The sequence below is a fragment of the Eleginops maclovinus genome, chromosome 17 (genome assembly GCF_036324505.1).
Source record: "Eleginops maclovinus isolate JMC-PN-2008 ecotype Puerto Natales chromosome 17, JC_Emac_rtc_rv5, whole genome shotgun sequence".
NCBI lineage: Eukaryota > Metazoa > Chordata > Actinopteri > Perciformes > Eleginopidae > Eleginops > Eleginops maclovinus.
In genome coordinates this window covers 288359-404782 of record NC_086365.1, presented here as the reverse complement: position 1 = coordinate 404782, position 116424 = coordinate 288359, and the positions used below count along the sequence as shown (strand labels likewise).

At 43.7% G+C, this 116424-nt stretch overlaps 5 protein-coding genes across 9 annotated transcripts; 3 read left to right on the top strand and 2 right to left on the bottom strand.

Moving 5' to 3' along the window:
- The first annotated feature begins 843 nt into the window (after positions 1-843).
- On the top strand, positions 844-9142 carry aebp2 (AE binding protein 2). Its single transcript, XM_063905945.1, has 8 exons — positions 844-1509; positions 5783-6011; positions 6315-6422; positions 6514-6700; positions 6781-6905; positions 6983-7050; positions 8130-8243; positions 8687-9142. The coding sequence occupies exons 1-8, from the start codon at positions 971-973 to the stop codon at positions 8697-8699; spliced, it is 1383 nt and encodes a 460-aa protein (XP_063762015.1). The 5' UTR covers positions 844-970; the 3' UTR covers positions 8700-9142.
- A 3687-nt stretch (positions 9143-12829) lies between these two features.
- On the top strand, positions 12830-14944 carry ndufa5 (NADH:ubiquinone oxidoreductase subunit A5). Its single transcript, XM_063905497.1, has 5 exons — positions 12830-12939; positions 13941-13985; positions 14102-14218; positions 14435-14500; positions 14738-14944. The coding sequence occupies exons 1-5, from the start codon at positions 12919-12921 to the stop codon at positions 14837-14839; spliced, it is 351 nt and encodes a 116-aa protein (XP_063761567.1). The 5' UTR covers positions 12830-12918; the 3' UTR covers positions 14840-14944.
- cog5 (component of oligomeric golgi complex 5) lies at positions 14930-86273 on the bottom strand. Its single transcript, XM_063905496.1, has 22 exons — positions 86197-86273; positions 85019-85158; positions 82592-82649; positions 78422-78476; positions 77471-77540; positions 73582-73702; positions 51900-52030; positions 45245-45404; positions 43453-43565; positions 43283-43360; positions 41335-41416; positions 38928-39132; positions 22306-22467; positions 20756-20855; positions 20474-20584; positions 18860-18922; positions 18264-18367; positions 16714-16951; positions 16530-16606; positions 15996-16122; positions 15743-15822; positions 14930-15269 (listed from the first exon to the last, which is right to left on the bottom strand). Exons 1-22 carry the CDS (start codon positions 86240-86242, stop codon positions 15161-15163), a joined length of 2430 nt encoding a protein of 809 aa, XP_063761566.1. The 5' UTR covers positions 86243-86273; the 3' UTR covers positions 14930-15160.
- Positions 54371-57063, bottom strand: LOC134878940 (uncharacterized). Of its 2 annotated transcripts, none has more exons than XR_010167751.1 (2): positions 54729-57063; positions 54371-54488 (listed from the first exon to the last, which is right to left on the bottom strand). XR_010167751.1 is itself a non-coding variant. In XM_063905128.1 (2 exons), the coding sequence occupies exons 1-2, from the start codon at positions 57033-57035 to the stop codon at positions 55038-55040; spliced, it is 1929 nt and encodes a 642-aa protein (XP_063761198.1). In that variant the 5' UTR covers positions 57036-57063; the 3' UTR covers positions 54382-55037. The 2 variants fall into 2 exon arrangements, 1 of the variants encoding a protein (XP_063761198.1); XM_063905128.1 differs by having other exon boundaries at positions 54382-56156; positions 56226-57063.
- Positions 63552-70597, top strand: LOC134878966 (G-protein coupled receptor 22-like). 4 transcript variants are annotated; one of them, XM_063905159.1, is made up of 5 exons: positions 63552-63974; positions 65090-65704; positions 66927-67071; positions 67290-67436; positions 69080-70597. In XM_063905159.1, exons 3-5 carry the CDS (start codon positions 66949-66951, stop codon positions 70130-70132), a joined length of 1323 nt encoding a protein of 440 aa, XP_063761229.1. In that variant the 5' UTR covers positions 63552-63974; positions 65090-65704; positions 66927-66948; the 3' UTR covers positions 70133-70597. The 4 variants fall into 4 exon arrangements, with proteins under 4 accessions (XP_063761229.1, XP_063761226.1, XP_063761228.1 ...); XM_063905156.1 differs by having other exon boundaries at positions 65090-65875; XM_063905158.1 differs by having other exon boundaries at positions 65090-65927.
- Positions 86274-116424: the final 30151 nt, after the last annotated feature.

Below are 116424 nucleotides of genomic sequence, written 5' to 3'. Positions count from 1 at the left end.
GTCTAAAAAAAATTATAAATACATTTGACTGCAGCCATGACTCAATCAATATCCAGGATAACCATATGTAGACTAAAATGTAGCCTTATATCCCTGAAAGTTGATATTTTAAGTGAGCACTTTTCTCCATTTTGCACAGGCAGTACAGAAGCAGGCCTCAATTTCAATGCAACAAGTTGGCCACTAAGATCAGCATGGTTCAGAGTAAGCAGAGATTGAGTAGAATGAGCTGTAGTTTAAGACAAGAACGGCTGTGGCAAAGTCAACAAAGCTCAAACAGGCTAAGGAGAGTGGTGGTGCCTGCAGGATTATGCACCTTGCTGAGATAAGAACGTGCCTTTTCAGCACTTTTTGAGTTGGGTCATTTTTCTGTTTGTCGGAACACGTGGAGCTGAGAGGCCACAATGCCGAAGATCGTCTATTAATACGAAATGATACACATCGAGTGTACGAACCCGTTTTCCCCTTTCAAATAAATAGTTGTATCCTACATTTTACTGATCAGATTATACATTCCCCTAACCTTGATACTTATTACAAAAGGAAAATAATTAGTTTCAGATTAGTTACTTTAGTCAATAGTAATCAATACCTACTCATGCCTGGCAAAAAACATTTTTGTGCATAACTTGTATCACAATGTGTATTTTGATAACACATTTGAGAATGTGAATTACACTGAAACGATAGAGTTCAAGATTCAGACTATTTGCAAAAGGTAGAATAATGTTGTGGGCACTGCCGTTTAGAGATGCACTCTATGCAGGGAACTTAACAAAGTTATTGCCGTACGCATGTTTAAGTATTGAGTGAGAGATCTTCCTAAATAGACAAGCTTTGACCATGCGACGTCATCAAACCCCCTGCTGTGTTACGCTTGAAGCGGAGAGTGTGAGTGGAGGAAGAAGGGCAGCCTGAGGGCAACTTTTCCACTGGAACATCACAATAATAGCTTTGGTGCTCTTCGAAAATGGCTCAAATAACGAGCGAGGGCGCCGAACAAGATTCTCAGCAAACGTCGAACCAAAACGGAACCGGGGAAACAGCAGAAACCGGCAATGAGGGACAGGCCGTGCCGGACCCCAAACAGGAACCGGGCGACAACAACGAGAACAGAGCAGGAATGGACGCGAGCAGTGGTCGCAGTGTGGCGCCGGAGGACGGGGACAGCCTGTCTTCTGTGTCCGACGCTGACAAAGAAACAGCGCTACTGACCAAAAACCCCAACAACGACGGAGGGGAACACGACATTAGGGAACCCGACGGTAAACTCTCTGAACCGGGGAAAAGTCCCGCACAGGGGAGTTTGGCGAGTAGCACTGATTCTGCACAAGAGGGCTCCCGGGTGCTGAAACAAGAACAAAGAGAGGGGGAGAGCGTGTCCTCCTCCCCGCCGGCCCACCGCACAAAGACCACGGAGAAAGCCGAGCAAGGCACCAAGAGAGCGGCCAGCGTGGAGGGGACCTCGTCGATCGGAGAGCCTCTCAGCCGGATGGATTCAGAGGACAGGTCTGTGGAGAAGTGTGCTTTATGAAGGCCTTACTGTCGTTTCAGAACAGCATGGGTGGTGTGGGATCACAACACGATGCTGAGTCCACTGATAGCTAACGGAACATTAGTGCCGTTGTAAAGTGTTCCTGCTCCGGCCTCTCGGTCCAGGACACCCGTGACCCTTAGAGGAAGGGTTCTTTGGGAAAGTATAACTTTTATTTATTTATATATTTATATATATATATATATATATATATATATATATATATATATATATATATATATATATATATAAACACACACACACTTTTTTTTTTTTAAATAGGCAATGAGCCTCGAGTCTGTAGGTGGGGGAAAGTTCTCAGAGGGTTTCGGTGTGATTCTTATCAACGGGAATGATACTGTTTGAAAGGCACATCTCGCACAGCATGTGGCAGCTTGTGCTCTGTCCATCAGCTCAGTTATCCCAGTCACCTGCTTTGTACTGCAGCACTAACAGCCGTCTGACACATACCCCCCCCACACACACACACACACACACACACACACACACACACACACACACACACACACACACACACACAGTAAAACATGCACGTCATCAAATTGCTGGACTTAATTACCGCTGCTCACATAAAAAATTGTGACGTCATTTTTTATATTTAGCTATCAAAAGCAGTTCTTCAGTTTATTAATCAAATGGAGATATTCCCACACATGAAGTCTGTGTTCCTCCAATGATACAACTATGGTGAGTGCATTGTTTATGTTGGTTCATAAACATTAAAAAGGATGTAATAGACACTGGAGTTCAGGGGTAGCACTCATGGCAGAGCCCTTCAGCCTCATGGTCACAGTGAATTTGGCCGAGCAAAACCTATGGAGAAGCTGTCAGTCTCTGAAAGAGCTGCAGAACAAAAGAGGGTACTTCACAGCCAGTCGGCATCACAGGATCCAACCTGGGGAACTCACAGAAACTCAGAATGAGAGCTGTGTGTGTGGGGGTGGGGTGGAGGTGTCTGCACCATTAATGAACGTTTGGTCAAACTCGCAAAATGGACTCTACCGGTGCAATATCCAACCTGCAGTAAGCCACGATTAGTACAGGCAAAATATCTTAAAATGTCTGACTGAGATATTGTGGAGCTGCAGGAAAGTCTACTATAAAAACCCCTGTCCTGTACAGATCCACTAATATCCAAATTCATAATCCATTTTCACTGATAACGTTCAAAAATGATTATTCCCTGTAACATCAATATGATCAAAATAATCAGTAGTTTTGTCCCACAGCCTGCAGAGCAGCAGACTTTAGGGAGGACCAGTACTGTTAAAAAAAAAAGAGTAAGTAGCGATGCAGAGACATGCGGTCTGTCCCCAGAACATAGGTCAGGTCTTGGACATCAGCTCAAACTGTATGTTTTAAATCTTTTACACATGATGATTTGTCCTAAATTATAAGGTCGTAACAAGGCATCTTCAGACCATCTTTAACAACAAAACAATTCCAGTTTGCCCCAGACTTCAAAGTTGGTGTAAGAACAGTGACCAGATCCCGGTCAGGCAGACGTAGTGAGGGTAAATTAAACATTGATTTTACGAGTACTTGATGATCTGTACTCTATATCATAGGACTTGGCTCTGACCCCCCATTAGTGGAACCGTTTATCATGCAGGAGTATTTTGGTGTATTCAGATCTGAGCTGCTGCGAACAGCTGTGTGTCCATAGGTCAGCTGAAAGAGGAGGGGTGTTGTCTTTAATCTTTTTTTGTTCATGGGTTTAAAAACGTTCTTCATTTCCTTAGGAAGTATTCCAGACTCTTTAAAAAGACAGGTTTTCTGTTGCCAGCTGCTTCAGTGTGTGATATCTTTTGGTACACATGCTGTGTGTATATCAGCTGCAGAGAGAGACACAACTGACTTCATCTGAGTGAAAGCAGTGTTTCTCTAGCTCAGGGGTGTCAAATTCAATTTCATCGCGGGCCACATTAACATTATGGTTGCACTCAAAGGGCAATAACCGTAATGCAATTTAAAAAAAAAAACATAAATCCATGTGTGTCTCTGAAAGAGCTGTAGCGACACCGGACTGACTCTAACAGGGCAACACAATCTGTGAGGAAGCAGCCGTCTGTTGGTTCTGGTTCCGCTGTTTTTTGTCTCGGTTGCTGAAGTAGATTTTGCTCCGTGTTTGGTGTCGCTTTGCCGCTATAGCTAAGCTCGGTCACCCACTGCCTCACTAGACAGTGACTGAAGTCGCTTCAGTGCGCATGTCACAAAACGAGATGAAGTGTAGGACATGTAGTTTATGGGCAACGAGCGTCTGTAAAGCGGTGTGTAGCTGTATAATAAAGGTATTATATTCTTTGAAAACTCTCCACATAAAATAAGTTTGCGGGCCAGACTTGGCCCGCGGGCCTTGAGTTTGACATGGATGCTCTAGCTGCTGCTCTAGTCCCATTCTCACTTTAACAACAGGAAATGTAATGTTCTAGTGTACATAATGTATGCTCCATCTCCGTGTTGCTCGAATATTTAGCAACCGCCCTCAATTTGTCTTTCAGCATCAGTGACAAATATTTGTCTGCATTATTTCATGAGCACAAGTGCTAAGTTCCAGACATTACCAAATGCTAAATGTCTGGAGAGAAATGTCCCTGTCATGTTTGTCCCTTCCAGCTTTAGTTGATCTATTACAGGAGAGGAGGATCATCATTTCTGACAGGTTAGACATCAGCTGTTGAGTCTGTGTGCCTGAAGAATACGCTCCATTAGAAGTGAGAAATCCAGAAAGGCAGTTTGCCCTGCAACCAAGAACATCACCCAGAAACACACACTCTACTGTGATATATTTGACTGGTTCCTCCGACACAGGGCAGTGAGTATTAGGCATTCACTTTTAGTGACGTCTGTGGGGACTGCCGTCAGTTCATGAGTCCTGAGTCCATTGTACAGACCCAGGGGTCTGTAACATGTAATGACTTAGTCTTAAGTTGTATACCATTTATTATTTGAATTATCCAGTAACCGGCTGATTATGTTCTCAACTCTATGGTCTGTATATTGACAAGCAAAGTATGAAATGCTGAAGAATTCAGAGCTGAAGGTCACTGCTAAAGGAAAGACCCCGAATGAATTTATGAACCTAAACTCGGACAATTGAATTTTTGCTCTGTAGAAGATATCCTGGCAGGAAAGTGATGGAAGATGTCCGTCAGACACAGCAACACATTAAAAGGGCTCACTGAGGTTCCATTCCACATTGACTGGCGTACGGGTCCAGACTCCAATCTGCAGGGCGGGTTCATCCAGTTCATCTTCCCCCTCAGCGTCACAGAATATCTCACCCCTTTAAATCATTCCACTGAGTAGGAAGAGAGTCCTTCTCGTCAGCTGCATGAATGTTAACATCCAGGATAACCCTGCACTGTTCCTAACACACACCCAGAGGGGGTGCTCTGAGGATTGATCAGCAGCTTTACCAGTGTTCAGTGTGTGGCACTATGCCAGCTGTGTCAGTGCCGGCTGTCTGCACATCTCAGCCACAATGGACTTTTAGAGGATGTGTATTTTATTTATTATTGTCAACAAGTTTCAGCTTAAAGTGGTTTTTAGACTTGCCCCTCCAGCAGCCAGAGGGTTCACTTCCCTCAGAGAAGCAGCTGGAACAGAGGAGCTGAGTCATGCAGAGCCCTGTGATGCACACTGAACCCTGGAGAGGAGATGTGGAACAGATGGACTTCTGCTGGTTCTGGGTGCAGTGTGAGCTGGATCTTCCAGAGCAGTCCCTGTGTGTCCGGTTATCAGCGTGCCTGTGTTTACGCTCTTCTGTTGTCGTTGTGTCGTACTGAACAGACGGAGCTGTTGAGCAGCAGCTCTGCTCAGTAATCGAGTGTGTTTATTGGCTTCATTCCCTCTGCACCTGGGAAAGACATTAGACACTTTACACACAAGCAGTCCATGGTTATTTTTTTTATACATCAGTCCCATTGTCTTTTTTTTTTTTTTTGGAGCAGGAGCACATCAGCAGCAAAGCTCTGGAACATTGGGTGCTCCTATCCTCTCAATCCTAACATTAAACACAGCTTGACAAATGTATCCACAAGCGGGGGGGGGGTGTTGTTGGGTCTCTTTAAATGAAAGTGTTTAGTCTCAAACTGTTATGAATGTGTAATGATGAGCCTCAACTAACAGACCCTTCTGTTCCAGCTGTGACTCTGCCGTGTATATCTGAGCAGACTGACTGTTCCGGACCCCCTGTCCTCCTAACCTCCCCTCTCTGTCGTCCAGTATAAGCAGCACCCTGATGGACATGGACAGCACTGCGTCCAGCGGGCGCTCAACCCCCGCCACGCTCAACGGTCACTGTGCTGGGACGGGGAGCGGATCCACAGCAGTCGGGGGGGGCAAGTCTCTGAGCTACACCTGCTGCTGGGACCACTGCCAGCTGCTGTTCCCCAGCAGCCCCGACCTGGCCGAACACATCAGGGCCACACACGTGGACGGACAGAGAGGAGGGGTCAGTGTCTTTCTGTTGCTAGACCGTGCTTATTAAGGCAGGTCAAAAATAAAGCAGTTATTTCTGAAACTGTCAGGAGTCCAGGGGCTTATCTCCTTCCATACTCCACCCCTCCTCTTTAACTCTGATTGACTCCAGAATGTATATTCTTTAACCCCCGCTGTGACTCGCTGTCAGAGCCTTAGACCCTTCCTTCAGGTGAACACAGTCAGTGTGTGTTGGACTGGTTATCAGTGTGTTCTTTGTGTGTGTGTGTGTGTGTGTGTGTGTGTGTGTGTGTGTGTGTGTGTGTGTGTGCCACAGGTATTTGTGTGTCTGTGGAAGGGCTGCAAGGTGTACAACACACCCTCCACCAGTCAGAGCTGGCTGCAGAGACACATGTTGACCCACAGCGGAGACAAGCCATTCAAGGTGAACACACACACACACACACACACACACACTCTCCATCCCCAGCAGATGGACCACAGCAGGTCACTGACTCTTTAATGTGTTCCTGCAGTGTGTTGTGGGGGGCTGCAATGCCACATTTGCCTCTCAGGGGGGGCTGGCCCGTCACGTCCCCACTCACTTCAGCTCCCAGAGTTCATCCAAAGTGTCCAACCAGGGCAGACTGAAGGAGGAGTCTCCATCCAAGGCCGGCCTCAACAAGAGGAGGAAACTGAAGAACAAACACAAGCGCTCCCTGCGTATGTACACACACACACACACACACCTTCAAATACAAAGTGGTTATCAGAGTACTGTTTGAAACATGTTCTCCTTTCAGCCAGACCTCATGACTTCTTTGACGCTCAGACCATGGACGCCATCCGCCATCGAGCCATCTGCCTCAACCTGGCTACACACATCGAGAGCCTGGGCAACGGACACAGTGTGGTCTTCCACAGCACGGTGGGCACACACACACTCACACTCACTGCAGGAACTCATGTTTAGCTCTGGTTCTCATGCCTGTTATGTGTGTTTAGGTAATAGCCAGGAGGAAAGAGGACTCTGGGAAAGTGAAGGTCTTGTTGCACTGGACACCTGAAGACATGTGAGTCCTGCTCTTCTCCCCCTCCTCCTTGACTTTCTCCTCCGCTCTGTTCCCCTCACCCTCTTTTGGCTGAAGAAATCTCATTGGATACAAATGGAAAATGAAAATACAACTTTTAGTGAGAGTCGATTTAAAATAAGATGTACCTTTATTAATCCCCATTGGGAAATTTGATAGTTTAAGCAGCAACAGAGAAGAGGAAAAACAGCACAGGGATATGAAACACTCATTAAAAATTCTAAAAACTAAAAAATGATATATACAGATAAGTAACTAGAGTATTGTTAAACATATACATGTATGTGTGCAGAAAGAGAGTGCAGGTCAAAGTTATTGTGCTAAAGTGCAGGCTTGATGTGCAGTCCGGGTTATTGTCAGTGAGTCTCATGGTTAACCCCTGGTTGTGCAGCCTGATGGCTACAGGCACAAAGGAGTTTCCCAGGCGCTTAGTGCTGTGCCGAGGTGGGATGAGTCTGTGGCTGAACATACTCCTCATCTTCACTAGCTCTGCATGGAGGGGGTGGGAGGGGTTAACCAGGATACTGTCCAGTGTCCTCCTCATCCTCCCCTCAGCCACCTCCTCCAGATTGTCCAGTTTAATTCCAACTACAGAGCTAGCCTTCCTCACGAGCTTGTTCAGCCTGTCAGCATCCCTTTTGTTGGTGTTTCCCCCCCCCTGCACACCACGGCAAAGAAGAGCACACTGGCCACCACAGACTGGTAGAACGTCTGCAGCAGCCTCGTGCACACGTTGAAGGACCTGAGTCTCCTCAGGAAGAACAGCTTGCTCTACCACCAGCTCCTTAGTCTTGCTGATGTTGAGCTGGAGGTGGTTGTTGTCACACCAGCCTACAAAGTTCTCCACCAGGGCCCTGTACTCCTCGTTGTCATCTGTGATGCAGCTGACGATGGAGGAGTAATCGGAGAACTTCTGTAGGTGGCATGAACCGGAGTTGAAGCGGAAGTCAGAGGTGTAGAGGGTGAACAGGAATGGTGGCAGCACAGTTCTAAAAAGAAAATCTAAAAAGCTGTGTGGCAAACACACGTTTATGACACAATGTCCCCCCTCCCCGCTGCAGGCTGCCAGATGTGTGGGTGAACGAGACCGACAGACTGCAGCAGAAGACCAAGGTGGTCCACTTGTCCAAGCTGCCCACAGACACCGCCGTGCTGCTTGACCCCAACATCTACAGGTGTGTGTGTGTGTGTGTGTGTGTGTGTGTGTGTGTGTGTGTGTGTGTGTGTGTGTGTGTGTGTGTGTGTGTGTGTGTGTGTGTGTGTGTGTGTGTGTGTGTGTGTGTGTGTGTGTGTGTGTGTGTGTGTGTGTGTGTGTGTGTGTGTGTGTGTGTGTGTGTGTGTGTGTGTGTGTGTGTGTGTGTGTGTGTGTGTGTGTGTGTGTGTGTGTGTGTGTGTGTGTGTGTGTGTGTGTGTGTGTGTGTGTGTGTGTGTGTGTGTGTGTGTGTGTGTGTGTGTGTGTGTGTGTGTGTGTGTGTGTGTGTGTGTGTGTGTGTGTGTGTGTGTGTGTGTGTGTGTGTGTGTGTGTGTGTGTGTGTGTGTGTGTGTGTGTGTGTGTGTGTGTGTGGCTAGAAACACCAGAAACTAATATTTGACTCTGTTGTTTTTGTTCCTCCTCCAGGATGTTCTTCTAACCCTTCCAGATGAACTCCACTGTCAATTCCTGCTTGTCCCACCTCGAGGAAGAGGAGATGTTTCCTTTCCTCTTCGTCTGCATCTCCATGTTCCTCTCCTCCCTCTCCCAGAAGATGCTGGGAATTTAGTGACTTATTTGCCATGGCTGTCAGGGGCCAGCAGTGTTCTGCCTTAGAGCTGAGTTTACAGAGGCGTGTACAGGAGTGTTTAGGTAACACGACTAGACTGAAACTAACTGTAGACTCGCGTGTAGAGAAGCTGTCTTTGTAAATACTTGAGATTTGTAATATATTTTTATACTTTCAATTTTTTACTGTACTGTAGATAGAAGTTGTTTTTTCTGCTGAACATTTTTAAATAGATGTTTAAAACTGATGATATTGGTCATGTGCATATAGTTGGCATTGCTCTGGTTTGATGTCATTAAACTTTTTACAACATGCGTCTGAAGTCTTTACTGCTCATCACCACGGCAAAAATCTGCATTTTTCTGTTTACACCATCATCAATACAGAGTAACAACCCTAGTTCTTCCAACAGTAATACACTGTGGTCAGAAAACAATTTAATTTGCAAAACCTTCTGCCGAAATATTAGAAATCATCCCCTGTACTAAAAAAAAATGGTGTCATCTGCGAACATGTCACAATTACCCAAATAAAGACTTTTGGCTCTAAAACCGGACTTTGTGGGACTCCACATTTAATCTGCATGTATTTTGACGTATGAACAGCAGTTGTACATACTGTTTGCTAGTGTTCAAATAACTTCCTCTCCAGTTTTGTGCTATTCCTCTTATTCCATGAGTGTGCAATCTACAGTGGGGCAAAAAAGTATTTAGTCAGCCACCAATTGTGCAAGTTCTCCCATTTAAAAAGATGAGAGAGGCCTGTAATTTTTATCATAGGTATACCTCAACTATGAGAGACAGAATGAGAAAAAAAAATCCAGGAAATCACATGGTAGGATTTTTAATGAATTAATTGGTAAATTCCTCGGTAAAATAAGTATTTGGTCACCTACAAACAAGCAAGATTTCTGGCTCTCACAGACCTGTAACTTCTTCTTTAAGAGGCTCCTCTGTCCTCCACTCGTTACCTGTATTAATGGCACCTTTTTGAACTCGTTATCAGTATAAAAGACACCTGTCCACAACCTCAAACAGTCATACTCCAAACTCCACTATGGCCAAGACCAAAGAGCTGTCAAAGGAGACCAGAGACAAAATTGTAGACCTGCACCAGGCTGGGAAAACTGAATCTGCAATAGGTAAGCAGCTTGGTGTGAAGAAATCAACTGTGGGAGCAATTATTAGAAAATGGAAGACATACAAGACCACTGCTAATCTCCCTCGATCTGGGGCTCCACGCAAGATCTCACCCCGTGGGGTCAAAATGATCACAAGAACGGTGAGCAAAAATCCCAGAACCACACGGGGGGACCTAGTGAATGACCTGCAGAGAGCTGGGAACAAAGTAACAGAGGCTACCATCAGTAACACACTACGCCGCCAGGGACTTAAATCCTGCAGTTCCAGACGTGTCCCCCTGCTTAAGCCAGTACATGTCCAGGCCCGTCTGAAGTTTGCTAGAGGGCATTTGGATGATCCAGAAGAGGATTGGGAGAATGTCATATGGTCAGATGAAACCAAAATAGAACTTTTTGGTAAAAACTCAACTCGTCGTGTTTGGAGGAGAAAGAATGCAGAGTTGCATCCAAAGAACACCATACCTACTGTGAAGCATGGGGGTGGAAACATCATGTTTTGGGGCTGTTTTTCTGCAAAGGGACCAGGATGACTGATCCGTGTAAAGGAAAGAATGAATGGGGCCATGTATCGTGAGATTTTGAGTGAAAACCTCCTTCCATCAGCAAGGGCACTGAAGATGAAGCGTGGCTGGGTCTTTCAGCATGACAATGATCCCAAACACACCGCCAGGGCAACGAAGGAGTGGCTTCGTAAGAAGCATTTCAAGGTCCTGGAGTGGCCTAGCCAGTCTCCAGATCTCAACCCCATAGAAAATCTTTGGAGGGAGTTGAAAGTCCGTGTTGCCCAGCGACAGCCCCAAAACATCACTGCTTTAGAGGAGATCTGCATGGAGGAATGGGCCAAAATACCAGCAACAGTGTGTGAAAACCTTGTGAAGACTTACAGAAAACGTTTGACCTCTGTCATTGCCAACAAAGGGTAAATAACAAAGTATTGAGATGAACTTTTGTTATTGACCAAATACTTATTTTTCACAATAATTTGAAATAAATTCTTTAAAAATCCTACAATGTGATTTTCTGGATTTTTTTTTCTCATTCTGTCTCTCATAGTTGAGGTATACCTATGATAAAAATTACAGGCCTCTCTCATCTTTTTAAATGGGAGAACTTGCACAATTGGTGGCTGACTAAATACTTTTTTGCCCCACTGTATATATGAGGATGTTATTACTCATGCCATCAAAGGCTTTTTTTTTTAGATCAATAGTATATTTCTTACTTTCTATTGCTGATATCATTTCTTCCATTATTTCCATGAATGCTAAAGATGTAGATCGGTTGGTCCTAAAGCCATACTGACTCTCATTCAGTCATTTATTCTTATCAATAAAAGACATTTTTGGAAGAACAATAATTCAATAATATTAAGAATTGTACAAGCAAGGATAATTATTAAAGCTATGTTTATCTCCTGTACGAAGAGAAAGATTGAGGATATAACATAAAGGTTTGATGTCAGTCGATCGTTCTCTTTTACAATAATCATGTCCATCAAATCACTGTCATTCCATGTCTTCTTTTTAGATTTGACTACAATGGGTTTCATTTCACTCACTTCTCCAAGGGAAAAGGAGTTCAAAACATTGCTTTCTTCATACCAGTCAGCCTGTTTTCATACAAATAAGCCATATTAGCTCTAACATTTAGAAAAAAAGCATTAAACTGATCTACCACCTCATGACCATGACTTGATTATACCATTAATAAAATGACTTGGTAGGCCTATTGACATTGGTTTGTTAAGAGTATAGTATCTTTAAGGATTTTCCAAGTGGGCCTAATATTATCTCTATTATCAATTAACATGTTGTTATAATGAGATGATTATATTATTTTATTATTGACTTGTATTTCCTTTCAGCAGTATTTGTCCTAAATGTTATGAAAACTCTATAAATCTTGTTTTTCTTTTTCCAAGAACTTTGTAAACCCTTTGTTATACAGGGATCCTCTATCAAAATGATGTCCATGATTAGAACATTAGGTTGGACAGTGCATTTAACTCTCCAACATAAACCCCTCACTCTGCTTAGGAGGTCATTCCGAAACTGGTCTAGTGCTTCATTAATTGTTTTAAATGTGTTTCCTTTATCTTGCATAAACAGGTAAATATAATCAACCCACTTTTAACTCTTGAAAAAAAAAAGATATTGTTAATTAATGATGAGCAGTTAGAAGTAATTCTGCTTGGTTTAGTGATCAATGAAGCACTCTATAATGCATCTAGAACATCTGATGTTTTATGTTTAAAAACCTTTAGGAGGTAGATATGGAAATCTCCAGATATAATAAGTGTTTTATTTTCTTTAAGCCTGCTAAATCATTCTTATAAATGATCTTTAAATACTTCTAGACTTGAGCCTGGAGTTCTGTATACATACGACACAAAAATATTCTAAATGTTTTCCATTTGAGTTTCTACAGTTATACATTCCCTAAAATCTTCAACTACTGTTGTCTACAGTCAACTAGTTCACATTTCAGGTCACTGTCTACATTTAACCACGCCGCTCTCCCTCCCCAACGCTTCAGCGGACAGGCAGCAGGGGGCTCCACGCGCTCGGCAGAGACGCTGTTCAATTTAAAGAGAAAAAACAAGTAGTTCCACCTGAGGCAAATAAATGCTGTGCCAAATTAATGTAATTCTGCATCAAATGATTAACCGTCGACATCCTACTGTCGATTGCAATACAAATCTTGCCCCCTTTTATTTAATCTCTCTAGTTGCAATTGTATTCTGTAACTATAACATTATTTGTATACCCCTTTTAACCATCTAAAAGCTGCGTTTGTATAGAAATTATATAATATTTTTTATAATACAAAGGTGCGAGCTTGGGTGTCTTGAAAGGCGTCTCAAAATAAAATGTATTATTATTAAATGCTATTGCAAACATCTCTGACGTCATATTTAGTAGCCGGAAGTAGTTGTGTCAGCAGAGGAGAATGGCTGGGCTGCTGAAAAAGGTACGACTAGAGGTCATGTTTTGTTTAAAGTGATGGCAAAAAGAATGCAGTTTGAACAGAGTTCATATTTGTTCAGAGCAGATTGTTAGGGTGTACTTGACTTTACGGTTTACTGACATCGGCACATAGTGCAGCTAAAACCAGAGGCTGCGGAGTGATGCTAGCTAAGTTAGCATTGTGTTGGCAGTTAGCCGCCTGATGAGAAAACTCAGGGTTAAACACAGGATAATATTACACAAACACGATTTAATATGACATAAACACGGTTTAATATTACACTAACATGTTTAATATTACACTAACACGGTTTAATACTACACTCACAGAGGGTTCAGAATGACAGCACTTACAGAGACGCTGATGGGGAAAGCAATACTGAGGTAGCTACAGAGCCACTTCTGTTATTCCACTCCCACATGCACTAGCCTAGCTAAAGCATTACAAATATTATAAATGAACAGTCAATTTCAATGGTTTATTTAAGTTTTATTGGAGCATTTATTTTAAGGAGTAGCCTCACAGCTACCTGTGATCTCAACATAATTCTATGAACTTGCATTGTAGTTCGTAAATATCCTTGTTATAGTTTGTATTTCTGATGAGGTCCTGCTGGTTCCTCTGAGCAGAGCATGTCCTCACAGCAGTGAATGGCAACATTATTCACGTTTTTAAAATATATTCAAATGAGGATCTGTACCAAACAGGTTTTTTTAAAGGTCAGAGGGAAACGGTTTGTTCTGACTTCTCTGCAGCACCACCTTAATAATTCTGATATTTAAAATGTTTCACAAATACCGAATTTGAGTATTGCACTAGTCTAAATTTAGATTTGAATGAATTGTGCTGCTAGTGTGTATTTACAGCAGAGAATGTTTAATGTGGTGCTTAAAAAAGAATGGCTTTATTTTTCTTAGAATAAGGTTTACTGTGCACTGGTTCAAAATGAAGTTTAAAGTTGGAGTAACTCGGACATTACCCGTTGATCTCCTCCTCTCTTCCAGACCACCGGCCTGGTGGGCCTTGCTGTGTCCCACAATCCTCATGAGGTGAGCACAGTGTCCTCACATCTATCTGACCATCTGTGATCACATGACGTTCTGCAGCCATCACTGAGTCACTGTTTATTACTTCCACTGACACCCCCGCTCTGTTCCTCTCTCAGCGTCTGAGGAATCTCTACTCCAAGATCCTGGCGTCCCTGCAGACCATGCCGCAGGACGCCGCCTACAGGAAGTACACGGAGCAGCTGGTGGGCGAGAGGTTTAATCACGTCCAAACAGTGAGTGAGGACATCCTTGGGGGGAAGGGGGGGTTCAGTTTGGTGAGCTGAAAGGAGGCACCATTGAAAATGTCTCAATCGGCATGGAGAATAATAATTTGGCTGGAGTATTTTTTTTTTTTAACTGTCTGTTAGACTGTAATGTCAGTAGTGTGTGGTGTGTTTTTAAATCACGTGTTCAAATGACAAAACTAAAATGTGTGTCTCTGTTCTCAGGAGCCTGATGTTGATAAGCTGGAGAATAAGATAAACTGCGGGCAGATTGAAGAGGTTATTTTCCAGGTAGGTGTTTGCCACTAATACAATCTGCAGGACCACATCCTGCCATTTCCACTGATCCCATGGGATGAAACATATTTTTGTTGCCTGATGGGTTCTATGGTGATTGGATACTAAGGTATCCTCTTGCCTGCTAAGATAAAACCTTCCAGTCTTTCCATTTCCCTAAACAAATAAATGTGTGTTTATGTATATCCTGAAATGGAAAGCTTTATATCTGGCTGTGCGTCCTGTGTGCAGGCCGAGTGTGAGCTATCTCTGGCCAGGAAGATGTCTGAGTGGAAACCCTGGGAGCCGCTGATAGAGGAGCCCCCCAACAACCAGTGGAAGTGGCCCGTCTGAGCCCCCTGTGTGTGCTGTCATACTGTGTGTGTGTGTGTGTGTGTGTGTGTGAGATCTTCCCTGCTTCTAATGAAGTACTGTACAAATAAAAACCCTTCAAACATCTCCCCATTTATTCTCAAGTCATTCATGAACGGTACATACACCTTCACACATACCGCTGAGAGCCTCTATATTAAAGATTCTTCTACATTCTTCATGTCTGTAGAAAACTGAGGATCAAATGACTACGCTTTCCAGTTAAAAAGAACAAATGAAGCATTATGTACAGCGCTAAACCTGATCATCAAACATGCTGAGCTATAAGACGAGCTCAGGAACTCAGACACTGCTGCCTCTCTGGAGCAGCTGGAGCATGATGGGATAGATGGGAGCAAACTCCTTCCCCTGCCGGGCCCTCACCGCCTGCACGTAGGCCTCCAGAGCGCCCCTGCAGGAGAAGAGGACAGTTACCCCCGGAGATTAATAACAGTGTAATATCCAGTTATGTCCAGTGTTGGGCAAGTTACTTCCCAAATTTAATACAGTACTGATTACTGTCTTTTTAAAGTAATAAGTTACATTACATTATTACTGTCTGTACAGTTGTAATGAGTTACTTTCACCAAAATAACCGCATAAGTATAGCTTTAAATGCTAAAATGTAGTTTATTGCAGCTCATTAACTAAAGCTATCTATCTGGCAGTATGCTACATGCTGAACATTAGGGAAAGAGCTAGATATTAAACGTATGCTCCGATTCAGTGGGCTGAATAATATGTGATACCGGTAACATTACATCTCTGTGTGTTATTAATAACATGTTAGTGGAGCCTCTGCACGGCCTCTGCATGGGTGTTATTCTGGGATTGTAATGTTTTATAGGGCGATGATTCTTAAAGGATCAGAGAGTGAGAACAGACCTGATGAGTGACAGCCGGTCCCGCTCAGAGGGGTGATCATCCAGCCACTGGGAGTACCGCGCCACAGACCACTCGGCTCTCTGTTGAGGGAGACACTGCTTTAAGTATAGATTCATACTCAAAGCATCGTGAGGTCAGATATTGGTTGGAGGATCAGGGCCCGGTTTAAGGTTCGGGTTAGCTTCACTGTAGGGTCATAGTCTGTAAGGAATAACAGTTATCACATTAAAAAAAAGTGTGTGTGTGTGTAGACCTGGTGAGGGGACTTGAGCTCGGGGGGGGCTCTGGTGAAGAAAAAATGCAGAAGGGTGCTGCAGGGGAACAGCTCCCCCACAGCTGGGCTGCTGGAGATCAGCTCGCTGCTCTGGAACAGCAGCGGCCTGCAACACACACATTCACACACACAGTCAGTATCAGGCACACAAACTGGGTTTATTCAGATTATTCAGTTTTAGTGCCTTTTGTTTCGCTTTTGTTGTTGTTTACATTGCTAAAGAAAAAACAAACATGCAGCCTTTGATTGGTTTCTATCCTTCCGTACAGCTCTATTTTATTCAGTTTGAGATTATTACAAATCAACTTCACTAAGAGAGCTGCCTGAGGCAGTTATCTTTATTGCCTCAATACTTTTGATAAAAATTCATTTAGTTATATTGAGTTGTAGTCACGGATCCTTTTGAAACCTCCATATTGGCACTGAGCAATCATCTGCAAAGGAAATTTTAGAGCACTTCACACACAAAACATATACTGTACTAGACAGGAGCGTATAAAGGAGCACACGCACCTGAAGGAGCGCAGCATCCGGTAAGGTTTCCCTAAATCAGACACCCTCCGGCACAGAGGAGCCACCGCCAGCTCCATCTGACACACACAGGGATCATGAGACACACACAGGGATCATTGGACACACACTGACAGCCTGCTGAAGGACAAGGGGAGGAGACTGAAAGCAGGAAGATGTCCCTCACCTGAGCGCAGTCCGCAGCCAGCCTCATCTTGCCCCCCTCCCCCAGGGGCCGTAGCAGGCTGCTGTGACGAATGAACAGCTCGATGGCCCTCTGAGCGATGGACTCGGTGCTCTCGTAGATGAAATCCACACACTGGAAGTGTCTGAAGTAGTCGGCCATGACTCTGGAGATGAAACCCTGCAGCTCCTTCATGTAGAGGGAGCACGGGACATCAGGCTTATCAGGGCTGCTCAGAGGCCTGCACACACACGTTACACTCCGTTAGGGCTCCAATCAGGACACACACATTAGAGGTGCCACACCTAGACTAACAAGGTCATGGACCTGTGATAGAGGTCTTCACAGGGAAATAAGTAGGATTAGTGAGCCCTCTAACAACCATCCTTTAAAGAGTCGTCTGATGTTCAGGTGTATATCAGTACGTAGCGTCTCTACTTTAAAGAGTCCTCTCCTGCTGATGTTCAGGTGTATATCAGTACGTAGCGTCTCTACTTTAAAGAGTCCTCTCCTGCTGATGTTCAGGTGTATGTCAGTATGTAGTGTCTCTACTTTAAAGAGTCCTCTCCTGCTGATGTTCAGGTGTATATCAGTATGTAGTGTCTCTACTTTAAAGAGTCCTCTCCTGCTGATGTTCAGGTGTATATCAGTATGTAGTGTCTCTACTTTAAAGAGTCCTCTCCTGCTGATGTTCAGGTGTATATCAGTATGTAGTGTCTCTACTTTAAAGAGTCCTCTCCTGCTGATGTTCAGGTGTATATCAGTATGTAGTGTCTCTACTTTAAAGAGTCCTCTCCTGATGATGTTCAGGTGTATATCAGTATGTAGTGTCTCTACTTTAAAGAGTACTCTCCTGCTGATGTTCAGGTGTATATCAGTATGTAGTGTCTCTACTTTAAAGAGTCCTCTCCTGCTGATGTTCAGGTGTATATCCGTATGTAGTGTCTCTACTTTAAAGAGTCCTCTCCTGCTGATGTTCAGGTGTATATCAGTATGTAGTGTCTCTACTTTAAAGAGTCCTCTCCTGCTGATGTTCAGGTGTATATCAGTATGTAGCGTCTCTACTTTAAAGAGTCCTCTCCCGCTGATGTTCAGGTGTATATCAGTATGTAGTGTCTCTACTTTAAAGAGTCCTCTCCTGCTGATGTTAAGGTGAACAGTGAGAGACAGAATATCAAACGGAAATCGAAAAGAAATATCCAGAAATATAGATTTAAAAAAATTATAAATTGATTTGCGTTTAATTGGGGGAAATAAGTATTTGATCCCCTTGCAACCAACAAGAATTCTGGCTCCCACAGACCGGTTAAATACATCCTTTAAAATTATAGACTGTTCAGTTCTTTATAAGTGGGCAAACTAACAAAATCTGCAGGGGATCAATTACTTATTTCCCTCACTGTAAATCTAATTTGAGTGATTTATGGATACACATCCTGAGGTCAGCAGAAGTACACAGAGTGACTGCCCAAGGAACGTTATTCAGACTGGTGTCGGTGGGTTTCAGGGAGTTATTCAGGGGTCCCCGCAGAGGTTCCTTCAGTGGAACTCACCCTGAGAAGTCTTCTTGGTGCAGCGTGATGATGATGGCCTCTATGGAGTCGCTGACTGACTGCAGCAGAGGCTGCACAGCACTGCTCATCAGGACCTGCACTGCCTGAACCCACAGAGACAAACAGGTAGTGAGAAGGAGCAAGGGCAACTAACTCTGAATCAAGACCTGTAGCAGGTACTAAACATCCACACATCTTTTAATAATCATGAGAGCATCTGCTGGGCTGGGTAGAGAATGATGCAGAACAGTTATGTGTGCTGGGTTATGCAGAACAGATTTCTTCGAAATGAACACACATTTTCACAAAAAGACTAAGGCCATATCAAACATCATTCGTATAAAAAGTAGGTCTGGCTCCAATGAGAATGAATCAACTATGCAGGTTCTAGTTCTCTAACGCACCGTTATGACAAAAGGATGTGAGCTGCAGGCCTTTTATAATGGCACAAAGACCCAGGAGTAGTATACTCCAGCAGACTGTGTGACGATGTTAGCGCACAGGCAGGAGTGATGAATACAAGACCAACTCAACTCATTTAACTCGACTGCTCACTGGAAAAAGTTAATATTGAAATAGGCTGTTTTCAGTGATACCTCCAAACAAGAAGAGAAGGCCTCTGCAGCGGGGCACACACACGCACCAAATCCTGATACAATCTGCAAAAACACAATACAGGGAGTCAAATACAACACTGGAGCATCATCAGCTGACTGTAAAGACTTCTGATGAAAAGACACGTGAGCAAGCGCCTGCTCTCATATTACTGCCCTAACACAAACCTTGCTCTATCAGTTTGAGGAGCTTTGCAGACGTGCAGACATGTTCCACAAAGGGAAGGAACTAAGGAAGCTCTTTAGTGAATCAGTGAGAGGGGAAGATTTGAAAGGCTCATGGATAAATATTGAATGCTGGAGTGATCTGTTGTGTTAATCCGGTGGGCTGCTGTGCCTGGACCCCATACATGTTTAATGATGGAGGCTGAAAGCACACACTGCTCCTGTGATCCCACTGTAGCGTCCTTTGCCCTATGTGTGTGTGTTTCTGTGGTTATGCAATATCTCTTTACATGAGAAATATATCCCAAATAGTTATATATATATATATATATTTGTACATTTATGTGCTTTACTCATTTAGTCAAAACATTTTTATTTATTTGTATTGTTTTTATTTTTTGGGGCTTTTTGCCTTTAATCGGATAGGAGAGTGACAGGAAAGTGGGAGAGAGAGTCGGGGTGGGATTTGAACCCGGGTAGCCGGTGTACGGTGCAGGTGCCCCAGCCAGTTGCGCCACGGCCGGGGCCATTTATTTGTATTCTGACCTGAAGAGAATGAGGTTATGTGTTTGTTAGTATTGTGTTGTGTGACCATGCCGACTGTTTGTCTTGTTGTTGTAATGTATCATGTATTATATGATCTGCACAACTGTAATGTGACACTGTCAATCACAACCGCTCTGTCATCCCTGTTCATTTGTGTACGCAAATCAATAAACCAAGTTTATTAAAAAAAAAACAAGTCTATGAGAAAATGATCTTACTTTTCACCTGATTTCTTAACTCAGTAAACATTTTCCTGACAATTATGGTCTCATTCGCAAGGGTTAAGTCTTCCTCAATAAAGCATGATATTTAATACGTATATTAAGGTAACATTTAAAGTGATGACACTTTTTAGGTGTAATTAATAAAGGTTGCTAACACAAAAAAAAAGAAACATTAGAAAGATATGAATCATCACATGCAGTCAGAGAGCAGTGTGTGGAGACGGCACCTTACACCTGTAGACCATCTTAAAGATGCAAACATCGACCAATTAGGATCCAGGTCAGATGAGCAACCCACATCGATGTCTTCTAAATAACAGTTAAGTACTTTTCCTTTATGTGATACAGACCCTGTGCAGTGAAGCTACATGCAAGTGCAGTGGCTTGCATGGGATTACAAATCATTGAGATTTGGTTCTGTTTAATCTTTTATTTCCAGAGACTGACCGTCTACATTTTTATTTTAAATTGACATAAATATTATGTTAGAAACATTTTGTAAGAAAAGTAAATCACTGAAGTATGCTGTTTGCAGATATATTCACGCTGTGCGTTTGAAGCTGTGTGAGCCCAACACCTGACCCAATCGTTTGCTATTCACACACATCTGACACGTGTCGGGGGGGTGTGATACTGGTGAGTAGACGGGCAGGACTCTGACCTTGCTGACAGCCTGCTGCAGACGGTACAGGGAGTTGACCACAGCCACATTCCTCCTCTGGCCCTCCGTTAATGGACCAATCACCTGGCTGCATTCCCCCTGAGTGCACAGCTGCAGAGAGACACACAGGGAGCAGTGCATTGTGGGCAGACGGGACACAATATAAAACCAATTGCAATAAATCACACACTTGCGTATTTCTCTATCAATTAAAACACATTTGATGGTGTCATGGACTCATGAAGACACAGAGACGGAGTGTGAGACGCAGACTGTCCTCACCAGCTGCTCACTCTTCACACAGAACAGTTGCACTGTCTTGGCAGCGTTCCTGGACACAGCCAGAGTCAGGATTGGATCTACTGATGCTACATTCAGCTCACTGCAAACACAGAAATAAATACACAGAAATTAAAACAGAAATAAGACACATTTGCAAAACATTCAAATAATGTAACCACATATTACCACACTGATGACGTATTTCTGGTCAGACATTGAAACCTTACATTACTGCTATCAATACAGAGATTCATATTTTATTTGATTGGTGATTTATAATTGGTGAACAAAAAATATTTTTCACTGTGTCCTCATCTGGGCTTCACATGTGCTGCAGTGTCAAGAAGCGCTTCAAAAACAAATCTAAGATCAGATTTATTAACAAACTCAACCACAGCAGACAGGGCTGAGAACATGACACTGCAGCAGTAACTGAGAGGCTCACACTGCATCTAAACAAGTTTTTAGTTTTTATTTGGTCCTAAACCAGCAAAACCATTTACAATCATACACCTGACTGCTTAAGACAGTAGAATAGCTAGACATTATTGTCCTTCAGTTCTATGATCTTGCAAATGTAATGATTTATTTTTGGCCACTAGGGGGCAGTGGAAAGACATGTTTTAGTAGATTTGGGAAATTTGATATCAAATAGTTGCTTATTTAAACATTCAGGATTTACGGAGAATAAATGATAATGGTTATATATATATATAACCATTATCATTTATTCTCTCTCTCTCTCTCTCTCTCTCTCTCTCTATATATATATATAAATAATGTACACTAAATAATCTGGCACCTCTTAAATCAGAAAAAGTGCACAATAAAATCAGTTCAAGCTTAATTTGACTATTTTCTTTTCGTCATAATATTATTTTTTAAATAAATGTTTTGTTATGATACTTGTGTGGTGAAATGTGATATGTTGACAGCTGTAGTTGCAGGAATCATATGACTATATATATACCAGACTGTGCTGCAGCAGTGTGTCTTGACACACGGATGGTTCAGGCTCCAGCTTCTTTATACGGCTTACATTTGAATTTTCGTTCAAGTTCCTCTTTTATAGTTTTATATTGATTATGTATTTTATTCATTAATCATTTTTTATGAATAAATATGTATGTGTATTATTGTGTGTGTACAGTCACTGCTTCCTGCTGTCCTGGTTGTGCAGGATGACTCCTCTTATGGAGGTGTTATGGCACTGTCCAGCAGTGGCTCAGTCAGTAGGGGCTTGGACTGGGAATCGTATGGTTGCCGGTTCAAGTCCCCGAGCAGACTTGAAATATGGAAAGTGGAATGCTACTTGGAGAGGTCCCAGTTCACCTCCTAGGCCCTGCTGGGGTGCCCTTGAGCACGGCACCGGACACCTCCAATCCCCCCTCCCCATTGCTCCTAGTACTAGGATGGGTTAAACGCAGAGGACCAATTTCACTGTGTGTGCTCTGCTGTGTGCATGTATGTGACAATAAAGAGGGTTTCATCCTCCAATTCTATCTAATACCAGTCTGTAAGGCAGACAATCTTTTATATATGGTGCTTGCCTGCTGATGGTCTTGATGATGCTGTCCAGCTCGTCGTTGGAGGGGGGGTTTCGGCCCCCCATGGGGAATACAAGGTTGATGGGATCAAACAGGCGAGAGAGGGACTTGGAGAGGTAGGCAGCCTCGTATGGCTGCAGAGAGTCCTTCAGAGTCTTCTCTGGGCTGCACACGCACACGCACACGCACACACACAGTTTATCTACTGTTGACATATAATATCCTCTAAAGGGCCCTAAAAACCTGTGCTGACAATAATTAATAGAGCATTTACAGTGTGTGTGTGTGTAAGTGTGTGTGTGTGAGAAAATACAGCGGCAAGCTTTGGAACAAACTCCCCTCTCCAACAGAAACAGGAAATCAACGGTCTCAAATCAGCATCTCTTATATAAAAAATAATAACCCAAATAAAACTCCGAAAGTCTTTACTGGCGTTTCTTTGTTGCAAACGTCTTTTTTAAATTTTTTTATCAACTTTCTTTATTGGAAGCAATTAGACAAACAAAACAACAGAGCAGTGTCACAGAGGACTTCCATTCTTTCATTTTCCCCGTCTTTTTATCCCTCCCACAATACCACACCACCCAAAGGAGAACGCTTCTCAGTACACAAAATGTAAACAGTACAAAATAAATACAACAAATAGAAATAGAAAATAGTAAATGAAATTAAAATAACAATTAAAAATCAAATAAATAAAAATAAAAAGGGGGGGCGCTCAGTCGTCACAGTCAGGCAGGGATGTCAGAGATTCAATATGATTTAAGCAAGGTCTCCACGTTTTTTCAAAAGAGCTTAAGGAGCAGTTGAGGGAAAACCTAAGGTTTTCGAGTCTAATGGACAGTAACATTTCTTTCACCCACCTACTATGAGACGGAGGCTGAGAGTGTTTCCAATTGAGGAGTATAAGTCGCCTGGCTAACAGGGTGGCAAAGGCTAGAACAGTCTGTATAACTTTAGAGGCGACAGGCTGCAGGGGGGCACCAAACAAGACCAAGAGAGGATCTGAAAGGATAGTAGTATTATATGCTGTACTAAGAGTTTTGAAGACTTCGGACCAGAATGTGGCGAACGTAGGGCAGAGACAGCACATATGGGAATGGTTGGCTGGGGATTGTTTGCACCTATTACAAGAGTCAGTTACATTGGGGTCGATCCGAGATAGCCTCAAGTTAGTGTAGTGAACTTTGTGCACAACTTTACACTGTAGGAGGCCGTGCCTTGCACAGATTGAAGAGGAGTGAACCAACCGTAAAACTTGTTGCCAATAATCATCGGGCAATGTGATTCCAAGCTCCTGCTCCCGAGAATCCTTGGGGCCGGACGCTGGGCTGTCAATAGCAGAACTGATAAGGCTGTATATGCTAGAAATTAGCCACTTTTGTTCGGGATCAAGAGCCAATAACAAGTCAACCAGGGTTTCTGGGGGACGACTCTGGAATTTGGGGTTCTGATTCTGGAAAAAATGCTTTGTCTGAAAAAAACGAAATAGGTGGGTTCTAGGCAGGTCGAATTTCTTTGAGAGCTCAGGGAAGGACACAAAAGTCCCTTGGTTAAAGAGGTCCCTAAATTTAGTTAACCCTTTGTAAAACCAAGTCCGAAAGGCCATATCGGTGCAAGAGGGCAAGAATAGGTGATTATTTACAATGGGGGAGAGTTCTGAGGCCCTATGGAGGCCTAGGCTGTTCCTAACTTGAATCCAAATTCTAATGGTGTAAGTTACCACTGGGTTTGAGGTGAAAATGCAAATTCCATATCCACCCACGCATTGTTAAACCAGTATAAAAGTTTATGAATATTACAGGACTAGTAGTAGTGTAGGAAATTGGGCATTGTCAAGCCACCAAGAGCCCTTGGGAGCTGTAACACTGATCTGATGCTTGGATTTTTATTGCCCCAGAGGAAAGAGCTTATTAGTTGATCGAGCAATCTAAAAAAATACTTGTTAAGAAGGATGGGAAAAGATAAATAGAAACTTGGGTAAAACAACCATTTTAACCAAATTAACACAACCCACTAGGGATAATGGGAGTCCACACCATCTGACAAAGTCCAGTTTACCTCTCAAGGAAAAGGCGATCAATTGCGTCAGTAATATGCACCCCCAAATATTTAAACCCGTCTGTAGCATATTTGAAAGGGAGAAAAGCTGAGGGTTTACTTTTAGCTGCAGAATTGATGGGAAAAACTTCACTCTTGTGGAGTTTAAGTTTATAGACTGAATAGGACCCAAATTTGTCGAGGATATCTAGAACCACGGGAAGAGAGGCAGCTGGATTAGACATGTATAAAAGGAGGTCGTTGGCATATAACGATAATTTATTAACTTTCCCAGCTCTGGTGATGCACTCAAACCCACCTGGTGCTCCTTTTTTATGTGTAGGGACCCTAGTCATGCCACTGCAGATATTTGGTGCTATTTCGAGCAATGTTAGCAGTTAAAAAATGCCGTTTTGGAAGCGTTCTGCGCACTGCCTCGATCGAATGCACTGTAAGCCATTTTGGCTATTAGCGTAGCTCCCGGTTTTTCGGGCAAGCTCAATACTGGTTGATGAATGAAAAAAACAATCTGGAGGGCTTACTTGATCAGTTTTCATGCAAACAAAAGACACTGGGGTCAATTTTCGCCGGACTATCCCTTTAAGAAACTCTACTGCAGGATAGCACAGAGATAAAAGCAAACAAAAAGAGGTAATAATAGCTGTGATGTTCTGATGTTTATCTGGGGAAAGGGAGACCTCTAGTGGTGACTACTAACATAATGTTTATCTTATACTATCAGTCTTGCCGTAGTTTGATGATGCATGGTGAAGCAAATGGTCACATATGTTTCTCTTTTGACTTTGGTTGGCCAGAAAACACGTTTGCCTGTAAGTACGGACTCATACAGTTATCTTGACATTGAGTATAAAGATTATCAGTAATGAATAAAACCTTTGTTAATCAAAGTTCGTTCGAAATGTGTATATTGATCGTATATGCTAACCGCTAGCATCGTAATGGAATTTCCCATATAACCTAACGCATTTGTTGCTTTACGTTTTAAACAGTCCATGCAACAATATTGTTCTTGAACAACGTCTGTAACCGAATGCAATACTGAGAGATATATTATTTTATCTGTCTAGTTTTACTGTAAAACTAGACAGATAAAATAATAAATTAAAGTGCTTCCTGATTAAATTTGGAAAGGATACAAGCTGTTTCAATCTTTATTTGACTTGGGGAAACTGTTAGCGATCTGCCGAGCTGATGTAGCAGGCCAGACCGCGCCACGCACACACTGACGCGGGGGCAGAACAATAGCAATAATTGAATAAAGTGCCTAGCGAGGCAGCGCCTGATATAGGATAGGTGAGCAGTGCTTAATTTGTCAATCATAAGGTGCCGGAACGCAAAGTACATGACAGCTCAGGGATGACGAGACGCGTACAGGTCCCGGAACGTATACATAAAAGGTGCTGAAAACAACATGAAAATGTCCACTTGCAACGCTGTGGGACATACAAGCCTCGATTTCAAATAGTATCCATGGTATAAATGTTATGACGATAATTTACAATTATTTTAGGAAAGTACGCACAACGCACAACAACAACACATCACCACAGGTGGGACTTCAGTATACAGCCAGCAATCAATTTCTCAACAGGTTTAACGTGTAAAAAAAATATTTATTATTCAAAGATTGGCACGGCGGCCTATTAATAGACAGTATGTTTGCTCACCATATTTAGTTGTTTAAAACACCCCACATCACGAGCATGTCCGGATTGTCCTCCATCTCTTTTTTTCTACTTTTACTGCGTGTGTCTGTGGCAGTTCTGTGTCCTTTGGCCACCCAGGACCTCACGTACGGGACTGGATTGAATTTAGCCAGGGGGGGTCCAACAAGATTTAGGAAGAGTAAAGATGACATGGTGGATGTGAGCAAAGAGCTACGGTTGGGAGTGCAAATCAAGTTCATTTGTGAAAATCCGCGCTCACATTCAGCACTTGCAATTGGAATGCTGTTGACAGCAACAAGTAACTCCATCAGCTCATCGGGGGGGTCTTTGCCATCTGAGTCTCTGTACCTTCTGTAGGCCCGTATGACTGCGCGCGGGTTGGCAATGTTGAAGCGCTGACACAGTGACTCGACCTCAGTCTCTCCATACAGCGCACCTGCGTCCTCGGGCCAGTATTGTGCGTAAAGCACCTTCAACTCCTCAATGAACTTGTTATATCCAGTTTTATCTGGCATCCGGCCTCCTTGAGATAACATACGGTCCTCCAAGTTCTTGGCCACAGTTAGAAAAAACCATAGACTGTATATATTGATGGACAGAGGTTCGTCCGTTAAGTGAAGCAAGCGCTAGTCCAGAGCCCCCTGGTGGCTGGCTGCAGTACAATGCGTAGCTCCGCCCATTCCCATGTATTTTCAATGGGCAAGTAACCAACTTTCTATGTCACTTTTCTCACCTAAAACAAATTTTGCATCCACAACTTTTTATTCGAAAAAATAGCTTTCAAGGTGCTTCACATCACACCATTTTTCTTTTTCCCGAGAAATTATTTTCTTTAATGTTATTTTAATAAATATAAAAGGGGCGTGGTTACACTTTGATTGACAGTGCAGCCGCTTGCAACCTCCTTCAACATTTCATTTCATTCAAAGTAGCTGTAGGCTCGGCTGTAGTGGTGTTCTTTTGTCAGGCAACTCATATTTGTTTTATTTGCTGTTATTACTTTACATTTATATATTGACAGTCATGTCGTGTTGTGCTGTTGATTGTACTAACAGGCCATCTCAGGGGAGCTCTGTGCAGTTTTTTCGGTAAGTGAATATTAACTTAATATTAGCTAGCGAACTCATTAAAATGACGGTAGCGATAGCTTAGCCGCTAACGTTAGAAAGTTAACTTAATTTGACAGTAATCTATAGATTTTCGGACATCCTTGAAAGGATTATGGTCATATACCAACGAAAAACAGATAGATTTGTATGTTGAAGACGATGTTGTATAGTTTCAGCCAGTTTAGCCCCAGAGAGTCGGACTCGGCCTGTGTGTGTGGTGGGGAACGGACGGAGAAGGGGGCGTGTTTCACTCGATAAGGGGCGTGTTTCACTCGATGAGTGGGCGGGTCTGATCGCGACCTCCTCTTCACTGCGCATGCTTCAGATTCTACTGCGCAAGCGTACTTCGAACTGGCTCCAAATTTTCAAAGATGGCGTCGCCTCGGTTGCTTCAATTCTATAGAACACAGCTGAATGGAGCCACTCTGTCCATCTATATATACAGTCTATGGAAAAAACTGCTTGGGGTCGAGTGATCTGTCGCTTGATGTTCCTCCATTCAGCGTGATGCCATGGAAAGAGTTTTCCTCAATTCCCCTTTGGCTCAGTTCAGTGTAGCGACCTGGCCGATCCGACATGGCCTCAAGTACCCTGATTTCCCGACAAATTGACTTGTGTGCTGAAATGATGGTAATGTCTCGTTTTTGAAGCTCGACTGAGAGCTCAGATAATTCTTGCAATGCATCGCACATTATGCCTAAATTGTTCACAAACGCATGCGAAGATAAGCGCATAGCAAGCCCACTGTATGTTTGCTTTGTGACACTGTTACGGGAGGGATCTTCTGATGCAGTTTTGAAATGCTTGTAAAGTGCTGGGTAGTTCTTCCACACTGCTTCAACGGTTCTAAAACTTGATGCCACCCATCTAGTGTCTAAAATACGACCTATTTTGCATAGCTGAACATCCAAGCTCTCAGCTGACTCTCTCAGCTCCATTCGATTTTTGTTAGATGTGCTATACAGTGCATATATCTTGTCCATCAATATTTTAAAGTGATTTATAGCACCCATCTCTTTCACTACGTCTGCGACTGCAAGCTCAAGCCTGTGGGCTGAGCAGTGCCACACAGTAATGTTGGGAAACATGGCCTGGAGCCGACTCCCCACTCCGCTTTTACGCCCTAACATAACCGAAGCACCATCACAAGTTACTCCAATGAGGGTCTTAGAGAGAAAATCCTGTGTCAAATGCAGGCGCTCCAGAGCAGACAACAGTTTGTGGACAATACCTTGAGCAGTTAGATCATCTAGCTCTACGAGTTCAGTAAAAATGTTTGTAGGCTTGTCCATATCGGGCAACTGAGCCCTAATGTATATTATCAAGCAGCTCTTTTTGCTTAAACTGGTTGACTCATCCAGTATTACACTGATTTTGGGAGTGCACTGTACTATTTTTTCAAACAGTTTTCTTTTCATTTCTTCAGAAATATGTTTCTGTATGTTTCCACATGCAACATTGGAATGTAAAATTCTCCCCATATCGAGTCCATTTAATTCTTGGCAATCAATCTCCTGTTCGAAGCCATATGCGGGACGGTGGCGTTTAGCCTCCTTGTACGCCGTGCGAAATACGCGAGCTGTAGTGGCCATCTGTTCAGACTGACTATTAATTATAGATTGTCCTAAAGTGTCCACTTTTGCCTTTTCGAGAATGTTTGCTGCTGCTAGGTGAGCCTTGGTACGGGCATGTTCAAATACCTTTTTTCTAAGTGCGCGTTGCTGTTTTATAATATCTGAAGCAGATGAGGTTACTGTGCATAAAACCCACTCTTTTGCCAGTTTCATCCCCGACGTCTTCTCTGCCCCCAAAGTCCCCACCGCCTTACACGTTGTGCAACCCAAACCTGATTTTCCCCTAAAAAGCCAGGGATAGTAAGTCTGCTTCACTTTTAGCTGAGCTTCTGTCCAAGCAGTTGTGCATCCCATCCCTGACCTGTCGCTGGACGTCCCACACTCCTCTACACTCTCCTCTCCTACTGACTCTTCCTGCTGTAAGCCTGATGTCGCGGTTCCACTTGCCTGCTCCAGCTGTTGTACCGGGCTAGTTGATGCCAGGGTACCCACCGGTTGCTGTTGGTGGTCCACCTGGCCGACGGTAGCTGGCTCCTGCTCCGGCTGGCGGTGAACCTGACCCGCTGCTGACACGGTGCCAGCCTCCTGCCCGGGCTTGGCTAGCTGTCGGTTAGCTAGCTGGCTAGCTGTTGCGGCGCTAACCTCCTCCTGGTTTTGACCATCAACATGACCGCTGCAGCTGCCCTCGTCGCTGCTTGTGGAGGCTTTTCTGACTCGTTTTGAAGTGTCTATTACCTCTTCCTTCTTTTTGAAGAAAGACAGTAAATTTAACTGTCTTTTGGACATGCTTGCATTTAATTAGTTTCTTCCTCTCTGCGAAGTGCTCCTCATGTGGCGAATTTCAAAAGTGAACGCAAAAGTTTGTCCGTTGGTCCAGCTTTTCAGTGCGTCAACACAGATCTCCGACTCTTTCAAATCTTAATCTTAATAAACGACATGAAATTCTTGGGATTTTTTTCTGTAAATTAATATCTGTATATTTTATTTCATTTTAACCATTTTTTTATTTTTATTTTTTGTGAGAGGTACCGGATCTGCCCAAATAGGTGCCGGAACACAGGGTGGCCAAAATGAAGAGGTGCCGGATCCTGTTCCGGCAGGATCCGGCTCAAATTAACCACTGGGTATGAGGTATGCACATCAGCCAAACCGTCTCATTGAAACAAACATAACATGTTTACCATCTTAATCGGAACAGAAAAAATGTTTATAACATCACATGCAGCGACCACACTGTGCAATTGGAAGTAAACAAAGTCCCCAACGTAACAAAGAAAAATACATGGAGTCTCTATGCACGTCGCTCCCGGAGCATACTGAGAGTAAGCACAACTCACGCGCCGACCCGTTTCCATGTTTACGACGACGCTCGTTCAAGGTGTCCGCGTAGCAGTGAGTCCACGGGGCTGCATACAGTGGCAGGAGCAGACGGCTTCCTCCAAACAGACGGAGGAATACAGTCTTTTGGAGAAACCCTCAGTAGTGTGTGGCTGCTGGTGTTCCAGTTTAACTGGTGGCGTTTGTTTACCTTTTCCGCCAGATGTTGTGGTTGCCAAGTTCGTCATTTTCACGTAACTTGTGTGTCTGAAGTGTGACCAGGCAACGTAGAAAACCTCGGCGAAAATACGTTAACTTCACCAGTTCATGTAAAATGCGCATGTCGAACTGAGCTACCGACAACAACACAAAATATGCTGGCCAAAAAATAAAAATGAAAATAAACAATATTCATAATCCAGCAACAGGATTCGAACCCGTGCATTTGGGTAATATATGTCAACCATGAATGTTACTCACTACGCGACCGGCTCAAACAACGCCCTGGTTGAACCATATAAGTCTTGTCAGCTTTTGTCAGCTGTTTACAAATCACAGTTTAACATGGATGAAATAAGCCCAGTTTCCTAACTATAAATTTAAATTTAAATATTGTTGTACGTAAACTTTTTTCGTGATATTCACAATTTAACACAGGTAGACGCTGCAAGCCTCAAAAACAAATGCAAAAGCCAACGGTTACAGACAAAACATAAGCATGGCCACCTCAAAGTATATTGGTTTGTTTTTTTGCCTAAAATGTGCATATAGTGACCATTACAAAGCACATATCAAACGCTATGAAAATAGCCGCTCTGAGATACGAACCCAGTCATGCTTTTAAAAGGTATTAATCCACTGCCTTACCGCTAATGGCCAGAGCTATCGTTCAGACGATGAAAAAGCAAGTTGAATATTTCATGTTGACACAAATTGCTTGTAGCTGTTCCCAACAATTGGGAAAACAGTAACAATGACATTGAAATTGATAACTGGATGAAGTCAATTAGCAAATTAGGTGGCAAAGGATATATATAGCTGTTTAGACACTTTTGACTTGTAGCGAGTTTGGTGATTCAGAGAGAGAGAGAGATAAAGATAGAGAGAGAGAGTGAGAGTGTGTTGTGTGCTGTGAGAAAGGTTTTTGAAATGGACCCACGATTGGTGAGGGAGGTAGAAGTCTTCCTGAGGCATAATGCCTATTCTGTGGGCTCCACGTCCAAGGAGTGCTTTGTAATAAAGAGAAGATGCGAGAATTACCGCATTAAGGGTAAGTGATAGGGCTTGTCATTTCAAACTATACTTCACTCATTTAGATTTACTAATACGAAGGGCCCATCAGATGGGCTGCTTCACCACATATACCATTGAAGGAAACAGGGTGACCCTCTCACCAAAGTAGTCACCTCGCCAGAGGAGGCAAACCAGGTGTTTGTGGGTTTCCATGCTAGCGAGCATGGAGGCCATTGTGGCATGGAAAAAACGGTTGATGCCATTGCCTCATGGTACTACTGGCCTGGGATGGAGAAGGACATAAGAAAATGGGTGAGCTTTATCTGAATTTGTAAGGGATCTCTGTGCATGATTTACTTTCACAACAATTATATGCATTTCCATATTCACTGTTGACTCCTCTGTTTAGATATCTGAGTGTCCCGAATGCCAGGCCAGAAGGAATGTCTTGAAAATTAAGAAGGCCTACATCCCAATTGAGGTGACTGAATAAAAATATTATTTTTTTCGCCCAAGAGTGAGGGCATATTTCCATATAACGTGCCCTCTTTCCTTAGATAAATGAGCCACTAGAGCTTAAGGGGATGGATTTGGTGGGCAAACTGACCCCAACAGCAAAGGGCCACCAGTACATCTGCGTGATGATAGATTATTTTACGAAGTGGACAGAGGCTTATCCACTGCAGAGTATAAATGCCAATGAGGTCACTGAATGTATTCTAGACTTTTTTTTACAAATTCGGTGCGCCCAAAAGGATTTTGACCGACAATGGATGTGAGTTTTTCAAATCGGGAAAGCACACCTTTTCATGCCATCTGTGTCTTCATTCTCATGGGGTCTATATTCACGTTTCAACCTTTTCTGTCAGATCAACTATCAAATATGTGACAAACTGGGGATCAAAAGGAGTTTGTGCTCGCCCTACCATCCCCAGACAAATGGTTTGGTCGAGAAGATGAATGGGACTATTCAAAGGTATTGTAAATTCATATGGTTTGTTTTTTTTATACACTTTCCAATCCTATAAGTGACTTTGTTGTGTATGTATGACCTTGCAGGACCTTGACAAAGTTGGTGGCGGAGAAACCTAATAGTAGGGACAGCCACCTCCCGGCCACACTCTTTGCACTCAGAACCAAAAAGCAGCTGACAACAAGGTTCTCACCTTACTTTCTGATGTTTGGTCGGGAGGCCAGGTATCCCACTGAAGTTCCCGAAGCATACAAGGTGTGTAGTAAAGTGCTCCATGTATGTGTTGTGTGTATGAGATTATGAAGTTTGACTGCATGGATGCCCATCTGATGTGCTGAAATTGTGCCATGTGTATTCATTGTTGCCACAGATAACATTTGGAGCATTTGGAAGACCTTGCTGGTCAGGAATCCCCTGTCACCAGGTGTTCAAAACCTACCTGGGCACTACACTACTGCCCAGGAGAACACAGAAAAGGTAAGGGCGAAAATGAAGTGGAAGAGGGAGGAGCAGGGCCATGATGACTACTTCAAAGTTGGCGATAAAGTGTTGCGGCAAAATATAAGGCAGGAACAACGAAAGGGCGGGAAGATGGAGTCGTCAATGCTCGGGCCATTTATAATCGTCAGCATGGATGGAGAAAGTGCTGACATAATGTCAAAGAAGGGCAATAAAGTAAATATAGACCAACTCGGCCGATACATAGAGCCAACACCACGTGTGCCGCATAAATGGCAAACTGGTTCCCCATCCACAATTACTGACCCATCCCCACCTCAGTCCCCATCCCCACCTCAGTCCAGCCCTACATTTCCACAAGTACAAGAAATACAATCACTCTGACACTCTGGAAACTGGTAATGATGGACTTATTTTGTCGATTGTTTATGTTGTCTATTACTGCAAGTCATTTGCCAACATTTCTCACCACTGTGGTTCATACAATTTGTGGAGCAAGATAGGCCTATATAAATTGTTCTCCCGAAACCTGTGGGAGCACCTTGGTCCTGGGACCCTTGTGGAAAGTGAGGTGAGCAAAAGTTTGGTGTTTGGGAATTGGCATTTCCCATAACATTTAACATTCAATTTCATTACAGATCATAAATGTGTACCTCACCACAACGGTGAGGGATTTGAACAGATCAGGCAAACGGGCATATTTAGACTCATTCCAAATGAGTGCCATTTGGCAAAGAAAATACAAAGGCCAGAGGAGGGTAAGTGATAATAAATGTAAGGAGTTAGTCAGTGTCATTGCACTATATTGCATAATTGCAGGTGGACCCCATGGATTATGATGTCATGGTGGGAGCGGTTTGTGGTGAGAACCACTGGACACTCACAGTAAGGGGCCTTGGCTATATTTAGATTAGATTACACATAACTCATGTTGATGTAATTGTTCCTTATATATCTGGTGCTATTGTCTAGGCCAGGGGTGCCCAACCAGTCGATCGCGGTCTACCAGTCGATGGCGGGCTGAGTTCCAGTCAATCGCGAGAAAATGTTGTGTGTAGGCTATCCTCCTACTGTTGTGTAAAATAGGCCTACATTAAAACTTCCAACTTAAAACATTTTAAATAGGCACAATGAACTGCTGATCGCGTGAAGCAGTGTGTAGATTTGTACAGCTATAGTAAGGTAGATCAGGCATAACCAAAGAAAAAATCTCACATGCTTCTTTCTATCCGCGCGCGCAGGGTATGGTTGCTAGGTTCTAACTAAGGACTCGGAAGGAAGCGAGTAGCTTGACTAGAGCGAGTGGATACTACCATGGCGGCAGAATGGCTAAAAAATCTAAAACTTATCATTTTCATTCAGAGTGGGAGGAGGATTATTTTTTCGTGTATTCGAATGCCAAGTCCATCTGTCTTATCTGCAATGCAAATGTGACTTTACCAAAGAAAGGGAATTTGGAGCGGCATTTCAAGACGGTCCACAAGAGCTACGATACAAACTTCCCAGCTAACACTGCGCGCCCGAAAAGTCAAGGACTTGAAAAGTCAGCTAGCAGCACAACAGTCCATTTTTACCAGGCCCAATACCACGAGTAAGGCTGCAACCATAGCTTCTTATCGTGTCTGTCGTGTTCTTGCAACAGGAAAGAAATCTTTCAAGGATGGTGAGATTGTGAAAGAAGCGTTCATGGAAGCCACAGATGCGCTTTTTGCCGATTTTAAAAATGGAAAGGAGATTGTGTCTGCTATTCAGGATGTGCAGCTATCAACAAATTCTGTTACACGGCGATGCGAGGGAATGGCGGAGGATGTTGAACAGCAATTGAGGAATGATATTGACACATTTCGATGAATCCACTGATGCTGTGGATGTGGCTCAGCTATGTGTGTTCATTAGAATGGTTTTCGACAATATGAGTGTAAAAGAAGAGCTGCTGACCATTTTGCCTTTGAAAGGGCACACAAGAGGCACAGATATTTTTCAGGTTTTTATGGAATTCGTTAGTAAGAGCAAGTTGCCCCTCTTCAAACTCATCTCCATTACAACCGATGGGGCTCCAGCAATGATTGGACATACTGCTGGGTTCATTGGATTGTGCAAACAGTCTGAATCTTTCCCGGATTTCCTGAATTACCATTGTATAATTCACCAGCAAGGGTTGTGCGGGAAGATTTTAAATATGAAAGACGTGATGGATGTGGCTAACAAGATTGCCTGTTCTGTTCGGGCCAGGAGTCTGCAGAGGCGATTATTCCATGCGCAACTGGAGGAGACCGGTGCAGAACACACAGATCTGCTGCTGCACACAGACGTAAGGTGGCTCAGCAGAGGTACATTTCTGGAACGGTTTTCTGAATTTTTTCAAACCATGCTGAATATGCACAGCTAGAAGACAGTCAGTGGCTCTTGGATTTAGCCTTTCTTACTGATCTGACTGACAAGCTCAATAACTTGAATCTAGAGCTGCAGGGTAAGAACAAATACATCATCAACATGATCAGCTCCGTGAACACCTTTAAAAGCAAGTTACAGCTGCTATCAAGCAGGTTGCAACAGTGTGATCTGCGGAACTTTCCACACATGGACACAGAACTTAAGCGTCAGGGCAAAGACTGTGCGGAGCTTGAGAGTGCACGTTATGATGATCAAGTGCAAAGCATCTTGTCAGAATTTGAGAGGCGCTTTACTGACTTTGCATCCATTGAGCCTGTTGTCAGTTTTCTCAGTTTTCCATTTTGGGAAAATATAGATGTGGATTGTATAACGTCAAAAGTGGCATCACTCTTCAACCTGGATAGCGGTGCTATTGAGAATGAGATCCTCACACTAAATAATGACATTGAGCTCAAATCAAGAGACCTGACACAAATGTCCAATTCTGGAATCTAATGCAGAAAGAGAAGTACCCCAACCTCAGACAAACTGCAAACAATTTGACTGCACTTTTTGGATCAACATATTTGTGTGAGTCTGCCTTTTCACATATGAAAATCATTAAGTCAAAATACAGATCCACCATGACTGATGACCACCTTGTGGCCTGCTTACGGTTAGCACTCAGCTCTTACTGTCCGGACTATGAGAGACTAGCTTCCTCCTCTCAGTGCCAGAAGTCCCACTAAGGTAGAGAACCACTTTTCCAACTTGAATTAGGCATTGTATTAAATGGGTTGTATGTTGTTGTGTTGTTACGGGCCAGTCCTAGGCCTACTTGTGCTTATTCTTTGCACAACCTACATTTACTTCAATAAATGTATTATTATTGTTCAAACTTGATCTTTGTGTCAGAAAATTGTGTTATTATATAGGTGCACAATTAATTGTGCCTACGCTATGGCTTTTGATATGGCTTGGTAGATCTCGACACACTATCAACTTTAAAAGTAGATGCAAAAGAGGTTCAAAAAAGGTTGGGCACCCCTGGTGTAGGCCATCTATCCGCAAGAGAAACACTCCCTCTATGTTGATCTATTTGGGGCTCAGTCTCAAGCACTGAAGAGATGCACAGAAGTCAGCAGGTACGTGAGGGACATGGTGTGGGGAGGGTCCATTTATTTTGGGTGAGGGGTTAGTCACTTTTGGTGTTTAGTCATTCATGAGCCCTCTACTAAACAGGGTTTTCATGAGGCAGCGTGGCCTTAACGTCTCCCACTGGTCATGTGAAAGCATCAAGCACCCACTCCAGCAAGATGCTACAGCATGTGGCGTTATTGCGTGTAAAGTAAGCGAATGTGCCTTTCATCTTCCATCAATTCAGAGAAACACATCACTGGATTTGTTAAGCTTCCATGTATCCTCAACTTATTTCTTGTTAAAGTTGGCAGACATGATTTTAAAACAGAAACTGGTGGCTGGTCCCTTTGATTAGCAGGGGATCAGCCATCTGCGAATGGACATAGCCCAACAGCTCATCACGGAAACGGGTTGGTTTCTAATTTGTTTTCAGTTGTTATTGTCATGCAAGTGCTATTTATTTCATCCAATAACATGGCTATCTGTAATCAGCAGATGATTTGTCTGAGCTATGTCGGGTGTGTGGCGAACATGACACCCATGAGGAATGGGTAAGGCAAGTTTGGAGCACTTGAAGTTGATTACTGTAATGTTTTTATTATACAACTGTCCTAAAGCATATCTTTTTTTTGTGCACGCTTTTTAAAAGCTGGTATCACAGCCTTTGTGTGGGGGAACCACCTGTGGACAAAGATTATTACTGTCCTGCATGTATTTGACGGCCACAAAATAAATAAAGTCCCTTGCCAAACCATGCCTCTATTTGAATGTAGCCAGTGATGAATTTGTAGCCAATTATGACAGTTTTTCTCAATTGGGAACAGCTACAAGCAAATAGTCAATAATAAATATTCACCTGTTGCTTCAACGTCTGGACGGTATGCTATAAACGGTAGAGCAGTGGAATAATACCTTTTGCATGACTGGGTTCGTATCTCACAGCAGCTATTTTCGTAGCGTTTGATATGTGCTTTGTAATGGTCACTATATGCATTTTTAAAGCTAAAAAACAAAGCAATATCCTTTGAGGTGGCCATGCTTGTCTATTGACCGTAACACATGGCTTTTGCATTTGTTTTTGAGGCTTGCGTTGGCAGCGTCTGCCTGTGTCATATTATGAATATCACCAGAGGTGATTTGTAAACAGCTGACAAGAGCTGACAAGATCTCTATGGCTCAAGCACGGCATTGTTTGAGCCGGTCGGTGGCGTAATGAGTAACGATCATGGCTGAGATTTATATTTTCAGTTTTACGGGTTCGAATCCCGTCGGTGGAGTTGGAATATTGTATATATATTTTCTATTTCTTGGCCAGGATATTTTGTGTTGTTTCTGTAGGAGATCTCCACATGCACATTTACATGAACTGGTGATGCTTACATTTTTTCACCGAGGTTTTTTCAATATTGTATGGTCACACTTCAGACACACAAGTAAGGTCAAAATGACGAACCTGGCAACCACATATGATTCGGCTCGTACAGCGTCATATGACGCTCAAGGAGTGGAAAACGCCACCAGTTAAACTGGAACACCGGGAACATCATACTGCGCCCTACTCTTTGCTCGTTATAGAATGCGTGTGCATCCTCCGGAGTCTCAAAAGTGAACGTTCCATCCTCATACGAGACTTGCAGGCAAGCAGGGAAGAGAAGCCTGAATATCACTCCTTTCTGGTAGAGGCCTTGCTTGATTTTGTTGAGCTCACTTTAGATTTATTCATGACTGAATTGAAGTTATAACTGTAATCCGTCACTTTCCTGAATGAATTGTGGTGTTTAAAGGGATATATTAAAAGTTCAACCCGGAGACCTCTTCCATGCGACTTTCTCCCACATCGTCACTACCGGAAGCCGTAAACGTCTTTCTGAAATTAAAATATGATGTTCATAAGCTGCTTAGCTTTTGCAATATTCCCTGTAAATATACAAAAGTTTATAATCAAATGCACAGTTTTACCGTTTCTGGACTAAAACGGGTATATGATCCTAAGTTAAAAACAATACGAGGTAACATGAACATCTGTATGTGGATATTAAATGTGTCTCTTGTTGGGGAGTTTATCATTAAATGTTTGCAGGAACTCCTGGTAAAACGTGTGGTTCATGACGGACCAGTAGCGGTTTTGGGCATTGACGAAGCGGGCAGCCGCCCGGGGCGGCATTTCGTGGGGGGCGGCACGAGCGAGCACTTAAAAAGAAAAATCTGGGCCACAAAGCGGTTTTCAATATATCATATCACTGTGTGGGGAATTCGCCCGGGGTGTAATTGCATGTAGAACCGCCAATCGCCCTTCGCACGAACACGCAAATGGAGGGGTAGTATGTAGGGGGTGGTTTGGCATTGGGCCTGAGCTGTTTTAATGGCTGCCGGCAGCAGCTGATTGCTGGGTGTGCACAGAACACACGCTCCGCTCATTAGTGCTCCCACAGAGACAGTTCCTGTCATCGCTCTCGATACACCTGTTACATCAGCCCCCTCCCCATCTGTGCTACTGATTCCTTTCACATTTGTCCCTTCACCTTCTCACAAGTGGTCTCGACCAACCCCCCCCCCAATGTTAGTATTTTTTGATTGTGATAAAATTATCATTAGTCTTGGATTATTATTATTATTATGATTAACTCGATTAAACTTTAAAAAGATTGACATCACTGATTATATCTAAAGTGTGGTTTACAGTGGATCACTGGTTGTGTTACTTTGTGTGTGCGCTCACTTGTAGTCCTGTTTTCCATGTGTGAAGAGGTCCTGGTTGTCTGACTCTGTGGCGCTTATGTCCAAAGAAGCGTCCATTCCCGCGCCGCTCGTCAGCGCACCCTGCAGGCTGGCGCTGTACTGCTGCAGGCGCCGCCACAGCTCGTTGAACAATCGCAGCAGCTTCGGATACTCTCCTTCAAACGCCTGCTTCAGGAAGGACGAGGCTGGAGAAAAGAGAAAAAGACATACACAGACACTCAGGAAGCTGCTTCTCACATATAATCTTTCTGAGGAAAGGAAAGCGTGAGCAAAGTCATAAAGAAAAATCTGTAAAGCTGTACCAGAACATTTACATCTCTGAGAGCTGAGATACATCCTGTCAACGTCATTCCATTAAAACAAACATAGGTCAAATACATGAATATGCTAAATCAAAACATTAACATTTCATTCAAAAGGTTATTACTTGATACAAATACGTGAGTCAATACATGGTTAGCCTAGCTTAGCTTAAAGGGTAAAGCAGTCAGATAGCTAGGCTGAGAACATACCTTCCCCTAAACCTTAAAAGCTAAAGCCAGGCCTCTTCTGTTTGTTATATACACAGAAACAAAGTAAGATTACAGTGTGTGCTTTTCGAAGGATGTAGGAAGGACGGCAATCAGTCATCATGCTACTCTATTAACAAGCATGTTCTTTCTTATTCATCTTTGTTCCAGAATATCTCACATATTTATATAAACCACACACACACAGTCCACTGAAACACCTTCTTATGAGAAAAGAAAGTGTGTGTGTGGTAGAGAGACAAAAGAAATGTCCAACAACAAAATCAGAAAATATCTCAATCTCATCCTAGTCTGTGTTCCCTTTAAGATAACATATACTTTATTGAGCCATAATTGGGAAAACATTTTCGCTGCAGCAGCATGTAAAACAAATATTGCAAATAATTAGAAATAAAAAAGAGTGGAGAATAAACAATTATACAATATAAACATCTCAGAATAGAAGATAATGGGTTGTCCCCAGAAAGAGAGAAATTGGAACTTAAAAACACATTTCCACCTTCTTTAACAAAGAAACTATTGGATGAGTCAAGAAACAGCAACAACAACGTCCTCAAGAAACTATTGGATGAGTCAAGAAACAGCAACAACAACGTCCTCAATATCACATGCAGGTTTCATTTTGGGGAATCTCCCCCTAAATAAAAACAATCACCAATCAGATATTCTGTGATAAGTTGATGAAGGTAAAGTTAAAGTCAGGAATCAGATTTGTTTATTAGTCCCACAGCCGGGACATTTACATTGTTACAGACAAAGAGGCATCGCAGGAAGACACAGGGAGGAAGGTGCTGGGTTGTGTAAAAGTGGTATTAGTCAAATAAAAGTAAGTCTGGTCAGACTGCTTTACATTCTGTTCATTCCATATTAATACGACAGCACAGTGACAGTGAGGGGAGTGGGGAATACCTGGATGGAATAAATATATACTAACACATACTCATTGGAGCTTTCTGTGTTTGTTGAGTAACAGAATATGCTTGGGAGAATCTGTCCAAGCATATGGTAAATCTATTTGCATCCTCATCAGGACTAAGGCAGAGATCGAAGTCACTCAGTCCAATGGTGGGTGAGAAAATCAATACACAGTCACACACACACACACACACACACACACACACACACACACACACACGCATGGAGATGCATTCACACACCGATTGAAGTGATACATTTAGCAGTGTGTGTTATAATGACTGTGTGAGGTGTGTTTGCATTCATTCGTGACATTGACGTGACGGAGGCAAGGATGGATTACTGCATGGGCCTACAGGGCCCAGGCCCAGGGGCCTTTTCTCGTCGTCACAGGCCCAGGGGCCCAATGACTCTTAATCCGTCCCTGGACGGAGGTGGAAACTTTAAGATCCATTCCAGCTTGGATTTCTAGTGTATGAATCTGGGTAGATACAAGAACTAAAAGAACGTCCTAAACCTCAGAGTTCCATTGTGTTTGTAAAGCCGATAAAACTAAAACATTTCCTCTCTTGTTCTGAAAAGGAGTCAGTACTGCCTGCAGGAATGCAAACATTTATGATCGAGACTGGATTCACATCCAAATAAAGATGGTGTTTTTCCCTCTGACACAATAAGGTGGAACAACAGGCCGCGACTGGTTCAATGAGACGGCTGTGTGCTGATAGCTTCATGAACAACAGGCCTTTCATTACCCCCCCCACCCCATTGATTTCTCTGCTGTCAGCTGAGCTCCTGCTTCAGCCTGATGGTTACTGCTGTCTAAATGAGACCTCCCAGTGGCTGTTTGTTTGGAGCTGCTACCTACCATCTGTTGGAGAGACACGTTCAACATTTAAACTGTTAGGTTAATTAATCTTTCCTCTGAAGGGAGAAGGAGCCTACCTTCAGTCGCTCTGTGGAACTCCTCACTGAGGGTGCTGGTGACATCAATCCAGAAGTTGTACAGGATATCAGGCTGTCCATCCTGTCATCCGGCACACAGAAGAGAGACACGCTGTCACCACAGGTCCTAGCCTTTGTAGGGGACATGAGTTGGCGTTTGATGGGAAACACGTTCAGACTCCGGTTTGTCTGATTCATATTGAAAAGTCTGATGGTCAAGTATCATAGTTATTCTGGAAAGGTAATGAATGGATCCTTTTGTACAGGGTGAGCCTCTGAAAAGAGACTGCCTGAAGACTCAAAACAACATCCGAGTGCATAAATAAATTAGTAAAGAAACCTGGCAAGCGTTAATGTCTCTAAACAGCTAATAAACAGCTCTGTTATGTACTGAGTAAAATGTGTGTTGATGTGCATACATGTAACAAATAATGAGTAAAATCAAGAGTCCTGGAAAATAATAGCATTCACAATATTTAGCAAAATTAATCCTGTGATGATCATGGAAACTGCCATCACTGAGGAATTCACTGCAGACCTTCTTCATCATCATGCACCTTCTGCATGAGTATAACACAGAGCAGACTCAAGGCCTGTGGTCTGTGTAACCATTAAGGCCCACTAGCTCCACTCAGGGTAACCTATAATGCTCCATGATGTTTCACAGCATGCTAACTGGAGATTTGTTTCTGATATTTTTCTGTGGCCCTCTGGTTGATGGCAGTGAAGGGAGATAGTGAAGCTGCACAGCTGAGGAGTTTTGCATTTAGACATGTCATTAGGTCTCCATCTCACACCTCTATCTCTGCAGAGAGCTATGTTTCCATAGCAACAGTCTGCTGCACTGATTTGTATTTCTAGGCTTTGAGGAGTGGGACTGATGAAAGTCATGATGATATGTTAATGACTTCCATCATAACGACCAATCGAACTGAATGTCCAGGAGTTCTGGAGGCTCACTTTCTAACTCCCCTCAACGATTTCTGATTACAAACAACCACTTGTATCAAAGTGCAGCTCCCTCTGGAGACAAGGAAGGCTTCATATTTTCACTGGAATCTCAGAATACCTGGAAAGATAATACAAATGTGTAAAATAGTTCCTCTTTAAGGAGACTAAAGATAAAAGACACAGTTTGCTGCCTGAGACAGCTGTGGTGCAGCAGTGCCAGTATTTACACTAAATGTTCTTCCAGTTCTGTATTAACTTTCATTCATGTGTGAAGACTGATTCCTCATTTGATTCTGCATTCTGCAAATCTCCAGAGCTATCACTGGCCGGGCATGTCTTTCTTTCCCTTTATATTCATCCTTTTAATAACACCACTGTAGGTCATATCTGATATATTTCTCAACTCAGATCTGTACTCATCCATTATTGACACATAACAGAGACAGCAGAGGTTAGGAGATTGGATCTGTATCAGGAGGGAAGCTGCTGGAGTGTGTTATATAGTGCAGTGTGTGATTGCTGATTTTTAGACTAACACAGGATAGTCCCTGTCCTTTTTCAACTGTGAGGTCAGGTTTCATGATGTCAATTTATGTAATGAGAGAAGGAATTAACTGAGGTTTTCTCAGCTGCCCGTGGTCTGAGGGGGACGTGCTGATATAATGGATCAGTAAACCATAGGAACATATCCTCCATTTGCAACATTTTTCAGTTTTGAGAAAATCAGTTGATACTGAAAGCTTTGTCTTGTTTACATAACAACCTTTTCCACAGATGTAATAATAATTATATCATCATTGTCATCATTAAGTTAGCTGGGTCATGTGTACATGGTGGGGTCCTAGAGGTGAGGTGTGTGGATAATGTATTTTGAGTTTGAGAAACATAAACATTTATTAATACCTTGGTGAGCAGACTGGAACCCTGTGCCTGCTCTCTTATTTCCAGCTGTAATTATTACTATTATACCAAGGGCAAAGCAGTGGGGCCCACCCACCTTGATGATCTCATCGATGAAGCACACATGAGTCACAGGGTCTCTCTTCTTCAGCAGGACCTTCTGCAGATGTTGCACCTGGAAAATATGCAGAACATTGCTATGACTTCTGCCCACTTTAACGTGCTGTTCAATCCCTGTGTGTGCAGAGAGCGCCTCAGAGGCTGCACCTGTCTGCAGGCAGCACAGATCTGGTCCATCAGTTTCTCAAGGTTAGTCCACAGAGCGGCACGGAAAGCTGCCGTGTTACCTGGTGTGGGCAGTACTGCTCGGCCCGGGGCCCCTGGGGGACAGAGGGGACACAGAGAAGCATTTAGGATTCTTGGGACAAAGGCCAACGAAAATATATTTTCTGTTGGCCAGCTTAATATTGGTTTTTATTCTGACTCTAGTCTATAGTCATATTTTGTTTAAAGGTCCCCTATTATGCAAAATGCACTTTTTAATGTATTTTATACATAAATGTGACATATTTGAGTGTAAGGAAAAAAGTGTCAGAAAATACAAACCCTCTCTTTTCCTCCTGAGCTGATCCAGATTTGCTATTCTTATTCTTGACCTAATAAGGAAAATGTGGGCTGGCTTTACACTGAACTCCTGGCAACGTCCCGCCCATATGACACCTCCCAACCCATCGTCCCCCATATACAGTCGGCGAGCTGAATCCCCTCTCATAGCTGTTTTGGAAGTAATATGGTCTGTGTTTACATTAGCAAACATCGCTAACACTCAGAGCTAACGCTGTTCTGGAGAGACTATGTGTAATATAAAGATCCTCTCCTTGTGGTAAACCGAGAGAGAGAAACGTTTGAGCTCCATACTGTATCAGAGATAATGCTGGATGTGGTTTGGAACATAATATAGCGTTTAATCACGGCAGCGTTTAGCTGAGTTTCTCCCGGTAGAAAACTCTCTTCAAAGAGATCATGACGCTCCAAAGGGGCGTGGCCAGCAGCAGCTACTTCATTTAAAGCTACAGTCACAGAATCAGCACTTCAGGAACAGGGCTGAAATAGAGGGGGATGAGGCATGCTACAATGGGGGATCTGTTTGGTATTTTGAGCAAAAACACTTCACAGACATGATTTGAAGATAGTAGATATGGCCATACAATATATTGTTCAAATATAGCATAATAGGAGACCTTTTAGTAAAGTCTTACTTGTCTTATTCACTTCAAAAACTATGGAAATACCAAAATCAACATCTTTTTAATCCATTTTTAAACTCCTGCTGATCCTAACCCTAATCCATCAGTGGTTCTAAGCACTCATCACATTGGTCTCAACTCAAGACGTACATATTTAGATTCACCACACACATATCTAGTTTGAACTTGTAAAACCTCAGCCATTTCTTTTACTAGGCCATTAGTTTTGTTCAAAGGTTCCACCAACAGGAAGAGACAGTGCATATGTTTTGAACTATTCAGGGATAGATAATCTGGATGTGTTGCTCTAGTGAGTATTTGGGGCAGAAGGACAGCATGTGTGGTATCGAGTTAAAATTAACTACAGTGTGTGTGTTAATGGTTATGAAGCAACAGAGTGTTTCATGTGTGGCTTTGCTCTATTGGACACAAAACGTTTTAGAAGATACATTCATTGTTGGGTTCGGACTTTTAGTGATTTGATGAGAAAACAAGAACATTGAATATCAAAAAAGTACCATGACAAATTTATCCTTCTGCTATTTCACATTTCATTTAGAGACATAATGCCAGGGGAATGGTCCTGGGCCCACTCGCGTTATCTGGAAGCGTTATGCACATTAATTAGAACAATGATTTGGCCACTTCATCAGAGCCTTGAAAATAACACTCAGCCTCCAGTCAGGATTGACTTTTCTCTGGGGCCATGTGAATCTATTCTGGATAGAGCCTAATCAGAAACTGGGCCACCCTTTGTCCTCTTTTAGAAATAAGGACAAAGTACCCAGAGCCACATCCTGCTTAGGTCTCACCTCTGGGGTTGGTGGGCTGAGTCAGACCCTTGATGTCTAGAGCACTGGTGATGTTGTCCTTTATGGTTGTCCTGTAACCCCCCACCACAGAGCTGATGGTCTCCCTCAGACTACCCAGGTTATAGAAGACCTGGAGTGCTGTGCCGACCTGGGTGGGATTCTGACAGGTGGAAGGAAAGAGGAAGAAAGAAGTGAAGGTGACTGTGGTTCTGTTTTTAACTTGATTAAATCAACACACACACACACACACACACACACACACACACACACACACACACACACACACACACACACACACACACACACACACACACACACACACACACACACACACACACACACACACACACACACACACACACACACACACACACACACACACACACACACACACACACACACACACACACACACACATTCTCACCATGGACCAACTTGTACTTGTATAAAATAGCTTTTCTGTTAAGCTAAATATGGTTCAACTAGTTGTTGAAAGACCCATGCCTAAGCTTTCAGCCATGTTATTGAGCGGCGTTTTTCTTCACAGCTCACTGGAACAGATGCAGACAGGAGGGGGCGCTCTAGCACCTGACTGACATTTATCATCTTTTATACATTCTCTCTAAAAACAAGTAGACGCCGCGTGTTAATCAATGAGTTTTAAGCGAGGATAGCTTTGTTTTGAAACTGAGTCAAGCTAGCTGTTCTCATCCCTTTTCAGTCTTCCTGGTGTGCTAGGCTAACCACTTTTTGAATACAGTTCAGTACATGATGTAGAGACACAGGAATGATTTTCATTTTTCTTATCTCACTTTAGGCAATGGAGTAATTCAGCTTGTTTCCAAAATATCCTCACATCCCCATTACTGCAAAATTAATTTGTTTCTTTCCCTGGTAGGAGCTAGCCTCGGTACGATTCAAGTCAGCTGTACTGTCTGAAGTTACCTTTTCCCCTACCTGCCTGCGGTGGAACGTATTTTAATTTATCTGACACTTTTGAAATCTGTAAAGGAACGGATAAAGTTCAGGTCATTTAGATTTCATTAAATGAACAAAATATTGTTATTTTGTGCTGGATAACATCTACACACCAAACATTATACTTGCATTATAAATTCACAGATTTGAATTACAATCTCAAAGAGAGCCCCTGTGAGGTGGGTTAGAGGGTCCTGTACACATGCATGCATGTGCATACTTGAATGCCCCTGCTTCCACTCAAAAATATATTATCAACAACTTTAACAGAGCTTTTTAGGCCATGGACAACAAGAAAGGGCAGCTGCAAGATGTTACTGTAAATGTGTAAAAAAAACACCTGGTGGTGAAACGCTGAACTCATTCCTTGTTTTACAGACTCATTCCTGCACCACTCTATGGCACTGATTTATGGGCACTATGGGAAATCGGCTGTTACAACAAACCTTTTCTTTTTAAATAGATCGGAAGCTAAGGAAGATCCAAATCAAGCTTCAATTTAGGTTTGCAATGGCAACTTCATATAGTTTATATAGCTTCTGTTGAAAGTTTTGAATGTAATTGTGTTCAGTTATTTTGATATTTCAGACAAATAACGTTAGAGGAGAGGAGGAGTTTTTCTACGTGGGTCAGAGGAGCTCCCACTCAACAGATGGAGTCCGGGGTCTCGGCTGGCACAATCAGAGCACTGATGTGAAACACGCTCCCACACAGCCCGGCCAGCATGGCCAACAGCTAACCAAGTAAAAAACACACAATCATCAAATCCCTGGGCTGGTGTGTGTGTGTGTGTGTGTGTGTGTGTGTGTGTGTGTGTGTGTGTACAAAACAGATCCCCATATGGTCACACACAATGCAGGGACAGAAGTTGTTAACAAGGCTCCTTGAGCAGGATACAGTCTAAAAATACTCTCTGAGGGTGGATAACACAGGGGAGAGGAGTGTGCGTTTGTGTGTGTTACTGTTTAAAAGACAAAGAACAAGCTACGTGAACGTGTCTAATTTAGAAAAGACAGCCTAATGTCTAGGCGTGGGAGTAAAAACAAGAAGACTTTGGAGAGGACTGTGGAGTCCCAGTATCCTGCACTGTAGCACCATCTTCATACAGACCAGTGGCCTGTACTATGAAGCCAGTCCAACAGACCCTGGATCTGTTTGAGTTGTCTGGCTTAACTAACCCTAACTGACACGCTGACATCTCGCTAAGCAGTCCTACGACGCCGGTTATCAACTCGGTAAGTCAACCACTTATTTCTCTGTCCGGATGACAGTGCGTTCACATGAAAGGGGAGGGGTTAGCAACATTTGACCAATCACAAACCCAAAGAAGCGTATTGACACGGAGCGTCATAATTCATGAATCAAGAGTAAACTATCACGCCCCTTCTCATTTCGCCGTTGTCCGTTAACCCTCTGAGGCCTGAGCCCTTTATTCATATGCTTGGCTCGCCTAGGTTTTTTTTTCTAAAAATGTTATTCAAACATATGTCCTGCATAATCAAGTAATATACATGTTCTTTTTCATAACAAGCTAAGCGATCTGCTAATGATGGGCATTCTGGCTCTTTTCAGAGATTCGGCTATTACGGCTCCCAAACGGCTCTCTTTATTTAGAATCCACCGGAGCATTCTTTTTAGCCTGATTCAGGAAATTACATATGGTGTGTGTGTGTGTTGGTAAGCAAGTTTTCATTCAGTCTTTTCAGAAAAGCCTTATTTTAAGGCATTTATGTTGTCCAAAAAAGCATACACATTTACTATTATTTAACATTAAAATCAAACATTTAAATGAACAACTCAACACAGAACCACAGCAAATAAATAAATAAAGGCCTTAAGATAAAAGTCTTTAGTGCTGGTTCAGGAATACTAGATGCCTCAGTTGGACCCTGATGCGATTTCTGAACTTTTTCTTGAGGGGTCCCGCCCCTGTCTGGCCTGCATGGATTCTCAGCAAAGCTAAGCAAGAGTAGCTGAAGAGTCTGCTCTCCCCGATGGGAGTCGGCTCTTCTCGTTCGCTACAAAGCATTGGCTCTTAGGGCCGTCTCGTTCGCTGGCGGCTATCTATCCAGCAGATGGATAGTCTAAAGGCTAAATACAGACAATCAACATAAACTATACTTTCGCTCACCAAAGCTCCAGTAGATGGTCGACTCCTTTCATTTTCTGTTTGTATTATTTACCGCTGGTGATGTAGTCTAAGCTCTCTCGTCTCCTCTTCATAACTACACATTTCACTACACACACACACACTTCCAACCAATCAGTTCTGACTTATGAGATGATGTTTAAAATATATATCATAAAAATATATTTAAACATATTTGGGGAATTATTATTTTAATTCATTTCTGCTGATCGTCACTGTGTTATAATATGTAACACTGTGACTAATATGAAGAAGTTAAACTTTAAACATCCATGACTTAATCTAGGATTAAAGCCACATAGGTGCAGCTGCAAGGTGCAGGAAGAATAGCTGGTAAAAAAAAAACTACCGACTGTTTGAAAGCGTAAACGAACAGGTTTATTTACATTTTTTTTCGAATTAGTTTTTTTTGTTTTGTTTTTTGTTTTTATTTCAGTTTCATTATACAGACACCACAGTTTTTTCACTTTTCATTTAACTGTATCTACACAGCCAACATAAAAGAAAATAGTACAAAACGAGATCAATAAATACAAAAATTATAATGATAAATATCCCAAAAATGGAATTTACATCTCCAAATGTCTGCTAGGCCTGACTGGGCCAGTTGATAGATGTTTAAGCATTTCACTGAATCTGGACAATTGAGCTATGGAGGCTGGTTTCCTATCCATAAGTGTTGAAATAAAAAGAAAAACATAAAAATAAAACTCATGAGCAATTACATGTTTGGCTCATATCATATTTAGGTTTTGTAGGTACAGCAGCATATATATGAAGAGATGACTGAACAATAGTCAGTAAAAAAAATGCTCAGTTTCCTGTAACTCTTATTCTTGCTATAGGATCCCTGGGGAACAGTGACATCCGAACAAGCACTGAACACAAGATTACAAAAACTAATTACTTTCCATCATTAGTGTAAGATGAGTCCTTCGGGACAAGGTCCCTGGCTGCAGGTCAGAACAGGCAGCTGTGCGAACACCGAGGAGGTGTTGGGCCTTTTTTTGTGAGTTGTCGCACTTGTATTTTCGTACACCAGCCGAAGTTCTCTCTTTTTGACAGTGCTTCTGTTAGTGAGTGACATGCAGTGAGCTTGTAAAGCCCAGTTTAGAATGTTAGTGTCGTTTCAATGTGGATTCTGAAGGAGCCCCCAGAAATACGTCATACTCCTGTATCGCTCAACAGCGCCCCCACAATGTGTTGTTTTAAATAACACTTCTGCATAAAGTATGCAACAATTTAGGTGTTGAGATACGGCTCGAGAAGCTGACACAGATAAGGGAATATATATATTAGGATGTGATATGATGGTCTGCACTCACAGTGTCGCCGATGGTACACAGTGCTCTGAGTTACTTTGCTCTTGTTGCTTATGTAAAAGATGTAAAAAGCTTATTAAAGTAAGCTTGCTTGCCGCAAATGTAATAATAGTGACATTGCTATGAAGATGAACAATTTTCATGTTCACACAGTTCGATTTTTGCCAGCTGGCCTTCCTGCATATGGCAGTTTAAAATGTATTTCCTTTTTCCTGTAAGAGCTCTGATTGGTCATCAGGTAGTGCTTTCGGTTGATCTATATTCTATATCTATATATATATGATTTCAGTTGATTGATATATATATCAATCAACTGAATTGTAATATATATATATATATATATATATATATTCCCTTATTCCCCCTTTATGTTCTAGGCCCTTATCTCGTCTTTTTATGTTATATGTTCATGTTTATATTCGCATTGTGCAATTTTCTGTATGTATAACACATGTGGACATTTTGACAATAAAGTGGACTTTGAGTTTGATCTCTTTTCTGGAACCTAGCAGCAGCTGGTACTTGTTCAATGTTAAGCTACTATGAATAAAGTCAACACTTCTTGCACATATGATCTTTATTAAAGGACCCTAGGCAGCAAAAAAGGCATAATCACTCCTTTCCAGGAAGGCTTTTATTTTTACAGTTTGAGGATAAGTGTTTGAGGGCCTGAACAACCGCAGGTACAGAACAAGAATACAGCCTTATTACATGAAAACTGTCCATGATCCAAGAGTTGGTACAGCTATGTGTATTTACCTGAATGTCACTATTATAATAAATAGGAAAATACTAAGGAATCAAATCAGAAACAGCAAATATCTAAACATCCAAAAGAACACGAAAAATCTCAAGAGCTAAATGTCTTTCAGGATCGTCCACAGTCTTACAAAGAAAGAAAATAACTGACTCCTGTTGTTGTATGGTTTCTTTTCTTATCCACTGTAAAGGACCCCAAACAATATGGTTCATGTATTTGTTAAATTGCTTTTGTTTGCTTTTGTTTTTGTTTGTTTTGAACAAGGATGTGCTTTTATTTTGAAGAGACAATAGGCGCACATGTAATGGAAGTTGGCAGAAACACGTTAACAGAAAAGTACGCTAACACAGAGATAAAAGGTGCAGTAACATGGTATACAAATAATCATTAAGGACGGAACGGGAGAGTATAATGGAGTTTAGCTCCAGTCGAAAGGGTACAAGGTAAATGCATTTGTGTGTGTCTAATTGTCAAATAGTTTGGAGTTTATTTGTGTATTTGTTAACTTTTCAGTGCTAACAGAGTTTAGTTTAATCTGTGTCTAATGTATTATTTTGTCTTTGTTTAATTTCTACCTAGCTCTTACGTTGGTCAATGAAGTTGTATTGGAAAACGGAATAAACTACATTAACCCATCAGTCCAGGCTTGTATTAATTCGACTTGGATGCTACATCCACCTTATGATTGTTGGTATTCATCAGTACTAGTATCGAGGGTATTTAGGAGGGTGTCTTTTGAAGTCATTACTTTGATACGGGACATAACAGAATTATGACTTTGCATGGCATTAAGATAAATTCCTTTTAAAACATTAAGTGTAAGTTTAAGAAGGCAGTGACCCTGATCATAGAGAGACATGCCGGATGAACTGAGCAAAGCAGGGCTGCAGCATCGGTGCACACTTTTCTCCACACTGGCAATATGTCATCGTGGACACTAAGCAGACACACACGGAAACACACCATCTTTAATGGGACACTGGCCCCCAGAGAACAAGGCTTTCAGGGCCAGATGAAGGTTAGCAGAGCGACACATGCTCTCTCTAACATGCACTTCACAGGACAACACACACAGAGTGCTCTTCCACCTTTGTGTCTCTTCTCATCACTTCCAGCAGCTCAACACAAACATTGAATCAAATTTCTCTAAAAAAAAAAATGAATTAAAAATATTGGAAGAACTAGGAGGAAATCTAAAAAAACAAAGGGCATCTGTGATGAAATAAGACATTCACCAGTCTGTGAATAAACATCACAACAGCAAATAATAACAATAATAACAATACCTAAATGCTGAACTATATAAACCCATATCTTGAAAAATGATTTCCACTTATTTACTCAATATGATATTTTAATGACATATGATATTGATCCCTTCTCAACACAGGGGTCACAGTTCTAGCTGCATGATAAAAAGTAGGGTTGTGAGAGTTGTGTTTGTACCTGGATCTCCATGCCTTGCTCCAGCAGCCTCTTGGCCTGATTCTCCACCTCCAGCCTGGCTCTGCTGATCAGCAGCAAGTCATTCTCAATCACTTCGATCCCGCTCAAATCCACACCCTGCGACAGGTAGTCTGGAGCACATGCAAAGAAAAACAAACATAAAAACACAAATCTCAACGTATTATGTATTCCATTTTCCAGTAAATTTGAAATGTTCCGGTCTGTGATGGTATTTGAAGGCCTAAAGGGTGATCTCTTTTAATAAAGCAACCAGTGTGAGTCTTAACCAATGGAACTAAGAGTAAAACCAATATCTCATATGGTTTGTTCCTTTTCTGAAATCAGACGACTTTATTCAGTTCTTTATACACGTGTATTTATACACAAATTATAATATTTCTGTTATTTAGTTGGCACCCTGTTCACAGAGATCTCGACAGTGAGGCTAGTCAGCTTGACAGATTTGTCAGCAACACTTAGCACATAGCACTTCTGACGCTGTGTTAAACATTTTGCATTCTGCTTTCCCCCTGTATTAGTTTGTCCACCCACCGCTTTGGAAAGCCTGATTGTGCGTTAGAGGAAGAAATATTGACTTGCTTTGCAAGTGAATCCTGTTTTGGCCTGATATGAAATTAAAATTGTTGTAACCCTGTCAATTGTGTGATTTTTTTTGTAGGACAAAAATTGTGAGCATCTTGAACAAAACTGTACCCTGGTGATTCTAGCAGCAGTGATATTTAAACAACGATTTCCACCCTGTACTTCCTCTAAACCTTTGGTTAGTTCAGTTATTCACCGTAGTTTAGTTGCTAAAAAGCTACAGCTAAAGGCGGCTAATGATCGATATGGCGTTTAGTATTGTCCTTTAGTCACTTATTAGCAGATGCTATAACACGGATAGAAGCTTCAACTTTCACCAGCGGGGTATTTACTGATGACTTTAACTCAGAACTAATAGTTGAGATCTGTGCAGCTTGTGTTAACCACAGACCTTATTTCAGGAATGTAACCACCAACACATTCAAAAAAACGTTGACTTTGAGATGAGGGAAGCGCAAGTGGTAAAATAATAACTAATTTCAGGGTTTGGCAGACAACAGAATGGTGTGTGCTGTTACAACCTCCTTTTGGCCACACTGTACCCAGAAGCTACCCAAGCACACAGGAGACCTGCTGATGATCAGCAACGGTGTACAGCAGTCATATAGCAAATGGGCGTGTGTGTGTGTGTGACTATTATGTGGTCATTTCAAAAAGCCATCGTAGTTCTTTTCTTCCCGCATGTTGGGACGAATGCAGGAAATGTGGTAATCCTTAATGTATTTAATTATCTATGTGCACATGACACTAAACATGTATTACATGTACTCCAATTTAGTTTTTATAACCTGTAGCCTGATTAACTATTTATTTGGTTTGTAACATCAAAATGATCATCTCCCAAAAAACAATTGTAGGCATGTCAGGACCCTACTCCTATACTTGATTTGAACAGCAGGGTACACACTCAGCTGCTCCTTATGTGATAAAACACGTAGCCTACAACGCCTAAAATAGACTGACATCATCCAAACACTCTTCATAAATGACAACAAAATGTAATGAGGGGAGTGATCTTTAATCATTGGTCAGCCAGAAAGTCAGTTTATTTATTATATACCAATTTGAGTTGTGGTGTTGTGTGTTAAATGTTATTGGAGGGCGGTGCTTTTGTCTTGGTTTTCTGTGTGCTTCACCTGGCTGGCTGTTTGGACACTGACGATGCACCTGAAGTTCATCGCGTAATTAGGACCAATCAAATACAGTACTCCTGGCGAAGGGGGGTGGGGTGGGGGGGGGGGGGGGGGGGGGGGGCGAGATGAGAGGGCAGGGGGAACAAGACGAGACATGGACCTGAAGTGGTGCGGGTGTGCAGGACATCGGAGAACGGAAATAGGAAAAGCAGAGAGACGTGGGCATTTAAGACGGCACGAACGCTTGGAAACGGAACGATGGGACTGTCGGGAGTACGAGCTGTTGGATCTAACGCTCGCAACGACAGGCACGCGCATCGTCATCCGAGCACTGCCTTCTCGACCAGGAACAGCGTGCAGAACTTTTATTCTGCATTGTAACTTGTATAAATGTATATTATACCTCTTGTGTTTATTTCTCTCTCTCATCCCGTTTTACATGTTTCAATCTTTGGACTTTTTTATTGTGATCATATTTGAATATACAATAGGAAGCAATTAAATGTGTGTTTTTGCTACTGCATGATTTTAAAACTTATAAAATAAATTTTAATAAACCAAAGAACTTGTCTCCGTGTGATTCAAAACTGGGGTATTTAAATGAGCTGTGAAGTGTCTACTTTGTGACAGAAACATGGACAGCAAACCAAAAGTCATCCATATCCGGCTCTCCTCAAATCCGTGGGGACAGGATTTGTTTCCGTAAACTGTGTTGTGAATTCTTGTGAACACTGACTGTTCTGCCCTCACTAAAGAGTTCCCCTTCTTCAATTAGACAGACAGATGACTCCCATCACACACCGGTCAGATTTGGTAGATTTATTCAAACTGACAGCATGTAAAAGGTGTAAAACTAAAATGAAGAAAGAAAGAAAATACACAATCAGCATAAAATATGTAATAACTAAGATATCAGATACACATCCCCAAAGATAAGGCCTACAACAAGCCTAGAAAGTTACTACAGTGACTAGCTGGATATATGAAATCGCATGTCAAACATTAATTGCTCTTACTTCGCTGAAATTACAAAAATATGCAGAAATAAACACATCAAGTAATTACACTAACAATATCCTGCAAAGATACTCACAGACGATGCTCCTATAAAGTGAATTCAAAAGAGGATGGAATAAGATGTAGCTGCTGCTCACACTACCATGCCAAAACTGGTCTGATAAACAAAGCATTCCAGGTGACTTCCTGTAAGTGTCACATGACTATCATGAATTTCAATATGACTGCCCAAATGTTAAACCCAACCCCAAAGCAAAGACACCACCTAGTGGCAGGAGTAGGAAATGCACATTAATTACTTGTAAAATAAACCCAGTCCAGCACACTCCCCGCCTGGTATCTAAAAAGATGCCACCTTTAACAAGGGGAGCTAAGAACGGTAACTCTAATCAGTCTCTGGGGAGAGGAGTAGGACGACCTCTGAGACAGGTCGCAGAAAGGTCTTGCTTGACCCATCCCTCGCAGTCTTGATCTCCACCTTTCTTACCCTCCCGTCGGTGCCGGGGAAGGTCTTGACGATGACGCCCATGGGCCAGTCGTTTCTCTGCAACTGGTCGTTTTTCAGGAGGATGACGTCACCTTCTTTCAGATTGCGTTTCTCTTTTTCCCACTTCCTGCGTTTCTGCAGGGTGGGGAGGTACTCTGTCCTCCATCGATGCCAAAAGGTGTTGGCGAGGCTTTGGACCTGCCTCCACTGCTTGCCGTAGAGGTCCTTCTCGTCAAACTCACCCTTGGGAGGAGGAAGGGCACTGACCTTCTGTGTGAGAAGTGTCGCTGGTGTCAGGATGAATGGGGAGTCAGGGTCTGTGGACACAGGAACCAGTGGACGGGCGTTCAGGATCGCTGAGACCTCTGCCATGAATGTTGTCAGGACCTCATGCGTGAGCTTTGCTGGGCCGGCCTTCAACAGCATCGAGTCCAGGATACGCCTTGCCAGTCCAATTAGCCGCTCCCAACTGCCCCCCATGTGGGAAGAGTGTGGTGGGTTGAAGATCCACTTACACCCATTGTCACTGAGATATCCTTGCACCTCCTTGTCACTAGTCACAGAGTCCATCTGCAACTCCTTACAGGCCCCAACGAAGTTGGTGCCACAATCGCTTCTGATCTGTTTCGCTGGCCCCCTGACTGAGAAGAACCGCCGTAGAGCGTTGATGAAGCTTGAAGAGTCCATTGACTCCAGTACTTCTATATGTATGGCCCTGGTGCTCATACATGTAAAAAGCACAGCCCATCTTTTGCTGCTAGCAAGTCCTCCTCTGGTCCGCCGTGCCGTGACCATCCATGGTCCGAAGACGTCCACACCCACGAATGAGAAGGGAGGATCTGCGCTGAGGCGGTCCGCAGGTAAGTCAGCCATCTTTTGAGTCTCCATCTTCCTGCGTAGTCTTCTGCATGTGACGCAGTGATGAAGGATGCTGCTGATACGCCGTTTCCCACTGATAATCCACAGGCCTGCCGCTCTCACAGCACCCTCGGTGAGGTGCCGCCCTTGGTGCTGGACCTGCTCATGATAATGTCGGATGAGCAAGGTTGTGACGTGGCTCTGCCCAGGTAAGATTACAGGACTAACCTCTTTTCCATCCAGGTTTGCCTTGGACAGGCGTCCTCCAATCCTGAGAATGCCAGCACTGTCAAGGTAAGGACACAGGCTGAGGAGTGGGCTTTGCTTAGGAATGGCTATTCCTCCCCGGATGCAATCCAAAGTCTCCGCGAAGGCATCTTGTTGGACGGCCCGTATTATGATGTTTCTTGCTTCCTCCAAGTCTTCTGTGGGACAGAGCTCTTCATGGATGTGCCAACCCTTGCATCTGCTCCCCTGGTTGAAGGAGTGGGCAACATGCACAAGCCTAGCAACTGCTCGATTGAGTGACCGCCATCTGGAGAACCTCTCAAAACGCATAGGGTCAAGTTTGCCACTGGTAACCCTGTTGAGATGACAAGTGATCTGTGGGCGGACATCAGAGTCAGAGCTGGGGTCAACCAAGTTGAAGGAATTAGGTGCAGGTTCAGCTTCAGCTGATGTCAACAGGAATGGTGGTCCGCACAGCCATGAGGTGTGAGTTAGGCTGCCTGCTGGGACTGATCGTGAGCCGTGGTCTGCAGGGTTTTGGCTGGAGGGCACGTGCTTCCATTGTTTAGGGCTTGTTGACCTCCTGATGCGCTGCACCCTGTTGCTCACGTAGACGTAGAATCGTCTTGACTCATTGTGAATGTAGCCTAGGACCACCTTGCTGTCTGAGTAGAAGGTCACAGCGTCAAAGATGGTGTCCATCTCATCCACAATCACGTCTGCAATCTCTACAGCCAGGACCGCAGCGCACAGCTCGAGCCTTGGAATTGTCGTTTCTGGACGTGGAGCAAGCTTTGCCTTGCCAAACATGAAGCCAACCTCAACATTACTGCTTGCATCGGTTGTTCTCACGTAGGCGACAGCAGCTATAGCAATGGTGGAAGTGTCACAGAATACACACAGCTCCTTACTGCATGCTTGACGGAGAGAGATGGAGGTGTATTGGCGCGGAATCTTGAGCTGTTCAAGCTCCTTCAGAGAGTCCCTCCACAGCTTCCATTCTCTGTACTTTTCCTCAGGGAGAGGGGCGTCCCAGTCGCATGACTCTGTGGTGAGCTCCCTCAGTATGGACCTTCCTTGAACGCTTACAGGGGCAGCGAAACCTAGTGGGTCGAACAGACTGTTAACAGTTGACAGGACCCCACGTCTTGTGTAAGGCTTCTCTGCATCAGCAACTTGGAAGGTGAATACGTCTTCCGAAACATCCCAGCTCACCCCTAAACTTCTCTGCATGGGAATGGGGTCTGTGCTGAGATCCAGATCTTTCATCCCCTTAGCCAGATCTTCAGGAGGGAAGGCTCTCATCACAGCCACCCTGTTCGACAAGATCTTGTGAAGCCGGAGGTTGGAGAGGGCCAGCATACCTTGAGTGTTGTGAAGAAGAGTGATGGCTTCCTGTTCTGAAGGGACAGACAGAAGGCCATCGTCAACATAGAAGTTTCTCTCAACGAACAGCCTCGCCTCTACGCCGTACTCCCTCTCTCCCTCTGCAGCAGCTCTTCGGAGCCCGTATGTGGCTACGGACGGTGACGGGCTATTTCCGAAGACATGTACGCACATCCTGTACTCAATGACGTCGTCATCCAGGTCATTATTGCGATGCCAGAGGAAGCGCAGAAAGTTCCGATGGTCCTCACGTACGACAAAGCAATGGAACATCTGCTGGATGTCAGTCGTCACGGCCACTGGCTCCCTTCTGAAGCGCAGCAGTACCCCGAGCAAACTGTTGTTCATGTTTGGGCCTGTGAGGAGGACATCATTGAGGGACACCCCTTGGTGTTGTGCACTGGAGTCGAATACCACCCTCACCTGTCCAGGCTTCTGAGGGTGGTATACCCCAAAGAACGGTAGATACCAGCTCTCCTCATCTGGTGGTAAGGGTGGTGCCACTTCAGCATGTCCATTCTCGAAGAGCTTGCTCATGAACTCAGTGAAATGCTCTCTCCTCTCAGGGTGTTTCCTGAGTGTCTTGGTGACCATAGCGAGACGGGTCCTAGCCTGCTCACGGTTGTTTGGCAGACGCTGGCGTGGGCTTCGGAAGGGGAGTGGAGCCTGCCAGCTGTTGTCTTCACCCTGTTTCAGTTCCTTGTCCATAATCCTCAGGAAGGCAAGATCCTCCATAGAAGGTGCTGTCTTGTCGTCGTCCTTTGTGTGGCAGAAGATGGACTCCCCCATGAGTCGCGTTTTGTCACTTGGTAAGGACTGCCGCTCTGAGGCTGAAGGACTTTGGAACTGACAAGTGTGGTTGAGCTTTTCTTTGATTTCAATTTTGTTGAGGCAGGGACACAGAACGCTGGGACGCCCATTCTCATGAATGTAGGTTCTGTATGTGTTCACAGGTGAGGGTACGTGTGCACCGTTAATACACACATCCCCTACGATCACCCAGCCGAGGGCTAGCCGCTGGGCGAAAGGAGCGTGTGGGGGGCCATTGCGCTGTTCAAGGACCTTGTGGACCTGAATAATGTCTCTCCCTAAAAGAAGTAAGATCTCGGCCCTCGGGTCAAGGGGAGGTATCTTGGAGGTTAGGGATTTCAGGTGTGGATGGTACTTCACAGCAGCTGGCGTAGGAATCTCTGCCCTGTTATCAGGCAGTTGATCACACTCGATGAGTGTAGGCAGAGCTAGACTGGTCTTTTCATCAGCTGACTCCACTATGAACCCCCTTGCCCTGCGGCCTGCAGCCTCTGACACACCCGCACAGGTTTTGAGTGTGTAGGGAGAAGTGTTGTCAGCTATGCTGAACAGCTCAAAGAATGATGACCTGGCTAGTGACCTATTGCTCTGGTCATCTAGGATGGCGTATGCTCTTGTCTTCCTCTCGGGTTGGTTTTTAGGATACACATAGACGAGACAGATTTTGGCACAGGATTTGGTTGCCGCGCTGTCGCCACAGACCTCAGTGCAGATTGAGGTAGTGACTGAAGCCGGAGTAGATTCCTCTCCCTCCCCGCCATGCTCTTCAGAGGGGCCGCTAGCTGGCTTTGTTGTCCATGGTGCAGGGCCGGCATGAAGGGCTGCAATGTGCCTATCGCTGTTGCACTCAGAGCACTGGATGATAGCCTTGCAGTCCTTAGCTTGGTGGGAGGTTGAGGAACAACAACGGAAGCATATGCCATTCTCCTTAAGCAAGGCCTTACGTTCGTCCAGCAGTTTGGCTCGAAAGGCTCTACACTTAGGTAGGGGGTGGGGCTTTTTGTGTATGGGACACTCTTTCTTCGGGTTGTCTGAACCCTTGGTCTCATCACCCTTGGCAGGATTGTCAACCTCTGTTTTATGCACAGCTATAGGGGTTTTAGCTGATTTTGTTGGGAATTTCTCCCACTTAGGTGGCGTGTTGCTGGGCGTGTTGCTGGGCGCTGCAGCAGCGAAGCTTGGATCATTTCTCATCTTTGCTTCTGCACGAATGAAGTCGGCGAACACTGAGAAGGGTGGGAAGATGGTGTGGTGTCTTTCTTTATACCTTGTACCTTGCACCATCCACTTCTCCTGCAGGTTGAATGGCAATTTCTCCAGGATCGGATGAATGCCTCGCGCCGTGTCCAGATAAGCCAAACCAGGCAGGAACCCATCCTCCTTGCCTGCCTGTATCTCCAGGAGAAGATCACCTAGTTCACATAGCCGCTTGGGTTCTTTATTGGAGAACTTGGGGAACCGTTCGAGCTTGTTAAAGAGTGCTGTCTCCATGGCCTCTGGCGATCCATAAACCTCCTCTAGTCTTCTCCAGACCATGCTGAGGGCCTCACCAGGGTAGTTGATTCGAACCGACCTCACTCTCCTTGCATGCTCTGCAGATTCCGGTCCAAGCCACTTAATCAGCAGGTCAAGTTCCTCACTAGGCTTCAGACCCAGATCTTCAGTAGCGTTAGAGAAGGCGGACCTCCAGGCCCAGTAGTTTTCGGGTTTGTCATTGAACTTCGTGAGTCCAGCTGTGAGTAGCTCACGGCGAGCTAAGAACCTTGCTAGCACTGATACATTAGAAGTGGATTCTCCTCCCCGTGGATAGCTGTAATCTGCTGTATCGTGTCTGGGTGTCCATTGGTTCCTTGGTTCAGATGCTGGTTGTGGTGCAATAAATTCACTTTCTGTTTTTGGTGTGAATTGCACTGGCGGCCGTTTTGAATGAGCAGCTGTTGCAGTTGGCATTGTGGCTGTCACAGATAAACGTTGCCTCTCACTTTGCCTAGGTAGCTCATGATGTCTCTGAGAATCATCATTAGAGTTGAGGTTAACAGCTGCTGAGGGAGTAAAATCAACCTTTTTATCCTGCTCTGGATCGTCTGTGCGCTCATTAGATTTCACATAGGCATACTGTTCTTGAACATATTTCTCTGTTCTCTCAACTGAATGATAGGATGAGCCTTGGTATTCATCATGAACAGTGAGCTCCCCTAAAGCTGCCAGATCCACTGCCGATTCCAATACATTAGCTTCAGCAAAAGCGGCGTCGGCATCCTTCTCTTGCTGTATGGCTTCCAATGTGGCATCAAGACGTGCCTCCTCCACTTTCAACTGAGCCTTTTTTACTTTAACATCAATCTCCCTTTGTGCATGTAACGTTCTCGCCCGTGCACCTTCTGCCTTTGCGCGTGCTTCCAATGCAGCCTGCAAGCTAGCTGAAGATCTCACAGAGCGCTTTGATAATTTTGATGTGCGTGAGCACTCTGACCTTGTTTCATAGTTCTTTTCTTCTCTTAATGACATCTTGATACTGGTAGATGCAGAACAGGCTGGATATCTTACTCACTGCGGTAGAAATCACTGTTGAGTCCGTCTTTTTACTGTTCTGCCCTCACTAAAGAGTTCCCCTTCTTCAATTAGACAGACAGATGACTCCCATCACACACCGGTCAGATTTGGTAGATTTATTCAAACTGACAGCATGTAAAAGGTGAAACTAAAATGAAGAAAGAAAGAAAATACACAATCAGCATAAAATATGTAATAACTAAGATATCAGATACACATCCCCAAAGATAAGGCCTACAACAAGCCTAGAAAGTTACTACAGTGACTAGCTGGATATATGAAATCGCATGTCAAACATTAATTGCTCTTACTTCGCTGAAATTACAAAAATATGCAGAAATAAACACATCAAGTAATTACACTAACAATATCCTGCAAAGATACTCACAGACGATGCTCCTATAAAGTGAATTCAAAAGAGGATGGAATAAGATGTAGCTGCTGCTCACACTACCATGCCAAAACTGGTCTGATAAACAAAGCATTCCAGGTGACTTCCTGTAAGTGTCACATGACTATCATGAATTTCAATATGACTGCCCAAATGTTAAACCCAACCCCAAAGCAAAGACACCACCTAGTGGCAGGAGTAGGAAATGCACATTAATTACTTGTAAAATAAACCCAGTCCAGCACACTGACGTTAGATAATATGTTCGCTCCCACAAACAGATAGCAGAGGAACGCACCAACGTGAAACTGCTGACGGCTGGAAATAGCAGTTTGAAATGTTCACCTACTATATACTTTCAGTTGGAATCTCACATTCTCCATGAGCACAACAGATAGAGGTGATGCTGAGGCTGTAAGGAAAGCTATAAAGCTCTGGGAAAGAGGACCCTGAGTGACTTCTGATGTGCTAGTGTGTTCAGAAACATGTTTATCACTATCGATCACAGCCTCATAACATTTTGATTCACATTTGAAGGAAAGCTCTTTAGCTACGTCCGGTGTGAGAGTTCCATGAGTTAAAGCGAATTTAGCCACAGACAACAAAACTGTTCACTCTTACTATTGCACAGTAAATAAATGATGCACATTCTACATTTAGCTTTAGCATATTCTCACTGTCAAAGAGGAAGTAACATCAGAATGATAAGAGAAGTCTAAACAATATAGAGTTGACATGAAGCAACACAGTGCTGATGGCTCGGTCAGAACCAAAGATTATATACAGGAAGAAAATATGTTTGGTGACTGATAAAACTTAAATATACAGTGTTCCTGTGACTCTGCTGCTTTACTACCAAGACAGTAAGCAGCCTATGCAGAAATGAAAAAAATAAAATACAATATTTCCAATCCAATGTGGTTTTATTGCCTTTTGTATACACCGATCAGCCACCACATTAGGACCAGCTGCCTATTATTGTGTAGGTCCCCCTTTTGCCAGCAGACGTTTGTTTATAATTATTGATTTATTCCTTTTAACATCATCATTTAGGTTGCACATGTGGCAGAGGATCCATGCGTAGTGGTGCCGCAGCATAACCACACTCTGGACTTTCTTTCTGGGGAAAGATATTGTTTGTCGTTCACAGGGGCCGTACACATGTTTCTTCTAAGTGTTGTAGTCCACTGTTGTTTATGCTCAGGCGCCTGTTGTTCAGAACCAAGGCACTACAGTACAGCTGAGTACAAAGTAAAAAGTAGTTCAACTTTTTCAACACAGAAGAGAGTTTGATGCGCCCTGGTAACAGGACGTCTCCCTCATCAAAAGGCAGAATATGGAGTAATAAAGTACTATCAGAGCCTCTGATGTGTGCAGACTTTGGTAGGGTTACTGGAAATAAAATAACAGCAAATGTGTTGTTTCCCTCTGCATAATCCTGCTGTCTGCCGTGTATCTTTCTCTCACTAAAGACTGGTGTCTGGGGTGGAAATGCCTCCTGATGTGTAAGATCAACAAACACTGCCTGCTGACCTTACAGTAATAAAATAAGACTGGACACCACCATCTCTGCTTAAACTCTCTGAACAAACACAGAGAGAGAGAAGCATGAGATACAACCTCGGTTGTTCTTGTGTCATTGGACAGGTGTATCCCAGAATACAGGAGACAGCCATGATTTGCATTTGATCCATCAGGGTGCACTCACATGGCTGTTGCCATGCCAACGCCTAGTAGCCTTAGCCTACTCACTAGCTACCTTCCGGATATACTCGCCAGGCAATAAAGGCAACACTTCCACTGCATTAATGGTAGCCAGATTGGGCCTATTAGGTAGGTACCATCCAGCAGCAGCTATGCAAACACAGACAGCGGAGGAGTGGCCAAAGTCCTGACAGGAAGGATGCTGCCATTAGTATTGTCATGGCCACAGTTTCCTACCTGGGCTCCTGAGGGAAAACAAACATGAGAGTAAAATGAGAAAAAAACAAGACTAGAAAGCAGAGGTTTCCTGCTTACTACAGGTAGCACAGAGCTCAAGAAAGATAATACAGGAACAACATCAAGCAAATATGACAAGAGTGTTTCACTAGCTTTGTGAGTACAATTAGTCAGGCATAGAGGTGTGAAGGGGGGGGAGGAGAAGAGAGTTTCAGAGAGGGAGTAAGGGGGGTGGAGTAGGAAGGGCTACTGGAGGCAGAACAGAGAGGCAGGAAGATGCACAGAGACAAACAGAGAGACAGAGACAGACAGAGAGAGAGAGGCGCACAGACAGAAAGACGCACACAGACAGAGAGACAGAGAGAGAGGCGCACACAGAGACAGAGAGAGAGAGAGAGGCGCACAGAGAGAGAGAGAGAAGCAGAGTGAGCGAGGCGGAGGCAGTATCTGATCTCCAGGCTCTGTGGATGCTTTTTTACTGTCCCGTTCCATCCTGAAGGGAGTCACTAAAGAGCATCCTTGAATGATGCTCTATATTACAGCTCAGCCTTTCAGGGTGATCACCTGTGGGCTCTATGCAACCTTTGAGGATTGAGATTACAAAGCATTGAATGCAGGCATGGAACCAATGGACCCTACGATCACTGAGGAAGGGTCTCTCTCTAAAGGTAAGAGAACACAAGGCACCATGAGGCACTTCTGGGTTTTCTGATTGCAAGGCAATGTGTTGCATAAAGGCTCTGTAAGATCAACAAACACTGCCTGCAGACATATTTTTCAAGAAGTGACTATTTTCAGTGGAGAATAATTAGACAAAATAAGTCGCCGTCGAACAGCATGAAGATTAGCCAAGCTCACTGCCTTCCACAGAGAGCAGTTATCCTGTTGTAGAAAAGCTCACAACACAACACTAATCAGAATGTTTGATGCCCCCACCTGTCTGATTCTTGTTGTGGAACATACAGCTAAAAGAAAAGATGAGCCAAAGCTACTTCGCACACTGTGTGCATTTAAAAAGACTGAAGGCTTAGAGCCAATGGAAGGCTGCAGTTGGAGATCATTTTATTGTAGTTTATTATTTGATGAATTCTATAAAATGTCAGAAAACATTGGAAAAAACCCATTATACGTTTTTTCATTTTAAAATGTGTCGAAAACCAACAGATATTTGAATCTATAGCGTAAAAGCGGAAAAATAAATATCAAACCTTGCTTAAAACTTTGCTCCGAGTAGGGCCTCTCTCTACAGACATGCATAATGTAAATGCAGCCTGGGGGGGTTCTGGGACCTTTGGTACGTATGTTGATAGTAATACAGTAGGTGATTGGCTGGCTGGGAACGGTATAAGTTTTGCAGAGTAAAGAATACATCTTTCAACAGGTCACCTTAATCTGCAGCTGTCTCATCTTCCTGTAGCCAGTTGTTGATTCGATTCAACCACTGGAGAATGTGTTGCTTTTATTACATTTATTACAATATGTACCCAATAGAAAGTGACTCTACTAAGACAGCCGGCAGGAAACCATTTTACATTTTTCAGTGCTCATTTATTGACCGGCACATGACAAGAACCATCAAAGATAAAAGGCAAGGAAAGAACTGATAAAACACACAAACACAACGACAGGCATCCAATTAGCACAGAAAGAGTACGTCAGGGGGTGATTCAAGAATTAAAATAACGTGGGAGACATGATGCAATATATATCCCGGGGGGGCTCTGATTTTGACGTACTACTTTGATATTATTTAACTGAAATATTCCCTGTTTTTCCTTTGCAGGATCAGAGGTGGAATGCGACTGAAGGAAAGGAGATCAGGAAAATAAGTCAAGACATGATTCAGTATTCCTCTTGTGCAGTTTATGAAATATAAAAGTGGTAATGAAGGCTGTGAATGTTCAAGAATCAAAGAATCAATCTTTCTGGTTGTTCTCCAAGGATATGACCGACACACTGCTCTCTGATCTTTATTGAAACCGCCTCCCTTGAATCCCAGGGATGTGAAGGGTTTAACTGGTTCAAGTCCAGAGGCGCAACTTGGAATTTTCTACCTGTATCTGGACTATACAACCGCGATGAAATAAAGTGCGGTGGAGCACATCAGGATGTGTGAGAAACGTAAATACCTGAGAAGTGGAGACAGTGGGGTTGACACTGGCATCATTTTCAAGTGGGATGAGATTGAAGGCAACAGTCCAAGCACCGGACAATGATAAGACAGAGCCATGGCTGAAAGGAAGCATTGATGAGAGGGCACCACACTGATGTTGCCAGCCACATGTCCCCCAACAAGGGCCTGGTGTACATAGTACTCTGTGTTTCACAAACAGACTGTTCTCTTTGCCCGAGTGGAGTCACTATCCCCAAAGCAAAAGCTCACGGAAGATTTTTCATTGTCAGTCAAATCAAAATATTTTTTAAAAGAGATTGTTGTTAATCAATTGGATCAAGTGAAGAGCATCTGCTCACGTCAGACTATGGTGGGATGGTTGGACATGCCCTACAAAGTTCGTTCTGGTCGCTTCGATCGCTGCTAAACTGTAGAGGGCCCTGTTGGGAGGCAGTGGTGAGTTTCAGCCCAGTATCACCCCTGCCCTCAGTTCAGTCCAAACCTTAGGGTAACCATTGTTCATGAACAAATGATATAGTGTTCCTGCATTTGGTTTGAGCATGCAATAACTCTCAAATGGCTTCTTTTCTGGACAGATTATTATTCTTTGTCATCCTGAGAGGGTTAGAGACCGTAACAAAAATATCTTTGTTATATGGCTACGGGTCTCAGGAGGATTAGATTCACCATGTTTGTGCAATGTGTTGTCCAACCACATCTGACGGGAACTTTCAGCCATTGAGAAGGACCAACAAAAATCTTTCTGCAAAGTAATTCTTATTGTTTCATTTTAGGGAGAGAAGGTCAAATCCTGCAAATGTGCTGATATCTGTACACTGGTCCATACCTGTGTGAAGGGGCTGGACTTTCACATTTTGTTTGACGCAGACCCCAGTGCCAATGAAGGGTGGCAGAATTTTTGCCTTAACTTACCTTCTCTAGTGTAAAAAACAAAATATACCAACCAAATATAGAGAGGGTATCTGTTTTTGTTTTTACACTCAATTACAATGAGTAAAACATTTTGAAATCTTCTTTAATGTTTGTGATAATGGGGTCGTCACAGAAAACATTTCCCCTCCAAATTGTATCTAAGCATTCTGAATAAGTCACCAATCACCTTGAATCCGAATGACATGATGATTAGCTATATGCTAAGCACCATAACGTTATTTAATGATACACGTCTTGTGACTTCATGAATTATATTACCAAGAATAGATTTCTTTTTAAACATATAATTATTGTTAAAACATTTCATTTAGCTGTCATCTTTATCCAAAACGACTTACGATAAATGCATAAACCATTCAGATTCAACAAGAAAAATGCAGATATATTTATTTTTTTAGGGTGTGAAGTGAATATTATCAGAAGCTATGCCAAGTCAGCACCAGCTTTAAGTTCCCTGGTCCTGTGACAGTTTACCAAATCTGTTTACAAAATAGAATGCCACATTTTTGGAGTATTTGTTAAATACACCTTTTGTCTGCCATCTGCTCTCCAGATATCTTCCTACCATCAGGATAATGCACACATCCCCAGTGTGGTTCTCTGCAGACACTATGAGCAACATGACTGTGCTTGACAGTGCTGACCCCTATGACCTTGACATGACCTCAGACAAGGCCATTTACCCCCTCAGCTTCCAGGTAATGCCTCACATCTCATATCTTCAGAAAACTGGTTAAAGTTCCAGGTCATTATAGGGTTGTGAACATGGATTGACTATATTCTAACAAACCATAGAAAAGGTTTCCTGGTAATAAAGTATGAATTACATTTTCCACATTACAAAAAACATGCATTATTCTGACAAAAAAAACATTGAATGTCACACTTAACGCCACCATGCTCTTTCTGTTGGCAGGTGTCTCTGACAGGCTTCCTAGTTTTGGAGATAGTTATGGGCTTGAGCTCCAACCTGACAGTGCTTGTCCTCTACTGTATGAAACAGAACCTGATCAGCTCCGTCTCCAACATCATCACCATGAACCTACATGTGGTGGATGTGCTGGTGAGTCCTGACCTCTATTTACATTTATGTGATTGCCAAGAGGGATTTAACATCAAGTGGTTGGTCTATTAAGACTTCTGGAGCTACATCATTCAGCTGCCACTAGTTTACTGCTGAGGGCACTGTCTGAGAGAACAATGCCTTCAGCAGTAAACTAGTGGCAGCAGAATGCTACCAGAGAGAGGATCGATTGATCAAAAATACTTATTCATTTGTCGAGGAAATGTTATTGTCAGATATATCTTGCTACAGGTCAGACCGACAGACCATAAGGTGCAGCCATGTTTACATTAAGGACATTTAATTACATTACAGATATAACATTTGACTCCTAAAGAAGAAGAAGAAGAAGAAAAGGAGATATACTTTATTAATCCCTTACAGGGACATTTCTTTCCTAGCTAACACTGCTAGCTCCTCCGTCTGAATCCTAGCTAATGCTGTTAGCTCGTCCATTCTGTTAGCCAGTGATCCTGCGTTACCCATGTTCAGAGGGCCAAGACTTAGCTCATATCCTTTTCTCCATTAATCTGCTCCCAATTCTCCTTTTCTTCTCCTTCATTTACCCCTGCATCCTCTCTGTAAACAAGGCAGCCATGGGGTTTCTGCACAACAGCAGAAAATCAAGATTGAAGAAAACAAACAAATCTTTCTCTACAATACATTTTAGAGATGGTTAAGCGTAATTAGTTACTTATAGATGTTACTAATAGAAACATAACAAGTACAATCACATAAAAAGGCTACAAGTTGAAAACAGTACAAATCTGTCCGGAGCATCTGCAACAGGAAACAATATAATAATCCCACATTACAAAAACACACATGGGCTTGTTTCTCCCCCGTTTGTTTTTTTTCTGGATAAAAGCCCCCAAAACACACACACACACAAACAAACTATTACTTCTATGACTGTTACTGCTCATATAACAAGTACTACTATTACTAATAATAATAATAATACAACTACAACTACTTATTTACTACTACTACTACTACTACTACTACAACAGCTACTACTTGTACTTACAGCATACTACTACGTACATTTGAGTCATTCATACATTTTTAAACATTTCTTTTAAATATTAGGTGTCATTACTATTTTTCCTACTCTCACAGTTTTACAATTCACTTTCAAGATTCCAACAGTCAGTGCTGTTTGAGCTTTAACTATTTTAATTACATTACATGTCACTTGTTGTACACTTTTATCCAAAGTGACTTACTCAATACTGTGGGCAACTCCCACAGGAGCAGTTTGGGGTGAAGGGTCTTGCCCAGGGACTCAGACATGCTGACTGCCGTGGGGATGGAACCTGCGTCCCCTGATCCAAAGATCAGCGCATTATCCCACTGCGCCACAGCCTCCCAAATCATTTCTTTTCTGCATCTTTTCGCTTAAGTTCAGCAACACCCTTTCTAGGTTTCTGTAGCTAAAAGCAGCTACAGTCACCATTCAGCTACTCAAATATTCAACTTTTTCTACACTTTCAGCAAAGTTCAGCAACAGATTTGCACAGCTGACAACATTCAGGTGCATTTTCCGCAGGAAATGCATTGTGTAGTTTTAAGTGGTGCTAAACCAAAAATCTCAAAACCACTTAATGTGGGATATAACGTTGCTTCCCGTCTTGTTTCAGGTGTGTATATGCTGCATCCCGCTGACAGCCGTGGTGGTGTTACTTCCTTTGGAAGCAGACACAGCACTGATCTGCTGTTTCCATGAGGCCTGCATCTCCTTTGCAAGTGTAGCAACTGCTTCAACCATCCTGGCCATCACTCTAGACCGCTACGACATTTCAGTGCGGCCGGCAAACCGTGTGCTTACAACGGGCCGAGCTGTGGCTCTACTGGGATCCATCTGGGCTCTCTCCTTTTTCAGTTTCCTGGTTCCATTTATGGAAGTGGGATTCTTCATCAAGTCTGATTCAGACTTTTTGAACCAGACTGCAGTTGTCACAGTGTCTCATACTAATGAGTATTACACAGAGCTTGGTTTGTACTATCACCTGCTAGCACAGATCCCTATATTCTTTTTTACAGCTGTAGTAATGCTAGTGACTTACTACAAGATCCTTCAGGCACTTAATATCCGCATTGGAACACGCTTTCAGCACAACCTTCCTAAAAAGAAGCAAAAGAGTAAAAACACCATCTCTTTGAGCACTGCGACTCAAGCCGAGTCCACAGACGCTTCACAGAGCAGCACAGGGGTCCGGTCAGGTGGGACTGCACCTTTGGGCATGCGAGCATCAGTGTCCGTCATCATTGCACTAAGACGAGCAGTCAAGCGGCATCGAGAGAGGCGGGAGAGGCAGAGACGGGTCTTCAAGATGTCTCTTCTCATCATCTCCACATTCTTACTTTGCTGGACTCCAATAACTGTGCTCAACACCATCATCCTCAGCACTGGGCCCAGTGATTTATCTGTTCGCCTCCGCTTAGGCTTCCTGGTGATGGCCTATGGAACCACCATCTTTCACCCGCTCCTCTATGCCTTCACACGGCAGAAATTCCAAAAAGTTTTGAAAAGCAAAATGAAGAAGAGGGTGGTGTCTGTGGTAGAAGCTGACCCTACACCCAACAATGTAGTCATCCATAACTCATGGATTGACCCAAGGAGAAACAAGAAGGTTACCTTTGAGGACACGGAAGCCAGACAAAAGTGTCTATGTTTTCAGGAGGCCCAGTAATGTGATTTATATTTCTGAATTGATTGATCGATTTCTTCAATTCTGTAAACTCATTGGGAATATACAGTCTGTTCATTAAAGGAACTTAAAAGACCTTAGCACAAGCGACTGGTGTTTCAGATGGAGATGATGAGTATTGTTGATGCAAAGGGGAGATGGATATATATTTTTAATACAATGATGGAAAACATTGTATTCCACATGTCTAACCAGCTAAATACACATCTGCTCAATAACAATGGGCTCTGGGCAGTTTACTTAATGAATAATAAAATTCTGAAAAGATGTGTTCGTTGAGATCTGAATAGGTGTCAAAGGGTACAGTATTTGATGCTATACATTATAGAATTACGTGATATCAAGGGAAATTCAGTCATACCTTGGTATCGCTGCGGCAGTGCGTAATGTTTTGTGGTTAGTGCATTAGAGACACATTTTGATGTACAGTCATAGAACTCCTTGATATTGTCTGTCACCTCTTTGAATAAAAAATTAAGAATCCATATCCCTCTGCTCTATGCCTCTCAACGAAGAATTAGATCCAGGGAGAAATGGAGCCAGCCAGGGGGGGGGTGACAGGTAAAATGTTGATTCTTCCTAACTTTCCACAGAGGCCACCTGTATTTTCTCCTGTAGTGATTTTTATAATGTATTCTTTGTTTGGAAACAATTGAACATTTTCCTCAGTTTCAAAATATGTTGCCACAAGCCTTCCTTTAAAGGTGCCGTAGAATGGAAAACTGTATTGACCTTGGCATAGATGAATATGGACAGTTTCGGTATATTGAACTGACATACCGTGAACCTCAAACACCATTGTTTCCTCCTTCACGTGCAAATCATGAATATGCATATCACAGCGGTAAAACGGGCGAATTACAGCAATCCCTGTGTGTTGCATAACATACGTTAGTCCAGCCCCAACATTTGCATACACCAGCTGCTGGAAACACTAACGCTAACACTTACCACGTCGTAACGTTGCTCTCCAATCTCCGACCAACTGGCTGTTCTTCAAATTCATCGGTTTCCTCCTCCGATAAAGGCTCAGACATGGAACATTGGATGCCAATAGCCTCCATGGTTCATCCCTCACAGTTCCGCAAACTTCACTTACTTCTGTGGGCTCTGAGACAGCCATGGATTGCTTCTTGTAAACCAGCGAATCAGAGCAGAGCTTGTCATAACTATTTAAATGAGTCCCCAAATAAGGCAATTCAGCTTGTTTCATTCTAGGACCAAATCATAGGGTTATAAATGGGCCTATAAAACTGCATCTGGACATTTTTTGGATCAACCAAAGTTATATACCTTCTTTGTAGACATCAGAGAACAATTTAAAATACCACATAGATGCATTCTATGGCACCTTTAAAAAAATATCTCCGTCCTCCTGACAACTAGGTGGCGATAAAGGTTATCAAGTAACCACAGTTTAGGAAAATCCACACCTTTGAAGGAGTTTTACAAATCTCCAGTATAAGGAATCTAAAATGTGTCACAACAGGTATAAACATCGAGAAAGATCCATCTGCACGGGTCTGTTCTGATGTGGACAATAGATGAATGTGTTTGCCAAACTGTAATGCAAACTATCCAATACCTATTTAGACGTTTCACTTCAAACCACGTGTTAACCTCACAGTGGTGTTGGAGAAAACGTCAGGCAATCAGGATTAATCCTCTGAGGAGCAAAAATGTGTTCATTTTCATGACAAACTATTCAATGATTGAGACATTTCAGTGTGGACCAAAGAGGTTTCATCAACATTGCCATCCACCATGCCAGCAGCATAACTAAAAACAGCCTCAGATCAGAAGGATGTTGACGGTATTTTGTGACTGTTGTAGGTTTTTCAATTGCGTTAACCAACTATTCTGTAGGTGACCCTCTTTAAACCCCACTGAGGGCGTTCCACAGTGTGAAGCATAACACACCACAGAGCAGCAGTGCCCTCTTGAGAAATTGTTGGAATTGTTGAACAACAAGTGGCAACCTGGCAGCAGAGACCAGCAGCCGACACTGCACACCCTCAAGAGGTCCGGAACACTCAGCACCCTGACCCCATTCAAAAGGTCTTTGCAGTCAATGGAATATCACCCCTGTGTGTGTGTGTGTGTGTGTGTGTGTGTGTGTGTGTGTGTGTGTGTGTGTGTGTGTGTGTGTGTGTGTGTGTGTGTGCAGCTGAAAGCACTTGCCCTTCTGATCTACCTCTGTCACACTCGATGCCTGTGATAACTAAGGGGAGCACAGCACAGATAGCCGTGGCATTCAGTGCTATAATATCACTTCTCGTCTGCTGACAACAGAAGGTCATACAGTCTTCTGAACCTAGCCAGCAATTGGTTTACAAAACAAACTTATCATACACCTCCTGAGACTGGCATCATTACAGCCTTAAATGTACCAGGAAATGGTCTAATCATGAATAACTGTGAAAGTGTGGTTGGGCAAATATTGTAGTAGTAGTAGTCAAGGATTAAGGATTAACAAAAAAGATGCACATTCTTTTCAGGAACTAGCCAGTTTAATGCTCCTTTCATTAAATATTTACCAGGCATCCAAGAATCTGAATAAAAAATACCTAAATAGGGGGCACAAACTCTTCCCCCCCCGACGCGTCCCTATGGCACTGGGATGAGTTGAATGCAGACTCTGAAGGTCACAGCTGAAGGGGTGCTAAGATCATGTGTGATGATTCAAAGATGATTTGTTTTGCATCCACTCATCAATCTAGATTTAATCACCTGGATTCTTGCAAGCACATTTTGAGCACATGTTTTTGATCTGTGAGTTCACCTTATCATGAAACATCCACCAGACCACCTCACCCATGGGGTTTCATGCTGGGATGGCTGCCAGCCAATAGAAGCAAATGATTGGCCAGTGAACAGACTGGAATACCAAAGACTCCAATAACACCGACTGTACGGGAGATATGTTGAGAAACTGAGAACACAAAGCCTAAACACCAAGGAATAGGTGCAACAAAGATGATCCTGACAATGTCTGCAGTTGATGTGATCAATTCCAAACTAAGCTGTTTAGTTGAGTTGGAGTATTTTAAGATTCAGTGCTTAGAAATGTATTTTGAGCTGCATGAACAAGATTGCACAAGTTAGTCATAAAATGTAATCTGATCTTCATCAAGTTCATCAAGCATAGACAAATGCTTAGTGCTTAAGCTAAGTGAACCATTGAATTTAATACCCAGTTGAACGTGGTGTGAAAGGCTCTCTTGAGAGTGATCATCTCTCTGGGGCTAATGTCTGAGCTCTGGACACTCCTAAAGGAATACATTCTGTAGTAGATTTGTAGAGTTTCCTGTATGAATCTGCTCTGGGGAAGGCACACACCTGCTGCATGTACTGCTTGCTGGTACACTGCAGCAACAGTTGTAGCTGTGTAGGAAGAGAATTGCACCATAGATAAAGATGCCTGTCCTTACCTAGTTCGTTGAGGCTCTGTGCAGCCTTGGTGATCTCCCTGCTGCCCCCCTGCAGCTGGCCCTGCAGCCTCTTGCTGAGGTACAGGATCCGAATGATCCTCCGCAGCAGGTCACAGGCCACCTGGAGCAGGAAGAGAGGGGCGAGGAAACATGGTGAGATACGGGACTCAAAATTCAACCTAATATCCAAGGAGTAAGCAGTGAGAGTGTGATGCACTGATGGCTGCTGCAGCCGGGTCAATGCTGCTGTGTGTGGCAATGCCTTTCTGGCGTGTTTAAAGCATCAAGCATGTGAAAATATAGCTCATAAAGTGAAATCAGCATTATAAAATGAGCTTTGTTTGATCTGGGAGCAGCACTTTGGTCAAATGGTTCTCTCCTTTCCTTAAAAACATTTAAGAAAGCACGTTCCACTGAGCGATCTGGTCTGTCAATAAAGCCAGGCAGAGCAACAAATACTACACTTTATGGTTGCTATGCCAATGCATGGTAACGGTAACCATGGAGATATTCCTGCTTTTAGCTACACCATGTTCACATATGTACAGTATTTGAAGGGAATACTGTACTCATTAATTTTTGGTAGACCAAGTTCCACAAAGACTGGAAGCAAGAAAAGGTTTATAGAGAAGTACAACTGAGAGAAGGAGCGCACATTTAAAAAAACTGACAGCAAGAAGGAGGCCAGTTTAATTATAGGTGCTTGGGGGGGGGGGGAGCATAATAAACATGGCGTAAAGTGGGGTCAAACCTGATAATGTGAATTATTTGCATTCATTTTGAATTAACTCTGACCATTTTCACGCATACTGCTATTTACCAATTAAACCAATGGCTTGACTCCCAATATTGATTTAAAGATGCTTTTATTGATTTAAAAATCATTTAATTGCTTCCTCTTTTCAACCCCTCTCTATTTTCATCTCAATACTTTGTTATATACCCTTTGTTGGCAATGACAGAGGTCAAATGTTTTCTGTAAGTCTTCACAAGGTTTTCACACACTGTTGCTGGTATTTTGGCCCATTCCTCCATGCAGATCTCCTCTAAAGCAGTGATGTTTTGGGGCTGTCGCTGGGCAACACAGACTTTCAACTCCCTCCAAAGATTTTCTATGGGGTTGAGATCTGGAGACTGGCTAGGCCACTCCAGGACCTTGAAATGCTTCTTATGGAGCCACTCCTTCGTTGCCCTGGCGGTGTGTTTGGGATCATTGTCATGCTGAAAGACCCAGCCACGCTTCATCTTCAGTGCCCTTGCTGATGGAAGGAGGTTTTCATTCAAAATCTCACGATACATGGCCCCATTCATTCTTTCCTTTACACGGATCAGTCGTCCTGGTCCCTTTGCAGAAAAACAGCCCCAAAGCATGATGTTTCCACCCCCATGCTTCACAGTAGGTATGGTGTTCTTTGGATGCAACTCTGCATTCTTTCTCCTCCAAACACGACGAGTTGAGTTTTTACCAAAAAGTTCTATTTTGGTTTCATCTGACCATATGACATTCTCCCAATCCTCTTCTGGATCATCCAAATGCCCTCTAGCAAACTTCAGACAGGCCTGGACATGTACTGGCTTAAGCAGGGGGACACGTCTGGAACTGCAGGATTTAAGTCCCTGGCGGCGTAGTGTGTTTCTGATGGTAGCCTCTGTTACTTTGGTCCCAGCTCTCTGCAGGTCATTCACTAGGTCCCCCCGTGTGGTTCTGGGATTTTTGCTCACCGTTTTTGCTCATCATTTTGACCCCACGGGGTGAGATCTTGCGTGGAGCCCCAGATCGTGGGAGATTAGCAGTGGTCTTGTATGTCTTCCATTTTCTAATAATTGCTCCCCCAGTTGATTTCTTCACACCAAGCTGCTTACCTATTGCAGATTCAGTTTTCCCAGCCTGGTGCAGGTCTACAATTTTGTCTCTGGTCTCCTTTGACAGCTCTTTGGTCTTGGCCATAGTGGAGTTTGGAGTATGACTGTTTGAGGTTGTGGACAGGTGTCTTTTATACTGATGACGAGTTCAAAAGGTGCCATTAATACAGGTAACAAGTGGAGGACAGAGGAGCCTCTTAAAGAAGAAGTTACAGGTCTGAGAGAGCCAGAAATCTTGCTTGTTTGTAGGTGACCAAATACTTATTTTACAGAGGAATTTACCAATTAATTCATTAAAAATCCTACAATGTGATTTCCTGGATTTCTTTTTCTCATTTTGTCTCTCATAGTTGAGGTATACCTATGATAAAAATTACAGGCCTCTCTCATCTTTTTAAATGGGAGAACTTGACAATTGGTGGCTGACTAAATACTTTTTTGCCCCACTGTATATGCATCTGTCCATACCTCCTCATTCAACAGTGTAATGTATTTAAATACTTTCAATGTATTCCACATATGTATATATTTCACATCCTTAAATCTTTATTGTTGTTATTATAAATATTCTTCTCTCTTTTTGCACTATTTTATTTATCTTATTCGCACCATGTATGTTGAGTTGTTGGAGGAGCATGGGATATAAGATTTTCATTGCCAACATATACGTTGTATATGCTGTGCATATGACCAATAAAACCTTGAAACCTTGAAAAAAAAAAGAAATAATGCTGGATGTGGTTTGGAACATAATATAGCGTTTAATCACGGCAGCGTTTAGGTGAGTTTCTCCCAGTAGAAAACTCTCTTCAGAGAGATCATGAGGCTCCAAAGGGGCGTGGCCAGCTGCAGCTCCAAAGGGGCATGGCTAGCAGCAGCTAGTTCATTTAAAGCTACAGTAACAGAATCAGCACTTCAGGAACAGGGCTGAAATAGAGGGGGATGAGGCATGCTACAATGGGGGATCTGTTTGGTATTTTGAGCAACACACTTCACAGACATTTTTGTATATATATATGGCCCTACAACATAATGTTCAAATATAGCATAATAGGAGACCTTTAACTTACACAAAACTGAAAAGTCACACTTAGGATTCAACAGTGTGGTAGTTCCAACATGCCATGCCCTTACAATTAAAAAATGACCTTAACAAACCTAAAGTCACCAGTTAGGCATAATCGTCAAAATCTATCAGAAGGAACATTTTGGGGGCATTTCACTGCGTGTGTCGCTAATTATTTCAGCTGAGACGCTTCACAATCCTGCTGACCTTTTCACAGCTGCTGTTGGATCAGTCATGATTTCCCTTAGCGGCACCAACAGGAGAGATGCCGTGCCGAGCAGCAAGGAGCTGTGCACACAACAAATCTCTTGCCTACGTAAACAAAGATGCTGAACCACTCTCCTACACAGTCCATCACTCTGTGGGTTTTGGAAAGCTTGCTTCTTTGGTAATACTGGCACATACTTTCTTGTGCCAGCTCAACAGAGAAGCTGACTGGGGGGCCTGTGTTCACATAACACCTCATTCTGAGCCCCAGCTGCTCTGAACACTTGAAGCTGACAATATTTCAACTTTTCATAAAAGCACTGGTGACTGGTAATGTCACTGTACAAATGGGAGGGGAGGCTCATTATTGGCAATGTCTTTCAATCTGAGACTATCATACCACAGAGAGAAATGCTCATCTGTTCGAGCAGATCAGCCGGCAGACCCTGGATGTTGCTGCCGGTGAGTGTTATACTTCTGTTAACGAGCAGGGAAGCTCACTCATAGAAAGTGTGAGGGTGAGAATCCTCTGTTTGATGCTCATAATGAAAAAACAAATACAAAGGGTAGAGTACAGGGCAACACACAGTCAGGACGTTGTTGACTTTGAAACAGTGAAAAAGCACTGGTAGCGTTTTTTGAAGAAAGGATGAGAGGAGGGGGCTCTTTCTGCCAGGAGAAGGGGCTATGTGGATTCACACACAGCCAGTGAACAGCAGATAACAGTGTCACCATGCAGTGTGTGGGATTTACCTGCAACCGGGCCAGCTGGGTGATCCTGGCCACAATCTTGTTGTACGGGTCAACGATCTTCGTCCTTATCCTGAAGAGATGAGCAACGTTTCATTAGGAAGCAGAGAGTTGCTCATAAAGCATCACCGCACAAATGGATGAAGTGTCTCTGTGCATCTTGAAAAGCGGTATGTACTGTAAATGAAATGTATTATAAATGATGAACCTGTCCTCTGAGGTCTGTAATCAGCTGAACTTTAAAGAACTATACCAGTAAGATTTGTGTGCCTCTCCTTTGTGTTACCACTATTTTACCAACCAAAATGGATTCAGATACCATCAAAAAACGTTTTTTGGCTGTTTGTAGGAGAGTAAAAATGAATAATTATTAATGAGACACCTTAGTTTCTTCAGAGGATTTATTTACGCCAAGAGATCATGGAGAAAGCATTTGTTAAATACTGCTGAGAAGTCAACACAAATCTTCAAAACAGGGTTTTCCTAGAAATGTTAGGATGGTTGTAGAAAGAATGTGAGGCGCATTAGGCAGAGAGCTCACAGTAAGCTGCAGCGGAATATTCTGTACTTTAAAAGGCCCTGATTTTCTCAATCAGCCTCTGGTCAAGGCTAAGTCAGAAAGAGCTCTTGTCATGCACCTTAAGCTTGATCAAATCAAAATGACAACATCTGCAAACGGCAGAAATCTGAAACCATACCCCCCCAAAAATGATGAAGAGGATTAGCTGAGGGTCATTTTACAGAGTTTAGTTTGGTATAGTCATAAGGATTTGATGATTCCGAGATTGACTCTTTAAGAGTACATTTTCAGGGGCTCAAATGGAATGAACAACGATATCATTTTCATGCCCAACTAAGAGGACCAGTACAGAATGGAGAGCTGTAAGTAACGTGAGCACATAAGGCAGCCGACAGTGATTCCAATCATTCTCAGAGCCACAGGAAACACTTTACCTGTCCACAGCTGCCTGCAGAGCACTGATCCTGGTCTGCATCATCTGAAGGACGCCTGAAAACAAGATTTTACTGTCAGTACAATTACACACTTATTTTAAGAGTGTCCGTCTTGGCAGACTAAGAATCTTAACGCCCTGGTACCCTCTGGTGGCAAAACGCAATAACTGCAATAAATGAAAAGGCAGAGTTTATTACAGTGCTCTGCTACAGCAGGTGTCTTATGATGCTCTAGTTGGAACCTGGAGGTTGGCTGATGGGGTTTATACGGCTTTATGACTGTCTATAATCACCTTAGCAATAAGCAGTAGTAAGGATTCTTAATATGCAGTTTGCCTACAGAGCAAACAGGTCCACGGATGATGCCATCTCCCTCACCCTCCACACTGCCCTCTCCCACCTGGACCAGAGGAACACTTATGTGAGAATGCTGTTCATTGACTACAGTTCAGCATTCAACACCATTGTGCCCTCCAAGCTCATCATTAAGCTCAGGGACCTTGGGCTCAACAGCGCCCTCTGTGACTGGATCATGAGCTTCCTGACGGGCAGATCCCAGGCAGTGCGGATGGGGAACATCACATCCTCCACCTTGACCCTCAACACCGGAGCCCCTCAGGGTTGTGTGCTCAGCCCTCTCCTCTACTCCCTGTTCACGCACGACTGCGTGGCCACACACAGCTCCAACACCATCATCAAGTTTGCTGACGACACGACCGTCATCGGCCTGATCACAGACGGCGACGAGACGGCGTACAGAGAGGAGGTCAGAGCCCTGACATCTTGGTGCCAGGACAACAACCTCCATCTCAACGTCAGCAAAACAAAGGAGCTGATTGTGGACTACAGGAAGAGGCAGAGAGAGGCACACACACCCATCACCATCGACGGGACTCCTGTGGAGAGAGTCAGCAGCTTCAGGTTTCTCGGGGTAAACATCAGTGAGGACCTGACATGGACACATCATACCAGGGTCATATCCAAGACGGCTCGACAGCGGCTCTTCTTCCTCCGCAGGCTGCGGAAGTTCAACATGGACTCCAGGATACTCTGCAACTTCTACAGGTGCACCATCGAGAGTATCCTGACTGGCTGCATCACCGCCTGGTATGGCAGTTGCACCGCCCTCAACCGTAAGACTCTACAGAGGGTGGTGAAAACTGCTCAGCACATCACCAGGACGGAGCTGCCATCCATGGAGGACCTCTACACCCAGCGGTGTAGGAAGAAGGCCGGTAGGATATTAAAGGACCCCCATCACCCCAGCAACAATCTGTTCTGTCTGCTGCCGTCTGGCAGACGGTACCGCAGCATCCGGACCAAGACCACCAGACTCAGAGACAGTTTTATACCACAGGCTATAAGACTACTGAACTCCTGAGCTGTGTGAATGTCTACTCACATCTGTTTATAGTACACACATACATATATATATATATATATTATACACATCTGCCATACATATCTGTTTATAGTACACATATCTATATATTATACATATCTGCCATATACATCTGTTTATACGTAATATATGCATCTGCCCATACCTCCTCATTCAACAGTGTAAAGTGTTTAAATACTTTCAATGTATTCCACATATGTATATATTTCACATCCTCAAATCTTTATTGTTGATATTGTAAATATTCTTCTCTCTTTTTGCACTATTTTATTTATCTTATTTGCACCATGTATGTTGAGTTGTTGGAGGAGCACGCGACATAAGATTTTCATTGCCAACATATACGCTGTATCTGCTGTGCATATGACAAATAAAACCTTGAAACCTATGCAATAAAAGGTCCATGCAGTAATATAAATGATTGTAGGTAAAGTAAAGGGAAAACAAATATTGATGCAGCTGTAATTTTAAAAGCCTGCTTTATCATTTCATTGTTGGTGCTAAATAAGTGTTCATGCAAAATGCATTGCTCTTTATTTACCACCAACACTATATGTTGATAAGGTCTTATTAAATGTGTTAAAACTTCCTGTAAACAAGCTATCAGTTATATAATGTGAGATACTGGCAGACAGTTCAACTCCCTCTGTGTTTTCATCACCACAAACCTTGGAAAGACCTCAGGCTATATCTGGACCTGCACTGATTAAAGTGACATCTTGTTTTATTAAAGGTATATTTAATCTCCCAAAATCTAAATGTATACCAGTTGCTCACTCCGAGGTGCCTTTCTTGACGAGAAACTTCCTGCGTGCCTCCACAGTGAACGAACATTTAAAAAACTGTGAAAAAACGAAATAAATACAAGTAAATGTGTTTTTAAAAAATGCATCGCTGTAGGGGAAACATTTTCTTGTTCCCATACTGTTGACCGAGTTTCTCTGTTTATCCTGCCCTCCCTGAGCTCAGGCCTGAGACCTTGGGCTGCTCTGTGTTTGTTTCCTTCCTCCTGCCTGTCGGCGTCAGCTGATAGAGGTTATATTGCTCTGCCTGTTTTTCTTGTTTTGCAGAATGTAGATTACGCTCTCAGAACCAACTAAACACATACCATCCCCATAAGTGATGAAAGTGTCTCTGGCATTAGACAGGTGATGTTAGCATAGCAAGCGAGGCTACTCTGACACTCTTTACTACTCTGCTATCCTATTGTGGCATAAGCTGTTTTCTACAGGCATATTTTATCAGCGTAGTTTTCGTTATGATTTTACTTCAAATGGCAATCTGTGTAGCCCATATATTGATTCCATCTGATAGCGGCAATAATACAAAACAACAGGAGAACGTCTGCCTGCCCCTCCCAATGATCAATAATACCGTCGGACGTAAGCATTACGTATTGGTTCGTATTCTTTGGTCTTGCCGGGCAGCGGAGTCGGGCTAGAAAGATCCGGGTTTTCGGCGCTTAAATGCCGGCGCAGCTGCGGTGGAAACACGAAAACCGGAGCAGCACAGCTGCACGTGCTCTTTGAGTGTGGTGAGGACGGAGGCATTTTGCTGACCCGTGCTCCATGAAGTTGTTAAGAGGACAGGGTCCCCACTGCAGGTAGAGCTCGCAGTATGAACACTACCATGTGCCCCATGTAGCACACATTATACAGAGGGGGATCACAGCCCAGTTTGGCATGCATTTCCTTTAACAACACCACACATGTATTTTTTTTACTCCACCACGATATATAATACATACTAGTAATTCAAAATGATGATAAATCATGATTAATCACAGATTATTATTGCGATTACATGTTTTAAGTTATGGACAGCACAACTGATAATGACAGTGTTTCCCACACATAGACTTTACTTGGGCGGGCCGCCCAGGTATATTAACGGCCGCCAAAGTACTTTAATCGATTAACTAGTGGACAATGATCCCTCGCTCTACATCTCCTGTACCTGTTCGCTCTGCTATCGCCTGAAGGGTCTGCTAACAAGCGACCAACAGAAAGGGAGACCTTACGAGAAACAGAAAAGACAATGTTGGAATTAAGTAAGAAGACGCGGACATGTTGTTGTCCTCTCCTGTCAGACTGCGAGGCTCCGATAGCCTCAGCTAAGTGAGGTAAAGGTCTCTCTGAGTGTTTGGATAGTTCACTTTAGTCTAAGTTATCTGAGTGGCTCTCTAACGGTTTGGTCATCATTTATGTAAACAAGTATTTCCAATGCACACCTTTATATGATCATTATAGTCAGAGAATAAATGAAAAACAGGTATGAAATACTCCAAATTCATAATATAGGACAGTAAAACAAAAATACAGTTTAAAAGGAGAGTGTCTGGTCCCATTACTGGAGTTTATTTTGCCCTCAAAGTGCACCAGATTGATACATTTAACTTCAACATCTTTTTTTAAAAAATTGTCCGGGGAGGCAAGCCCCGCACCCCCCTAGAGGATGTTAGGTCCATCCCCACTTAAAACATGTTGATATGGAAAGGATACCGAACTTTTGCACATTTTTTATATAGTAACCTAAGTACATGCATCCGTTTGGGTGGTCATGCTAAAATTGTGCGTGTGCATGCATACGCTAGTCATAGGTGCGCTCCGGTACTTGTAAAAATAGTACTACACCCCTGGTTGAACGTCACAAAGCCCCCCCCCACCTCGTGCCCGGCTACCACCACAAGTATATTTCAGATCTGTAGGAAACACTGTAATGCTATTATAAAATAACTTTAATAAAAGGAAACAATGGTAATTCTTTACCTTCAAGGGACTCTATCCCAGTGGCCTGAGACAGCAAGTCTTCATGTCTGGCCACTACCTGGACGGAAGCAGTATAAACATAAATGAATTATTGTATGTGGTTTAAACAAGTTTATGCTTTATTTTCACTATTATTAGCTAAACCACACTGGGATTAAAGGGCACAGAGTAAGTCTTAAACAGAGTAAGTCTTAAACAAATGACACACTTAAAGAAATAGCCATAAGTATTTCAAATCATTTGCATTTATTGAGATAAGACATGATCCGCATCACTAGGTGAGGGCTGTGAGACATTGGTGATGTCATAAGAAAGGTTTACTGTAACAAACCTGGACTCAAGCAACTTCACTATCTCTTGGTCTGTCTAAGTATAGTTCAGTCATTCCTATCACGTTTGATATTGATGCTTATTTTTATTATCACATTTTGGTGAGAAGTGTAAGTGTATTTGTGTCGTTGGGAAAATGTTACACTGGACGCGCAACTGAAGCGCAGCTCATGTTGAGCACACGTTCTGCGAAATGTATCATTTTACTGGCTACACTGGCAGCGCTCATACAGCGCACGTACGGCGCAAGGTACAGGCAAAACAAGACTTTCGTTGTCTTCAGTTTCTGGATCCAGCACGACAACAGTGAAACTGCAACACCGAGTTTGTGTTTCATCCATGGATCGTCTGTCGTTATCTTATCTGTAGGCTGAATAATTTGGCTAATGAATTTTGATAACAGATATCTCCATGGCAACTTGTCTATCAGAGTCTCTGGTGAAAGGAAATATTTATTCATTTCCTGTATACCGGTGGTTGAATTAAAAAAAACATACAGACATATGTTATGACCCATTTCTCTGTAAAAGGGTCACACACACCCCGCGCAAAAAAAAAATTAAAATAGAAGACTGGTCTATTTTAGCAAATCTGCGCGGTGCTTGCGGAGTACTTGCGCGCTGTTCTCACATCTGGTGTAGCCACTTTCATTGATTACAATAGAATCTATTGTTGCAACGTGCGCTCAACGTGCGCTGTGCTTTAGTTGCGCGTCCAGTGTAGCCACGGCGTTAGGGTCTGAAGAGCCTAGGTACCAAAAAGAAGTGCTGAACAAGATGTCAAACTTATTGAGTTAAAGTTAAATAAGTCTCAAATGATTTCCAAAGATGAGTGCGTGCTGCAAATATGGGTAGGTATTTTAATATTTATTTCAATATATCATTCATTGGGTTTTATTTTTGATTCTACTATAATAACATTATTTTATCCTTTTTCTCAAATGTTGTATTGAATTTAGCATTCCATCCCAGTAAATTCTGTATATTCTCATGTAATGTAAATCAAGAGAAGTGCTATACTAATAAAGTTAGAACACATATAAGATTTTTGTAATATATTTTCTATTTTTGGGATGAGCCGAATTTCAGATCTCACTGTATCACACACACAGAAGACTGAAAATAAAGTTGACTTTTATTATTATGAATACACATATAATGTTAGGATTTTCTCATCAGTTCAACAATTTGTAAAAGGAAACTTCTAAAATCAACAAACAATTGTCAAAATAATTGCAGATACATTTTTTGTCAATTATGCCCCTTTTCCACCAAACCGGATCCGGTTCAAGATCCGATCTCTTGCTTTTCTGGCGCTTTTCTGGTTCTAGCCTGTAGCACCCCTTGTGTTTCCACCGCTTAGAGGCCAAGTGGAGCTGCGTCATTGTTTGCATCATGACATAACCATTTACGTTCTTATGACTGATTCATATTCACTGTCTGACAAGACATAAGCTGATGCTGGTCACACAAGCAGCTGATGCATACCCCCTAGTGTTGCCTGACTTTATAAAGTGTGTTTTTTGTAATTGTGTGGTCGCGTTGTAGTCACTTTGCTCAGCGCTACTGCTCGTTACAACCTGTCCTCTCTGTACTCCCCATGAACTGTTATTGCTCAGGTTAATCTCTCCCCTCCGAAGTTAGCATGACGTATTGGTTCGTATTGGATCTTGCCACTCTAGCCGAGTGGGGCAAGAAAGATGTGGTTTTTCGGCGCTTAAAGCTGGCGCCGCTGTGGTGGAAACACGAAAAACCAGATCTTTATCGGCTCCAGCTCCGGCTCCAGCTCGGTTGGTGGAAAAGTGGCATTAAAAAAAGTATTAAACGTCTAATCATTGCAGCACTTTTCCCAACACTCATATCGACAATATTGTCAGAATGTAACTATTATTGTCAATTTTGAATATCTTCTGAAAAAGACCGCCGTCACACACCCCGCTCAGATTGAGATGATCGCATATCATCCTCAGACAAAGAGCTCTGGAACTGTTTAAAGAACCATTCCTAGCGTGTGGCTATATGCAGCACACTGGTCCACCAGTAGATGGTGATCTGATTGAGCAGTGTCAGTCTGAACCAGGTGTTTGGTGAACTGTACCTGGCTGTGCAGCTCCTTGTCCAGCTGACTGATGCCCTGAGCCAGCTGGCCCAGCTGCTCTGCGATGACCGCATGCTGGATGGCCTGGGCCGTGTATGTCTTCACATCAAAGTCCTCTGCCAGGAAGTCAGCGTAGCAGCCTGGAACACAGAAGAAGAAGAAGAAGAAGAAGAAGAAGAAGAAGAAGAAGAAGACATACTTTTATTAATCCCTTACAGGGAAATTGCTTTCTCTACTCTGTTGACACACATTAAACACACAGAGGATATACATGCACAAACAGAGGAAATACATGCACACACAACCACATGCAGAGGAGAGGTGGCAGAGCAGAGAGGCAGCCAGGTACCCAGCGCCAAGGGAGCAGATAGAGGTTAGGTGCCTTGCAGTGGCCTAGGAGGAGAACTGGCACCTCTCCAGCTACCAGCTCACTCTCATATTTTTTTTGGTCCGATCGGGATCGGGACGTGAACCGGCGACCCTTTGGTCCCAAGACCAAGTCCCTACTGACTGAGCCACTGCCGCCCCTGCAACATTTCTCAGAACACATTGAACATTTCAAACCTCAGCCTGTGCTGAAACAGTCTCTTCTCAATGAACCATGCAGCTGCTCATTCGTTTCTTCAGCAGGAAAGCATCTCATCTCATCTCTCCTTTGTCTGTCTGTCTGTCTGTTGTCTCACTGGTGTCTCACTGGTGTCTCACTGGTGTCTCTGTCTGGTCCCTCCCTGCATTGTCTCTCTGTTCTCTCTGTCTGTCTGTCTGTCTGTCTGTCTGATGTCTCTCTGGGCTGTTGTCTCGCTGTCTGTTGTCCCTCTGTCTGTCGTCGCTCTGGTCTCTCTGTCTGTCTGATGTCTCTCTGGGCTGTTGTCTCTCTGTCTGTTGTCTCTCTGTCTGTCTGTCGTCGCTCTGGTCTCTCTGTCTGCTCACTACAGGTATGTACTGGTAAAAAAAAAGAGTGCAGCAGCAGAATGTTTGCAGTGCCTGAACCTGTGCTCAGCCCTGGATGTATGGTAGGCCTACGGATAACACGTCACTGAAGAGCCACGGTTAGGCTCGGAAAGTGTTCTGCAGGTTGTAACTGCGCAAGGAACATGGAGATATGATGAAGTTGTCGAGAATATGTTTTAGAAAATACATTACATACGAAACAACCCATTGCTAATAGCTGTATTTACCATCTTTCAGAAGTGAATTCGTGGAAGCTTCTCTCCCGTTCTCCATGTTATTTCCGCAGCTGACGTCAGACGTACGCGACGAGTGTTGCCGGATTCTTAAAGGGCCAGCTACGGGGAAATCTGCTACGCTCTTTTTCATTTCAATATATATTGAAATAAGACTCTATATTCTTATTAGAAGATGTAGTAGTAGCATTATTTACTTAAATCATACTATAATAACATTTTAAGAAAAACACTGTATCAACACTTCTGAAAGGCCAAATTCAATTTTTTAGAAAGGGTGTCTAGGGGATTCAAATGTGCTCTTAATTTGACACACCCCTGGTTTCTGTTTATTGCGGAATGTTTGAAAGTGGTCCTTGGAAGGACATTGCCAAGAACTTATTACAATAAAGATATACAAGATATGGGCTGAGGAACAACAAATTTACAAATATTTCTATTTTAATTTCAATTTTGTCAATATTTGTTTCAATAAGGTTGAGGCTTTTATATTTTCGGAATCGGAATCAGAATCAGAATCAGAAACAGGTTTATTGCAAAGTAGGTTAACACATAAGAACAATTTGTCTTGGTGTTTTTGGTGCATACATAAGCATACAAACAGAAAAAATAAAACAAAGACAAAAACTAAAAACTATTTTAGGAAATGTTAAATGTATGTTGGATACATTCAATAAGTTTACCCTTAAAGGTCTCCTATTATGCTATATTTGAACAATATATTGTAGGCCAATATCTATACAAAATATACGGTGGCGCTGAAGTGCAAGTCGAAATGACATTTCACAAAACACTGCAACAATTCACAAAACACAACGACATTTCACAAAACACTACAACAATTCAAAGATTACGGAAAGGGTATTCCTTTAAGGAGAGCACTCCTTGTTTGTGATTGGACAGAGCTAGCCGGAGAAACACTGTTGTGATTGGTTGTTTGACAGCGCTATGTCTTTCCTGTTTGGTACTACTCAGCTGTGTCTGCACACATTTTTGGAGTTGGAAAGAATAGAAGAAGTACGGAAGAGGATTAGGGCCACATTTTTTGGGGATGTCAGAATTCTGACTTTAAAGTCAATAAGTGACGGCTAACCAAGACCAACAGCCTGGTGGTTTTCATATTTCTGTAGAGATTTAATTAAGTATGTTTATCAAGGCAGCTCCAGCAGCTAACTGAGAGCCTGGCGTCTACCACTCACCTGCCTGCTAGTTATCGGGCTCCGCACCCAAACACACCTGTGCAAATATATTGATGGTTGGGAAAAACATATGGCCCGACCTTTTAGCTGTCATTACTGCACACTATTTTGCCTGTCACAGTAGTTTAGAGGTAAGTGGTCAAAGTAGAATGGAAGATATTTGATAACTAGTGTTTGCTAGCTACCCATCATTTGCCCAGTAACCCCCTCTCGGTACTGTAGTAATGTTACCGCGGGGGTTTGGGCCATCATAATTTTACCTCATTACCACCGAATTATCAATATATAAATCATGCTGTACTATCTGTAAGTTTTTAAAACAGCAAGACAATGTTGATCATTTCATCTAATAAACTACGAGTTCATATCAAAGTCATTGTGTTGTAACCAGACTGTATGCATTAAAGATGTAAGTACCTGTTCCAGCTTCGTTAGTTTAGCCAAACAGTCCAAAGGACAAAATCAACATGATGGACTGCAAGACCAAACTTTATTTTAAGGGTCCTCTCTTTCTTTTAAATGAAATCTTCAGACCTGAGATTTTACTAATACAGTAATAGTATTGTCAACCTAGAAAACTGAACCACTCTTAAAAGTTTCATTATATTTATTTATTATCTAAAGCACTCATTTTCCCCCCTCTCATATTTACAGTATGGATGATTTGAGACAGCGTGGAGCCCAGAGAGCTGCAGAAACTTAGAGAAGAAACCTCAGGGTGCTGGACGTCCGTATGTGGTGGATTGGCCGGAGAGGACTGAGGTGGAGAGGTTTTTCTATGGGAGGAGGGGGACAGCACCAGGCCTGAGGAAGGAAGCCCTGCACCAGCTGCACCTACAGAACCTGAGCCCATACTGGGCATACAGTAGCCGTTACCACCTGCACAGGCCCAGTCTGTCTCTTTATTTGACAAAAGGTGTTTACTTATACATTTAATAGGTTAACATAATGTACCGTCACGATTTGTCTGGGTTTTATTTTGAAAGGTGCGCACTTCACTAGTTATGTCTGCTTCTTCTTCCTGTCTCTGTGTTCCCTCCTGTTTGATTACCTGATTGTGTTCACCTGGTGCTCCTGTGTTTTTCCTCCCTCCCCACCTGTGTCTTGTCTTTGTGATCACTCCTCTAGTATTTAATTTCTGTTTGTCCTTCAGTTTTTGTTAGATCCTCGTCGTATTTGGATGTGTTCCTTAGGGAGAGAGTTCTGTTCGCTTTGGTCTTGAAATAAAGGTGTTTTCAGTTAAACCCTGTGTCCTTCCTGCTTTTGGGTCCTTCCTGCTTCGCTCCCCCTGACATGTACCCTTTGTCTATCTTGTCCTTTTTTTATATAAAACCTTGTTGATAGTTCATCTTTGATACCGTCTGGTTCAATACATTGCATTTGTATTTGTACTCCTTTTTGTCTTTTATTCTTACTGAATATGTTAAATTACTCATTCAAATCTGACTGCAGATGGGCACCATTTGTTCCGCAGTAAAAGGCACAAGTATTGTAAAGATTATATAGCGAGGCAAATAGAAATAATCATCTCATCGATTGTACAGTACATGTTGAAATAGCAAAAAAATAGGTGCATTTGATCTGTTGACCGCACTTTGTCTGATGTGCAACTAAACAAACGGTCCTGTTAGGCCACAAAACTATTCAGAGTGCAAATCTTTATTTTCACAATGAAAGTGTAGTTTCTCAGTTAATTTTATTGGCCTTTATTGGTCTTGAATCTCATAAAATCAGGTTTTCATGTTCCTCTTTTATGTTCTTCTGGACCCTCGTTGAAGGAGAAAATGGTGACGCAGCGGTGTCTTTCAGGCATGTCTGTACCTTACAGAAATGACAAGAAACATAACATAACTGAAGAACAAGTGTGTTATTTAGGAGGTGTGTTTTAGATATATGTAATATATAAGTGCTTTTTTTAAAATGGAGCTGTGTACTACAATCAGATTATCAATGAACAGTTCTTCAAGATTAAAATATCGTTTTTATTTGAATAATATTGAACTGTTATCAAAAATGAATGTAAAATCATGCTGTTTGGTTGTCTTACTGCAATAATCACTTTTACAATGTTTTTGTACAGAGAATATCTCGAGACAAAAGTTAGCAGTTTTTTCTCTATAACTCACCCGATAACTAGCAGGCAGGTGAGTGGTAGACATCAGGCTCTCAGCTAGCTGCCTTGATAAACATACTTAATTCAATCTCTACAGAAACATGCTGTTGGTCTTGGTTAGCCGTCACTGTTCCAATAAGCATCAACTCGTATGTCGAAAAAACTAAACCCATTATCAGGCTTGGGGAGTAACGGAATACATATACAATGGCGTTACGTAATTAGGATACAAAAAAAGGTAACTGTATTCCCTTACCGTTACAGAAAAAAAAGACGTAATCAGATTACCGATACATTTTGAAAAAATATGGATTAGTAGCAGGATTAACATGGTAAAATATATTTAAAAAATAAAGAATGATATGACGATGAACATGCGCGAACTTTCACGAGTCTCACAACACCACTCTGGTCATCATGGCACGTCGTAAGAATGCATTTACTGGTTGGATATGTCGCGATAATTTAGTTTTCAAAGGAGAAAGCGGAAACAATATTACAGTGCAGTGCAAGCTGTGCATTCCAGCTGTAAATGTACTCAGGGGCGCAGATAGCGTGTACGTCGTGGGGGTTCTGACGTACACAGATTCGAACGACCTTCAATCCGTCCCCCTCACTTTTATTTGGAAAAAAAAATCAGCTTTCTGTCTTTGCATAAGGCGAACCTCTCAGACAATCAAAAGACTAATTTACTGCTTTGCAACAACTCACATAAAACAGTCAGATCAAAGACGGATCTTCGTTTTCAGAGATTCTAAAAGTTATCTTTCTGGCGTTGTCTCACGCCTGGTTTCCATGGTTACCCAGAACGAGTATGACAGGCATCAGTGAGACACCTCCTAATTCAGGACCCCATAACACATGCAGGATGAGGCCAGCCAAACCTAAGAAGCAGAAAACTATTGCATCTTTTTTTTAAAAGCATCAACTGTAAGTAAACTGTGCATTACGGTATCATATCACCTTGCATTTTTTTGGTTGTCTGTTCGGAGTAATGTCGCCGTTTAAGAAAAACTGTATGGAGTAGGCCTAGAGACAGACAGTGAGAACGTAGAGGAAGAGATGTGCCAATTTCACAAGGGGAGGGAATCAACCTTTATGCATTTATTTATTTATTTATTTATTATCAGTTTAATCGGCCATTGCAACTTTCTGGAGTTGTTGGGGGTCTTTTGGAAATGTGTACTTGAATCTGTGATGGTGTATCTAATGGTGTAGGCTTAGCCTAAGTTGTTACAGGTTGAATCATGAGAAAAACGAACTTTAGAGCTAGACAAATGCCACTGTAGTGGCGCTAACGTGATCATTTTAAACTATAAACAGTAATTTTAATTACTAACACTCAGTCAGATATCATGACAGATATTAACTGAAATGGACATGGTAATATTCAATCATTTAGACTGACGCAATGTGTTCAATTTAAGGTGAATCAGTGTTGGCGTTTAGCAGATCCCCATTGAACCTCCATTGAACTTGAATGACTGAGCCTGTTAGCTTGCTATCTTACCAGACACAGTACATTATTTTTTGTCCAGAATCGAACTTTGTAGGCATTACTAACCATTATAGACAAAAGTGCACTACACAAAATTACATATATTTTATTATTTTGAAGCTTATGAAAATAAAATGCTTGTAGGCTACTATGATGCTGGTTGACACACTCATTTATACAGACAGGAAGTTTGCCTCCCATAGCAACACATTATGTTGGCATACTTATAGAATCTTACAATCTCTTGTAGAGATATGCCGTCTGGGACCGGTAGCCTCTGTGGTAGCTTGTATGTCCACGTTAAGTTACTGTTAATGGTGCTAATGCCTTAAAGCAGTTATAATGTTTATAGTATATTAAAATGTTATCATGGTCCTGGCCTGCAGGTAGTTCCTGAAGATGGCAGTGAGAGAGGTGAAACTGAAAGTGATCCACCACTGGAGGGTAGCAGCAGTAGTAGTGCATTAGGCCTACAGCTGGAAGAGGCAGAAGGAAGAGAGTGAGAAGAGGGAGGGACAGAAGAAGGAGAGAGAGGAGGAGGGTCAGAAGAAGGATGGACAGGAGACGAGATGGCAAGGCCAGAGGCAGATGTAGGAAAGGGAGAGGAGGTTGACATGATTAGTACATATACGAAACCAAATCAACCTGACCCTAAATTTGTGAAAAAACAAGTGATGAAGGACCGTACTCTGTCATTCCAGAAAGCATGGTATGAAAAGCATCCCTGGCTGCATGTCAATCCTGGCATCGATGGTGTTCTGTGTTTTCAGTGCTCTAAATATTACAGAAGTGCAAAACCAGCTCAAGCCAAGAGCATAGACCCAGCTTTTGTAAACTCCGGCTTTAGAAACTGGAGAAAAGCCCTGGAAAGATTCTCCATCCACGAAAAATCAGCTGGTCACAAAGTGGCTGTCACAACAGCTGCATCTGAAAGTAAACCTATAACCACACAATTGAGCAGTGCAGTCAGTGCGCAACAGGCAGAAAGCAGAGAAAGCCTGTTAAAAATAATAGGGGGTGTTATGCACCTGGCAAGGCAGGGGATGGCCTTTAGGGGGCATGAACATCATGAAGGCAACTTTAACCAGCTCCTGAAATACAAAGCTGAGGGGGATCCAGCTTTTACAAGATGGTTGTCTGGAAAGAGGGGAGTGCACACATCTTGGGATTGCCAAAATGAGATGTTAGATTTGATGAGTACATCAATCATCAGGGAAATTGCACATGAGATACAGTCCCTCCCAGTTTTACAGTATGCCATCATAATGGATGGGACAAGGGATATCTCAGGCGTGGAGCAGGAGGCCCTGTGTCTACGTTATGTTGACAAAGATTTGATGGTGCATGAAGAGTTCATTGGGTTGTATGAGACAACTTCAACAACAGGCGAAAATCTTGCCAAAATCATTTTGGATGTGCTGTTGAGATTAAATCTGCCAATATCGAGCCTTAGAGGTCAGGCATACAATGGTGCTTCAAATATATCTGGCAAATATGCAGGCGCCCAAGCAGTAATCCAAAGAAGCCAGCCATTAGCACCATATATCCATTGTGGTGCACACTGTTTAAATTTAGTCACACAGCAAGCTTGCACAACCTCCCCTTTCATCAGAAATGCCCTTGACTGGATCCATGACCTTGGCACATTTTGTGGTCAGTCTGGCAAACTGAAAGACAAATTCAAAGCCATTGCCGCATCTGAAGGAGAAGGGCCAGTGCAGTCTATCAGGCCTTTATGTCCCACAAGGTGGACAGTACGCACACCTGCTATCCGTGCTGTTCTCGGGCAATATGGCACAGTGCTGCAATCACTCGATCAGATGTCTGCAAGCAATTCGGAATCTGCAAGTCGGGCAGAGGGCCTACATGTTAGGCTGCAACAAGGCAATGTTGTACTGGGGCTCATGCTGGCCTTAGATGTGATTAGGGAACTGGAATTGCTGAATACATCTCTCCAGAAAAGAACCCAGACAGTGGAGGGCATGGTCTCTGCAGTCTCTGTTGTCCAAGAGAGTTTAAGATCCAAAAGAAAGTCAGACCACTTTGAGGCAGTCTTTAAGGAAGCAGAGGACATGGTTGAGAAGCTGTCTCTAGAGCCCATTGCTCTACCTCGCACACAAAGGCCCCCTAAGAGGTATTCTGGGCCAGCACCTGCACACAGGCCTGCATCTGCTGTGGAGTTCCACAGAGTGGAGTTCTACCGAGTCCTGGACAAAGTAGACACACAACTTACCGACAGGTTTATGCAGCCTGGAATAGATGCACTTAAGGAATTGGAGGCCTTGCTGCTGACCCCCACTGCAAGCAATGTAGAGAGAGATGCCCAGAGAAATGCAGAGAAATACCCTGAGCTCCAGTGGGAAGATTTGAAAATCCAATTAGCTATGTTTAAGAACAAGTACAATTACAAAACCACTGCAGATGCTGCACAGCTCCTAAAAGCAATGCCTGTTGAAGTTCGTGCCCTTTTTGCGCAAGTTGAGACAGTGGTCCGATTGTTAATGGTTGTGCCTGCATCGTCTGCTGAGGCAGAGAGGAGTTTCAGTGGCTTGCGCAGGCTTAAAACATGGTTGCGGTCTACCACCACCCAAAAAAGGGTGAATGGAATGGCAGTGTGCCATATCCACCAAGAGAGGCTGGACAAACTTAATAGCAAAGACATTGCCCAACAGTATATTCAGGGCAAGGATCGGAGGAGAGAGATTTTTGGATCTTTCACTTAATCTGTTTTTGCATTTGAGGCCACTTATTGAAAACTCATGTAGAGTACTTTTTTACAAACTTATTTTTGTATATATGTAGGCTTTGCTGTTTGTGTTTGTAAGGCACAGTAAGAAGTGTTTTAATTACATTTTTGTTTTTTACAGCCTGCTCTTTTGGTGTGAATCAGTGTGCTTAAAGTCAGTTAATGTTTAAATAAAACAGTTTTTGCATACTGCATGTGGCATGCTTGGTGAGTGATTGGAAGCAGTACCAATATGCTTTATTTCTTGCAATGATGGGCAAATAAGTTTGATGGGTTATGTCATGGCTGAGTAATAGCGCCGCCCTGAGGGCATCAGAGTATATTCTTCGCACAACACAGGGTTGGGGGGAGGGGGGGCGTTGCTGACAGCTTTGTCCCCCACAGTTTCAAAAACCTATCTGCGCCCCTGAATGTACTGTCGTTGTCCAAGGAGTCGACATCAAATTTGAAGAAACATTTACAGGTAAGACCATCCGTCAAGGTTAGCTACACAGAAATCCAGTTAGCTAAAGTTAACGTTAGTTAGCTAACTAGCTATTGAAAAATATTTTGGGACTGTAAGTGGTGATGCTTGTGACCGGAATGGTGTGTGGTAACAACACTAGCCCCAGACCGGTATAAGTTTATGGCAGTTTAATTGAAGTTTGAGTGTCAAGTGTGAATAGCATACTGAACAAAGTACATTACTTTATATGCGTATCATTCCCGCTATTAATCTGACAAAGGATAATTGTAACAAAGGAAGGAATAGCTGTACAAACAATTAAACTAAATAAGAACAACATTCCATTTGTTCACTTGCTCTAATGGACGATTGCAGTGAAATGACAATAATCGAACATGTCATGAGCAGCTGAAAGTGCTGGTATGTTTACATCTAAACAGAGTTCTTCCGCTTCCTGTTTCACTACATGCAACAGCATAAATGACCGTAGTGCAATATTCCCTATCTCCCCATGAGCCTTTAAAACTCTAAAAAAAAGGCTGAAAGAAACACAGAATTGAACATATGGTTGTACGCACCATAAACACAACGGTAAAGTCCACAACATCAACACAATGCCCGCAGAAGACGTCAGTGCTGGTGTCGGAGTGGGCCCTGATTCCGTCACAGGGATCACTGGGCGGCACACAAGATCAGGCAGCCACGGTGTCGCAACAGGTGCTGGCATGGCGATGCGAGACGTCAGATCGTCATAGATTTATCAAGGTATTGGCTGGTCATTGCGAACCAGGTAGAACTCGCGCAGGAATCTCCGTTTCCGAAGTGAGACCCTGCCCAACCCGTTAATCTTGACCACATACTGATCGTGCTGACGCACCTCCACGACACTGCCTGTCCTGTCCCACTTGTTGTTGTGGGGTCCTGTCTGGTTCTGCACGCGGACTAAGTCCCCCATCTTGAGAGGTGGGAGGCGTTTGGTGTGCTCCGCCCAAGCGCCAGCCGTGCGGATGTGGTGTTTGCAGAGGGCTTCCTCCCTCGCCATCAGCGTCTCACGCCATGTTTCAAGGTTTCAAGTTTTCAAGGTTTTATTTGTCATATGCACAGCAGATACAGCGTATATGTTGGCAATGAAAATCTTATGTCGCGTGCTCCTCCAACAACTCAACATACATGGTGCTAAAATAACATAAATAAAATGTGCAAAAAGAGAGAAGAATATTTACAGTAACAATAATAAAGATTTGAGGATGTGAAATATATACATATGTGGAATACATTGAGAGTATTTAAATACTTGTGGAATGAGGAGGTATTGGCAGATGCATATATTATGTATAGCAGATGTATATGGCAGATATGTACAATATATAGATATGTGTACTATAAACAGATATGTATAATATATAGATATACATGTATGTGTGTAAAAAGATGTGAGTAGACGGTCAGGAGTTCAGCATTCTTATAGCCTGTGGTATAAAACTGTCTCTGAGTCTGGTAGTCTTGGTCCGGATGCTGCGGTACCGTCTGCCAGACGGCAGCAGACAGAACAGATTGTTGCTGGGGTGATTGGGGTCCTTTAATATCCTACCGGCCTTCTTCCTACACCGCTGGGTGTAGAGGTCCTCCATGGATGGCAGCTCCGTCCTGGTGATGTGCTGAGCAGTTTTCACCACCCGCATGTCTCGTGCGGCCTGTACTTCCCGGGGGCAATCGGGAGGAAGTCGCGTATCTCACCAATGAGGGACGGTGGTGCACGCCCCATCTGCGAAAGGAAAGACGGTCTCGGGCGGAGCTGAACTCTGGCCCCCCGTCCGATGCAAGCTTTTCAGGCGTCCCATATGTGGCAATGGCACGGCGTAGGTGGCATATGCAACGCTGTGGTAGCCTTTCCAGGCGTCGAACACGGTCTTGCGTTTCCCACTGGGTACCTGTCTCGCCTGGTGGAACGGGGATTGCGTGTGGTGGGTCTCGCGGAGCGCATGCTTGTCAGGGCTTGGAAGTCGACAGTGCGTTGTGGCTAGCCGTTCTTCTTTGCACAGATCACCATGCGGTGACACCACGTCACCGGCGTGCCAATGGGCACTTCTTCCAACACGCCAGGATGAACGTCCTGGTCGAGGCCCGCTTTCACTTCACTTTGCCAGTGTATGGCCACGGGAATTGGGGTGTGGCAGGCAACTGGCGTTGCATCCTCATCAAGCATGAGACGAAGTGGTGGTACGGACATCCTCGGAAGGGGCTGGTGGGGGAATGTATTGAATGTGTGTTGTGTCTCTGCAAATATGCTGAATTATGGTTATGGTTTTTCGGACCTTAGTTTATGTATATGTATTGTCTAGTCTGTGTCCAATAATCCTTTTTGTTGTCTGCCATCTCCTGTGTGTCATTTCAGGTTTTATTTTATCACTAACATCCTTTCTCATTTCAGGTAGCTTGATTTCCCCTTGACCTGATTAACTGCCCCTCCCTTATTGTTTACACCTGTGTTCACCTTGTATATTTAAGCTGGCGTTTGTCTCTGTGCCCAGTGCCAGATCGTTTTGAGTTATCACCACGCTAGTGTGCGTTATGCTTAGACTTTTGTGACTATGGAATATTACCTCTAGTAAAAAACCTTTTTTTGGAAACTCCTTTTGTGTCGAGTCGTGCATTTGGGTTTTATCATTTTATTGTGCCCCAGATGTAACAATGTGCTCTGAGCGTATATTCCAAGCAAGTGTTTCCGTAGAGCTTCCCTGTTAGCCTCCGTGGCCGGCATGGGGAGCGAGGCTGGCCTGGTAGGAGGCTCCGCACGCCGCGGGCAGTCACATGACTCCGAGGCCGCCAGGTTTACCTCCCCGAGTGTTGGGAACTTGTCTGAGATCATGCCCAGGTCCACGCAGGCTGTGCACGAAAGGAATATACGCTCTGAAGTGTCCGTCACATACGCGATCTGACGTGTCTCCAACCTTCGGGCGTCGTTGCTGTTACCGGCGAACCTGACGACTGCGGCCCCGAGAATCCGTATTCCCTCATTGTTCGCGGCCTTCATGGTTATGGATACGGGAATAAGGTCCTCTTTCAGGCCCATCTGTTGGCCGATCAGGCAGCTCTGGCACCCTGTGTCAGCCATGGCAGGCACAGTCACAGCGCGGGTGCATTTCCGAAGGTCGAGGCCCAGTGCTTTGTAATCATCACGTTCAATGGTGAGTGTGAGGTAGACGTACGGGGTGTGGGTTGAACGGGCGCTTCGTCCACTTGTCACACATGTCGTCGTACAGGTGGTGAGCGAGGGCGAGTGCTCTCATGGCGGCGAGGACATCCTTTTCATCATTGTCCACTAGGCACTTGCCCGCTGCACGGGTGAGGTCTTTTCTCAGATCCTCCTCACAGCACTCTAGCAGTTGAGTGACAACGTCGGACCCAACAAGTTTAGTGCCCCTCTTGTACTCTCCCCAGCGGGTTAGGAAGTATGACCAGGTCTCGGCCGTTCCGGCCAATGCTATGGAGGGGCGCCTGAGTTTCTCCATTTCAGCATTTGCGCGCGGCTCCCTGGGGACTGCAGCGTGTGTGGTCGCGTGTATGTTAAGCATGGCCACCACCACCACTGCTGCCTCTGCATGTGTAGCTACATAGTCACAATCCTCGATAGGGCAATGCACACTCATCCTTGGTCTCAAGGTCTTATGTTTTCGACGACACGCTAATATATTCAGGTTCCTGGGCTAGGTTACTTGTCAATATAATCGTGGTCCACTCACGTATTTATCATTCCCGCTATTAATCTGACAAAGGATAATTGTAACAAAGGAAGGAATAGCTGGACAAACAATTAAACTAAATAAGAACAACATTCCATTTGTTCACTTGCTTTAATGGACAATTGCAGTGAAATGACAATTATCGAACATGTCACGAGCAGCTGAAAGTGCTGGTATGTTTACATCTAAACAGAGTTCTTCCGCTTCCTGTTTCACTACGTGATACCACAGCATAAATGACCGTAGTGCAATATTCCCTATAAACAACGAACATAGAACATTATATTAGGCTAAACAATTTCACCAGCACAAATATGGAATGAATAAAGAAATGAAAATAACTTTCATTTCCTGAACCCACTTTTCTTGAGATTTCAAGTTTACTAGCTCTGGTTTGGAGTAGCAGATGAAACGTTGCTTGCTTTTTTAATGTGCGCTTTGTGTTTCTCAGAGGAAGCATCCAAGTCACTTACTTCTGACCAAAGCAGACACTAGTCGGCCTGAGATAGGTGAGCAGCCTGCTGAACATGGACAAGGAGGACAAGAGGCATTGCATCCTCCCTTCAAACAAACAAATCTTTGACTTGGACACAGCAGCACATCCCAGGGTACAGTCAGTAGACTAATATTTGAGTTTGTGATTGATGATGTCCAGCCTTTCTCCTTGGTTGAGCAGCCTTCATTCAGAAAGCTTGTAGAGGGAATCAGTGGTGGCAAAACTGTCATGTGCAGAAAGACACTAGCGTATTGACAGGGAATTTGCTGCCATGAAAGAAACCTTGACTGCGACACTTCAGAAAGTGACACGTATGCACAACAGCAGACTTGTGGACTAGCATATAAGCTAACACACTTGCTGCGAGCAAACCATGGTTTGCATTTCTCATTCTAACGCACGCAAATAGATTTATAATTCACCTTTTGTTCTGCCATTTGGAATATGCTTTCCTCTGGGACCCCTCTGGCGCGCAGAAACTCTGTTACCTTCTTCATTGTTCCGTAGTGCTGTTAGGCCACTACAGGAACCCGTACTTCTGACTTTAAAGTCAGAATTCTGAGAAAAATGTCAGAATTCTTCCAGAATTCCAAAAACATTTTTTCGTGTGGCCCTAATCCTCTTCTGTAAAGAAGAGATGAAAATCTTAAGGGAATATTTTTTATAATTTCTTTTTAAGCACTTTATTTATAGAACTTTTTCACAAAACAATACACCATCCAGCCCACCCACTCCCACAAGGCTACAAAATAAAATTAAAATAACAAAATAAATAAATAAAGATGTGCACATGTTCTCACACCTGCACAGTCCTAGTTACATGGATGCACTCATACTCACGCACATATAACCATACATGTGACTTATACACACAAAAGCATACAGACATATACACATGTACCCATATAGAAGTGCATACTCGCAAGTACATATGCATCTGATCCACCCAAAAGGAGAAAATAGATAAATAAATAAATACCTAGCATACTGTATGTAGGCTCCCATAAAGTACACTCCTGCACAGAAGACATGATGGGGAAAATCTTATCTGTTACATAAATCCAGCTGGTCACTCTACATCTGCAAAGGCTGGCATGCCAAAGGGATGTCAGGTGAAAGATATGTTCTCAATAAACTCTATAAAGGGAGTCCAGGTTTGAATAAATCTGTCTTTGTTACTGTTACGGCTATATTTTAGTTTCTGTAGTGGAATCATAGAGAGCACCTCTTTAACCCAGTGTTTGAATGAGGGAGGGCTTACCGACTTCCACTGTATGAGAATTGATCTCCGCGCCATCAGGGTTAAAAACGCTACGGCATTCATCTGTAAGTTAGTAAAATGTTTTTCTGGAAGTATTGTCCCAAAGATGGCGATTACTGGGTCAGGGTCTACATTAACACCACATATATAAGATATAGCTTCAAAAATGTTGGTCCACAAGCTGTTCAGAGACCTGCATGACCAAAACATGTGACCCACTGTAGCTGGATTGTGGCTGCATCTTGGACATTCAGGATTGACGTTAGGGTATATTCTGGCCAGTTTCTCATTTGAATAGTGCAGTCTATGTACAACTTTAAATTGGATAAGACCATGCCGTATGCAAAGAGATGTGGTGTGTGTACGCTTCAAACTTTTTTGCCATATCTCCTCGGATAGTGCAATGTCTAAGTCCTTTTCCCATGCCAACCGAGTACTTTCCCATGACGGTGGGTCGATATCTTGTAACATTTGATAAATCTTGGCTACCCTCCTCCTTCCACTAGGGTCTAGCTCCAATATGGAGTCCAAGACATCCTTAGCCGGTAAGTGAGGAAAGGAGAAGTGCTTCTTGGCAAAGCTGCGCACTTGCAGTTATCTGAAGAAGTGGTTTTTAGGAATATTATTGTCTTTCTGCAATAGGTCGAAGGAGGCGAATGTGCCATCTACAAAGAGGTCGTTGAAGAACACCAACCCATTTCGATGCCATGTTTCAAAAGCAGTGTCAGCTTGGGATGGGGGAAACAGGTGATTTCGTACCAGGGGAAGGAGAGTTATTGATTGATTGAGGTGGAAATGTTTTCTAAATTGCAGCCATATCTTTAGGGAATTTCTAATAACCGGCCCCAGGCGTTGAAGACTTAAATTACTGAGCAGGGGGCTGCTTATGATGGAGATCGGTGAAAGCGGCGAATTAGATTCGAGTTCCATTGTGGCCCACGTTAGCCCCGCTTTGTTTTTATGTTAAAAGATCCAGTTATTCAACTTGGAGATGTTAGCTGCCCAGTAATAAAACAGTAAGTTAGGCAGGCCCAGTCCCCCCGTGTTCTTGGGCATCTCTAGTGGAGTTCTCTTAATTCGCGGGTGGGAGGTGCCCCAAATAAAACTAGTGATGTGGCTATTCAGTCGTTTAAACCATGACTTGGTTAACAGAATCGGGATCATCTGAAACAAATATAAGAACCGTGGTAGCACTGTCATCTTGATTGTGTTAACTCGGCCCGCTAGTGTGATAGGGAGAGCTGACCATTTAAGAAAGTCCTGTTTAGTACGTTCTAACAAAACTTTAAAGTTATGGTCAAATAGGTCCTTATATGACCGTGTAACGTTTATGCCCAAATAGGTGAAAGCTTGTTGTTCTAATTTGAATGGGAAGCCGCTATAATCTGTGGATTTATCTAGTTGATTTATGGGGAAGAGCAAACTTTTGGTTAGGTTAAGACTATAACCTGATAGTTTTCAAAATTTCTGTAATGTGTGTATAAGTTTGGGGATTGATTCCATTGGGTTTGATATATATAATAAGAGGTCATCTGCATACAACGACACTTTATGCACCGTTTCATTTCTGGTGATACCCGCAATACACTGTTGCATTCTCAAGGATGCAGCAAGCGGCTCAATGGCCAGATCAAATAAAAATGGTGAGAGGCAGCATCCCTGCCGTGTACCTCTATGTAGCCTAAAGTAACTGGATCTAATGGAGTTTGGATGTACTGAGGCCATGGGTGATGCATATAATATCCTAACCAACGAGGTAAAAATGGGGCAGAATCCAAATTTATCAAGCACAGTAAATAGATAATCCCACTCAACCCGGTCAAAGGCCTTCTCTGCATCGAGTGAGAGCACAACCTCTGCCTGCGGGCTTGAGTGGTTAGAATAGAGCACATTGAACACGCCTCATATTATAAAACGACTGCCGCCCTGGTATAAACCCTGTTTGATCCGGATCAATAATTTTTGGTGTCACTGTTTCTAAACGACGTGATAGAGCTTTTATAAGAATCTTGTAATCACAACACAGTAGGCTGATCGGACGGTATGAGCCACAGTCCAATGGGTCCTTGTCTTTCTTCAACAAAACTGATATAGTAGCCTGTGTCATGGTGGGTGGTAGTTTCTTGTCTGAAGTGATTTCTTGAAACAATAAACGTAAAAAAGGTGCCAGCTTGGAAACAAACGTCTTGTAAAATTCTACAGGAAATCCATCTGGACCAGGCGTTTTTCCATTTCGCATGGATTTTATTGCCTGTGTTATCTCCTCTGTCGTTATATGGGCATCAAGTAAATCTCTGTCCTCCGTAGTGATTTGTGGTAGGGGTAGGTCATCTAAGAAATCCTGAAGGGCCACCACGTTTGCTGAAGCCTGTGATTTGTAAAGTTCGGTATAATATGCTTTAAAGCGATCATTAATAGCTTGTGGATGTGAAGAAGTCGAATCTGATGAGACACGAATTTCTGGGATTGCGTTTTGTATCATTGTTTGTTTAAGTTGGTGACATAATAACTTCCCTGCACTCTCACCATGTTCATAGTATTTTTGTCTTGTTTTTAACATCATCCGTTCAGTCTGTCTTATAGAGAGGTTGTCAAATTCTGTTTGTAGCAATAACCGTTCCTTAAAAAGTTCAGGTGTCGAGTTACGGGCCAGTTGATTGTCTATATTCAGTATTTGTTGGTTCAACTCCTTGAGGCGTTTATCGCGTTCTCTTTTCTTATGAGCTGCATATGAGATAATCTGACCCCTGAGATATGCCTTAAGCGAATCCCATATGATGCCATATGACATTCCTTGGGTGGTGTTTGTCAGGAGGAAGAAGTCTATTTGGTCAGAGATACATTTTTCAAATGATGGTTGTTTTAATAGCAGCGGGTCTAGTTGCCATGAGCGCTGGGGCACAGAACTGTTCGGAAATGACATGTCCAACTGGACAGGGCAGTGATCCGAAATTGTGATACTATGGTATCTTCTATCAGTTACAAAGGACAATGTTCTATAGTCAATAAGGAAAAAGTCGATTCTTGTATATGAAAGGTGAAAATGGCGAAAAAAAAGAAAACTGTCTAGTGGAGGGGTTGGCGTGTCTCCAAGGATCATATAATTTATAAGATTGCATGAAGGATATAAGTAGTGCACCTGATTTGGACACATTGTTGTTTTGTCTAGGATTAGATTTGTCTAAGGCTGGCTGTAAAGTACAATTAAAATTTCCCCCTAATATCAACAAATGTGAATTAAGGTCTGGGAGTTTTTCAACGAGGCTGGAGAAAAACTGAGGGTTATCCCAGTTGGGGCCATAAAGATTGACAAGTGCTACCAAGTTACCATACAGCTTCCCTGTTACTATAATGAATCGACCCTTGTTATCTGGTGTAATATCAATTGGTGTGAAAGGAAGACCTTTCCTAATCAGTATTGCAGCCCCTCTAGATCTGTCACCATAATCTGAATGATATACCTGCCCAATCCAGTTTTTCTTCAATTTGTCATATTCTTCATTTCGAAGGTGCGTCTCTTGGAGGTACATAATGTCTGAACCTAATGATTTTAGGCGTGTGAAAACCCTATCATGCTTGATAAAATGCTGGATCCCTTTAATATTCCAACTAATGAGTCTTATTGAGCCTAGGCCCTGGGAGCTTATTGTTGCCATCTTGATATGTTATGCAGATGTATAGCTGTGTGACCAGCCGGACTAGCTCAAGTGAAATGTATGTCCCCAGTGCAGTAACAGATTTTGAGAAAAATATACAAACATGTGAGTGTTTCTTATTAGACAAAAACATAAAATTACAAATAATAATAAAAAGGCCTTGAAACCCTAAGCTGACCTGTTCGAACACCCAGGTCGCTCTAGCCTCTCCTAATTCTAAGTCCCCACATGAGTATATTGGGTTCACACTAAACAGTCCACTAAGAACCCCAGAACAAAGTGACAACAGTTGTAGCACTTAATAGTATTTAAAGTAAACAAACAGTTATAGTAGTAAGTAATTAAGATTGGTAAACAGAAAAGAAGAGTAAAGTAATTAGATAGAATGCATATGAGTGGTCTAGTAAAGGCAATTAAATGTTGAATAACTGGTAATAATAATCAACATGGTAAGAGTAAGATAATATTGCACCTAATAATATTGCATCCTAATATGAGTATACGCCCTCTCTCCCCCATACCCTCACACACGCCCGCACATCCACCCACTCGCATACTTTCTTTATATATTAGGAACGAGTCTTGCAGAGAGGGGCTCTAAGGTTTAGTTCAAACAGGCGCACGTTCACATGCACACAGGCACGCGCGAGTGTAAGGGCACAAAAGAAATAAAGGAAAGAAGAAAAGAGCAAAAGAGAGAAAAGAAAAAGATAAATTCTATAATAATTGGCGGCATAATTTTGATGACATGAGATATGATAGTAAAGCTGGTGGTAGAGCTATCAATTCAAGGTAAAGTTTAGCTTATCAGCTGACTGAGAACAAAGTAAAGTTCCAATAAATGTTTCTTAATAGCTACGGCTCCAGAGTACGTTTCTTGTCATACCAGTCATTCACTGTGGGAAGCCCCCCGTGTGGAGATATTCTTCGAGATGTAAACCTGCGCTTCTTCTGGTGAGGAAAACATCCGCTCCTGGTTGTTGTGGGTGATCCTAAGACCAGCCGGGTAGAGGATGCCATACTTAACTCCTTCAAGTCCTCGTAGTTGTTGCCTCACCGCGTTGAAACCTGCTCGAGCTTTGGCCACCCGTGTAGTGTAATCTGGGTATACAGAGATGGTCATTCCGTCCACCTTAGTCTGCTGCTTCGTCCTGGCCTGGCGAAGGATGTTAACGCAGTCATGGAAGTAATGTAGGCGAGCCACAATGACACGCGGCTGGTCTCCCTGTCTTGGCGATGGCTGCAGTGAGCGATGAGATCTATCCAGTACCAGGGCCTCATCGAGGTCAAATGCCTTCTGTAGAAGCGCTGAAACAGCGGTAGCAGAGCTGTTCTGGCTCTCTGGTACTCCAACAATCCTGATATTGTTCCTCCTTGATCTCGCTTCCAAGTCTTCACACTTGTTTTGTAATGAATCAGTTTGCGCCTGGAGATGTTTAACCTTGCGCTGTAACGTGGTGATATCATCTGTGCACGTGGACAGGCTCTTCTCCATTTCCGTCGTAGTGTTCTTAAGCGAGGTTAACTCTTTAGCAACTGAACTCTGGTAGGATTGTAGTTCGTTTTTTACCGTGTTTATGTCTCCCCGAAGCCCCGCCATCTCCCTCTCAAGCACCTCTCTGATCTCCAGCTTGATAATGTGTCCAATGTCTTCACGTAGCGACGAGAGTAACTCCCGCCTGAAGGTCTTGGTCGCCAGCACTGAGGTCATGTCGGCGGGGGTCGGGTTATCACTGCCGCTCGGGGATGTGTCGGCGGCCATAGGCCTCGATGCAGACGAAGCGGTGTTACGTTTTTTTTGCGCTTTACCAGCCATGTCTTCTCACATACATTTTTAGAAACGTGTAACTAAGTATAAATAAATAATAAAGAGCGATAATTTGGTCCAACTTGTGCTATTTTTACGTTTTTGGAGAAAAAGGTTCTGGAGAGTTCCGACAAACGTCTACTCCATAGCCTGCTCACTAGCTCCCCTCCCTTTAGGGAATATTTTAACAAAGGTTATACATATGAAGGAATTCTCGACATTCTGTCAACCCATCACGACATCAACATGTCTCTTAGAACAGCCATGGCCCAGTACCGCGGCTTGATACCGGTCCAAGGGACATTTCGTACCGGGCCGCATAGAAAGATTGAATAAAAAAATATTTGTATTATATTATCAGTCTGAAAGATGTTTTATTTTTGAAAAATGACCGGATACATCCGTGTGTGTCTCTTGACACATCAACACGTCAATACCGTAGGTCAAGACGCTTGTCTCATTCACGTGATATGTGTGTCTGTGTGGAGAAATGTGTTCTCTCTGCTGAGCTCCGTGTGTTTGTTGGCTTATGTTTGTCTGCCCGACACCAGTACTCGTTTCAATAAGATATTTTGATGGTGATATTAGCAGCGGAGTTCATGAAATGTAGACCGAACTTGGGGCCTACTTTCATTGTCCGTGAAAATATAGTCTTAGATGAAACCGGTCCGTAGCGCAAAAAAGGTTGGGGGACTTAGAACCCTGAAAGTGTGGTTCAACTATATACTATAAACTATATAGTATACAGTGGGGCAAAAAAGTATTTAGTCAGCCACCAATTGTGCAAGTTCTCCCATTTAAAAAGATGAGAGATGCCTGTAATTTTCATCATAGGTACACTTCAACTATGAGAGACAGAATGGGGGAAACAATCCAGGAAATCACATTGTAGGATTTTTAATGAATTAATTGGTAAATTCCTCGGTAAAATAAGTATTTGGTCACCTACAAACAAGCAAGATTTCTGGCTCTCACAGACCTGTAACTTCTTCTTTAAGAGGCTCCTCTGTCCTCCACTCGTTACCTGTATTAATGGCACCTTTTTGAACTCGTTATCAGTATAAAAGACACCTGTCCACAACCTCAAACAGTCATACTCCAAACTCCACTATGGCCAAGACCAAAGACTGTCAAAGGAGACCAGAGACAAAATTGTAGACCTGCACCAGGCTGGGAAAACTGAATCTGCAATAGGTAAGCAGCTTGGTGTGAAGAAATCAACTCTGGGAGCAATTATTAGAAAATGGAAGACATACAAGACCACTGCTAATCTCCCTCGATCTGGGGCTCCACGCAAGATCTCACCCCGTGGGGTCAAAATGATCACAAGAACGGTGAGCAAAAATCCCAGAACCACACGGGGGGACCTAGTGAATGACCTGCAGAGAGCTGGGACCAAAGTAACAGAGGCTACCATCAGTAACACACTACGCCGCCAGGGACTTAAATCCTGCAGTTCCAGACGTGTCCCCCTGCTTAAGCCAGTACATGTCCAGGCCCGTCTGAAGTTTGCTAGAGGGCATTTGGATGATCCAGAAGAGGATTGGGAGAATGTCATATGGTCAGATGAAACCAAAATAGAACTTTTTGGTAAAAACTCAACTCGTCGTGTTTGGAGGAGAAAGAATGCAGAGTTGCTTCCAAAGAACACCATACCTACTGTGAAGCATGGGGGTGGAAACATCATGCTTTGGGGCTGTTTTTCTGCAAAGGGACCAGGACGACTGATCCGTGTAAAGGAAAGAATGAATGGGGCCATGTATCGTGAGATTTTGAGTGAAAACCTCCTTCCATCAGCAAGGGCACTGAAGATGAAGCGTGGCTGGGTCTTTCAGCATGACAATGATCCCAAACACACCGCCAGGGCAACGAAGGAGTGGCTTCGTAAGAAGCATTTCAAGGTCCTGGAGTGGCCTAGCCAGTCTCCAGATCTCAACCCCATAGAAAATCTTTGGAGGGAGTTGAAAGTCCGTGTTGCCCAGCGACAGCCCCAAAACATCACTGCTTTAGAGGAGATCTGCATGGAGGAATGGGCCAAAATACCAGCAACAGTGTGTGAAAACCTTGTGAAGACTTACAGAAAACCTTTGACCTCTGTCATTGCCAACAAAGGGTATATAACAAAGTATTGAGATGAACATTTGTTATTGACCAAATACTTATTTTCCACAATCATTTGAAAATAAATTCTTTAAAAATCCTACAATGTGATTTTCTGGATTTTTTTTCTCATTCTGTCTCTCATAGTTGAGGTATACCTATGATAACAATTACAGGTCTCTCTCATCTTTTTCAATGGGAGAACTTGCACAATTGGTGGCTGACTAAATACTTTTTTGCCCCACTGTAAGTAACACATTTCTTCCATAGCCTTTAAGAAAATCAGTAAATGTCAGTGAACAAGTGAAATGTTTTGTTTAGTTATCAGCCTGTGTTGCGTTAGACAGACAGCTACCAGTTCATGAGGATATAAAGCTCCTCCTGAAGTTAGATGGAGTAGACTCCACATGTTTTTACAGTGATGTTTCAATTATGCAAAAAAAAACAACATTTTGTTTTTTACTTGGTTTTATTATAATAAACAAACAAACAATAAAACCACACAAATACAATGAACATTGACTTATGCAGATATGTTTTCCATTTTGTTCTACCCCAGAGCTAATCTGGGACCATGCAAATGATGTGGCCAAAATATGAAATTATTTTTATGGTCTGTTGGTCTTTCAATTGAAACATTTTCTATCATGTCAACATAAAATCTTTTAATGCACTCCGAAACTGAGAACTTGTGGCCCATTAGTGTGCCCCCGTCAAGCGGTTGAGAAACAGTGAAATAAAGTACTCTTAACAGAAAACAGTGTAACTTAAGGTAAATAAACCTAGGAAACTGAATCTTGGCCTACAATGACTCAAGTTCAATGTGTTCCTCATCGGAAGACTCATTCAGCATTCGTCTGTAAGACAATGTAGGTGCATGGCTCAAGGGCTGTGATGTGTGTGCAGAGGCCATGGGTGGTGGTGTATAGTGAGAGGAGGCCATGGGTGGTGGTGTATAGTCAGAGCAGGCCATGGGTGGTGGTGTATAGTGAGAGGAGGCCATGGGTGGTGGTGTATAGTGAGAGGAGGCCATGGGTGGTGGTGTATAGTGAGAGGAGGCCATAGGTGGTGCTGAGTGTGGGTATGTAGAAGCCATGGGCTGTGCTGTATATGGATGTGCAGGATGTGTGAAGGTCATGGGCTGTGTTGTGAATGAATGTGGAGGGCCTATGTGTGGTTCTGTGTTGAAGTGGGCAGGTGCTGGAAGGGCGTGGTTTGCCTGTGGCAGAGATGTCCAGTGTCTCACAAGTACCTCAAAACTGTGGCTTATTCTGTTTTGGGCTTCAACAATTGTGTCCAGCCTGTCACAGTTATTCTTCTCAGCCTTCTCCATTATGTCAACGATCTTCATCTTTAAGTCAAGGTCGGTCTGTGTAGCATCCTTCCGAACCCTTTTTTGGAGCCTTGCATGTCTATGTCCGTCAAGTCTTGCCTTTAAAATAACGGAGGGAAATATTACCATTCATTAGTTGATATCTGTGGTACTCCACTTCTCCCTGCCCTGTAGGTATAGTAGAGTCTGGCCCCAAAAAACTCTGAAAGACACTTCTAACCATGAACTATTTAATACACTCTGGTGTACTTACATATGCCCACATATCTTACTTATCACTTCCTCACCATTTCCTTTTGTGAATACAGCATTTCACATTACTCAGCATTTGTATTCCTTAAATCAAATAATGGGCATAACTACAGTAAGCAAATATCATTTGTTGCATATGCGTTCAGAGAATTACATTTTATATAGATATTTCTGTGTGTGTGTGTGTGTGTGTGTGTGTGTGTGTGTGTGTGTGTGTGTGTGTGTGTGTGTGTGTGTGTGTGTGTGTGTGTGTGTGTGTGTGTTTGTCTGCTAAAAACCCTTCTATTGACAATAATACATCGATGTTAGACTAAGCTGTATGGGGCTAACCGTTAGCTTCATGAACAAAAACATACCTGGAGTAGATCTCTCCGATTATGGACTGGTCTCTCAACCTGGGGTTCTTCTGTGCCGCTTTCGATTGTCACACTACTCGAGTCGGAAGTGGACTCTCGACCTCTGTCGTCCCCGCTGTCGTTCACTTCTGCGGTCTCAATACCAGCCTCTATGGTTGTGGTGGCTGGTGAGGCACCCCATATTTCGTTGCACAGGTCAAAAAATAAATATATAACTCGTCCGTGGCCACTTCTCCGTTGACTGTCTACAGCCTGTCTATATTTGATACGGACGGCTTTTAATTTGGACGTTATCTGTCCCTTACAGATCTGTCCAGGCTGGTGTGGATACTGGTTAGAATCGGCTGCTGGTGCTGGATATTGTTCTATGAACTCGGTCCATATGTCATTATACTTGGACTGACAAGACTCCCAGTCCACGTTTTCTTGAGCTTTGGTGGTTTTATACTGTAATGTAACATTTAGCAAAAGCTCAACCTCTTCGTCAGTTCACACAAAATTGTCTGACTTCTTCTTCGCCATTTTGTTTACTGTTTGCCTACTTTTCGCGCGCTTGGAGTGAACAGGTAGAAGAGAAGTAGAAAGACTTTGGTCTTGGTAGCATGCGTCGTAGTGTTGCCACCTAGCCATCTGGCGTGTTTACTGCATCGATAAATATGAAACGTCAAACACTTTTGCGTTTCCGTATGCACGCAGATTTTCACCCTAAAACGCTCGTCTAAATGCAGATTTAAAAGTGAAAACGAAACGCCACTTTTGCGTTTTTGTTTCAGATCGTTTCCGTGTAAAGGTAACTTAGATTCCAGAATTGGACATTTGTGTCAGGTGTAGCTCTTAATTTGAGCTCAATGTCATTGTGAGCAGGATGGCTCAGGTAAAAGGCAAGAGACGGAAGCGTTCGGGGTTGGGCAAAAACAACAGCGTTTATTTGGTCCGAAACGTGCAAACAAAAAGAAAGCTCCGAAGTACTTCCAGGATGGGCAAGGCCAGGACGGGGTGTGTCGTCTTCCCAGGACCCAGCCTACTGCAAGACAGACCAGAACCAGGTTACCAACATGCTTTATATTAACTGCCTGATTACCTGATTCCGATCAGCTGTCTGGTCTCCGGCCGAGCCACTCCCCTCACCCCAGCAGCCGGCGCTCTAACCACACCCGGCTGCCACATACCCCCACCGCCCGACTCAGGCCGGGATCCCGCCGCCGACAGCTGACTCCCCCCCCTCCGCCGAGCGGGAGAGGAAATCAGCCACGACCATCCGGTTACCCGGCCTGTGGATCACCTTGAAGTTAAACGGCTGTAACGCCAGATACCAACGAGTGATCCAGGCGTTGGCATCCTTCATGCGGTGGAGCCACTGGAGCGGGGCATGGTCCGAATAGAGGGTGAAAGGGCGCCCCAGGAGGTAGTAACGCAGGGCACCGACCGCCCACCGTATGGCGAGGCACTCCTTTTCCCCCGTACTGTAGTTCACCTCCCTCTGAGCCAGCTTATGGCTAATGTACAGTACGGGGCGGTCGACCCCCTCTACCTGCTGGGACAAAACGGCCCCCACCCCACTGTTCGAGGCGTCGGTCTGCAAAACAAAAGGTAGAGAGAAGTTAGGGGTGAACAGAAGCGGCTTTCCACAGAGGGCTTTCTTAACCCTCTCAAACGCCAGCTGACATTGCTCCGTCCACTGGACCGGATCTGAAGCACCCTTTCGGGTCAGGTCGGTCAGAGGGCTGGTCAGCTCCGAAAAGGTGGGGATGAACCGCCTGTAGTAACCGGCCAGCCCCACGAACCTCCTGACCTCTTTTTTCGTCTTGGGCACCGGACAGGCAGAAATGGCGGCAGTTTTCTCTATCTGTGGCCGCACCTGCCCGCCGCCCAAGTGGTACCCCAGATACCGTACCTCCCTCCGCCCAACCGCACACTTCTTTGGGTTGGCCGTGAGCCCCGCCTGCCTCAGGGACTCAAGCACTGCCCCCACCTGCTGCATATGCTGCTCCCATGTCTCACTGTGGATGATGACATCATCCAAGTAAGCAGCAGCATATGCAGAGTGGGGACGCAGCACTCGGTCCATGAGCCGTTGGAAGGTGGCTGGAGCCCCGAACAACCCGAAAGGAAGTGTGACAAATTGGTACAAACCGTACGGAGTGGAGAAGGCCGTTTTTTCCTTCGACTCTGGAGAAAGGGGAATCTGCCAGTAACCCTTGGTTAAATCCAGTGTCGTATAAAAACGAGCAGTGCCTAGCCGATCCAGGAGTTCGTCGACCCGGGGCATTGGATAAGCATCAAATTTGGACACCTCGTTAACCCTGCGGTAGTCCACACAGAACCGGATTGACCCGTCAGGCTTATGTACCAGCACGACAGGGTAACACCAGTCACTGGTGGACTCTTCTATTACTCCTATCTCTAGCATAGCCTGAAGCTCCGCCTGAACAATTTTCCTCTTGTGTTCAGGCAGCCGATAGGGCCGTGAACGAATGGCCACGCCCGGGGGCGTTTTTATGCGGTGGTTTATGAGAGAGGTGCGCCCTGGCAGCGGGGAGAACACATCGGCAAACCGCCCTTGCAACGCGGCAACGTCTGCCATCTGACCGGGTGAGAGATGGTCGCCGCAACAGACCGGGGCTAATTCTGTGTTAATAATGACCTCCGGTCCCAACTCATCTCTCTATCACCGTGGTGGCCAGAGAAGCAGACGCCACTTCCCTCCATGTTTTAAGGAGGTTTACGTGGTAGATCTGTGTTGCTCCCCCCCTGTCAGAACGCACCAGCTCATAATCTACGTCCCCCACTCGTCGTGTGACCACGAAGGGCCCTTGCCACTTGGCGAGTGATTTGGAGCTAGAAGTCGGGAGTAACACAAGTACTTTATCTCCCGGTGAAAATTGTCTCAGTTTCGACCCTCTGTTGTACAGGCGCTGCTGACGTTCCTGAGCCTGCAGCAAATTCTCCTGTGATAACTGCCCCAGTGAATGGAGTTTTGCTCGCAGGTCCATAACGTACTGAATTTCGTTTTTACTTGTGCTCGGACCCTCCTCCCAGTTTTCATTAAATAGGTCCAAAACCCCCCCGTGGCTTCCTGCCAAACAGCAGTTCAAAGGGAGAAAATCCCGTGGAGGACTGAGGCACCTCCCGCACTGCAAACAACAGAGGGTCTAGCCATTTATCACAATTACGGCTATCCTCGTGAACGAACTTACGAACCATGTTCTTTAGCGTTTTGTTAAACCGCTCCACCAGGCCATCGGTCTGTGGATGGTAAACGCTAGTCCGGATCGAGCGGCCGCCCAACAGTTCATACAGCTCGCGTAGTGTGCGTGACATAAATGACGTGCCCTGGTCAGTCAGGATCTCTTTCGGGATCCCGACTCGGGAGATTATATGAAACAGTGCCTGTGCAACGCTCTTTGCAGAGATATTGCGCAACGGCACTGCCTCGGGATATCGTGTTGCATAATCCACTAGGACGAGTACAAAGCGATATCCCCGTGCACTCCGGTCTAATGGCCCGATGAGGTCCATACCAACTCTCTCAAAAGGCACCTCAATTAATGGGAGTGGGCGCAGAGGCGCTTTTGGGGTGGCCGGCGGATTAACCAGCTGACATTCGCTGCAGGATGCACACCACCGCTTCACATCCGCGCGAATGCCCGGCCAATAAAATCGGGCCATGATCCGGTGTAGTGTCTTATCGTACCCTAGGTGACCTGACATGGGGTTGTGATGAGCCGCCTGGAAAATCATTTCCCGACGGCTTTGTGGTACCAACAACTGGGTATTGATCTCTCCTGTCTGTGTGTCACGGCTCACACGATACAGCCTGTCCCTAATAACAACAAAGTGTGGGTGTGTGAGTGCTGTGTTTGGGTGTAGCTGGGAGCCATCAATACTCACCACCTGATCGAAAGCGTGCTGAAGGGTCCCGTCCCTAGACTGTTCGAGGGGATAACTGGGAACACTGGCGGGGGCAGAGGGGCCTCCCCGGCACCCACCGACCTCCATCATGGGACACTCCCACCTGAAGTGGCCGGGCTGCCCGCACCGCCAGCACTCCTGCCCTAGCGCCTGAGGAGCCCCCCGTGGTGCCGGACGACCAGAGGCGGAGGCTGGATCCTGGGGAGAGAGAGAGAGAGAGAGATGAGGTAGGGCTTGGGTGGGAAGGGGCCGGGTCGTGGGTTGAGGGGAAGGCGGTGCAGCGGCTGCTGTCGGGAACCTCCTCCTCGGGGCTGGAACGGGTCGGCCCGCGGGGACGAAAGGTTGTCGGGGCTCCTCCTTCATGCTCCGCCGGGGAAGCGAAAGGTGGTCCTCCGCGAGGACGACGGCTGCCTCCAGGCTGGCAGGGCGGTGACACTGGACCCAATTCGCCGTTGACGATGGCAGCCCGGCGACAAACTGCTCCAGTGCCACCTGCTCCATGACGTCCTCGGCGGAGCGCATCCCCGGCTGAAGCCAGCGCCTCGCCGCATCGAGGAGCTGCTTCGCGTAGGAGAAGGGGCGGCCAGCGTCCTCGAAGGGAAGGGCCCTGAACCGGCGGCGGTGTCCCTCTGGCGTGCTGCCGAGCCGGTCCAGGATGGCCCTCCGCAGCTGCTTGTACTCATGTCGATCGGACGCTGGCAGGCTGTGGGCGGCTAGCTGCGCTCCCCCGGCCAGCAGGGGAAGAAGCCGCACAGCCCACTCCTCCTCCGGCCACCCGCACGCCGCCGCAGTGCCCTCAAATATGTCCAGATAAGCCTCTGGGTCGTCTTCGGCTGACATCTTCTGGAGGGCAATCTGCGGCGGCCGGGCGGGGTTGGTCACCGGCTCGGCCTCCCGGGCGGCCGGACGCTGCAGCGAGAGAGCACGGTCCTCCCGCTGGCTAGAGGCGATTTCGAGGAGAGCCTCGCTCTGCTGACGTTGCAGGGCAGTGGTGCTCTCCTGCATGAGGGCGAGACGCTGGAGGGCCTGGCCCAGCAGGCTTTCTCCTTCCGTCATCTGAGGGTCCAGGGTTCAGTTCCCTGTTCAGGCGCCACTGTGAGCAGGATGGCTCAGGTAAAAGGCAAGAGACGGAAGCGTTCGGGGTTGGGCAAAAACAACAGCGTTTATTTCGTCCGAAACGTGCAAACAAAAAAAAGAAAAGAAAGCTCCGCGGTACTTCCAGGATGGGCAAGGCCAGGACGGGGTGTGTCGTCTTCCCAGGACCCAGCCTACTGCAAGACAGACCAGAACCAGGTTACCAACATGCTTTATATTAACTGCCTGATTACCTGATTCCGATCAGCTGTCTGGTCTCCGGCCGAGAGAGACTAACGTATAGCTCACCTTATTTGGGTACGCGCAAGACATGGTGTACGAACGTATATCTCACCTTATTTGGGTACACATCCTCATAGAACATCCAGTTTGACACACACACACACACCCACATTTCTCCTATAAAGTGTATGCACAAAGACTGTTCGGGGGACTTTCACAATTGGCTCTGGGAACCCCGCATCGCCCGTGTTGGTGTCTGATACTATGCTGTTGTAATAAACCTTATTATATACAAGCTGGTGTCTCCGGGGGCTTCTTCATCATCTTCACAAACATCGCTACAAGATATACTTCAGACTTGGCGTCACGAACTTGGCCGTCTTGCGATCTTCAGGCGACTCTACAACACATCTCCTGCCTAGGCATCACAGTCCGGTGAGCATTTGTGGGGTTGGATGTGAGGTGTTGCTCTGGCTTGCACCGGGCGAACTGATGTGTGGGGATATGCCATGTTTGTGTTGATGTTGGAGTGAGACTCCGGGTCTAAATTGGGGATTTATTGCGTAGTGCACGACGCAATAGGGGGGAGTGTATTGAAGTAAAAGAAATAGGGAAACAGGAATAGGAAGGAATATAGGTATAAATAAAGGATGTGAAGTTAAAAGCAAAAGGGTAGAATAAGCCTAATTAGTAACGAGAAAGGGAGCTACATAACGGTGCAAGATTAACGAAGACGGGCTCCGAGCTTCTTAACGGTAAGACATTTGTAAAGTAGACACTGCGTGAAAATTGACTTTGAAAGATAGTCAGATTTGGAAGGTAAGGTAAATAACCCTGGGCCCAGGGCAGTGCTTAATTTGTAAATCATAAGGTGCCGGAACGCAAAGTACATGACAGCTCAGGGATGACGAGACGCGTACAGGTCCCGGAACGTATACATAAAAGGTGCTGAAAACAACATGAAAATGTCCACTTGCAATGCTGTGGGACATACAAGCCTCGATTTCAAATAGTATCCATGGTATAAATGTTATGACGATAATTTACAATTATTTTAGGAAAGTACGCACAACGCACAACAACAACACATCACCACAGGTGGGACTTCAGTATACAGCCAGCAATCAATTTCTCAACAGGTTTAACGTGTAAAAAAAATATTTATTATTCAAAGATTGGCACGGCGGCCTATTAATAGACAGTATGTTTGCTCACCGTATTTAGTTGTTTAAAACACCCCACATCACGAGCATGTCCGGATTGTCCTCCATCTCTTTTTTTCTACTTTTACTGCGTGTGTCTGTGGCAGTTCTGTGTCCTTTGGCCACCCAGGACCTCACGTACGGGACTGGATTGAATTTAGCCAGGGGGGGTCCAACAAGATTTAGGAAGAGTAAAGATGACATGGTGGATGTGAGCAAAGAGCTACGGTTGGGAGTGCAAATCAAGTTCATTTGTGAAAATCCGCGCTCACATTCAGCACTTGCAATTGGAATGCTGTTGACAGCAACAAGTAACTCCATCAGCTCATCGGGGGGGTCTTTGCCATCTGAGTCTCTGTACCTTCTGTAGGCCTGTATGACTGCGCGCGGGTTGGCAATGTTGAAGCGCTGACACAGTGACTCGACCTCAGTCTCTCCATACAGCGCACCTGCGTCCTCGGGCCAGTATTGTGCGTAAAGCACCTTCAACTCCTCAATGAACTTGTTATATCCAGTTTTATCTGGCATCCGGCCTCCTTGAGATAACATACGGTCCTCCAAGTTCTTGGCCACAGTTAGAAAAAACTGCTTGGGGTCGAGTGATCTGTCGCTTGATGTTCCTCCATTCAGCGTGATGCCATGGAAAGAGTTTTCCTCAATTCCCCTTTGGCTCAGTTCAGTGTAGCGACCTGGCCGATCCGACATGGCCTCAAGTACCCTGATTTCCCGACAAATTGACTTGTGTGCTGAAATGATGGTAATGTCTCGTTTTTGAAGCTCGACTGA

What these genes read in the sequence shown, in the direction of transcription:
- aebp2 (XM_063905945.1), top strand. Translation starts at nt 971, where the DNA reads ATGGCTCAAATAACGAGCGAGGGCGCCGAACAAGATTCTCAGCAAACG. An exon ending in TGGACGGACAGAGAGGAGGG is followed by an intron (nt 6,012 to 6,314) that starts GTCAGTGTCTTT and finishes TGTGTGCCACAG; the next exon opens with GTATTTGTGTGTCTGTGGAA. An exon ending in GCGGAGACAAGCCATTCAAG is followed by an intron (nt 6,423 to 6,513) that starts GTGAACACACAC and finishes GTGTTCCTGCAG; the next exon opens with TGTGTTGTGGGGGGCTGCAA.
- ndufa5 (XM_063905497.1), top strand. Translation starts at nt 12,919, where the DNA reads ATGGCTGGGCTGCTGAAAAAG. An exon ending in TGTCCCACAATCCTCATGAG is followed by an intron (nt 13,986 to 14,101) that starts GTGAGCACAGTG and finishes TTCCTCTCTCAG; the next exon opens with CGTCTGAGGAATCTCTACTC. An exon ending in GGTTTAATCACGTCCAAACA is followed by an intron (nt 14,219 to 14,434) that starts GTGAGTGAGGAC and finishes CTCTGTTCTCAG; the next exon opens with GAGCCTGATGTTGATAAGCT.
- LOC134878940 (XM_063905128.1), bottom strand. Translation starts at nt 57,035, where the DNA reads ATGTTTGGCAAGGCAAAGCTTGCTCCACGTCCAGAAACGACAATTCCA. An exon ending in CAAACCTGGATGGAAAAGAG is followed by an intron (nt 56,157 to 56,225) that starts GTTAGTCCTGTA and finishes TATCATGAGCAG; the next exon opens with GTCCAGCACCAAGGGCGGCA.
- LOC134878966 (XM_063905159.1), top strand. Translation starts at nt 66,949, where the DNA reads ATGCACACATCCCCAGTGTGGTTCTCTGCAGACACTATGAGCAACATG. An exon ending in TTTACCCCCTCAGCTTCCAG is followed by an intron (nt 67,072 to 67,289) that starts GTAATGCCTCAC and finishes TTCTGTTGGCAG; the next exon opens with GTGTCTCTGACAGGCTTCCT. An exon ending in TACATGTGGTGGATGTGCTG is followed by an intron (nt 67,437 to 69,079) that starts GTGAGTCCTGAC and finishes GTCTTGTTTCAG; the next exon opens with GTGTGTATATGCTGCATCCC.
- cog5 (XM_063905496.1), bottom strand. Translation starts at nt 86,242, where the DNA reads ATGGAGAACGGGAGAGAAGCTTCCACGAATTCACTTCTGAAAGATG. An exon ending in CCTTCTCTTCTTGTTTGGAG is followed by an intron (nt 18,368 to 18,859) that starts GTATCACTGAAA and finishes CTGTGGGTTCAG; the next exon opens with GCAGTGCAGGTCCTGATGAG. An exon ending in CACCAAGAAGACTTCTCAGG is followed by an intron (nt 16,952 to 18,263) that starts GTGAGTTCCACT and finishes GTGTGTGTGCAG; the next exon opens with GCCTCTGAGCAGCCCTGATA.